General features: G+C 41.9%; 2 protein-coding genes and 1 long non-coding RNA gene across 3 annotated transcripts in view; all 3 read left to right on the top strand.

The window, feature by feature from the left end:
- The window catches only part of LOC148147979 (uncharacterized), a 21,524-nt gene extending 10,731 nt beyond the window's left edge, over positions 1-10,793 (top strand). Inside the window, exon 2 of the long non-coding RNA XR_015759426.1 lies at positions 9,969-10,793. This is a non-coding gene — a long non-coding RNA (uncharacterized LOC148147979). The remainder of the gene's footprint in view (positions 1-9,968) is intronic.
- A 6,215-nt stretch (positions 10,794-17,008) lies between these two features.
- On the top strand, positions 17,009-21,212 carry bhlhe40 (basic helix-loop-helix family, member e40). The gene is made up of 5 exons (XM_043708557.2): positions 17,009-17,274; positions 17,393-17,459; positions 17,612-17,719; positions 18,522-18,645; positions 19,262-21,212. Exons 1-5 carry the CDS (start codon positions 17,198-17,200, stop codon positions 20,101-20,103), a joined length of 1,218 nt encoding a protein of 405 aa, XP_043564492.1. The 5' UTR covers positions 17,009-17,197; the 3' UTR covers positions 20,104-21,212.
- A 71,000-nt stretch (positions 21,213-92,212) lies between these two features.
- Positions 92,213-143,569, top strand: arl8ba (ARF like GTPase 8Ba). The gene is made up of 7 exons (XM_043708558.2): positions 92,213-92,511; positions 122,961-123,041; positions 131,260-131,333; positions 135,682-135,775; positions 139,561-139,628; positions 140,974-141,044; positions 142,746-143,569. Exons 1-7 carry the CDS (start codon positions 92,389-92,391, stop codon positions 142,793-142,795), a joined length of 561 nt encoding a protein of 186 aa, XP_043564493.1. The 5' UTR covers positions 92,213-92,388; the 3' UTR covers positions 142,796-143,569.
- The last annotated feature ends 610 nt before the right edge of the window (positions 143,570-144,179 follow it).

The raw sequence follows: 144,179 nt of genomic DNA, 5'->3' as shown, positions 1-144,179 counted from the left end.
CCTAAAACAGGAAGGTGATTGTCTTTTATCAAAGAACATTCTTGAGACAGTATTGGTGGCAACGCCATTTCGCTGCCGTGCTCTGAACTTCCCTTTTATTGTGAGATATGGTGAGTGGCAGTCTGGCAATTCTACAGTGTTCAGGCCATTCACAACTACTTTCATTAATCTACAACCTATACCACTCGACATGGTCTTTCTTTGGAGACAGAATCAGTGTGTTCCAGAGCTCCACATCAGATAAATGTGCCTGGGTGAGTTGAGGACATACAACAAAGCAATTCAAAAGGATAATGGCCATTGAGTCATGCTCTGCATTCAGCCGTGAAATTGAGAGAAATAGCATTGGTTATCTCTTGATACACTCATTACTTGTGGCAAAGCTTTACAATTATCAACTTAATTTCATATCCATTCCCAGAACAGCAAACATCTCTAATTTGTCACTGGTGGCTGTCTCCTTGTATTGACTGATACTTAGTTCAGATTAGTATTTGTTACCGTTGTGGGCAGTGACAGCTAGTTGCACTGTAGTAAGCATTTTGCACTTAGGACATTTAGCAAATTGTCAATTTGTTTCTGATGTGACCATACAAATTAGGAGCAGGAATAAGCCATTCAACCCCTCACACCTGCTCTGCCTTTCAATCTGCTTATGTTTTGAGTTCTACAATGGCTCAGTGATTAGCACTGTTTCCTCACAGCACCAGGTACCCAGGTTTGATTCCAGTCTTGGGCGACTGCCTGTGTGGAGTTTGCACATTCTCCCCATGTCTTTGTGGGTTTGCTCCGATTCCCTCCCACGGTCCAAAGATGTGCAGATTAGGTGAATTGGCCATGCTAAATTGCCTATAGTCTAGGCAATTAGTTGTTCAGGGATGTGTAGATTAGGTGGTTTAGTAGAGTAATAGGGTAGGGGAATGGGTCTGTTTGGGATACTCTTCAGAGGGTCAGTGTGGACTTGTTGGGCCTAATGGCCTGTTTCCACACTGTAGGGATTTTATGATTCCACACTACATCCCTGTAACTTTTGATAACCTTGCCTACTGTGAATCTAGCGAGCTCCTTCTTTTAAAAAATATTCAATGACCTCACCTCTACTGCCTTCTAAGGCCGAGTTCCAGAGTCTGGACCATCTGAGGGGAAAGTAAGATTCTCCTCATTCCTGAAAAAGCACTCTCTCATTTTATGCAGAGTCTCCTTGTTCTGGATTTGCACACGAGAGGAAACGTTCTTCCCACATCCGCCTTGTCAAGCCCATTCAGGATCTTGTGTATTTCAGTCAGGTAATCCCTCACCCTCTCAAACTCCAGTAGAACCTAGGCTCAGTCTGTCCACCTTCCCTTATAAGAGAGCCCGCTTATTCCAGGTGTCAATCTAGTAACGCTCCTCTAAGCCACCTTCAATATATTTATATCCGAACATAATATAGTACAAAACATTTCACAGTATTTGACATGTTGTCTTATCAATGCTCTGTACAACTAAAGCATTGCATTTTTACTTTATGTTCAATTCCTCTTGTAATAAAGGATTGCATTCCATTGGCTGCCTTAATGACTCAGGGAGTAAGAGAATTATACAGCACAGAAACACTCTTCCGTCCAACTTGTGTGTACTGACCAGATCTCCTAAACTGATCTAGTTTGCCAGCATTTGGCCCATATCCGTCTTATCCCTCTTATGCATGTAGCCATCCAGATCCCTTTTTTAATTGCTGTAATTGTACCAGCCTCCTCCACTTCCTCTGGCAGCTCATACCATACACCCACCACCTTCTACGTGAAAAGTTGCCCCTCGGGTCCCTTTTAAATCTTTCCACTCTTAGTTTTAAACCCCTGTCCTCTAGTTTTGGACTCCACTATTCTGGGACAAAGACCTTGGTTATTCAGACTATCCACACCCCTCATGACTTTGTAAACCTCTATAAGATCACCCCTTAGCCTCTGTCACTCCAGGGGAAAAAACCTCAGCCTATTCTAGAAAGAACTCAAAAGTCTTTTTGTTTAGCAACACTCCCCAGGATGTAATAGACCCAACCTATTCAACCTCTGTTTCGTTCAAACCCTCCAGTCCCAGTAACGTCCTTGTAAGTATCTTTCTGAACCCTCCAGTTTAACAACTTTCCTATAGCAGGGAAACTAGAATTAAATGCAATATTCTAAAAGTGGCCTAACTGATGTCCTGTACTGGGACAACAATGTGATGTCCCAGCTTCTGCATTCAGTGCACTGACCAATGAAGGCAAGAGTACCAACCGCTTCCACCACCCGGCCTACCTCTGACTCCACTTTCAAGGGACTATGCACCTGCACCCTAATGTCTCTTTGTTTAGCAACACTCCTCAGGGGCCTAGCATTAACTGTGTAGGTCCTGCCTATTTGCCTCACCAAAATGGAATGCCTCATTTATTTAAATTAAAATTGGATTGAAATCCTATTTCTCAGTTGCATCCATATGACTTCATTGGATGTTATCCCAGAAATATCCTCCCTCAGTATAATCATCAGGTTATCCTTAACTAAAGCCTGTACTGCTTCCCCCACCCTCCTCCCCTTCCTATTGCATTATACTTCAGGACATTTAAGCTGCCAGACCTCCCTGAACCACATTTTTGTAATAGCTATAATATCCCACTCTCCTGTTTATCTGCCATTGCCCTTGCATCGAAATAACTGCAGTTTAACTTGTCAGTCATGCTTCATTCTCTGCCTTGCTGTTGCCTGCCTGAGTATTTGACTTATTCCCCTTACCTAGTGTACTAGTCTCATGCTTATCCCTTTTCTCACGATCTCTTTGGGTCCAGCCAACTCATTGAGAGCCTCCCAAGTTGCCCTAGCAAGTCTCCCTGCCAGGAAATTCATCCGCTTCCAATTCAGGAGCAACCTGACCTTATACAGATCACTTCTACCTCAAACTAAATCCCAATGGTCCAACAGTGTCAATTCTTCCCCCTCACACCAGGTCCTTGGCCACGCATTCATCTAGTCTCTCTTCCTATTCCTCCTCTCACTAGCACACGCACCAAGAGTAATCCTGGTATTACTACCCTCAAGGACCTACTTTTTAATCTCCTGCCTAATTTCCTATATTTTCTCTGCAGAACCTTGTTCCTTTCTCGACTTAAGTTGTTGGTACCAACATGTACAACAAATTTCTGCTGATCACTTTCCCCTTTCAAAATATTCTGCCCCCTCTCCAAGACATCCTTGATCCTGGCATCAGGGAGGCAACATACCATTCTGATGTCTTGCTGACAGCCACAGAAATATCTGTTTGTGCTTCTGACGAGAGAGTCCACTGTCATCATCAATCGCTTGAAACCTGACATACCCCAATTGAGAGAAGAGCCAGTCAGGGTACCAGAAACCTGGCTGTCAGGTTTCTGGTACCTATATTCCCCTGAGAGGCCATCACCCCCTATGTTTTTCAAAACAGGATACCTTTTTGAGACGGGGATAGCCACAGGAGACTCCTGCACTTCCTGCCTCCCTCTCCTACCTTTCCTGGAGGTAACCCATCTACCTGACTGCACCTGCGGCTTTTCTCCTTTCCTGAAACTGCCATCCATTACATCCCCTGGTTCCAGTAAATTCCTCATTGCCTCTAACCGCTGATCCATGCGGTCCAGTAGGATTTGTAGCTAAACATGCTTCCTGCAGATGTAGTCTCCAAGAACATTAAAATGCTCTTTGATCTCCCACATCCAACACTTCAACCACATCACACTGCTAAAACCATATCTGCCTCTTTAACAGTTTACGGTCCCAGAAAATACCTAAAAACAAACGCAACACACTTGCAGCTTACAAATGTTTCCTAATGCATGCACCAGATGCTTTTGCATCTAGAATTCTGCAGTCATTCTCCATTCAAGTAATACTTTTTAAAAAAAATTCTTCCTGCCAAAGTGAGGAAAATACACATTATCCCACATTATGATCCAACTGCTAGTTTTGCTCACTCGTTAAAGCTATTTTTGCCCATTGGCATTCTGCTTGCATCCTCCTCACAACAAAATTTCCTGTTGATCTTGGCATTAACTGAAACTTGAGTTATTGTGCCAATAGTCATGGAAGTTACTCTTCTACCAGAGCTACAAGCTCCTTGTTGAATGAAACTCCAGTCAACGCTGTTCCGGCCCAGGGATCAGTGCACAAGCTGCGTTGTTCAAGTTGGTTTCCTTGGCCACAAAAATTTGCTTCATGACGGGACTCCTTCAATATTGAACCAGAAAGTGACTGTTGAGCATTGTGGGACATCCTGAGATTGTGAAAGGCATTACCTAAATGCAAGTCTTTCTGTTTTTTTCTTTAAAATGAGGACTTTGTCCAGCCCATGTATATGGGATTTTCCAAAAGTAGTGCCATGATTAATGTTTTACCTGATACGAAAAGACAAAATTCTATTTTTCACAGAATGTAAAGAAAATTACTGACAGTTCTACAGACTACTGCTCAAGGAATCCAACTTGGCAAGGGTTTGCATCAGACCCAAATGCTAAATATTCCTTTTCAGAATTTCAAGGTCATATCCTGAAATTTCGAAACAAGTTAGCATGTTTTTTTTTTCAGGCAGCCCATACTAGCTAGATGCATTTAGCTCGATGTTATAGGGAATAGATTTCCACTTTGGCAGGTTCATGATCACACTGACTTCAAAATAACGCTACGTTGAAAACCTTTCAACAAGCCATTGGGTTGTACACTTCCACATCCAGATTTCAGAGAAGGCAAAAGATGTTAAATGCTGGAATACAGATTGACGTAATCATGTTCTTTCAAAGTTTTCATAACTTCTTTGTTCTGTGGAAATTTCCAACATTAAAGGCCTTCCTCAGTCAGAGTCATGAGCTCATTGACAATTCCTCAAACGGAGACAACTTCAAAGGTAAGTTTGTCTTCTCAATCGTCAATCAGAAACATTGTTTGAGATCCTGCAGAGATTTAATACTTGTGTCCACACTATGTATCGTGAGGTTGCTTCATCCAGTCATTTCAAGAAGGATTTATAACATGGTTCATCCAAGATTAAAGATTCACATAGTCTGATTCTGAGAAGCTTTAAGAAACTCACACAAGATCTTCAAACAATCGTGCTTCTTTGTCCCAAGCATTCAATTCTTAAGTTCAAGTTTCTAAACTTCAGAGAAGATTCCTTGAGCTAAATGTCTTTATTCTAACAGTCCCACTTTATTTGGAAGATTGATAGAGGTATAGGCAGTAGTGATTTGCCACCTCTTTACTGGGTGAAGACGTTTTGATTCCTGGACCTGTTCTGTCCCTGTGGGATGGATAGATTGTGAGCACTAGAGTAAGGCTGAGAGAGATTTACAAGGAAAAAGAATGAGTCCATGTATTTCTCATGAGTTTCCAAACCATTTTATTCCTATGTGAAAAATACCAAACACAGCTAAACCAGAATGAGAGAGAGCTTGGCCATTATGCCATTTTTATCCGTGCAACCTGCTGAATTGATTATGCTTTACTGGCTTTGAAGAGCTAATATAGCTGGAAACTAGTCTTCATGTAAATTCATTGAGTCGAGCCCTATCGTGTTAACCTTCATATTTGACGACTACCTTCCTTCCTTGTCCTATCAATTACACCTGAGCTGCCAATAGTGTGACAAGATCTTTTGTTTTTCTAAGAACTATTTAAAAAGGCAAACGTGTCCAGAGCAGCATACCCCTACAGGTCAGTTGTATTTACTAGAACAGTGTGACTCTTCTGACCACTGAATCAAACAACACACATTTTCACTACAAACTACAGGTTTTGAAACTCCAGTTGACTTTTAGAAAATCTTTCTCCCACTTCATTGGATATGATGCATCACGTGGTCATCACATAATTCTTCCTTAACCCTCATTTACCTTCTGTGCTCACTGTTTCAATCACGTTTCTGGCCAGTTCAGATGGGAAAATCAGTTCAAGGCATAACCTATCAGCATCGAGCTTCGTGAAGGGTACTTGGTCACAGCAACAACATGGTAACTTGTCTTTTATAGCAAAGTACAAGAACAGTAAAACATGTCAAAGCACTTCACAAGAGTGTTATTCAATTTGAAATTAACCTTGTGAGGGATTATGGCAAGGTTTTAAGGTGTTTTAAAGGATAAGCAAATAGGAAAAGATTTGGTTGTGTTTTACAATTTTGTACCAGACCGTTTCTCCCTAACAGATGGGACTGAATTTGTTTCGCCCTGAGGTGGTGGTAGTCGAGGAAAGGGCTGATAAAAGGGCAGGGCCTCCCATCTGGATGGCTTCCCATTGCTGTACTGCCAATTGAGAAGTTCCCCCCAGTGGTGGGCTGGGGTATGGATTAGCTACACCCTGAAAAGGGGCAGGTTGCCTCTTAAGGACTCCAATCAGAGGACCACTGGCATTCTGCTGATGGTAGGAGCTGCCATCCTTTCAGTTTCTTGGAGCAGCCTTGGGATGGGCAGTGGTAGTGGAAGGTAGTGGAGACCCAGAGAGAGGCCATGGGTCAATGAAGATCTTTTGAAGGAGCCTGCTGTTTTGAGCCATCAGGTCGATGTCTTTCTGAAGCCTCTATCGCCACTTCCTCCTGGTGGCTGTACGGATGATCCAGGACTGGTAGCTCTCTGGGTAGGCCAGGAGCAAGGCTGAGCTTGAAGACAGCAAATTGAGATACCACATTTGAACCAGTTCTGTTGTTGGCAGTTTTGGGCTCTGAACCCCAATATTCGCCCTGATGTTGGGCCCTGAAATTAGCAGTAAAATTCTGCCTTGACTCTCATCTAATCCTCTTCTATCCATCTCCACGCTTCACTTCCCAAAGGTTCATGTGCTGGAGATGTTTTGAATGGTGGCTGGGACAATCAATGTGCCATGTTTTGAAGTTCTCGTCAGAAATTATACGCATTTTTTTTGGATCAGGAGATTATAATGCTAAACATTTTTTATTATCAACAACCATACATTCTTTAAAAGGAAACATTGTTTTGTTGATATTTATAGTAAGGCACTGTATGCCCGATCGAGTAAAGGACATACATCATTATAGTCGGTTTGTTTCTTTTGTTAACAAGCCATGAGTAATTGCATTGTACAAACTAATCTTAAATCATTGGGTCGAGAAAACTTGCTCTATTTCTCTCTCAATACACCCAACACCCTATTGTTAATCAGGCTGTTCACTGGATGCCCAAATTGATCTTGGCTGATAAACTGAATCTGACCCTTCAAATGGCACAGGTAAGTATCAGGAACACTGATAGAGCCCAACACGTGGTGCTTCCTGAGAATCAGAAGAGGAAGATTGTATTCACAATTAAATGAACTAACCTGTATTTAGACACTATGCATGATCCCAAGATGTCTCAGAGTGCTAATATAGCCTATGAAATACTTTTGAGGTGTGGTCACTGTTATAACATAGGAAGCCCAGTGGACAATTTTGTGTACAAAGTTCCCACAGAGAGACAATGAGATTAAGATCAACACATCTATTTTAATTTTATCACTTGACGGATAAACATCAGCTGTAATAATGCAGTTGTCACAAAAAGCCTCTGTCCTCAAAGTCCAGTCCAGTTTCACCAAATGTCTAAACTAATTTAGTTATCCGAGATTGTAAAAAGTTTGTGGCTGAGTTTTATAGATCTTTCAATCTAAATGATGATCTCTTTCAATCTCCAGTTGTTTGGGACAGGTTCTGGTTGGAGGGGAATTTCTATGAAATGACATAGCAAGCATCACTCTCCCATTATGTGGCTACTATTTAAATGTTTCCATCTTGGAACATGAGTGGACCATTCTGCCTCTCGTGTCTCTTCTACTATTCAATTAGGTCATGGCAGGTCTGCACCTCCGCTTCTATTTACCAACTTATACTCTATACCACTTGGAGACCAATGCACAGCAGAGAGGGGAGTGGGAACTGTTTCTGCTTTCTACAATGTAGATAGGTTGCTTCCTGATTTTGCTTTCAAAAGACCGAACTGTAATTTTATACTCCCTTGTTTTTGATTCCCCATCAAAGGAAATAGCTTTTCCATATCTACTCAATCAAACATTTTGGATGCTGGCAATTTGCCAGGAAATGTGTATTGAGTACAAGTAGAACAGGAACTAGCTTTGGCATTTTTTTACACTTACATGGAACTTGGGCTTCACTAGCAATGTTATTGACTATTACCTTGAGGGCCTGATGATTTCAGAGGTTTGGTAAGTATCAACCACATGCTGAAGTTTTGAGTTACAAGTAGACAGTATGTTAGGTTTATGTCCTAAAGGACATTAGTGATTTTATGGTTAACATTGCTGAAGGTAACTTTCCATTCCAGATGCGTTACATGTATTACGTATTTGGATTTAAAATCCTCCAGTTGTTAGTGGTGGGATTTGAACCCCTATCCCCAGATAATTAGCCTGGGCCTCTGGATTATTAGGCCAGTGACAGTGCCACTATGTTCCTTTCCACATCTCTTTTTTTTGCATTCCCTAACACTCCAAAGTCTGGCTGAGAGCTCAATGGTAAAGAGTCCTAGCTGGCAGTTAACAACCAGAAACCGGGAAACTGATTTGTGCAAATGATTAGGGTGGTGGATAACATCCAGAGAACCTTCTGTGACAGGGTGCCAAGTAGTTGATTAAACATGTAGCTTTAGGAAGCATTCCTGATTTGGATGAAGCAATTTGAGATTACAAGAGTTTCAAGACTACTCCACTTCAATAATATACACACACAATCAGAAACTCCCATGTTCATCTTTGTGAAAGTTTAGCAACTAAGAAAATTTGCATTTAGTTATCACCAATAAAAAGTTTATTGATTTTAGCTTCCGGGTACAAAGCCTACATTCCTTTTATCGGTTTCTAACCAGAATCGAACTTGCAAATTTTAGTAATATGCTCGATTCTCCTCTTAAATCATTCTAACTTAATCCTACCATTGCCATTCCTACCCGACATATACATACATATGTAATGCTAGGGAGGCTATCTGTGACATTAAAATAAAGATTCTGGGGGGTCGGGGGGGCGGAAGCTTAACAGCATATATATTGATATTTGCATTAGTGGGGGGGAATCTCAAACTACAGGACACAGTTACAAAATAACAAGAAACTAATTTAAACTGAGATGCAAAGGAGTTTTTTTTCTCCTAAAGTATACTAAGTGTCTGGAATTTTCTAACCTAGAGAATTGAGATGGCTAGATCACAAAGTATTTAAAGAGGAGGTACACAGGTCTTTGAAATATCAGGGAATTGAGGGCTACCAGGATCTGGCACAGAAAAGGCGTTGAGGCCTGGAACAAATCAACCATGATCTTGCTGAATGGTAGGGTAGACTTGAGGGGTCAAATGGCCTATTCCTGCTGCACTTTCTTATGCAAAGAAGACACACAGTCTCTGGCCCCAGCTCCACAAAGGGGTCAATGGCTTCCCTCTTTGACTTCCTGCTTATTTGGACACGGTCCATGAGTTATTTTAAAGAATGAGGAAGAGCATTCTAATGAGCAGGCACCCTCTGAGGGCTAATGTGGACAGCTGCATTTGCTGTACTACAAAAGTTAAAGTTATACAGACCTGTAATAGTACGTCTCTCAATCTTGCAAAAATGTAAACGGCTTGTTGCTAATGCATTATAATTAAGCAGCTGTTAGCAATGCTGTTTTCTCTGCAGATTATAATAATTTGTCTTGCTCGAATGTACAATTATAACTTGCAATAATAACATTTGCCTGTTTATTCACACTAACGTGTAATGTGGATCACACGAGAAGTAAGAGAAGCCTCTCCCTAAAAGTAATGCATTTGAGCTAGCCAGAGACAAATGATGTCAGGAGGTTGGATGAGCATTCCATTATCAGATGATTTGCCAATGTAAACCATCTGATTCAAATCCTCCGAGCTACTTTAATGTGCTGCATTTCTGAGAACATAAATTTCTCAAGAAGCAACGCTTTAATGGAATGTCTGGTGTGCTTTGTTTTTAGATGACAGAACAAAGGAAGCAAAAGCAACGAATCGGTCTTCTTGGACATCCTCCGCACATGAACATTAACCCACAGCAACCGGCCTAATGAGTAGACGGCATGTTCTATCAAAATAGATGGGCTCAGGATCTTTCACCCAACTACTGAACCAGTATAAGTCATCAAATGTTTACTTGTGTGCACCATAGGAATAAATGACACTTCTTTATAGTCTTGGTTTCTTGCTACTTATACCTAGATCCCTAAGGAACTTTGTTCTGTCTCACTCATTGACATGTTCTGCTTCCATTTCTGCCAAAGAAGGAATCCCAAGTGTTCTTCAAAGGTCTCCATTTGGAAGCAACAGAGTTGTATAATAAAAAAAAAAGCACATTTGAAGAGCCGGCTGTCAAGATAATGGGTAGGGCAGAGGTTTTTGTATGTACAGAAAAATAGTTGTGTAACCAGTATTTAATGTCCTATTTTTGTAAGTTTACTGTGCAATATGACTAATGAATATGCAAATACTCTATATAACTTTGCATTTGTAGATGAGCACTGAAATGTACTACCTGTGAAGAGCCACATTGTCTTTTGCTAAATGAATAGCCACCTGTTTATTTTCTTTGAAGCTGAGAGAGAATGAATGGTAAATTTTGTATATTTGCTGCCTTAGATTAGTTTTGTATAAGTACCTCAGTTTACAGATGGCAGACAAGTCTGTGACCAAGAGAGTAGTGTTAATGACAGAAAATATACACAAAGCACTAATATTATACAAGTCAAGCGTGGTATTGACAGTTGTAAGATGCATAAGAAAAGCTATTTAATAAATATGTAAAGCTGCTTTGGTGTGAGTTATTTGAGTTTTTTGTGCCTATTTCAATATTTATTTCCTATTGATATTTAGAATTTGATCCTGGTGGAATGTTTTGATGGCAATCTGTTAAAAATGAAAATGGTTCCAAATTAGTTTAAGCAGTCAGTTCATGCATACACTTTTATAATTGGAACAAGTTACCCAGCCCAAATGGCATGCTTCATATTTTGCTGAAGAAAATAATATTTACTAAATTTATTTTAATTTCAAGACATGGCATCACATCTATAGGTTAGAGTTACCATCGACTGACCATTGCTGGAATGTGTGGACTTCAGTTGAAAGCAAAATTTGGCCCGCCATCCCACTTCTCCCAATGCATAAGGCAATAGGTCAACGTTGTCACTGGAATGAAGTACTGGAGCTTCTCTGGGAATCTTTACCCTATCTACAGGAGAATTGTAGTGCAGAAGGAAGCCATTTGGCCCCATCATGTCTGCACTGGTTGACTGAGCACTTAAGTATGAGAGAGGGTGAGGATAGAACTGGACTGAAGACAAGACTTTTGTTTTGTTGGGTACTTACTTCCCGCCTTTTTAAATATTTAAATCCCCTGAACTGATCCTTCTATAACTGAAACCTGTTTAGTGTCCGTAAAGGTGCCAGAGGCTGCTTTGAGTAAAAGTTTCAATAGTTAATATTTCGACATCTCAAAAAGCAGGCAAGAACAGAGAAATGACTCTATTGACTTTTTGCAATAAAGATTGTAAAGTCATTATAGAGGAATTGAAATAATCTTAAATTATATGTTTTGGCTCTTTCCCAACCCCTTCCCCTGAATGACTAGCTACATTCTCTGAGGAATATTTCATTAAGGGTAATATCAGGGATTCCCAATAGTTTGAGAAAGGAGTACTGGCCAGTATTGAAAGACTGCTAGTACTCTGAATAGCCATGGGTCTGTTTTGCACTAAAAAGCAGAATACTGCAGATGTCAATATAGGCATTTATGAAGCACCTTGCCCCTGAAACAGGATCTCCCAAAGTGGTTACAGGCAAATAGGGTAGGGTCCTCCAACCAGCAATGTGGTAGTGGATGGACAATCTGTGTGATGTGGTTGAGGAATAAATGTCAGCCAGCACCTGGGGAACTCTCCCATTTATATGTATCTGAGAGGGCAGATTGGTTTCATGTTACATCAAAAAACAATTACATGACACCGCAGCACTTTCTTTCTGTTGTAACACAGCACGAGTGTCCATTTCGTATACAAATGCCTGGAGCATTCTTCTGATATTCTTCTGATATCTCACCGAGATGAATAAGATCTGAAACAGAAAATGTTGGTGTCTCTCCTGTTGGCATAGGTTGAGAAACACAAGTCACTAGGCCTCTTGCTTTTCGGCCCTCAAGTGAAATGGTGCACTCACGTACAATCTTTCACTAGAATAACTAACCAGTTTCCTGAGGCACAGAGGTGTACTCAATGCCATTTAGAAGTGCAACTGGGCAAGGAGCCTGAGCGTTCAGTATAGGAATGGGGGAGGGGCATGCTATAAATTAAAGGGAGAATTTGCTATTGGAATATCATCAAACAAAGTGATTTTTTTCAAAAATTTGTTTGATGTTTGCGTATCAATGACAAGGATGGAATTTATTGTCTGTCCTTCAAAACGTGGTTTTAAACTTAAGCTGCAGTAACAATATGATTGGGGAGGGAGTTTCAGGTTTTGAGCCCTGTCAATGAAGGAAGAGAATTATACTTGCAAGTCATCCAGGGGAACGTGGAGCTGCTGTCTTGCCAGGTCTTTTGTTGTTCTAGGTGGAAGCTTCCGTTTCGGAGGGGCTGACCAAAAATAAAAGTGCTGCTTTAGGTAATTACTTCAGTCCAGCTTTGTCCGCAGTGCTGCTCCAATGGAGTCTATGGTGGAGGGAGTGAGTGGTTATAGTCATCTGCCAATCAAGTGGGCTACCTTGGCTTTGAGCTTCTTTGAGTGGTGTTGGAGCTGACTAGAGCTATGGGGAATAACTCACCCCAGACTTCCCAACCTCCAAAATGTGGGTTTGTAGCTCAGTGTTTATGTATATTTCAAGCATATCCCATAGGTTGTAAAGTAACTTGAGTCAGCATGCAGTGGTGAGTGGGGACATCTAATTGAAAGTTTCTCTACTCAGAACAAAAGGTAGATTTACAGGGTGGGAACCATGTGGTGTGTTGTTTACCAAAGGATGTAATTTTTTTGAAAGAAAGGAAATATGTATAGGAGTTAATAAGTAACAGCAATAATTGATATTAGTGTGCACCTGCCATGGAGATCAGAAATACGACTCATGTGGTGACAATGTGCTTTATCCTGAGAGCCCCGACACCTCCACACTGGTCTCGGATGTTCTACGTCTGCATATGTCCAGTTCCCAGCTACCCTGCCAGAAACGGGGACACCTCATTTCCATGTTTCAAGCTCTGTTCAGTAGAAAGGAGCTTTAAATTTCTTGCAATGTTTGGGGACCTGTCGGGTGCATTGCAATGAAAGCCCAAGCAGGACTCAGAGGCTGAACAAGCTGGGGCTGTTTTCCCTTGAGCTTCGCAGGCTGAGAGGTGACCTTATAGAGGTTTACAAAATTATGAGGGGCGTGGATAGGGTAAATAAGCAAAGTCTTTTCCCTGGGGTCAGGGAGTCCAGAACTAGAGGGCATAGGTTTAGGTTGAGAGGGGAAAGATATAAAAGAGATCTAAGGGTTAACTTTTTCACACAGAGGGTGGTACGTGTAAGAAATGAGCTGTCAGAGGAAGTGGTGGAGGCTGGTACAATTGCAACATTTAAGAGGCATTTGGATGGGTATATGAATAGGAAGGGTTTGAAGGGATATGGACTGGGTGCTGGCAGGTGGGACTAGATTGGGTTGGGATATCTGGTCGGCATAGACGGGTTGGACGGAAGGGTCTGTTTCCATGCTGTACATCTCTATGACTCTATGACTTGTTGCATTGCATTGGGAAATGGGGTGAATCCGCACACTCTCCCCCCCAATCCGGGTGTTGCTTACAAAGCTCAGCATGGAAGGGCGGAGATGTTTTTGATCAACCTGCTCAGAAACGCTGTGATAAGGGTAGGTGTGGGACTTGAACCCAGATTCTCTGGCCCAGAGGTAGGAACACTACCACTGCCCTGCAAGAGCCATGCTAAGCTAGCTGGAGCGAACCCGTCCAAGTGTGGACGTTGAAGATTCCCTGGGGAACAAAGAGGAAAGTGAAGCCCCTGATAACCTTTGAGTTTGGGCAGATCATTGAGGTGGGGTGGGGCGGAATCTGATTCGGAAAAATGGCAGAAGCTGTTGAGGGGAAGAGCTGACAACCATCAAGCCAGAGAAATCAAGTGAGCGGCTTGGCCCATCGAGCCTGGGAATGAATAGTTGTTTTTCATTCAGTGTGGCCACTGACACGTTTACAGTTGTTGGAAATCCCCGAGACAGTCTTGTCCATTGAGTTCGACGCACAGAGAGAGAGAGAAAAATACCCGTCACTACAGATCAAGTTTAACCTTGTGCAAAGATAAGTGGTTTGGTAAAATACGTTTTTGGGGGCGAGTGAACCTTTTAACAGGCACAAGGTGTAACAGGGGACGAGACAATGTGGATTAAGCAACAGTGTGTAACATTACCTTCCCCGTGTCCAGGCGAATACACAAAAGATAACACCCACACACGGTTGCAGTGTGTTTTTTTTGGCGTTAAAGTGTTTCTTCTCTTCGCAGACTCCTTTTCTAAATAAAATATGATTTTTACTTTTGCAAGAAATGGGGAGGGAAATAAGCAGATGTCAGATTAATTTGGATGCAACGAAGAGGAAAATCAAGAGGATTTTGGGATGGGCTGAATGGCCTCTGCCTGACATGTACACTGCTGTGCTCTTCCAGCACCACTAATCCAGAATCTGGTTTCCAGCATCTGCAGTCATTGTTTTTACCTTACCATGTACACTTAGGGTCCAACTATCCCTCGGCTATTCCTACTCACCCCCCCCGCCCCCCAAAAACGTTTCCTCTCGAGTCTTCCAAGAAGTGAAGCTTGATGGTCCTGAACATGGTTACAAGCAACACGAGTGCAAAACATGTTTATTTTTATTAAAGTATGTGCTTAGAACAGTGATTATACATTTATATATATGTATAGTTTAAAAAGCGTTGAGGCTATTCGACTGGGTGAGGCAGCACGTCATATGAAGAAACTTTCAGGAACCCATCCAATTTGAGTTGGCGAGTCGAGCTGGTGATTGCTGCTTCGTATCCAACTCGGAGGAGGTCACATTCGTTACGCAAAGCGCTACCGCCCGAAATTGCGGAGGCCGGAAAAGTCTGCTGCCGTGGGCTCCTGCTCGGGATACGGTGCACGGGAGGGGTGTGTGGGGCACTTCGCCTGTCTGGTTCCTGGGTCAGCCCTGTCTCACCTTCACAATCAGGGGACGTGCGTTTCCACGTGAATCCAACTGCAGATGACCCTATGGGAACCTTAGACTGAGTTGAGCCGAAAAGGGCTGAACGTCTACTGTAATGCTTCGAAAACGCTGACCCTTAACTTAAGAGAGAGGAAGAAGACATCGAGTCGCGTTCCTTCAACTGGATCCTCTGAGATGTTTAAAATAAAGTAGAATTCAAAATCTCAAAACCACCTTTCAATAATTTCATACAGAAGCGATCCTTCCTAAAAGGATATCCTGCGCCCACTATTAACTTGGAGAGTGGGTTCATTTCGGACGTGTTTTTAAAAATATATATATATATGTAAGTAAATCACGAATGTAACAAGGGTAATAGTAACATCGGGAAACGAAAGGGCACGACCCCAAGTCGTCTCTCCTCCCCCTTTTCATTCCTCGATATTGTTGTTTAGGGTAGGGATTGAGGCTGCTGTTGGTGGTGGTGTCCCTGTGACTGGTGTGTTCAGTCTTATCTGCTGTCACGTTCCTCTCCCCATGGTCACAGACTGTGTAAAAAAAAAACCCAGCCTCTGCCTGTGTGTGGTCCTCGCCAGCGTTTTGCCAAAGGGACCTCACGTTACCCCGCACGGTGCATTTAAGGCGGGGCCAAATGTCAGCAGACAAGGTGCAGGTAGCGAACAGCCTCACGAGAGAGAAAACACAGCCGTACACATTAATTTGCACTCAACCAACCATAACAATCAGCCAGAAGCAAGGCGGGGAGGGGGGTTAATTTCAATCAAAGAGGGGTATTAAGATTATTCTTTGTCCCCAGCTAGGAGGGAATGGGCTGTCAAATTCCAATAAAAATTGATGGTTGACCTGTTTATTAATCCCCCCTCCCCATGGATAAGCGGTGAACAGCCACCGCGACCCAGACCGTATTGTTTCTGTTATAGTCACAGCTGACTCCGCACTAAGAAGGGCTTCACGTTGACGCTGCTCGCTCACGTTACCCGCGGCGCAGAGGTTGTCAAGTTGATCACAACCTGCAGCCAAGGTTGTTCGCCCAGGATATCTGCAAACAGTGGGCAGCGTCGGGCGCTGTGCAATGATCCTAGTACATGTATATTGCAAGGTCCGGTGGGACATATCCCCCCCGCCACAAGCTTTGAACTGAATTGAAGGCTGAGACAATATTTATCACTGCAGACGCGATATAGATAGAAAGGGGCAATCTGTATGTCGGATATCCAATCTCACTCATTGATGGTTGCAATTTTCAGCTTTAAAAAAATGCACAATGTAACCGTTTCACATTTTTTTTAACCCATCCTCCCTGCAACATTTCGTGAGCTATGTTATGGCGGAGGGAGCTGTCGGTGGAGGGGGGGAATTAATTACAGTCTTGCTTCATTTCACATCTTCCATGGGAACCGTGACCTGAAAAATAAAAATCCGTTGACTTTACGACAATACCCAGAAAGCTGCACGATTCACGGTTCTGACCAGAAACCCGCATGTGGAATCATCAGTGACCGATTGATAATCAATCACTTCCTGGCCTCGCATTCTGGGGGCTCTGCGAAATGTTGATACATGCATTTCAAAACATAAACATTCCAGTCCCACAGACTGACGAATAGCCCTAGTTGTTTATTTTCCTTTTTTTTTTCACAAGAACAATGTTAAATCTGATGTCGTTCCCACCCCGTCTTGTTTTGGAGAGACAGATTATAGGGATGCGAACGGCCTCCTGTACACGTGAGTCTCATGTGACTCGAGCTTTTTTTTACTGTAAGAGGAAAGACGTGCCTGGAGTCACACGGTTGAACACGTAGCCCTGAACACCCACACGTTCATTAAAGGCAGGCTACTGTGGTGCAGTAAACTCCGGCTGATCACAGTCAGCAGCACACACAGTGAAAGAGAGAGAGAGCTGGGCAGACAGAGAAAAAGGAAAGCCCCCCAGTCAGCCGGCAGTCACTATACAAAGCAGCGATATTACTGAAATGGACAGGATCACCGCTGGTCAGCCACCTCCTTGCCTGCCGAAAATTCCAACTTTTGAAAACAGCGAGATGCAAGGGTATGGTTCTGAAATTTAATTGTGTCTGTTCTGTTCTATCGTGAACTGAATGTGTTCTTTAATTTTGAGATGTGAAAATTTACCGCCTGAGTTTTAATCTTTTGTTTTCTCCCCTCAGAATGGAATTCTCTCACATGTTTGTTTATAAAGCCAAGAGGGGATTAAAGAGAGGTGACGACAGCAAGGTACCGTGCCCCTTTATCTTCTGTATATGGGCAGTGATAGACTTGGGTTTATATCTGGATGGAGTTTTTAATTGCGGCATTGCAAAACGACCCTTGTTAAGTTACGCGCACTCATGGTAATTCCTAACCCACTCTTGTTTTTAAAATCTCAGGAAACGTATAAATTACCACACCGGCTGATCGAAAAGAAAAGACGTGATAGGATTAATGAATGCATTGCACAGTTAAAGGACATGCTGCCTGAACATCTCAAACTAACGGTGAGAGAAGCTAATTAAATGTGCTTTGACATAACTGGTTCATAAGCAATAAAAACGCCGTCTGTCCCGTCTATTAAATGGGGTGGGTTATTTATGTAAATCTGCATTATTTCTATCTGTTTTGCTTTCGAGTAAAATCGAAGATCCAAACGCGTTTGACAAGGAAAGTTCAAAATTTGCTTTGAATAAAAAAACAGGGAAATTAGAATCTTAAATCGATTAAATTGGGGGCGGGGGATGGGTTGGTGCAGCGAATATGATTTTTTTTGCATGACATACACGCTTGGGATTTCCTAGTTAGTTTCTTCTGCAGTGCTGTTCCTTTGGAGCACCTGAAAATTGATTCCAGTAAAATGGTTGCAGGAAATATTTCTAAATAGGTGAGGTGACCAATGTGCTGTTCAGCCAGCTCCCACGGATACTATACATTTTAAGAATTAAAATCATCATAGGTTGGGATTTTTAATGATTAGATATTAATTGTTGAGTTGGCATTTTTATGGTTGGTTTCAATTCAGTTAGTTATTGGAGTTTTTATGGTTAATTATTATATAGTAGTTACATCATTGGGTTTTTTATGGGTTATCATGCGGTGAGTTGAGTTACCGGGCTTCTCAAGAGTTGCAAACACCTTTTTAATTTGTGTAATTCTGTAACTGAAAATGGAAGGTGCAAGTTGATCTTGTGTGGAATAAACAGGCATATTCCCAGTCTGTTTGTGAATGTGTTTTTGTGGGATGCCACGTCATTTACCCCTGTAAGTGAAACGCTCTTGTTAATAATGCACACATCTTCATTTCAGACTTTGGGACACTTAGAAAAGGCTGTGGTACTTGAGCTTACCTTGAAACACGTGAAGGCATTAACTGGCCTCATTGAACAGCAACAACAGAAAATATTAGCCCTTCAGAATGGTTTGCAAGTCGGTAAGTTCAGCCTCCGAATGCACCACAATCTATTCATTATTAGTTCCTCTTAAAAATTAAGTGAAAAGCAAGATGTTCGAGTTTATTTATGCCTTTATAGGTTTCATTTTAATGTTATGAAAAATTGACCAACGACATTAACATATTTGTGACATGTTAAATTTTCATCTCCTCTTGGTTCCAAATCTTTAATTTTAAACCTTGTTGTCATAGTGACAGGGTTGGTATAGTCCAAAATGGTGGTAGAAATGCTGCTGATTTTACTTTTTTCTCAACTGTCCAGACATTGAGTATTCCCAAACATGCTATTTTAAAGCTTTTGGGCTGTTTAAGAAATCTGCTTCTATTAATAAAGTTCGACGGGAACTTTCAACGTGCACTGTACCAGAATCCAAGCTGGCTGCCAGTTGTAAACTCTGGTGAGCAAGCTAAAAATGGAAGCCATTGCATTCTCCAAATTGAATTCTAGATAGACCTGGAATGCAAACACAGAGAGGATTGACACTGAAAAATTCTGCAAAAACCCTGAAATGCAATTGGAGTTTAGACTTTTTATTTCTAAGGGAAGGACTTTATGTAGGTCACCTGGTTTAATGCAGATTTCTTTGCTTCTCAGGTGAACAAACAGCTAAGGTGTCTGAGTCAAGTCATGAAATATTTCAGTCTGGCTTCCAGCTGTGTGCCAAAGAGGTGCTGCAATTCCTGGCAAAACATGAAAACCTGAGAGAGTTGAAGCCCGCGCACTTGATCAATCATCTTCAGAAGATGGGAGCAGACATCCACGCTGGGGGATGCATTAATGGGATAGGGCAGACCTCGACACGCTTCCCAGAAGGAGACTTCAGGTCCAAGCCCTTGAGTGAGGCTGAAGGACCTGGCAAAAACTGTGTGCCTGTAATCCAGAGGACTTGTCCAGCCAGTGGTGAGCAGAGTGGCAGCGATACTGACACCGACAGTGGCTATGGTGGAGAGCCTGACAAAAGTGACTCCAAGCGTGACCTGGAGAGCCCCAGGAGAGAGAATGAGCTGAAACACCCTTTGGCAGAAAGAATCATCTCCATTAAACAAGAATATGAGGAGCCCCCAGTCAAGAAAGCTCGAATGGAGCTGTCTGAGGAAGATGTCCAGATCGCTAATGGAGACCTGGCTGTGGGCAGCTTCCTAGGGCATCACGCACCTCCTCTGTGTGTGCCTTTCTACCTGCTGCCTCCATCTGCAGCTGCTGCATACATGCCCATGCTGGAGAAATGTTGGTACCCAACTTCAATGCCAGTCTTGTACCCTGGGATACCGACATCAGCTGCACTGACTGGGCTGATGAGCCCAGATAAACTCTCCCCTCTCTTAATCCCTCATAGGGGAACTTCACCGGTCTGTGGATCCCCCACAATGGACACATCTGCTCTGATCCAAGCCCTGAAACAAGTCCCACCCTTGAGTGTGGAAACCAAAGACTGATTGATTGATTGATTGATTTATTTTCCTAAGAGGATCTTTAATCTTGAGTGTTTACATGAAAACAAAATCTCAATTTAAAACCAGTTTGGAAATGGCATACTCCCAGGATTGCTAGTGTTTACAGTTAGAATTGATGCCATTTTCCAACGGTTGTACCCTAAGCCCGTGTAAACAGTTTGAAATGGCTGTCGAGACCATAATCATTCACGGTTGTAGGAAAGGACAGCAGATTGTTTCAGATGTGAAGCCTTTGCATAAAATGGCTTAAAGTGCAATGGATTTTTTTTTAAAAGAGCATTTTATCTTAACCGTTCTTATTTTCCAGCTAAAAAATCTCCAAAGTTTTCATATAGTTTCAGAAGTGTAAATGCACTGTCTGTGAAATGAATGTAAATGGTGAAATTATAGATGCTGCTTAAGCTTTCTGCTGTAATAATAGCCAAGGAACTGACTTGTGCCCTTCCTATAGCACTGATATGCTGCTAAAAGACCCCACCCAGTCTAAAAGCACCAAATATTAAATGTAACTGCTTCTGTATATACCTGTGTTTTGCAGGATTGATAAGTCAGTAGTAACTTTCCTTACAGGCTCTTAAAGAGGATGTTGAGTGGTAATGGTGACCATGTGTATGAGCGAGTGATGTATGAAATGTTACTTTAAATATGTCAGCATGCCACTTTGAGGGAAATGAGAATTTACAGTAAATGTTTGTGTTCAGTGAGAATGGTGGACAGGTCAAGGTTTAGAGAATGCCAAAGTCACTACTGGATAGCCTCTTTAACGCACAATGCTTCAAAAACTTGTGATTTAAAAATGATGAACTTTCTTTTTGCCATTTGTAAAAGATGTTGCCTTTCGGATTCTGACATCTGGTATAGGTCTGCTGATTAACCCTTCTATTTGTGTAAATACTGGAATGCAGAAAATATGAGAAGGTTGAATGTAATGTTTTGAAAAAAAAATGAAGATTAGTTTTGTATAGGGAGAGGTAAACAGACTATTTTTGGAAACTTACAGCAGATGGAATATTGTATTGTACATATTTTGTTTATACATAAATGTTACTATTCGTTTAAAAAATGATTAATAAAATATTTTTCCTGTGGAATTGTGTATGTACAATTAAGATGTTGTGAGAGCTTATGTTTGCTCAATTAATCAAAGAGCTAGTAAAAAAAATTGCAGCAAACATGTTTGTCCATTTAGCAATGTTTCTAATATATTCTGAACCGGTACATCGTTAAGCAAACAGGCAAATAACTAGTATACTTAAGAAACAGCTGAAAAATGTTTAATACGTCTGAAGTCACATTCTGTTTAATTATGTAATCATGTACTGTGAAAAGCCAGCTGACATAATTTGAGTAAACCGTTTTTCCATTTTTAAATATAACAATGGATTTAAACGTTTAGCAGTATATATTTAAGGGAGTTAGGACATTATTCAATTCTATACTATAAACTGCTTTGTAATCTCTAGCCTCTGGAGAATTTTGGTTAGGAGCTGGACTAGGCCGTTTTGAGTCTGCTGTTCAAAAATAGTGTTCCACGGTAACGTTTGTTTCCTCTTCAAAGTTCCTTTTTTAAAAAAAAGTCTAATTGGAATGGAGCACTTAGCATAAAGAAAACAGATACCCTAAAGCTAATTTACAATACAATTCACTCCAGCTAGTCCCATTTTAAATAACACTGCCTTCACAAATGATATCACGTCACACAAGTATATAAATAAAGTTATAGCATTGCAGAATCCCATTTTTACTTCTAGCTATATCTAGTTGAATGGATGGTCCTAGTTTCACATTGCATTCAGTACCCAGACGTTGGAAACAAAAAGGAAAGACACTTTAGAGTGGTAACAGCCAGAAACCTCAACCTTTTCAGATCATGTGCAGCAAGATATAAATCATATAGGTTTGTGACTCACATTGTGTGAAACTGGAGCTAGAAATTCAACCCCTCTTACAGAATTTTAACTACTTATTAAAACAATCCAACAGGCCACCACAGTATAACCTCTGCCATAATAACTTATATTTATAAATATTTTTAGCCAACCTGTTCAGACTTGCTATGATGCACTGCTGGGGCAGGTGGGTTTGGAGTAGGGACTAAAGGTAGGGAGGCTATCATTGTACCAAAAGAGCTCTACCAACTTATTTATTTTACGTACTACTTTTAATGTAGTAAAATTGATCCAAACACACCATCAACCAGGAAGCACTGATTCAAACTGGAACATGTTATGAGCTGCAGAATATTTAAACCTAACGTTGGGAGTTCTGACTTGATCCAGGGTCGCAATTTAAAGGTATAATTTTACTGCAGACTATCTGGAATCTTCTTACACTATAGAACCCACCAGCAGTTTTGGCATTATTTTAGTTGAAGCTTGTAATTCTGGTGCGATTGGCAACCTGAGTTAAAAGTTGGCAGTTACTTATTGTTTTCTCAGTCAGTGGATCACTCCAGGCCTGGACAGCTGTCTGGCTGCAAAAGTGATAGACTAGGTGGCCTCAGAATAGCCACAAGTCCTTTAAAGGTGAAGGGCGGGAGGGATTTTTTTTTCCCCAAAAAGCAGCCTGTCCCACAAAGTACACTGTCAGACAGGCAATAAAGCATCCTCAATTGACAGCGGTTCAGATCAGGGCCTGGATTATCGCAGGCTGGCAGCAGAGTGAGATGGAAGGTGGAGAGAAAGGCCAAATGAATATTCAAAATCCTTGGGCAAGTCGTGATTAACAGGTCGGGTAGATCTGTTTCTTAATATGTGTAATATATATATATATATATATACACACACACACATATATAATATGGGTCCTTTGCTTATTGACATTAAGCTCGTTTCAGACTGTGGACGCCCCCTGCTATTTCAGCATGTTCCGCTGGCAGCACTGACAGTGCAAATACTGGAGGGCTGGATGGTGTGACTGACTGCATTTGCACCGGGAAGTTGCGTTTGCAGTCGCTTGACTTGTGAACATTGGCTGTCATCGTGGTCCGTGTGCAGGTTCGGAGGAGTTAAGGAATTCAAGAGGAAACTACAAGAATTAGGCATCCCGACTTGAGCTTTATGCGTGTGCGCGGAAAGCCTGCTTATTAAAGGGAGCTCGATCATGCTTTATCTGTGTTTGCATCGCAGCAGGACCCGCCCACTACCCCGGATCAGTTTGGGAAGCGCTGATCTTGTCCCCGGCTGCAGTGGAGGAGCCTCACCCAATCGTGACCTGCTCTCCCAGCCCCTCCAATGTCACGTTTCCGGCTCAAGTTCTTCGTGAGTGGCATGACTAAATAAAGAGGTGGCCCGGCTTCTTGGAAAAGACGTGCCTTGGCAGCGGTTCGACATCGCCCAGTGCCACACTGCAAACCCGCGATTTAGCAACTGGAGAGCTTCCTCCTGCACACACACACAACACGTCACTGATTATTATATAACTGCTCTCGGGGCCATTCGAGATGAACAGATTCCAGTCTGAACTGGAGACTAATCTGCGTTTTATTTTGTCATTGTTCTTGAAGCGTACAGCAAAGAACAGGCTTCTGAATAAATAGTAAACACAGACTCCCGCTGAATATGTGCACATCACATTGTAGGAATAGGCACAGGATAATCTGTATGTTTGAACACACCAGTGTGTGTGTGTGAACAGGGTAGTCTCTAAATCTGAGAAAAAAATCAGAATAGTGTGTGAGAGACAGAGATGTAGAGACCAGGATAGTCTGTGTGTATGTGTGAAAGAGATAGTGTGTGTGTGAGAGAGAGAGTGACACGATAATAGGCTGTGTGTGTGAGAGAGACCAGTCGTCTATGTGTCAGCGTGTGTGTGCGTGTGAGAGGAAGAAATCATTGTGTGTGTGTGTGTAAGACAGAAACCAGGATACTGTGTGTGCTTGTGTGAGAGAGGGAGAGAGAACAGCTTAGTTTGTGTGTGAGAGAGACCAGCATTGTCTGTGTCACTGTGTGTGTATGTGCGAATGAGAGAGAAGGAGCGACCAGGATATTCTGTGTGTGTGTGTGTGTGTGAAGGAGAGACCAGGATATTCTGTGTGTGAAGGAGAGACCAGGATATTCTGTGTGTGTGAAGGAGAGACCAGGATATTCTGACGACCAGCATATTCTGATTGAGTGTATGAGAGAGACCAAGATAGATCGTATGTCTTTTTGTGATTAGGATAGCCCCTGAACAGGATGTGTGTATGTCTGAACAGGATAGACTATGTATCTGAACACGGTTGGTTCTGTGTGTCTGAAGAGGGAAGTTTGTGTGAACAGGGATAATCTTGTGGGAGCATATCAGATTTGTGTGTGCACAGGGTAATAGATGTGCATGAATAATCTGTGTATATGAAAAGAATTGTTTCTGTGTGGACATGCTATTCAGAGTGTGAGAGAGAAAGTGAACACAGTAAGAACAGGATAATCTCTGAGAATATGAGTAAGGCAGAATGTGTATGAACAGGATAATCTGGGTGATTGGGCTAATCTGTCTTTATGCAAACAAGATTGTCTCTGTATAAGAACAAGATGATCTGCAGGGACTGCGTGTATGAACAGGATTGCCTCTGAACAGGATAATGCGTGTGTGTGTACGCTTGCGCAAGGGCGAGAGCAAACAGGATAATCTGCTGGTGTGTACAGGATTATCTGTGTGTACAAACATATTCAGTGATTCCACACGTGGTAAAATATTCTGTGTATTTGTGGATAGTGTTATCTTTGTGTTTGGGCACCATATCTATGTATACACAAATAACGTACATTTACAAACATGGTAGTCTCTGAATTTTTGGATACTGGCAACAAGTGTATTTGTGGTGAAGTACTCTGCCAGCATGAATGCCTTATCTGAAAGTGTTTCTGCAGTCTATATAGTCTCTATATATGGACACAATGATATTGCATATATCTGATTGCAATGAGTATGTTTGTGACAATATACATGCATAAGGATACAATGTTGTGTGTTGATAATACAGCATGTAGTCAGTCATCATAGAATCCCTACAGTGTGGAAACAGGCCATTTGGCCCAATACACCCACATCGACCCTCCAAAGAGTACCCCACCCCAACTACTCTACATTTCCATTGATTAATGCACCTAACCAACACATCCTTGAACACAATGGGCAATTTAGCTTGGCCAATTCACCTAACCCACACATCTTTGTTCTGTGGGAGGAAACTGGAGTATCCAGAGGAAACCCACACAGACATGGGGAGAATGTGCAACCCCCTTACAGACAGTTGCCCAAGGCTGGATCGAAGCCAGATCCCTGGCATTCTGAGGCAGCAGTGCTGACAACTGAGCCACCATGCCGCCCCAGTGTGCGTGAGTTTCCTCCAGGTGCTCCGGTTTCGTCCCACAATCCAAAAATGTGCAGGTCAGGTGAACTGGCCATGCTAAATTGCCCATAGTGGTAGGTGCATTAGTCGTGGGTAAATACAGGGTAGGAAAATGGGTCTGGCTGGGTTACTGTTCACAGGGTCGGTGTGGACTTGTTGGGAATCTAATCTTTCGGAGTGCTGCTCCTTGTGTGTGAACATGATAATTAGTGGATGTTTGAAAATAATGCTGAGTGTATGTCTGGAAGCAATAGTGGATGTAGGGAATTGTGTATTTATGAATGTGGAACTCTTTGTATCAGTGAATACAGAACTTTGTGTACCAGTGAATATGGAACTGTGTATCAGTGAACATTATAAATGGAATAGTCTGTCTCCAAATTGAAATATTTGTCTGTGTGTAGGTGGATATTATTATTTTATTCTGGACAAGCTGGTCTGTTCATATGGACATAATAGTCTTTCTATAAGTGGACAAAATAGTATGTATTCATGTTTGCAATTATCTGTATGCAGACACATAACAGTCCATTCATGTAGGAACAAAATATCATGTGCATGGGTGGATATCATAGGCTATGTATGCATGGGTCCCATTATAGTGTGTAGATATGACACTCTGGGTCAGGGTTTATATAAACACAGTTTCCTGAGTTAATGCAAACATAGTTTTCTGTATATAGATAGGCACTATTGTATGTGTATATGTGGATGCAATAATGTGTGAACACAATAATCTACATGTAGATATGTAGCCTGTGTATATGTGGTTGCAGTAAGCTGTATCTGTGTTGACAAGGCAGTCTGTGTATGTGTAGATACAATAGCCTGGTTAAACTTAGACAAAATATTCTGGTTTTTGTGGACATATAACCTATTACTTGTAGACACAGTGATTTTGATACATGTGTAGACACAGTATTGTGTAGGTCCGGACACATAAATGTGTGTATGTGTCAGAATAGAGCTGTCTATCATCATGCGTGGTTGCCAGGGTTGCTGTCCTGAATGCTGTCAGGTTACTGTTTAGACATAGATTAAATCTGAGTTTACTATAACCAGTATGTGCACTCTGTCTCTTATGCACTGAATCAATAGTCCAGAAACCAAACACTCACATACATGGCATGACCAAGTGCAAAGTTTCACTATCAATAGTGTTGTGACTGGTAAAGATCTGATAATTTTAGGAACATATTTAAACTGATGTTACCCGGACAAAAGAAACTAAAAGAATGGCTGCTACAAATCAGCTGACACTGCAGCTGGAAGTTCAAAGTGTATTACAGATAACATGCCTCAGATATGTAAAATTCTCATCCAGGAGATGGCAAAATTTCTTGAGACAGCAATGACTTGAAACTACTGATCATTTGCTATCGAGAGCAACAGGGCAACTAAAAGCACCATATGGGATGGCATGGTGGCTCAGTGGTTAGCTCTGCTGCCTCACAGTACGAGGGACCTGGGTTCAATCCCAGCCTTGGGCAATTGTTTGTCTGGACTTTGCACGTTCTCCCTGTGTCTCCATGGGTTTTCTCCGGTTTCCCCCCAAACTCCAAAAATATGCAGATTAGGTGGATTGGCCATGGGGAATGCAAATTACAGGGATGAGGTGGGCCTGGAAGGGATGCTCTTTGGATGGTTGGTGTGGACTTGATGGGCTGAATGGCCTGCTTCCACACTGTAGGGATTCTATGATTCTATATTTGTGGAGACAAAACCAAGAATCTTCCCTCTCTCCTCCAAAATCTGTTGACCAGCTACGTCCACCTGTGCAAGAAAACATGAACTATTCAACTGCAGAGGAGAAAGTGAGGTCTGCAGATGCTGGAGATCAGAGCTGAAAATGTGTTGCTGGAAAAGTGCAGCAGGTCCGGCAGCATCCAGGGAACAGGAGAATCGACGTTTCGGGCATAAGCCCTTCTTCAGGAATGAAGGGCTTATGCCCGAAACGTCGATTCTCCTGTTCCCTGGATTCTGCCTGACCTGCTGCGCTTTTCCAGCAACACATTTTCAGCTATTCAACTGCAGAAGCAATTGTAACTGCTGGGTCTGTCTTCAAGTTAACCTCTGCTTCAACAACAAGGAACTCAAACAATGGGACCCAACAACATACCACAGAGACTTATTGGGTAATTGAGGATGGGAAATGAATGCTGGCCCAGCAATGATGCCCACATCCTGTGAATGAAAAAGATTTCTGATAACTTAGAGTTATAGAGTCATACAGCACAGCCCAACTTGTCTATGCTGACTAGGTTTCCTAAACTGAATGGTCCCATTTGTGTGCTTTTGGCCTGTACTCCTCTAAACCTTTCCTATCCATGTACCTGTCCAAATGTCTTTTACATGTTGTAACTGCACCTGCTCTACCATTTCCTCTTTTGTCTCATCCTGTTTTAATCTTAGTGTCTGTAATTTTTTTGATTAATAACTTCATGTCTTTATTCTTCCGGAACTTTTAGTAATCACTTGTAAGCTGTTTAAACAAAAAGCTCGATGGCTTTAACTTGAATTATTCCAAAATAAAATGGGAAAAACAATCAACATTAATTCGATTTGCTCACCATGTTGTGAACATGTCTGATGGCCATGACATTGTCCAGGACCCGGAAAATCAAGCATTAAGATGCCAGTTGTCAAAATGTTGCTAAAATATTACTGCATCTGTATCAGAAGTGTTTATTAATAATGAGTGACTTGTTGGCTCCTAGTGAAAAAATAATTTAAAAGAAGTCACCTTTTCTTTTGATAGTCACAGACCAATGATTAAAATCCTGCTAACTACTGTAGACATTTCCTCTATTGAGGAACTAAATTCTGATAATGTGCATTTTATATTATATTTTGATGATTTCTAAGTGACAACATATCAAAGATTATCCAAGACAATATAAGTATCATACCAGTCAAAATCATGACTAATCCTTGCCTCGAAAACTGTCCTTCAATTTGTGCTCTACCATTTTCAGATTTGAATCTCTTCTTTGATATCTGTCTTCGAAATCATATCTTTTGTGTCTAATGGACCTTTTTATGATCTTCTTGCCCTCAGCAAGTAGTGAATCACAATAAATTTGTGAGGACAGCCTGGAACTGAGAACCGCTATTAGAGATTGACCCTTGCACCTTCTTCTCCTCAATAAATTAGCCAAATTAATTTTAAATAGAGGCAAGCTTTTTTTATTCCTACCTTCTGCTATCCTGGAATGATCCAGAGAAATAAAGGAAACACTGTGCTAAATGTTTTATATTGCTGATTGGAGTTCACATCCTGACCAAAGCTGCGTATATGGTCTGCTGTTTCTTCATTATATAAAAATATTTCAGTTTTCTTCAGTGCATCTTACCAATAGAAACTCCCAGTACTTGCGGCATTAATAAAAGACATCTGGCTCACTGATTCCCCCGTAGGGAAGAAAACTACTGTCCTTAACCTGGGCAGACTGAATGTGCCCCCAGTCCCACAGCAATGTAGTGACTCTGAACAGCCCTTGACCAATTAGGGACAGTCAATAAATACTGCCCTAACCAATATTACACATATCCTATGAATGAATAAAAAAGATTTCGACAGAAAGAGAACAAAATGGTAACTACCTACTGTACACTGCAAACCAGTGACTGAAGGAGATACAAAAGCACCTGAAGGTAACTCTTCTATTAATATTACTATGCTATAAAAATGTCTATACTTCAAAATTATATAAATGAAAGCTTTTTTTAACTTCTCTTTGTGAGGATGTAGTTATCCTCTACAAGCTCATCCCTAACCCCAGTCCCATTGATCTGTGTCAATACAACATTCTTTATATTAACTCAATTTGACACTCCTTCAAATTATGTGTCCTTAGGTCATATTGTTCTTCAGCAACCTTGCAGATCCAAACTCAACTGCTCACCCACACAAGCCTTTACTTGTGTATTTTCATTCTCACGCTGTCTAGGTCAGTTTTCAAAGAGACAAAGTTCTGCGGTTTACATAAATGGATGATGAGGAGGTGGAATTGTTATAGACAGGATGTATCTTTTTTGGTTTTTGCCATGTATGTAGGCTCTTTGTTATAAATTCTTCATCAAAAAGTCTGGAATGATTCACCTATAAATCTCCCTTCCCTTTTTTACTCACTTCTTCTTTCTTTCAGTGAGGGTAAATATTAGTAATTCACTATGTAAGCATCATGTGTAAGCTGTCACAATATCTGATTGAGTAGGCACCTGAGTTAAGCCCTGAAAATCTCAAGTTAAATTCTCAGTTTGATCAGCCCACCATGCAGTCAAAATAGCTGCTGGGGGCAGTACGGCTGATCCTGCACTGAGGAAAGGTGTTTTATTTTACTTTGTTCTTGACATGTGAACGTTACTGGCAAGATTTGGAGGTGCTGGTATTGGACTGGGGTGTACAAAGTTAAAAATCACACAACACCAGGTTATAGTCCAACAGGCTTATTTGGAAGCACTAGCTTTCGGAGTGCTGCTCCTTCATCAGGTGGTCACTGGCAAGATCAGCTTATAGTTCCAATCCCTAGTTGCCCTTGAGATGGTGGTGGTGGTGGAGAGCTGCTTTTTTGAATCACTATAATCCTTGAATGTGTAGGGTCATCCACAGTGCTATTGGCAAAGGAGTTCCAGGATATTGACCCAGTGACAAAGAAGGAATGGCGATTTCGCTCCAATTCAGGACGATGTGTCACCATGTATCAACTGTCCTTGTCTGCCTAGGTAGAAGTCAAAGATTGGGATATATGAGAATATAATTGGACTCAATTGTGTTGCTGCTTTTGGGTAAAAGCGCCAACATTCACCACTAAGTAGTACATATTTGGGCAAACTATCAGAGAGTGATCAGCAAATGAGGAACTGTAACATAACATGAATAAAAAAGAAACAATTTTCATTCATAACTTGACCTCTCATGACCATCAGACTGCAAAGCAGCTGAAGTGTGGTCATTGCTGTAATACAGAAAATGTGGCAACCAATGTGCACACAGCAAAATCCCACAAATGTCAATATGACTGTGTTTTTGATGTTGATTAAGAAATAAATATTGGCCAGAATAGTGGTGCGGTCTTGTTTGAATTAATGCCTGGGGACCTTTTATGACAATTGCAGAGAACAGAAAGAATCTTGGGTGAAAGATCTGGCTGAATCTGACAACGCAGCTTTCTCTCTGCACTGGATGATATAGATTTTGTTGCTCAAGTTCTGGAATGGGACTCTTGGGGAGAAGGAAATACAAAGAATCTGCTTGGGACTCCGCTTGAGTGTAATGCAATTCAGCCCTCCTGCAGAATATTTTCCAATGTTTTTAGTTTATATTTAACTTTTCCAGCTCTTAGGTAATTTTGTCTTCCTGATCTTTAAAGCATCTGCGAACTCATTTTTGACAATTGATTCTGTAATATTGTTGAACTTTTAAAAAAAATTGTTCACAGTTTGGGGATGTCCCGCCCAGTATTTGCTGCATTCCTAATTGTCCACAGGGCTGTTAGGAGTTAACCACATTGCTGTGGGACTGGACTCACATGTAAGCCAGACCAAGTAAGGATGGCATTTTCCTTCCCTAAAGAACACCGGTGATCCAGATGGGGTTTTCTGACAATTGACATTGGATTCATGGTCATCATTAGACTCTAAAACTCCAGATTTTTTTTAAAGATTGAATTCAAATCCCACCATCTGCCATGGCAGAATTCGAACCAGTGTCCCCAAGATATTACCTAGGGCTCTGGATTAACAGTCCTGCAATAATACCACTCCACCATCACTTCACCATGTGCTGCTAGCTACAATTAACACATAAGAGGTAAGATATAAGAAATCATTCTGAAAGTGTATTTAATGGCCTTCTTTTCCTGATCACATTTAGTGGCTCCACAATGTGTTCTGTGACAAGCAGTTGAGGATACGTATATTTTCAATTGTCCCCTGCACTGTTTTTAATGTTTGGAAACAGTAAATTAACAATAATATTTAAACAATTTGACAAAAAGCTGTAGGATGCAACTTTTACTGCATGAAATATGGAGAAAATCACATGAAATTTATATCATAATTCTACATTCATAATGTGCAGGCAGATAAGTTTATTATTTCGAGTTCAGTTGGATAAAACTTTAGACACTATCATTAACTTTCTTCCAAGTATTCATTCTTCAGAGTGCTTGCTATCGTGGGCATATTCTAATGAATTGGCCTGTTCCCTTGTTGGAATTTATGACAGTAAAGAAATTCCCCTCAGCTTGGAAGTCAGTGGTAACAGACAAATCAGTTCCTGGAATATGTATGTTTAGAACATGTTAGTGAATAGCTTCCTGCCCTTTTCTTCCACTCCAGACACTCATGAGTCAGCTGAGTTCCTTTGTGCCTTTTAGAGTGTCTCGCCATTCCCAGAGCCTACACGGGGCAGAGTGAATCATTCCAAGACTCAGATGTCAGAATGCAGAGATGAACCTGTGCCAAGATTCCCACCCAAAAGCAAAGTGCTGCAGATGGTGGAAGTCTGAAACAAAAAAGTGACGGAAATCCTCAGCAGATCTGGCAACTTTTATGCAGAGAGAGATTCTGTGCTTACCTTTCAGGTAGATGACCTGTCATCGGCTATAGTTATGAATTGAAATTTTTTTAAATTAGTGTGCGGTCTGGAAGTTTCTAAATCCTGAATCTTTGCCAAACCCGAAGGGAACAGTGCTGACTTTGGGGCAAGTTGACTGGCTAATCATCTCAAAGTTAGGAGGAAAAGCAGCAATGTACATTGACCTGTGGACAGCAACAGTGTGCAACAAAATCACTTCTCCACCTAGTTTGCGATTATTCCCTTTCCATACTTAAATGATAACAGCAATCAAAAGAGAAAGGATGGGCACTGTTACATGCTGTACAAGGTAATGGTTCTGAAAGAGTTAATGTTGAAACTGCATTAAGCTCCGCCCAGTCTGATAATGTCAGATAGTCTTTGGGTAGCATATGTGCAGTCTTGTATGAGGTCTCAATGGAGACTGATTCAGAAATGTGTCATCTCTGTATTTTTGATAACTTGGTAATTACGCCTAAGTAGTCAATGTAACTTATACTTATTCCTGACATCCAATTCATTAGTTATGACTCAATAGCGGTTTATCCTTTACCATTGCTTATTAGATAGGTCGTAGACTGAACGTATAAGGAGGGTTAGTGGCAATACTGGACCCCAACCACAAGTCACCAGTGGTTGGCATCACAGAATGAGACATTTCCGATCATTAAAATGAGTAACAATCAAACATTATGGCCCATGGTCCACAGACACCCAGATACTATCCCATCAGGCGTCAGAGGCTATGGTACTATCAGGCACCAACTCTCACAAGCAGTGCAAGTTTGGAGAGTTGAGAGCCCATATAGCTACAATTGGTTCATGAGGACCTTCTGAACGTCTTAGCAGCTTGGCAGAGGTCAGACCTGCCATTAATATTGTGATGAAAGCATTAAATCACGGGATACGAAATGTGAACCTGTGACCTTAAAAATACGACAGCCATAGAGAGTTCAAAAAGACCAGAGGTCAACATGCTGTTCATTCTTTGTGAATATTTCTGTCTAATATTCCAGTAACTTAACAATAATTTTGTTGTTATTACTTTGTCTGTTTAGCTTCATTGCCAAAGAAAATAGCATTAGAACGCAAATGGGTCATTATGATTTTGTCTGATTCACTTGCTAACACAAACATATCAGAGTTTGTGACCTGAGAGGGTAAGTGGCATTTTATGATGGTCATGCTGATAATTCTAATGGTGCAATGTCAAGCGTAGACTCCACATGTGACTGATCAGCTGTCAAGTCTGATCTCCGGCAATCATCTGTCTGATCTACAGCCTCACTGCAGATTCTGTCTCTCCTTTGTGTTTCAATCTGCAGAGCTATTGCACAGAGTGGACACAGTAGGTTATTATTACAGGGTTCTATAGGTAGACTGCCAAAACCAGCTGACAGAAGTTGAAATGAGCTGGTATGCAAGCCACTTTGTCAGCAGACTTCCGTAGCACTGCACTGCACATTAACTGATCTGTCAGAAGACACAAGTACTTTCTTGAAATCAGTCAGTGTCATAAATGAGTACTCCTTGACTTTCTACTGTGAGCACTATTCTAGTTCATGGTGCCACTTCAAGATCTAGAGTTTCCGTGCTGTCTTGAACTGTACCATCAGAAGTGTCATCATTTGGATGAGCTGTTAAACTGAGCTCCTAGCTGCCCTCTCAGGTGGATGTGTTCCATTGTACACCTGAAGAAAGAGCAGGGGAGCTGTCTGAGTGACCTAGTTAATGTTAACCTTGTCAATCGAATATCGATGTCAAGCCACGCTACTGAGGTTTATTCAATCCAGGGTGTCCTGCATCGTTTGTGGGTCACACTGTTGCCTCTAAGACAGAATTCTGAATTCAAAGCTCGTCCCTGAGATTTGAGCACCAAAATCATGCTCCAAAGTAACTTGTGAGGGAGTGCCATACTGTCAGAGGTGCTAGCTTTTACATAAGAACCAGGAGCAGGAGTCGGCAAGTCAGCCCCTTGAGCTTGCTTCACCATTTGATATGATCACGGTTGATCTCATCTCGGCTTCAACTCCACTTTCCTGCCCACTCTCCATAGCCCTTCAGCCCGTTACTATTTAAACATCTGTTTATCTCCTCCTTAAATTTATTCAATGACCCAACATCCACCGCACTCTGCGGCCATGAATTCCAGATTCATGACCTTTTGACAGAAATGGTTTCTCCTTATCTCTGTCTTAAATCTGTTGCCCCTTATTTTAAAACTATGACTTATTGTTCTGGATTGCCCTACATGAGGAAATATCTTTCTCTGTACACTTAGTCAATCCCCTTTAGTATCTGCTACGCCTTAATTAGATCTCCTCTCATTCTTCTAAATGCAGAGAATATAGACCTAAACTAAGCTCAATCCCTCTTCATAAGACAAACTCCTCATCTCTGGAATCACCCTAGTGAACCTCCTCTGAACTACCTCCAATACAATTACATTCCTCCTCAGGTAAGGGGACCAATACTGTCTGTAATGCTCCAGATTTGATTTTATTCACTCATAGGAAATGGGCGTTGCTGTTTGGGCCAGCATTTATTGCCCATCCCTAGCTGATCTTGAGAAGGTAGTGGTGAGTTGCCATCTTGAACAGCTGCAGCCCACATGCTGTGGGTTGACCCATAATACTATAGGGGAGGGAATTCCAGAATTTTGGCTCAGCGACAATGAAGGAACAGCGATTTACTTCCAAGTCAAGATGCTGAGTGACCTGGAGGGGAACTTGCAGGTGGTGGTGTTCCCATATATCTGCTGCTTTTGTCCTTCCAATTGGAAGTGGTCATGGGTTTAAAATGTATTGTCTAATGATCTTTAGTGAATTTCTGCAGCGCGTGTTGTAGATAGCACACACTGCTGCTACTGAGCATCAATGGTAAAGGGAATGGATGCTTGTGGATGTGGTGCCAATAAAGCAGGCTGCTTTGTCTTGGATGGTTCCAAGCTTCTTGAGTGTTATTGGAGCTACACTCATCGAGGCAAGTGGGGAATATTCCATTATCCTCCTGACTTGTGTCTTGTAGATGGTGGACAGGCTTTCAGGAGTCAGGAGGTGAGTTACTCGCCACAGTGTTCCTAGCAATATGACCAGCTCTTGTAGCCACTGTGTTTATGTGCTGAATCCAGTTGATGTTATGGCCAATGATAACCCCCAGGATGTTGATAGTGGAGGATTCAGTGATGGTAACACCATTGAATGTCAAGGGGCAGTGGTTAGATTTTTTCTTGGGCATTGCCTGACATTAGTGTAGCATGAATGTTACTTGCTACTTGTCAGCCAAGTCTTGAAATTGTCCAGATTATTTTGCATTTGAACGTGGACTGCTTCAGTATCTGAGAAATCACAAATGGTGCTGAACAGTCTTTGGCAAACATCCCCACTTCTGACTTTATGACAGAAGAAAGGTCATTGATGAAGCAGCTGAAAATGGCTGGGCCTAGGGCACTCCCCTGAGGAACTCCTGCAGAGATGTCCTGGTGACTGGAGCTGAGGTGACTGACCTCCAACAACCAAAACCATCTTCTAATGTGTCAGTTATGACTCCAACCAGTGGAGAATTTGCCCATGATACCTGTTGATTCCAGATTTGCTAGGGTACTTGATGCCACACTTGGTCAAACATAGCCTTGATGTCAACGGTAGTCACACTTTTCTCACCTCTGGAATTCAGCTCCTTTGTCCCTGTTTGAACTGAGGCCATTATGAGGTCAGGAGCTGAGTGGCCCTGAAACTGGGCATCACTGAGCAGGTTATTGCTGAGCAGGTGCTGTTGATGACACCTTCATCATTTTACTGATGATAGAATCAACTGATGGAGCAGTAATTGGCCGGGTTGGACTTGTCGTGCTTTTTATGCACAGAACACACCTGGGCAATTTTACACCTTGTTGTGGAGATGCCAGTATGGTATCCATACTGGAACAGCTTGGCTAGAGGAACTGTAAGTTCTGAAGCACATGTCTTCAGTACTATAACCAAAACGTTGTCAGGAACCCCCCCCCCCACCATACTCATTGCAGTATCCAGTGCTTCCAACCATTTTCTGATATCAAGTGGAGTGAATTGATTTGGCTAAAAGCTGGTATTTGTAACATTGGGGACCACTAGAGGATGCAGAGACGGATCATCGATTAATCATTTCTGCTTCAGCCTTATCTTTTGCACTGATGTGGTCTTACTAATGCCACGTGCAGTTGTAGCAACATTTCCTTTCTTCTATATTCTGTTCCCTTAGCAATAAATGTCAATGGGTGAGAACTAAACGAAGGCACTGTTTGGTCTCTTATGTGGACATTAACAATCCCCTGGGCAACATTTACAAGTCTTCTCCTCTGTGTCCAGGCCAATATTTATCCCTCAATCCATCTCATTAGAGCACATTCTCTGGCCATGATTGCATTACTATATCTAGAATCTTTTTGTGTGTGTATTGGCTGCTGCATTTCCTACATTAATGCAAATTCAATAGACAGGAGGACATTCTGTGAACATGCACTGTGAATGCTGACTTTATAACTAAGGAATGCATTAGGGTGGGGTAGTGGCATTAATAAAAATGGCATTATGTCAAAGCTTCCCAACACTCTCTTTTTTGTTAGCAGGTCATTGGCCAATTCCCAAAAAATAGATATCATCTTATACTATCTGTTTATTAGTGGGGCATTTGGTGGTCAGTACTTCATCCAATAAACCACTCCCAACAGCAAACTGTTGATCAGGAGTGACATGGCATCAATGTTAATTTCACCATTTAAAGGCATACTCACCATCTCTGGTTTTGCCCTAAAAAGAGCATTTGTAGGAATCACCAAGAGAAAAAGAAGACCACTGCTTTCATTCATTCATAATATTTATTTCCCCATCCCCGTCCACAATATTGGCGCTTGCTAAGGTATCTCAGAAGGAGTCAGATTGCTGCGGGCGAGCTGGAAGTCACTTATAGACCAGACCAGGTAAGGATGGTGGATTTCCTTCCCTGTAGGTCCTGAGTGAAACAGATGGCCTTTTACTATAGCCAGCACTTAACATTCACCATTACCAATGCTGGGTGTTTTTTTCACCATTTCCAGCTTTCTTTAGTAAATTGAGTTTAAGTACCACAGCTGCCACGTTATATGACTCATGTCAGAGAATCATTAACTGAGGCTGATGGATCACTAGTTCAGTAACATGAACACAATACTACTTTGTGTAGCGACTTGTGAGAGGTTCCTCTTAGACTGGGGAAGAAATGGAACAGTGTAGTAGCAGCTGCTATTCAGTTAAGGACCAGGGTATCAGAGGTATTCCTGAAGAAGGGCTTATGCCCAAAACGTCGATTCTCCTGCTCCTTGGATGCTGCCTGACCTGCTGCGCTTTTCCAGCAACACATTTTTCAGGGTATCAGAGGGTACTGGGTATACCACCTGCACTAAGTATCCCCTCTACTTAGAGCTCCACTGCTCCTTCCATTTAAACCATCCTGCTTTGTGTCATTGTGTGCCAGTCAGAAGATTCCACACTTTCAGTGAAAGTGGGCACGTGGCACACACGCACTTCCTCCTCCAAAGAAGTGGCATCCAATAGATACTTGAAAAATAAACCTGCAAAGATGTCTCTTATTGACACAGGGAACACTCAGTAATCATCATTGAAGGAGAAAGTGATGACTGCAGGTGCTGGAGATCAGAGTTGAGAGTATGGTATTGCTACATAGCAGCTCAGTTCACCCGCACTTCCACACATCATTTACTGTATCCATTGCTCCTGATGCAGTCTCCTCCATATTGGGGAGACAGGATGCCTACTTGCAGAACGCTCCAGAGAACATCTCTGGCACACACACATGAAGCAACCCCACTGCCCCATGGCCGAACACTTCAACACCCCCTCCAACTCTGCCAAAGACATGCAGGTGCTGGGCCTCCTTCATCGCCAAACCCTGTTAGAGGAGTTGTGGAGGAGGAATGGGGCGAGACGGGGGAGAGGTAATTTTGTCTGAGTCAAGACACAGTAATGGCTGATGGAAGCGTGTGCACCCCAAACTTGTTACAAAGCCCTCCAGCATTTGTGTATCCACTTGCTACCCAAGGGTCATTAAACATATGCAATCAGCTCAGGGCTCAGAGTACTGCAGAAAGTTATCTTGTAATTGTGAATAACTTGGCACAATCTCCATGATTCCATTGCAATACTCAGTGTCATTGGGAAAGATCAGACTGTGGGCTGTTTATCTATATTGATAAGAGAACCATTTTTATCTGTTTTGAGCAAGGTTTCGGCTTTACGACAAACAGTGACTGCCAAATCAGAGTGGGTTGAGTTGACTAAGACTGATCCAGCCATAAAGTGCAGCCACATGAAGAATACTGCCAAACACAAAGATTGGAACAAGGTCCAAATGGCAGTTGATAGGACAGTGTCAGCAATGTGGTAAATAATATCTTTGGCCAGAATTTTCCCAGTTCTGAGGAGGTGGTCTTAGAAGGGAGGTAAGAAATGTGGAATTTTAGAGTTGAAAGCGGTCGGCCTTTTCCCAATGAACTCCCACATCCTTGCACTTTCGCAGGAAACAGGGACATAATGGCAACAGCAGCTCATGGGTAGATACTTAAAACCAATTAGTGAGATGCTGAGCTGGTGTTTCATGAGGGTTTTGTGATCTTACTGGCACTGCACGGTATTTACATCCTGTCTAGGAAGAGATAATGACAACGGAGTAGGTAGAGGCTACATTATATGTGATTGAGATTTACTTGGGACAGTCTGAAAAGTTTTGTCAATGTGGGTAGAGTCTCCATAGAGTGATGAGGCATTCAGCATGGAAATAGACCCTTAAATCCAACCAGTCCACGTAGACTATGTTCCAAAATTAAACCTACCTGTGCTTGGCTCTTACCTCTCCAAACCTTTCCTATTCATATATTTATCCAAATGTCTTTTAGACGTTGTAACTGTCCCTGCATCCATCACTTCCTTCGGCAGTTCATTCCACACACAAACTACTCTCTGTGTAATAATATTGCCCCTCATGTCCTTTTTAAATCTTTCGCATCTTACCATAAAAATATGGCCCCTAATTTTGAAGTCCAGCTTCGGTAAAAGACCTTTGCTATTTACCTTATAGGGTCATAGATTCATAGAAATACAAAGCACAGAAACAGACCCTTGCCAACCAGTTATCTAAAAAAATCTAGTCCCATTTGCCAGCATTTGGAGGTGTAGTGGATAGCAAAGAATGTTACCTCAGAATACAATGAGATCTTGATCAAATGGGCTAATGGACCAAGGAGTGGCAGATGGAATTTAGTTCAGATAAATGTGAAGTGTTGCATTTTGGAAAGGCATATCAGGGGAGAACTTATACACTTAATGGTCAGGTCCTGGGGAGTGTTGCTGAACAAAGAGACCTTGGAGTGCAGGTTCATAGTTTCTTGAAGGTGGAGTCGCAGGTAGATAGGAGAGTGAAGAAGTTTGGTATGCTTTATTGGTCAATGCATTGAGTGTAAGAGTTGGGAGGTCATGTTGTGGCTGTACAGGACATTGGTCAGGCCACTATTGGAACTCTGTGTACAATTCTGTTCTCTATGCCCCTCATAATGTTATCAATCTCTCTAATGTCACCCCTCATCTCCTACACTCCAATGAAAAAGGTCCCAGTCTATCCAGCATATTTTTATAACTCAAACCTTCCATTCCCAGAAACATCCTGATAAATCTTTTCTGAACCTCTCCAGTTTAAGAATATCCTTCCTATAACAGGGCACACAGTACTCTAGAACAAGCCTAACCAATGACCTATGCAGCCTCAATATGATTTCCCAACTCAAAGGTCTGAGCAATGAAGGCAAATACGCTAAAACACCTTCTTAATCACTTTATATGTGACACAAACTTCAAAGAATTATGTAGCTGAACCCTTGTGTCTCTCTGTTCTACAACACTATCCAGGGCCCTCTTATTAATTGTATAAGTTCTGCCCTTGTTTGTGTTACAAAATGCAATACCTCACATTTATCCAAATTAAACTCCATGTGCTACTGTCAGTCCACTGACCCAATTGTTCAAGATCCCGTTGTACTCTGAGGTAACCTTCTTCACTGTCTACTACACCATGAATTTTGGTGTCATCTGCAAACTTCCTAACAATGCTTCCTATATTCTCATTCAAATCATTTATATACAGAACAACCTGGATTATCCGAATATCAATTATCTGAAATATGGATTATCTGAACAAGATCTCATCCATTATACGAATAATCCGTTATTCAAACTCTTAGTTATCCAAACAAAATACTCGGCATCCGTCTCGATCGAATAATCGAGGTTGTTCTGTAAATGACAAACAGAAGTGGACGTGATACCGAAACCTGCAGAAATCCACTGGTCACAGGCCTCCAGTCCCAAAAAACAACTCTCTATCACCACCCTCTGTTTCCTACTATAAAGCCAATTTTGTATCCAATTGGCAAGCTCAGTCTGAATCCAATATTATTTAACTTTACTAATTAGTCCACCATGTGGAACCTTATAAAATGCTTTACAAAATTCCAAGTAAACAACATCTACCAATCTGCCTTCATCACATATTTTAGTTACTTCCTCAGAAAACTCAGTCAAGTTTGTGAGACATGTTCCCTTTGCACAAAATCATATTGACTATCCCTAATCATCCCTTGCCTCTCCAAATGCATATAAATCAGAATCATCAGGTCTATAGCTCCCAGACTTCTCCTTACAGCCTGACTTAAAAAAAGGCACACCATTAGCCCCCCTCCTCCTCCAGTCTTATGGCACCTCACCCATGGTTACAGATGGTACAAATATTTCTGCTAGGGTCCCCACAATTTCCTCCCATCTTCCTACAACATCCTGGGATACACTTGATTGGGTCCCGGAGATTTATCCATCTTTATGGTTTCGAAGACCTCTTCTGTCATATGAATTGTTTTCAAAATATCAATATTTATTCCCTGAGTTCTCTAGCCTCCATTTTGTTCTGGCCAGTAAAAACTGATGCAAAATATTCATTTAATATCACTCCTGTCTCCTGAGATTCGACACAAAGATCTTTAAAGGGCCCCACTCTCTCCCTCTCTGCTTGCTCTCTTTCTCTTAATGTACTTGTCAAATCTCTTTGGATTATCCTTAACCTTATCTGTCAAGGCTATCACATATGATGTTCTGAATCACTTCGATCTCTCAGCCTGAAAACAGCAGCACCTTTTGGAAGGTGTTGAAAGACTAGCACATCACCCTGGGGCATTGTTTCAATGCACACCAGTACCCAACAATATCCCCATTGGTGTTAGAAACAACAACGCCTCTTCTTCCTCAGGAGGCTAAGGAAATTCAGCATATCCATAATGACTCTTACCAATTTTTATAGATGCACCATAGAAAGCATTCTATCCAGGTGCATCACGACTTGGTACGGTAACTGCTCTGCCCTGAACCATAAGCAGCTACAGGGAGTTGTAAACACAGACGCAAGCCATCCTTCCATCTGTTGACTCCATCTCTACTTACTGCTGCCTCAGGAAGGTAGCCAACATAATTAAAGACTCCTTCCATCTCTTTCAATCTCTTCCATTGGGCAGGAGATACAAAACCTTAAACACGTGTGCCAGCATATTCAAGAACAGCTTCTTTCCTGCTGTTATTAGACTCTTGAATGGACCTCTCAAATTTTAAATGTAATGTTGATCTCGTTCTTTGTGCATTTTCTCTACAGCCATAACAATGGATTCTTTGCTCTGGTCTATTACCCTTGTGCATGTTGGATAGTATGATCTGCCTGTACTGGATGCAATACTAAAGTTTTCACAGTACCTAGATACATATGTCAATAATAAATGATATCAAATCAAATCAAATCAAACACAAGCCCAGTGGATGGATTTGCACCTCAATCCTTTCTCCCTTCTGAAAACAAAACTCTTTCTGAAAGACTAAGACTACTGTGACTAATTTATTAATGAGGAAATTGAACGATGCAGTGAGCAACCAAATACAATAATTAAAAATGACCAAAGAACAATCCAAACATAAAAGGTTAACCTTATTAGCTGACACGAGTGCAATACTTAAGAAAATTTATGCTATCCAGGACAAAGCTGCCCACTTGATATCCTATCCCTGCACAGCAGCAGCAGTGTGTACCATTTACAAGTTGTCTGCAACAAATCACTAAGGCTCCTTTGACACTAATTGGTCCCATGTACCATCCTGACTTGACACTGTTCCTTCAGTGTTACAGGGTCATAGAGCCATAGAGATGTAGGGCACGGAAACAGACCCTTCAGTCCAACTCACCCATGCCGACCAGATATCCCAACCCAATCTAGTCCCACCTGCCAGCACTCAGCCCATATCCCTTCAAACCCTTTCTATTCATTTACCCATCCAGATGCCTTTTAAATGCTGTAACTGTACCATCCTCCACCACTTCCTCTGGCAGCCCATTTCCACACACGTACCACCCTCTGCGTGAAAATGTTGCCCCTTCGGTCTTTTTTGTACCTTTCCCCTCTCACCCTAAAGCTATGCCCTCCAGTTCTGGACTCCCCCACCCCAGGGAAACTACCTTGTCTGTTTATCCTATCCATGCCCCTCATAATTTTGTAAACCTCCTTAAGGTCACCCCTCAGCCTCCGACTTTCCAGGGAAAACAGCTCCAGCCTGTTCAGCCTCTCCCTATAGCTCAAATCCTCCAACCCTGGCAACATTCCTTGTAAATCTTTTCTGATCTGTTCAGGTTTCACAACATCTTTCCGATAGGAAGGAGACCAGAACTGCACGCAATATTCCAAAAGTGGCCTAACCAATGTCCTGTACACTGTTGCTGGAACAATATCCTGGCATTGCCTTCCTACCAGCATCCATCCCTTGTAGACAGCAGCGTTAAAGAAAGCAGTGCATCACACATTCTCAGGGGCAATTCAGGTTGTCCAACAAATGCTGGCCTTGCCGTGACAACCCAGAGAAGAAGTTTTAAAAATTTGAGGCAGCAACCTAAAAGCAAAATTCTGCAGTTGCTGGAAATATGAAGCAAAAACAGGAAATGCTGAAGAAACTCAGCAAGGCTGTCAGCGCCTGTGGAGAAAGAAATGGATTTTTTAATTGCAAAACTGTATTTACATTATTCATAAAACAGTTTTATGTACATACATAGGTACTAAAGCAGTTCTGTACAATCTTTGCAAATGAAGAAAAACCAACCTTGGAATCTGACATCACTGCAGTTGCAAAAACCCATTACACAGGACACTATCTGCATGTAGTTAAGGCAACACCCAGGGTCTGATAACTGAATGCACCCCATTATACATTGGGCAGAAAGACCTTAGATAATGGTCTTTCCTCACAGCACCTTGGCAGCTGCTGCCACAAACTTTAGTGTGCCCCTCAGCATGTAGCCCTGGATCTTAGAATGCACCAGTCTGCCACACTTAGTTGAGATCAACTCTTTGCGTGTAGAACCAACAAGTTTCAGACAGACACAAAGAGCACCTTTCACTGAATTGATGGTCCTCCAGACAGAGTTGATGTTATGTCCGTGTGCATCCGAGGGAACATCCCAGAGAGCACCGAGTCCTGCTTTACGGAGCTGCCGGGAACGAACCTCGACACAAACCACTCCATCGTTCTCCAGACCTTTTTTGCAGAGGCACATTCCGGAAGGAGATGTGTGACAGTCTCTTCCCTGCCCCGCAGCCACTTTGAGGGCAGCATGCGGTGGTGCAGAGAGTCCAGGCATACATGAGTTCAATGTGACTTCTTTGAAACTTTGACAATATCATGGAGGTTGTGTAACAAACAACTCATGTGATACCTCTGTTTAGTGACATGATTTGATTTCCAATGTTATCATCTTGGAGTCCAATCCTATGTGCAGAGCGGCAGAATTCGAGACTGGTATTGAATGTGTACTAGGTGCATGTGTTGCATACTCCAGTTGGGTGGAATCTGTGGAGATTCATATAGAACATTTGACTGAAGAAAAATTGGATGGAGTTGAGTGCCAAAATCAGAGGTTACTGGGAAACTGATCTCTTATGTCTGCTCTAATCAAAGTTCTAAATAGCACTGAAACTCGACCGGCTGAAAGAAAAATTCATAGTCTAGTATCAAGACAATGACATCATGGTGCTCAAGGGAAGTGTCAGGAGAACTTGGCAGGGAGAGGTCAGCTACTCTGTAAAACACACTTCCTGTCAGATAATCCTTGGAAACACTAACAACTGTTGCTTGATTTCATCCTCCTGACTAACAATGTGGAGAAAGACTACATAAAAATAGGCCAAAATCTAGAGAAAAGTTACAAAATTCAGTTGAACATTAGTCAGGAGCTGACTTCCCTAAAGTGCGTCAATCCCTCTTCTGTGAATGGGATAGGATTAAGAGACCTGCTGTCAGGATTTATTCATCATCTGAGTACCTGACGATCTGCCCACTCTCTCTTACTTCTCCTTCCCCCTCCTCTGCAGCTTAGATGTGGCTGGGCAGATTCCCTGCTGGGGAATTCTGCTTGTCACACAGTGACGGATGCTAATGCAGGGTTATTTTTAAAGAGAGTACTTAAGTCGATCTGATAAAGGGCAGTTCGAAAGGTAATGAAGCACGTTTGCGTTCTCAAATTAATTGGAACCAAATAAGAAATTGGAAAATTAGGCTGAACCGTTACCCCAGCTGTGTCTCTTTGGAAGGTTTGTTTTAATCATTTAGTATTTTGAAGTAATTTTCAAAGCCTATCAATAAAACTCAGCTTCCTGATGGTGCAACACACCAGTTGAAATATGTTGAGGATGTAATTATTGGCTGTCGCTAGGAGTTCACAGAGCATTTATCCAAAAGAAACTTCACACTGTATGTATTACAAAACATCAATAAACCATCGCAAATTATTTGAATCTGAATCAATTAATATTTTAAAGAGCAATTAAATTAACATTTTGTTGGTACAAGGCTAAAGGAACGAAACAAGACAGTGGAGCATATTTTTGACTATGCAGGTAAGGATTTTTGAAGATACAACTGACTAAATGGTCTCCTTTGCCCTACAAAGTTGTTTGGTGCAATGGACCATTATAATCAATAGACCAATATGCACCAGTAAACATGAGGCTAGAGTGACGAGGACTGTGTGGGGTGAGCTATGAACAGCATTACATGGCAACCAACCCCACCCAGACCTCATGCTGATGACTCTTCAGGCTCTGAGTAATCCCGAGTGCTGAACCCTTTACTTTGCCTCGGTTGAAATGCTGGATCCAATGAAAGTTGCCAACGAGCAATTGTCAAACTCGTAGCCAATTCTTAACTCGCCAGCTCTAGCATTATTGCTAGAGCTATTATCCAGATTTAATAGGATTGAATATGTCAACAATGTACTAGCATTGGGCTATGAGATTTTGTTTTGGCAAGAACAAATCGGAAAGTCCCTAACGTTCCAGCATCATGCGTGGTAGTGGGAGATGGGAGGGGTGGGCTAATTTTCAATAGAATTCTCCACCCAATCAGTATATCATATGATGCTCACCATTCATCAGGGCTCACTTTGCACTTCAATCCATCTCAGAGCAATGATAACAAACAGCATTGATAAGAAACATCTCAGATTGAAAAGATCCCTTTTCGGGCCAAATCTACTGCGTTAAATACCCACTATTCCCATTCCCCCTACTCCACTCCCAAACTCTCCACCTTAGCAAAGCATGAAAATGCTGCCCACAGATATAGGGGTAGGTGGTTGTATAGCGGTAAAGTCACAGTTATCCCGAGACCCAAAGAAATACTCTGGGAACAAGGGATCAAATCCAACCATGACTACTGCTGGAGTTTAAATTCATTTAATAAACGTGGGACTAAAAACTATTTTTTTCCCCCCAATAATAATATGAAACAAACATTGATTGCTGTAAAAAAACTACCTGGTTCACTAATGCACTGTCAGCCTTTCTTGCTGTACCTTGAATTTGACTCCAGACCCATAGCAATGTGATTGACTCTTAGCTGCCTTCTGGAATGGCCTAAGAAACTATTCAGTTCAAGGACTGTGTAACAAAAGCTGGACTTGCCTGTTACACCTATGTATCATGACAGAATATAGAGAAAAAAAAGTGGGACTTACCCCACCTACAGGTCAGATGTTCCTGGGCCTGCTAAAATTGTGCTGGAAATGCATCCTGTTTTTTGTTTAGTGCTAATAACCATGCAACAGGGACCAAGTCAGCATCAGCTGGGAAGTCCCAACTCACCACAGTTCCAGCAGCACTGTGATCAAATGAGGAATTTCCTAGCCGATACTGGGAATGCAGTGATGTCAATTGCCCTGATGTAATGCCAAAGATGACAACAAATTTTCACAGACGTCAAGCAATTTGGCACTTAACCAGATGGCCGAGAAAGAAAATGTTACATTGCTTTATTCCCAGGTTAAAGTTTCCTTAGCCTGGTCTCTGCATCCGTGGAATCCAAACACATCATACTCCAAATGCTTAAGATTTTCGATTAATCAGGATGGGGAAGATTGACTTTGGCTGCTTTCTCTGAAGCACAAAAAATAGATTTACATTGATATAAAAGCTTTCACAACTTCAGATTGTCCCACAGAAGTGGTTTTGAATGTTGTCTCTGTTGTCATAGAGTCATAGAGATTTACAGCATGGAAACGGACCCTTCAGTCCAAGTCATCCATGCTGACCAGATATCCCAACCTAATCTAGTCCCATTTGCCAGCACTTGGCCCATATTCCACGAAACCCTTCCTATTCATATATCCATCCAGATGCTTTTTAAATGCGGTAATTGTACCAGCCTCCACTTCCTCTGGCAGCTCATTCTATACTTGCACCACCCTCTGTGTGAAACAGTTGCCACTAAGATCCCTTTTATATCTTTCCCCTCTCACCCTAAACCTATGCCCTCTAATTCTGGACTCCCCCACCATGTCTAATTATTCTATCCATGTCCCTCATGATTTTGTAAACCTTTATAAAGTCACCCCTTATCCTTTGACGTTTCAGGGAAAACAGCCCCAGCCTGTTCAGCCTCTCCCTATAGCTCAAACCCTCCAACCCTGGCAACATCCTTGTAAATCGTTTCTGAACCCTTTCAAGTTTCACAGCATCCTTCCAATAGAAAGGATAATAATGTCATGTAATAAAATACAGCTACCAATTTGTGCATGATTAACGTCCACAAAACAATGTGGTAGTGACCAGTATTCCATAAATATTAGCTGTGACAGTAAGGCGAGCATAAGAAATACGGTGTACCTCAGGTGGTGGCAGCTTTATCTCTGCTCCAGGAACATTGTCGCTGCAGAAGTACCCAACCACATGTGCTGGGGACAAGTTTGAATCAGTGCCATTCCATAGCCTAGATAAATGGAAAGAGGTAGTGGTAGGCAGGGCATCTAGCCATACATGTATCAACTAATCTAAAAAAAACATGAGGGTGCGAATATGAGATGGTCCAGATAGCTGTTGCTCAAATTATCAGTATTATTATTGATTATATTATCCTTGAGTATTTGACTTTAATGGGCTACCTTAATTGACACAACTGAAATGCTTGAGAGCAGTTTTTAATTGGCTAACCTTGATTTCTAATTTCAGGCCTTAGATGAAATTTAGCTTCGGGCCAAGTGAGTGTTCTTTCAAAGAAGGCATTTTCTCCTTTGTTTTCTCCCCAGTGGCTGATGGGTTCAGCCTTACAGCCTGTCCATGCCCAGCTTTTTCTCAAAGTGGCTATGAGGGATGATGTTTCCCTTTGCTTTTCTTTCTCGTGTCAGGGTGAAGTCCTGATCTCAGTTATGACTCAGTTATCCCAGGCATCATAAGTGAGATCAGGACTTACCACACCAGAAACTGAGAGTGTGAATGGAGCTGTCTGATGAAACATAGTTTTGTTTTCATCCCTTGTTTGATCAGAACACATATTAGCCTTCGAAAAGGGAAGTTGCTGGAAAGCCTCAGCAGGTCTGGCAGCATCTGTGAAGAGAAATCAGAGTTAATGTTTCTGGTCCGGTGACCCTTCCTCAGAACTCAGTTCCAAGGAAGGATCACTGGACCTGAAACATTAACACTGAGATGCTGCCAGACCTGCTGAACGTTTTCAGCAACTTCTGTTTTTTTTCTGATTTACAGCATCAGGTTTTTACATATTAGCCTTCAGTCAGAATCAACATTTTTATGGCATGAGGGAGATTTATTACTTTCGTTCTGTCTCCCTCCTGACCTGTTCTCTGCAGGGGACCAAACTCTGTTATCGTGTGGTTTGATGCCACACGATGTATTTGGTTGCAAGGCAGACTGGTCGAGGAAATGGAAAGGTCCAAGCTTATCATTAAATTAGATTTCAAAGTATCACTTTTGTTATACATTAATGCCAAATACTGCTAGATGTGGTAATCATAGACAAACAAAGCTTTGATCTTATAGTTACGTTAGGTAAGCGCTAACCTAGCTCCTTTGTATGTTTCTGTCTATATACTTACAAGATTCCTTCTCTCATTTTAGAGTGTTCTAACACTTCCTACACCATGATTTGGAGGTGCTGGTGTTGGACTGGGTGTACAAAGTTAAAAATCACACAATATCAGGTTATAGTCCAACAGGTTTATTTGGAAGCACTAGCTTTCGGAGCGACTCTCCTTCAGGTAGTTGACAGCCACCTGATGAAGGAGCTGCGCTCTGAAAGCTAGTGCTTCCAAATAAACTTGTTGGACTATAATTTGGTATTGTATGATTTTTAACTTCCCACATCATGGAATTTATGTTCAGTGACGTTCAGTTCCATGACATCATCATACGATTGGTCCAAGTTCCCAAAGTGCTTGCACAACAATAACCATTGCTAATTCCAAAATATTAGTCTCCATTGAAGGGATGGTAGTTATTCTCAGAGGCGAGTGAATGATCACATAGCCTGCATATAGAACAAGACAGCACGGGAAGGTGACTCAAATCACTTCTTGGAGTCATATCCTATCTATGTACCAGATTGTGTCGAAACTCTTCCATTAGTTTTCATTAGACAAACAGAAAGTTTAGAAACAAACAGATTACCAAACAGGCAAAAACAAACAGATTACCAAACAGGCAACAACGAACAGATTAACAAACAGGCAACAACGAACAGATTAACAAACAGGCAAAAACAAACAGATTACCAAACAGGCAACAACGAACAGATTAACAAACAGGCAACAACGAACAGATTAACAAACAGGCAAAAACAAACAGATTACCAAACAGGCAACAACGAACAGATTAACAAACAGGCAAAAACGAACAGATTAACAAACAGGCAAGAACAAACTCTGCCCATCTCAGTGAAGAGGTCAAAAACTGCAAAGTACCTTGGGACATCCTCAGGTCGTGAATACATATGTAAGTCTTTATTTCATTTAAGTTTTGCCTAGAGTTTGATTAGAACAGTGCAGCGAGCACATTACATTTAGATTTTACAGCACAGAAACAGGTCACTTCTCCCAATTGCTGTATTCCTCTGCGTGTACACTATATGAGTTTTCTTCTGCTGTACACTTCCTTCTATCTCCAGTCTCTATTAGTTACTCCCTTTTGTATGCACCAAGCCTCCTGTTTCACTGTAATATTTGCCTTAATCACTCTATATGACTTTGCGCAGATTGATTTCTGCTAACTTCTTTCTTTGATCTTAAATTTTCTCTATTTTAGACTCATCCTCAAATGGATACATTTTACCAAATAGAAACTGAAACTGAGAGTCATAGAGTCATCGAGATGTACAACATGAAAATAAACCTTTCCGTCCAACTGACAAGATATCCCAACCAATCTAGTCCCACCTGCCAGCATCTGGCCCATATCCCTCCAAACCCTTCCTTTTCATATACCCATCCAGATGCCTTTTAAATACAGCAATTGTACCAGCCTCCACCACTTCCTCTGGCAGCTCATTCCATACATGTACCACTCTCTGCTTGAAAAGGTTGCCCCTTAGGTTGCTTTTACATATTTCCTCTTTCACCCTAAACCTATGCTCTCGAGTTCAGGACTCCCCCAGCCCAGGGAAAAGACTTTCTCTATTTACCCCATCCATGCCCCCCATGATTTTATAAACCTCTATAAGATTAGATTACTTACAGTGTGGAAACAGGCCCTTCAGCCCAACAAGTCCACACCTACCCTCCGAAGCGCAACCCACCCAGACCCATTCCCCTACATTTACCTCTCCACCTAACACTACGGGCAATTTAGCACGGCCAATTCACCTAACCTGCACATTTTTTTGGATTGTGGGAGGAAACCGGAGCACCCGGAGGAAACCCACGCAGACACGGGGAGAATGTGCAAACTCCACACAGAGAGTCGCCTGAGGCAGGAATTGAACCCGGGTCTCTGGCGCTGTGAGGCAGCAGTGCTAACCGCTGTGCCACCGTGCCGCCCACAATAAGGTTATCCATCAGCCTCCGACACTCCAGGGAAAACAGCCCCAGCCTATTTAATCCCTCTCTAGAGGTCAAATCATTCAACCCTGGCAACATCCTTGTCAATCCTTTCTGAACCCTTTCAAGTTTCACAACATTCTTTGGATAGGAAGGAGACCAGAATTGCATACAATATTCCAACAGTGGCCTAACCAATGTCCTGTACAGCCTCAACATGACCTTCCAACCTCTGTACTCAATACTCTGACCAATATAGGAAGGCATACCAAACGCCTTCTTCACTATCCTCTCTGTTACTCTACTTTCAAGGAGCTATGAACCTGCACTCCAAGGTCTCTTTGTTCAGCAACACGTTTTAGGACCTTACCATGAAGTGTATAAGTCCTGCTAAGATTTGCTTTCTCAAAATGCAGCGCCTCGCATTTATCTAAATTAAACTCCATCTGCCACTTCTCACCCTATTGAACCCATCTGGTCAAGATCCTGTTGTAATCTGAGGTAACCTTCTTTGCTGTCCACTACACCTCCAATTTTGGTGTCATCTGCAAACTTACTAACTCTATCTGTTATGTTCCAATCCAAATCATTTATAGAAATGACAAAAAGTAGTGGACCCAGTGCTGATCCTTGTGGGACACCACTGGTCACAGGCCAGTCAGAAAAGCAACCCTCCACCACCACCCTCTGTCTTCTACTTTTGAGCAAGTTCTGTATCCGAATGGCTAGTTCTCCCTGTATTCCATGAGATCTAACCTTGCTAACCAGACTCCTATGGGGAACCTTGTTGAACGCCTTACTGAAGTCCATATAGATCACGTCTACCACTCTGCCCTCATCAATCCTCTTTGTTACTTCTTCAAAAAAATCAATCAAGTTTGTGAGACATGATTTCCCATGCACAAAGCCACATTGACTATCTCTTATCAGTCCATGCCTTTCCAAACACATGTACATCCTGTCCCTCAGGATTCTCTCCAACAACTTGCCCACCACCAACGTCAGGCTCACTGGTCTATAGTTCCCTGGCTTGTCCTTACCACCTTTCTTAAACAGTGGCACCACGTTAGCCAACCTCCAGTCTTGCGGCACCTCACCTGTGACTATCGATGATACAAATATCTCAGTAAGAGGCCCAGCAATCACTTCCCTAGCTTCCCACAGAGTACTTAAGTTATACCTGATCAGGTCCTGGGGATTTATCCACTTTTGTGTTTCAAGACATCCCACACTTAGTCCTCTGTAATAAGGACATTTTTCAAGATGTCGCCGTCTATATCCTTACATTTTATATCTTCCATTTCCTTTTCCCCAGTAAACACTGATGCAAAATATTTGTTTAGTATCTTTCCCATCTCCTGCAGATTTACACAACAGCCATCTTGCTGATCTTTTGCGGAGGGATGGGGGGAACACTATTCTCTCCCTAATTATCCTTTTGTCCTTAATGTATTTGTAAAAAACCCTTTAGATTCTCCTTGACTCTATTTGCCAAAGCTATCTCATGTCCCCATTTTTCCCTCCTGATTTCCCTCTCAAGTATACTCCTACTGTCTTTACACTTTTCTAAGGATTCACTCGATCTATCCTGTCTATGCCTGACATATGCTTCCTTCTTTTTCTTAACCAAACTCTCTATTTCTTTAGTCATCCAGCATTCCCTACACTTACCAGCCTTTCCTTTCACCCTGACAGGAATATACTGTCTCTGGACTAGGGTTCAGAAAAGATTTATAAGGATGTTGCCAAGGTTGGAGGATTTGAGCTATAGGAAAAGGCTGAATAGGCTGGGGCTGTTCTCCCTGGAGTATCAGAGGCTGAGGGGTGACCTTATAGAAGTTTATAAAATCATGAGGGGCATGGATAGGGTGAATGGCCGACGTCTTTTCCCCAGGGCACGGAAGTCCAAAACTAGAGGACGTAGGTTTAAGGTCAGAGGGGAAAGACTTAAAAGGGATCTAAGGGGCAACATTTTCACGCAGAAGGTGGTGCACGTATCGAATGAACTGACACAAGAAGTGGTGGAGGCTGGCATAATTGCAACATTTTAAAGGCATCTGGATGGCTACACAAATAGGAAGAGTTTAGAGGGATATGGACCAAATGCTGGCAAATGGGAGTAGATTAGTTTAGGATATCTGGTCAGCATGGACAAGTTGGACTGAAGGGACTGTTTCCATTCTGTACAGTTCTATGACTCTATTCAGACCTCAACCCTATTCTGCTATTTAATTTAGCCATGACTGGTCTGCAACATAATTCCATTTACTTGCCATTGATCTGTCCTCTGATTAGTCTACTTTTCAATCAAGCAAACCCATTATCAAGCTCCCTCTAGACTTAAGCCATCATCTTTTCTAAAGTGAAGAACTCCAGGCTGCTCACTATTGTTATCATAGATACATCTGTTTAATGCTGGCAATATGCTTGTAACCTACACTTGCTTCAGTGCTTCAATGTTTCCTTGTAGCAAAGCTAGAAGAATGACGCCACATAATACTTGAAATGTTTCTGTATAAGTTTAACTCTCCCTGTTTTGGGTGCCACTTCTGTGGAAATGAACCAACGAGTTGTCTGTATTTTTCATGATCTTAGTATATTAGCACTTCATGCCTCTGTGCTCCCAGATCTCTTTGTTCCACCATCACATTTCATTCTCATCCCCACAAAAGAAGTGACCTCCTTCTTCCTGCTACCGGAATTAAACAACTTCTCCAATGCATGGAATTTAATTTGTTTTCTATCTGGCCCACTCTTCAAGCCTGTTCACGTCTTTCTCTATTTCAGGTTTGCACGCTATCAACTTACAAACTCCCCACAATTTGGAAACCAACTCATTCATGCATATGGTGAACAATATGTGGACCCAGCATGAATCCTTTCTCACTTCTCACTTACTTGTAGTCCGAGCAACTTCCTTTAACTCTCAACGGTTTTTTTGTCATCTTTCAATCCATTGTGCTGTCTGACTCCAACTCTCACATCTTCTCACCCTTAAATAACACCTTATCATAGATCTTCTGAAAGTCCAAATACACCACATCTGTTATATTGCTCTTTTCCACTCTCGCCATTAGTTTAGATTATTAGATTCCTGACAGTGTGGAAACAGGCCCTTCGGCCCAACCAGTCCACACTGACCCTCTGAAGAGTAACCCAACCCAGACCCATTTCTCTCTGACTAATGCATCTAACATTATGGGCAATTTAGCATGGCCAATTCACCTAACCTGCACATCTTTGTGACTGTGGGAGGAAACCGGAGCACCCAGAGGAAACCCACGCAGACATGGGGAGAATGTGCAAACTCCACAGTCAGTCAGGATGTCTAGCTGCTGTTGTATAGATCAGTGATGAAACCACGTCAGAAATATTGTGTACACTGTGAACCTCTTTAGTGAAATAAGAATACATTTGCCAGAGGGAGTGGCACAAAGATTGACCAGACTAATTCCTGGGATATTGGGATTATCCAATGAGGAGAAAGGGAGGAGACTGGGCTTACAATTTTCTACAGTTCAGAGGAATATGAGGTGATCACATTGATCTTAAAGTGCTAGAAATGGTATCTGGACAAGGGATGTTGACCCTGGGAAACATTGAAGAGCTCAAGAGGGTCTACGCAGGTTGGAGAACCATGAAGCCCCTCTTTGAGTCCCCAGCGGACTGGTGGGAAACAGTAAAAGGGAACATCAAGAGGTTCTTCATCCTCAAAGGTGTTCAGGAGGCGAGAGAGAGGCGGGGAAAACTGTCCCAGCTCCAGGAAAGTATGCAGAACCTGCTCCTGCTGCAGACGATGGGGGTGGATGTCACGGAGGACCTCAAGGAGGTGAAGGGCCAGCAAGCCTTGCTCTTTGCTTCGGAGGCCTCCAAGATAATCTTCCGGTCCAGGGTCCGCTCGGTGGAGCAGGACGAGACGTGCTCACGTTTCTTCTTCCAGAAGGTGCACAAAGAGAGCTCCGTGCTCAGCAGCCTGAAGGAAGAAGATGGCTCGCTAACGTCATCTCAGGCTGACATCATGAGGATCAGTAAATCCTTCTACGCCAGTCTGTATGACGCGAAGCTGACCAATAGCGCGGCCTCCCAGTCGTTCCTGTCCTCTATCACGGCGGTCTTAGACGACAGAACACGGGAGAGGCTGGACCAGCCGCTATCTCTGGACGAGCTGACCAAGGCCCTCGAGTCCTTCGAAAAGAATAAAACTCCCGGAAGCGACGGCTTACCGGTCGAGCTCTATTCCGCTCTGTGGGACTTGATTGGCCAGGACCTGCTGGAGGTGTATGTCAGTATGCTTCGGGCAGGTACCATGAGTGAATCTATGAGGAAAGGCATTATCACCCTCATCTACAAGCGGAAGGGGGAGAGGGAGGAACTCAAAAATTGGAGACCAATCTCACTGTTGAATGCAGATTACAAAATTCTGTCAAAGGTAATCGCCAACCGGGTCAGGTCTGCTCTGGGATTGGTGATTCACCCTGACCAAACCTGTGCTATGCCGGGCAGGAAGATCGCTGAGAGTCTCGCACTCCTCAGGGATACGATCGCCTACGTGCAGGACAGACGGTTGGACACCTGCCTGATCAGCCTGGACCAGGAGAAAGCCTTTGACAGGATATCACACACGTATATGAGAGATGTTCTCTCCAAAATGGGCTTTGGGGAGGGAATCTGCAATTGGATCAGACTGCTCTACACCAACATTGTCAGTGCAGTCTCAATCAACGGGTGGGAATCAGATTGCTTCCCAGTCAGATCTGGAGTCAGGCAGGGCTGCCCCCTCTCTCCTGCTTTGTTTGTGTGCTGCATAGAGCCATTTGCCGAGTCCATCAGGAAGGATGCGAGCCTGAGAGGGGTGACTATTCCTGGCAGCAGGGCCCTGCAGGTTAAGGCCTCCTTGTACATGGATGACGTCGCGTTTTCTGCTCGGATCCGCTGTCCGTGCGCAGACTCATGTGCATTTGTGACCAGTTTGAACGGGCCTCGGGGGCCAAGGTAAACCGAGGCAAGAGCGAGGCCATGCTCTTCGGGAACTGGGCCGACCAATCCTCGATCCCCTTCACCGTCAGGACCGACCACCTGAAGGTGCTGGGTATTTGGTTCGGAGGGGCTGGGGCGTGCGCCAAGTCTTGGGAGGAGCATATCAGCAAAGTGAGGCAGAAACTGGGCAGATGGAAGCTACGGTCGCTCTCCATCGCGGGAAAAAACCTGGTCATCAGGTGTGAGGCACTGTCATTGCTTTTATACGTGGCACAGGTCTGGCCTATTCCCAGAACCTGTGCCGCTGCAGTCACCCGGGCCATCTTCCAGTTTATATGGAGGTCAAAGATGGACCGGGTCCGAAGGGACTCACTGTATAAAGATCTGGGCAACGGGGGAAAAAATACACTCAAAGCCACCCTCACCCTGATGGCCACCTTTGTGTGTGGCTGCATCAAGCTGTGCATGGATCCCCGGTGAGCAAACACCAAGTGTCACTACGTACTGAGGTTCTACCTGTCCCCGGTGTTGCGAAGGATGGGCCTGGCCTCGCTGCCACGGAACGCTCCGAGTAGTTGGACCGTTCCGTATCACCTGTCCTTCATGGAGAAATTTATGAGGAGAAACACCTTTGACCACAAGTCCATTAGGAAGTGGTCAGCACGTAGTGTCCTTGAGACCCTTTGGGAAAAGGAGAGGGCGGATCCTATCGAGTGGTTCCCTGAGCAGACTGTCAAAGCCATTTGGCAGAATGCCTCATCGCCAGAACTTTCCAACAAGCACCAAGACATGGCTTGGCTGGTGGTGAGAAGGGCTCTGCCTGTGAGATCCTTTATGCACGCCCGGACTCTCAGCCGCACCGCACACTGCCCTCGAAGCGGCTGCGGGGGGGACGAGACTGTCACACACCTCCTTCTGGAATGTGCCTATGCAGAGGAAGTCTGGAGAGGAATGCAGTGGTGTTTGTCGAGGTTCGTCCCGAGCAGCGCCGTGACGCGGGAGTCCGTGCTCTACGGTCTGTTCCCCGGGACGCAAACTGAGACGAACATCAACTGTGCCTGGAGGATCATCAACTCAGTGAAGGACGCTCTCTGGGCGGTCCAAAACCTGCTGATCTTCCAGCTGAAGGAGTTGACCCCGACTGAGTGCTGCAGACTGGCACATTCCATGGTCCAGGACTACGTGTTGAGGGACGCGCTGAAGCTTGGGGCAGCTGCCGCCAAGGTGCGGTGGGGAAAGACCACTGTGTAAAGTCTGCCTGCCTAACGAAGAACAGGGGGCCCATGCAGTCATTTGGGCTCTGCTGATGCCTCAGCTAATTATATGGGCATATGATCAAAAAAATGTACAGACCCGAATAAAAATGATAAGTTTTGATCTCTGTATGTAAATGTTTACATACGTATGGCATGACCAATTGTACAGACCATCAAATTATTTATGAATAAAGTATATTTTTGAAATTAAAAAAAATCTTTGTAAATTCCCTACTCTAGAGGACATTGGAGGCCCTGTAATTGAGTATAGTCAATCCTGAGATTGGTAGACGTCTAGATATTAAAGATATAAATGATTTGGATGTGCCCATAAGAGGTACAGTTAGTAAGTTTGCAGATTACACCAAAATTGGAGGTGTAGTGGACAGCGAAGAGGGTTACCTCAGATTACAACAGGATCTGGACCAGATGGGTCAATGAGCTGAGAAATGGCAGATGGAGTTTTCAGATAAACGTGAGCTGCTGCATTTTGGGAAAGCAAATCTTAGCAGGACTTATACACTTAATGGTAAGGTCCTAGGGAGTGTTGCTGAACAAAAAGACCTTGGAGTGCAGGTTCATAGCTCCTTGAAAGTGGAGCTGCAGGTAGATAGGATAGTGAAGAAGGCATTTGATATGCTTTCCTTTGTTGGTCAGAGTATTGAGTACAGGAGATGGAAAGTCATGTTGCGGCTGTACAGGACATTGGTTAGGCCACTTTTGGAATATTGCATGCAATTCTGGTCTCCTTCCTATCGGAAAGATGTTGTGAAACTTGAAAGGGTTCAGAAAAGATTTACAAGGATGTTGCCAGGGTTGGAGGATTTGAGCTACAGGGAGAGGCTGAACAGGCTGGGGCTGTTTTCCCTGGAGTGTCGGAGGCTGAGGGGTGACCTTATAGAGTTTACAAAATTATGAGGGGCATGGATAGAATAAATAGACAAAGTCTTTTCCCTGGGGTCCGTGAGTCCAGAACTAGAGGGCATAGGTTTAGGGTGAGAGGGGAAAGATATAAAAGAGACCTAAGGGGCAACATTTTCACGTAGAGGGTGGTACGTGAATGGAATGAGCTGCCAGAGGATGTGGTGGAGGCTGGTACAATTGCAACATTTAACAGGCATTTGGATGGGTAAATGAATAGGAAGAGTTTGGAGGGATATGGGCCGGGTGCTGGCAGGTGGGACTAGATTGGGTTGGGATATCTGGTCGGCATGGACAGGTTGGACCGATGGGTCTGTTTCCATGCTGTACATCTCTATGACTCTATGCTGCATTTTGGGAAAGCAAATCTTAGCAGGACTTATACACTTAATGGTAGGTTCCTAGGGAGTGTTGCTGAACAAAGAGACCTTAGAGTGCAGGTTCATAGCGCCTTGAAAGTGGAGTCGCAGGTAGATAGGATAGTGAAGAAGGCGTTTGGTATGCTTTCCTTTATTGGTCAGAGTATTGAGTACAGGAGTTGGGAGGTCATGTAGTGGATGTACAGGACATTGGTTAGGCCACATTTGGAATATTCCGTGCAATTCTGGTCTCCTTCCTATCAGAAACATGTCGTGAAACTTGAAAGGGTTCAGAAAAGATTTACAAGGATGTTGCCAGGGTTGGAGGATTTGAGCTTTGGTGAGAGGTTGAATAGGCTAGGGATGTTTCCCTAGACCGTCGAAGGCTGAGGGGTGACCTTATAGAGGTTTATAAAATCATGAGGGGCATGGATAGAATAAATAGAGAAAGTCTTTTCTTTGGAGTGGGGGAGTTCATAACTAGAGGGCACAGGTTTAGGGTGAGAGGGGAAAGATATAAAAGAGACCTAAGGGACAACTTTTTCATTTAGAGGGTGGTACGCATATGGAATGAGCTGCCAGAGGAAGTGGTGGAAGCTGGTACAATTGCTGTATTTAAAAGGCATCTGGATGAGTATGTGAATAGGAAGGGTTTGGAGGAATATGGGTCGGGTACTGGCAGGAGGGACTCGATTGGGTTGGGATATCTGGTCGGCATGGACAAGTTGGACAGAAAGGCCTGTTTTTGTGCTGTACATCTTTATGACTCTGTGACTCTATATCAAGGGATATAAGCATAGCTCTGGAAAGTGGAGTTGAGGTGGAAGATCAGTAATTATCTAGCTGAATTAATAGAGCTGGCTGAAGGGCTGAATAAACGCTTCCTGCTCCACTTTCCTAAAATTCCAGCACTATACGTCCCCTGTTGAATTTACATGCCTGTGTTCTAAAGCTTCAGCTCCTTCCTCACTGGTTAAAGATATGTCTACCAGCGTTCCTCACACTGATCTCACATTATTGAGGGGTCATTTCAGCTGTTTGGGATATATGAGTATAAATGTCTCTTTGATGCATATGCGCACAAGGAGTTGTCTGAGCCTGCAGATAGCAGATCTGTCCTAATTAGCCTTTGAGTGAAGTGGGGTAGTCTGGATTTCGAAGCTCCTTGGATGCTGCCTGAACTGATGTGCTCTTCCAGCACCACTAATCCAGAATCTGGTTTCCAGCATCTGCAGTCATTGTTTTTACCTCTTTGTTCAAGTCAATTCCTTGACAAGGTTCATCCTGCTTATCAGTCTCTCTCAGTTATGGGGCTGGTACATCTGACCTTATTGAGTACACTGACTTCCCACTGTAAAGTCAAACCCTTCCTTCGAAATCCAATTGGAGTTAGTGGAGACCAAGAGTAACTGCCTCTTCCTGAAAGAATCCCCCAGGAATCTGAGGGCCATAAAAACTGTGAGGGGAATATGAAGTTGATACAGTCACACCATTTTCAGGTTGGACAGAGATAACCAGCAAAACAATCACTGAATTCTTGTTAATTTTTACCAATAGACAGGAAATGCACCATTGGTGAGGAGTTGCTTGAAGTTGTCAAATGGCACACAAAGAGTGGTTTGGCCTGGAGACATCACTGTGGTGAAGGGCAACTGGTCAAGCCTCTGTATATCAACTATGGCTGCATAGGAAAGCAACTGACAGTGAGCATGGCTGAGGAACAAGAGAACTGGAGAAAATACAGACCTTCTAAAAATCTAAGAGAGGAGGAAGTTTTTTTGTGAAAATTTCCAGTGTTTTAAGATCCAAGTGGCAACAGCTCATCAAGGTTGAATGGGAATTTTCATGTGGTGCCACAGAATTTCTGAAAATTCCTCAAATGTCTTTCTACCTTTTCGACCCTCCTAAAACCTAACATTTATCCAACTTCTACTAGGGTCTTATAGGGAAAAAAATCACTGTGTGAAATATCAACTCTATTTTTCTCCCTTCACAAATGCTACCTGACCTGTGGAGTAATTGTGCGTTTATATTTCAGATTACATTTTATTTTTCTCCGAATCTGGCATTGGGTCTTGGCCTAATTTTATTAGGCCTAACATAGCACCTTGCTATGTTAAAGATGTTCTAGGTTGTGGCCATGAGGGATACACACAACTGCCACAGATCCATAATTCAGTTGCTTCTGTTCAATGTCTCTGAGTTTTGACAGCATCGGAGAACATTGGCGCCATCTTTTGGTGCTTCACGATATATCGATTTAAAAATAAAATGTTGTCCGTCCAATCGGTAATAGGCAAGTTGAGGACACATAAAGATCAGGAGCAATAGGTAGGCCATTCAGCCCTTTGAGCTTGTACTGCCTTTCAGTTTGATCATGGCTAACTGTCGATTCCATTGCCATATTCCTGCTTTCTCCCTGTCCCCCCTGACACCTTTAATATTAAAAAAAAACACTATGTCTGTCTTGAATGTATTCAATGACTTGGCCTCCACAGCCTTCTGTGGTTGAGAATTCCGCAGTTCACTACCCTTTGAGTGAAGAAAGGATTTCCCTATTTCATGATAAATGGTTTACCCCATTTTCTGAGACTATCTCCCCTGGTTCTGGTGTCCCCAATCAGGGAAAGCATCTTCACCACATCTCGTCAGTCTAGCCCTGTTAGAATTTTATGTGTTTCAGTTAGACCTACTATCATCCTTCTAAATTCCAATGAATACAAGCCCAGTCAAAGCAACCTTTCATCTTAGGGCAGTCCTGCCAACCCCAGTGTCAGCCGAGTGAACCTCCTTTGCACTCCCTCTTTAACACTCCCTCTTTGGGGAGACCAAAACAACATTCAGTATTCCAGACATGATCTCATCAAGGCCTTATATAATTGCAATAAGACATCCCTACTTCTGAACTCAAATTCTGTTGCAATGAAGGCCAATATATTATCTGCCTTCCCAATTGATTGCTGTACCTATCTATCTACTTTCGTTGTCTAGTGTACAAGGATACCCAAACCTCTTTGTACAACAATGCCATATAATCACCATTTAAATGATATTCTTTCTTCATGTTTTTCACATCAAAGTGTATTTCTTCACATTTATCCATGTTGTACTATATCTGCTATTGGTGTAAGTTTGCTTGCTGAGCTGGGAGGTTCATTTTCAGACGTTTTGTCACCAGACATCTGAAAACGAACCTTCCAGCTTAGCGAGCAAACTTATATCCAGAACCTTAACCTGAGCTACGAATCTTCTCAAAACTCGCTATGTCTGCTATGTTTATTCACACACTCAACTTGTCTAAATCATCTTGAAACCTTCTTGTATTCTCCTCACAGCTCACTCACGGGCTGAAATGGACAGAAGTAATTTTAGTTAATAGGTTTTTTTTGGAACACAGGATTCAAGTTCAATGAAACAGCAGCAGAGAAATTAATTTCCATGGGAAACAAAACTGTGCATTGAATCATGCAGACATTGATGATGTAGCTACATAGCCCAGTTGTAGTAGCTCACTCATCGTGCTGATTTGGATCAGCATTCTTGCACACTTAGTACTTGTGGCTGGGATTGTATGGTCATTCAAGCGTCAGTTGAAGAAGTTTCAATCAGAATCATTGTGAAAGTACAGGAGGATTCAAATGAAGGATAATATCAAACAGTGTGAAACCACCAGTTCTCAGTCTGATGCAGTTAGGTGCAGGAAAGCCCCCAATGTAACATGTCCTAGTGGTACTGCACATTCATTCTGACTGTACAGTACATCCCACTCTGTATTACCCAAATAGAATCATAATGCAGAACTTTGTCTGACGTATTTATTTTGGCTGAGAGTTAGGGCTTTTTTCACATACGACTGAATAATCATTGGCTGCACTGGCGCAGCCCTCCCTGTCCCTTCCAGCTGCGTAGCCCTCCGAGAATTCAGCACTTCTGTAATTCTGGCCTCTTGTACACCCCTGATGTCCTCCACTGGCTGGAATACCCTTCATAAACCACTCTGCTTCTCCACCTCCTTGAAGATGCTGCTTAAAACCTGCCAATTTCAGCTATCCTCCTGGCCAGCTCTTCTAATATGTCTTTACATTTGGAGCCAAAGTTTGTCCAATAATGCTCCTAGGAAGGCTGTTGGGACATTTTCTTTCTTCGTAATTGATGCAATATGAACTACAAGTTGCTGTTATCGCTGCATTTCCAGGTGGACCATTTGAATGTTTGACGCAAAAACACAGTAACTGATTTAGTGGGAAACCCAACAGCTGAAGACCATTTGGCACCTCAAGTTAGGATGGCATGGTGGCTCAGTTGCTCAGTGGTTAGCGCTGCTGTCTCACAACACCAGGGATCTGGGTTCAATTCCAGCCTTGGATGACTGTCTGTGTGGAGTTTGCACATTCTCCTCATGTCTGCGTGGGTTCCTCTCACAGTCCAAAGATGAGTAGGTCAGGTGAATTGGCCATGCTAAATCATCTATAGTGTTCGGGGATGTGTGGGTTAGGTGCATTAGTCAGTGCTAAATATAGGGTAGGGGGAATGGGTCCAGGTGGGTTACTCTTTGGAGGGGTCGGTGTGGACTTGTTCGTCCAAAGGGCCTGTTTCCACACTGTCGGGATCCTATGATTCTGTAGAGATTCTATGATAAGTCTGTACCCTGCCATTCAGTAGGATCATCAGTCACCTACACAATACCTTTCCCCACATCCCCTCACATCTTTGGTTAACAGGAATCTATCGATCTCAGATTTAAAAATGGTGACCCAGCATCAACTGTCATTTATTAAAGGAAGTTCCAAACTCCTCCCTAGTCTGTTTCTAATTTCAATCCTGAGAGGTCTCACTTTTGATTATGTTCTCCCAGCCATGGGCTCCCCAACTATGAGAAGTTGTTGCCATCTACCTCATGAATTCCTCTCCATTTCTTGAAAACATTGAGCAAATCATCCTTAATTGTTCGAATTTTAGAGGATGCCAGACTAGATTGTATATTTTATTCCTCACAATGGAAGTCCTGAATCACTTTAGTAATTCTACACTGCAGTTCTCTACAGATTGATGTTAAGAACTACTCACAGAACTCCAGTAATGGTTTCATCAGGACTTTGATGACCTGTTGCATGACAGCTAACCTCTCACATTCTAATCCTCTAGAGGTAAAAGCTAGGATTTTTATAGCTTTTTTGATCATTTCTTGAGTGTTCATGACATTTTAAGGATTTATGTACATAGTCCCCCTAAGTCCCTTTTGACAACCACTATTTCTAACTTTTGAACACTTGAAAAATACTCTCAGCCATCCATTTTAGGTCTAAAGTGAATGAACTCACAATTGTCTCTTGAAATCCATTCACTTAATCCATCCATATCTCTTTGTAATGTTATGCTTACATCGACACTGCTGAAAATGCTGCCTTCTTGTGTTATTCTTGTATTCTTGAATCCCAACAATACTTGTCTTGAATTTATCCTTTTCCAGGATGAAGGCATCAATGGGTAGGCCAACATGTAGCTGGGTCCAGAAGAAGATAATGGTCACCCAGTGCCAGTGAAGAAATGGCAATATGGTTCCAAGTTTAGGATGTTATGTGACTTGGAGAGGAACATGCAAATAGTGGCTCACCATATGACTATCGCCCTTAGTGGTAATGTCTGAGGGTAGAAGACACTGACAATAGTCCTTTTTCCAGGCCTTAGCTGACACGTTCAAAGGAACATTCGAACTGCCCAACTGTGGTGGAATGAATGCATACAACAAGAGGCAATCTAAGCATCAATCCTTGACATTCAATGGCCTCAGCATCACTGAATCCTCTGCCATCAAGATCCTGAACATTACCATTGAACAGAAATTGAACTGGAATAACCAAATAAATACCATGGCCACAGGTGCAGGTCACAGGAGAAGGAATCCCGCAGCAAGTTACTCCCTATATCCCGTTCACTATCTCTAAGGCACAAATCGTGAGTGTGATGGAATACTCCCCACGTGTCTGGATGGGTGCAGTTTCAACAACACTCAGGAGCTTGATACCATCCAGGACAAAGCAACCCGCTTGACTGACACCATGTCCACAAACACTCCCTCCCTCCACCAATGATGTTCATTAGTAGCAGTGTGCACCATCTACAAGATGGACTGCAGAAATTCACCAAGACTGCTGAGACAGCACCTTCTAAACTCCTGATAACTACCATCTAGAAGGATAAGGGCAGCTGATATATGAGAACACAACCTCTTGCAAGATCCCCTCTGAACCATTCACTATCCTGTTCTTTTGGGGTCATTGGGTGAAAATTCTGAAACTCCCTTCTATAGCAGCATTATGGGCAGCTACACCAAATAGATTGAAGTGATTCAAGAAGGCACTCATCACTATCTTCTCAAGGGTAACTATGGATGGACAATGCCCACATCCCATGAGTGAATAAAAAAAATGTTCAGCACTATTTGTGACCTAAAAGATACTGAATCAGTCCATTTCCAAATGCAGCAAGACTTGGAAAATATTCAGGCTTAGGTAGCAAGTAACATTCACGCCAGACAAATGCCAGTCAATGACAATCTCCAACAAAAGGAAATCTAACCATTTTCCCATGACATTCAATAGTGTTACCATATCTGAAAACCCCACAATCAACATTTTGGGGTATGCTATTGACCAGAAACTGAACTGACCCAATGCCAGTAATGGCTTAGTGGAACTCAATACCATGCTAAAACATGTCATAGGTGAGGAGGCTCTGAGAGTAAATAAAATACCAAAGAAATTAAGTTTAGGGAACTATGTATCCAAGTTTCCAGTCTTGGATGATCCAAAAGGTATAAAGTTAGTCATTTTTAGAAGTTCTTCATATGGCAATCTTCCAGATCATTACTCCTGTGTGGCAAATATTATCATGTTCTTGGTGCGAGAGAGTAAACAATGTGTCCATTGATCTTAGAAGCCAAGATAATAGAGAGGGTTGTTGAAGGTACCTTGGCTGATACAACACTGGCATGAGTGAAAACAATAGAAGTGGGGCTGTGTTTTCCGATATTATGAAGGTAATCTTACAAAAGGGGCAATTTGAGAAAATAATTGCCCATAGAATGTTGTGTAGATAATAGTTCTCTGAACCATACTGAATTCTTGCAGAACTCCATTGTAAACAGCCTTCAAGTCACAAAGACACTGGTTGACCATTTCCCTTTGCTGCCTACCACCTGAATAGGAAAGGTTTGGAGGGATATGGGCCAGGTGCTGGCAGGTGGGACTAGATTGGGTTGGGATTGTACATCGCTATGATTGTATGATTCTATGGTCTAGCCAAATAAACACAGTGGTTACAAGAGCAGGTCAGAGGCTAGTGATCCTGCAGGAAGTACTTCACTTCCTGACTCCCCAAAGCCTACAAGGCACAAGTCAGAAGTGTAATGGAATACACCCGCTTGCCTGGATGAGTACAACAACACAACTTCATGACGATTGTAGGCCTCCGTGGATTTGCAGGTGGTGCAGAGTGCCACTGACTGTAACCACAACACTCTCTGGTAAATGCTGCCATTTACCAGAACTGAAAAGAGTTAATACCCATTGACTATAGGCGGCAAATCATGCAGATCAATAGTTGCTACCTAGCAGTAGTCATGATGCGTTCAGTTTGTGCGCCAAGAGCCACAGTTAAGGGCATAGGACCAAGTGAAATAAGAAAAGTCGGCCACTCAGCCCATCGAGTCTCCTCTATCATTCAATGAGGTCATGGCTGATCTGATCAACCTTAACTCCACTCTTTTGCCTTTTCCACTGAATCCTTGATTCCCTTACTGAATTAAAAATTTGTCTACCTCAGCCTTGAGTATATTTAACGACCCAGCCTCAACAGCCCTCGGTGGTCAAGAATTTCACAGATTTCGAGAGGGAAGAAATTCCTTCTCATTTCTGTCTTAAATGTGCAATCCCTTTTTTCTCAGATGATGCCCTCTGGTTCTAGACTGTCCTACTAAGGGCAACAACCTTTCAGCATCCACCCTAACAAGTGGTCTACGAATCTTCCTTGTTTCAATAAGAGAGCCTGGCAATACTCATCAGTTGCAAGCTCTGCTCCAAATCACACACCATCCTGACTTGGAATCATATCGCTATTCCTTCACTGGAAAGCCTGGAACTTCCCCTTTTACTAACAGCACTGTAGGGATACTTTCACCATATGGGTTACAGTGGTTCAAGAAAGTAGCTCACCATTGCCTTCAAGGGTGCTAAGGACAGGCAACAACCACTAGTCTTGCCAGTGACATCCTCACCCCAAGTAAGGATTTAAAATGAACTGTACAGTTGAAGTAGCAGAGAAGTAGGAACATGAGTAAGAAGACGAGAAGGAAGTGGAGAAAGGGGAAGTAAGGAAGGAAGCAGCCTCCACAGTCCCTTTCTGCCTGGGAATGAGACACCAGAAACCATTACCACAACCCCGGCATTCAGCTTCCCTAGTATCACTGACTACCTCCGCATTTATTTGTCAACTATGCAGAAATAAGGATGACCAGAATGCAAATATTCTGAATGGAATTTTTAAATGAGGTCATACCATGTTGCACACAAATTAGTCACTTGTGTGCATTCCTTTGTGCCTCCCATCTCAGTTCCATTGTCTGTCCTAATGCTCTGTGATTTGGCTATGTCCCAGTTGATAAGATCCCACATGGACAGCAAAGGTAAGAGCCCATGGGATCTAAGGAAATTTGGCTAATTGGATCCAGAACTGGTTGAGTGGCAGAAAGAAGAGGGTGATGGCTGAGGGGAGAGAAGCCTATATCCAGTGGCACTCTGCAGGGATTAGTGTTGGGACCCTTGCTATTTATATATAAATAATTTAGATTTGAATGTAAGAGGGTTGATCAGTAAGTTCTTGATTATATGAAAATTGGTGGTAAATAGTAAGCAACATTGCTTTAGATTACAGGAGGATATAGATGGACTGGTCAGATGGGCTGATCAGTGGCAAATGGAATTCAATCTGAATAAATATGAGGTGGTGAACTTTTGTAGGACAAATAAGTCAAGGGAATACGTGATGAAACTGGGATGCACCAAGATTCAGAGGGACCTTGATGTGCATGTACACCACTCCCATAAGCTAGCAGGACTGGTAGATAAAAAAGGCAAATGGGATATTGCCTTTATTAGCAATAGCAAGTATAAAGGTTAAGAGCTAGAAAATGTTCGTTTAGGCCACACCTTGAGTATTGTGTGCAGTTCTGGAATCCACATTTTTGGAAGGATGTGATAGTACTGGAGAGGGTGTGGAGGAGATTTAAAACAATGTTGCCTGGGCTGGAGAGATTTAGTTATGAAGAAAGACTAGATAGACTTGGGTTGTTTTTCTCGGAGCAGAGGCCTGATTGGGATGCATAAGATAGTGCCCTAACCTCTGAGATCCTCTCCAGAAACCTCTCTGCATTTCTATCTCTCTTTGCTCTAAGACTAAGTACCAAACAGATTTTTTTTAAATCATAAAGGATATAGATAAGGGGAATAGCAAAGGACTTTTTCCTTCAGTTGGGTGAGAGAGGAAAGATTTAAAAGGAACCTGAAGGGCAACTTGTGTGGAATAAACTGCCAGAGGAAGCGATAAATGTGGGTACAATTATAACATTTAAAAGAAATTGGATAGTGACATGAATAGGAAATGTTTAGAGGGATATGGGCCAATCACAAGCAAGTGGGATTTGTTTAGTTTAGGAAACGTGGTCAGCATGGACGAGTTGGACCGAAAGGTCTGTTGCCATGCTGTATGACTCTATGACTCCATTCTGAGGGGCAGAGATAAGGTAGACCCAAGAAGGAACCTTTGCCCTTGGTAGATGGGTCAATGACCAGGGCACATTATATTAAGGCTAATGGCACAAGGTTTAGACAGATGTGAGAAAAATTGTTTTCACGCAGAGAATGGTAGGAATCTGGAACTGTAAGGCTGGTAGAGGCAGAAACTCTCCTAACATTTAAGAAGCATTAAGATGAGGACTTGCTTGCCAAGGCAATGAGCCAAGTGTTGGAACATGAGTTGAAAATAGCTAGGTGGTTGTTTTTGACCAGCACAGAGTCAATGGGCAGAAAGGCCTTTTTCTGTGCTGTACGCCCCTATGACGCTATGGCTGCAGCACTGCTGATGGGAGATTGCTAATATTCACTGAGGAGATAGTAGTGGCCTTCCAGGTGCCCTTGAGCTTTAAGGTTCACCCCATTGTGGGTTTGTCTCCACAGTCCAGGGCAAGACAACTGTCAGCTAAGTGTTGAGAGATGGGCTGCACTTCCTTGATTTCAATCTCTGTAAGTTGGGAAATAGGTTTGTTTTGCTGCGAGTTTTAAGATTTTTTGAGTTTTTTGCTGAAAATGTGTTGCTGGAAAAGCGCAGCAGGTCAGCCAGCATCCAAGGATTGGGAGAATCGACATTTCGGGCACAAGCCCCTCTTCAGCAACGAAACGTCGTTCTCCTGCTCCTTGGATGCTGCCTGACCTGCTGCGCTTTTCCAGCAACACATTTTCAGCTCTGATCTCCAGCATCTGCAGTCCTCACTTTCTCCTTTTTGAGTTTTTTGTCTATATTTAGATAGCTTGGTATTTATTTATTTTTCTTTGCGTAATAAACCTCTGTTCTGTCATCAAAGACAATCTTATGTGAAATGTCTCAGTGATTGGGAATCACGTTAAGTAACTAAACACACAAAAAGTATGATCGATCAAACCCAGTCTCACTCTGGGATCTAATTTGTCCAGTATCACCATCAACTGGGATTAGAACATCTGCACACACCAGACAACAGAATTATTGTACCACAGACTTCAACTGTGTCAGTCATTACTGTTTTGCAATGACAGTAAGTTACGAGTTGGAGTTCAAGGAAAGATCAACTCCATCAGTATCTCCTGTTCAAGTGTCCTCCTCACTGCACTCGGAAGTTTCCTGACCTTCACTTGGTGCCTTATTATGAGGCAGTACCTGAGTTTGGGAGCTCAAAACATTTCAATCAAGTATGAAAATAGGCACACTTATAGCTCAATCTAGTTTCTGGGCACCATGCCAATCTGTATTGTGAGGGTTCTAATGCCAGCAATTGAGAAATCTTCCTTGGGTAAAAGGAAGAGTGTAAAGGGCATCTGGATCATTAAATTAAGTGTTGATTGGTTCCTTGTTTATTTCAGTACTTAGGATTACTTTCAGTTCCAATTCCTTGTCATCTGACCATTGCTCACTGTCATAATTTGAGTAACTGTTCTTGTCCCAGTTCCCTGAAGAAGGGCTTATGCCCGAAACGTCGATTCTCCTGTTCCTTGGATGCTGCCTGACCTGCTGCGCTTTTCCAGCAACACATTTTCAGCTTGTCCCAGTTCTATCAATAACTGACTTCACTGTCCAATATGAATTCCTTCATCAACAGGTTAACTTTCAGATGTCACAAAACTTTGCACCTTCAAATAATACAATAGTGTCTTGATAAATCTGTACAGTTCATTCTTAATGAGACCATCATTTCCAACATTGTCTTCACCTAGCTTGAGTCTTTCTCACAAAGTAAAATATTCTTTCAGCATTCCCTCTGTCTAGTCTCTTCAGAATCTGATATATTTCTGATTCAGATTACCTTTCATTCTTCTAAACTCCAATGACTGGCATAACCCGGTGCTAGCTTTCCCCATAAGATAACCCCCTCAATCACAGGAATTAGTTGAGTGAACATTCTTCAATCTGTTTCTAATGCATTTATGTTATGTTCTTTTTTAAATAAGAAGATCAAAACTGTACACAGCATTCTAGATGTGGTCTCATTAATGCCCTGTACTATTTCCCTCGTAACAAAGGCCAACATTACATTTACCTTCATAATGATTTGCTCTGTTAGTGCTCAGTCTCCTTCTGGATTCTCACGAATCACTGTCTTATCTCATCTCACCTTCAATCAGAGCTAATAGGCCCATAGTACTTCTGTCTTGTCTTGCCTTTCAATACCCACACAAGGTTGGGTGGTTTATCATGGTTGATGGCAGTTATTAGTCAGGGAGATGGACATTTTGCTGTACATCACTGTGATATTTCAGTGTGACATTTGTTGCAAACAAAAAGTCATGTCTCAAAGTCTAAATCGAGTAATCCTCAGTCAAGTTCAGCGAGACACCATTCTGTCAGAAGTCTCTATGCAGTCATTTAAGTGCAGCCTTCGATAGGTGGTCCAGGGACTTGGCCATATCAATCTACTGCTCAGTGTGAGCATGAATAGGAATCCATACATCTACTGATCAGATGTGGTAACACCTCTTGTACCAGCAGGAGACACAAGAGATACTGTATCATTATCCAGCGGTGAGGAACCAAAGGCCTTGCAAGTAGTGAGCTGCAGTCACCAGGTAACCTCACTAACTTTCAAGTTGGAAATTAGCACCATCTAGTTTCTCATCAGTACCTGGAAAAATAGCAAGCTGCACTGAAATTAGAATAGGCAATAATAAGATGTTAATGCATACAACGGGCCCCTCGCTGCTCACTGGAGATTACCATCTAGCCATCAATAGCTTAAAAGGAAAACCAACATTTTTTTCTCTTGATGCTGAGAATCTCATTCTTATCTTCTTGTCTTAGTTTCCTGACATATCCCATTTCCTTCTGAGTTTGGAAAAATTCATCCCAAAGTGATTTTATCATTTTTTTCAACATCTCTCTGAATGAAATATAAAAATATTGAAAATGGAAGAAAAAAAACTGTCTGACTGACATTCATTGTCCAATTGGGTAGTTTTTACTTTAAGCTAAGCATAGGAAGATTGTTTGTCACAAATGTTCTGAGGAGCGGCTGAATAGGCTGGGACTTTTTTTCACTGGAACGTAGGAGGTTAGGGATAGGGGTGGGGGTGAACTTAAGAGGTTTACGAAATCATAAGGGCCGTAGATAAGGTGAACAGCAAAGGTGTTTTCCCGAAGATTGGGGAATTCAAAACCACAGGGAATATTTTTAACATGAGAGGGAAAGATTTAAAAGGGACCTAAGGGAAAACTATTTCCACACGTTCAGGGTGATCCGTATGTGGAGTGAATTGCCAGAGGAAGTGGTAGATGCAGGTAGTTACAACATTTAAAAGACATTTGGACAGGTACACAAATGGGAAAAGGTTTAGTGGAATAGGAAACAAAATTAGGCAAATGGAACTTGTTTAACTTGGGAAATGTGTTAAGTATGGACAAGTGGGATGGAAGGGTGTTTCCATTGTTTATGACTCTATGAAGTATGGGTGTAGTGGCCAATTAATGGCTGAGCAGTAGGGGTATGTCATGTGATAAGACATATGGGAATACATTTACTCACTGTTGGCTTTTCTGGGTGAGTTAAGAATCAACCATGAAGCACTGGAATCACACATAAACCAGTTTAAGTGCTAACAATATTCTCTTAATACCAACATGAAGGAACCTGATTTTTAGTAGTCCCAACTCTTTCAAAAACAAAAATCAAATTCTCAAATTGCCATGGTGGGATTGGAACTCGCAGTCTCTGGTTTATTCCTGCAGGTTTTTAAATTGTTAGTGCAGTAACATGACCTCTATACCATACTATCCCATGCAGAGGGCAGGCAAGAGACCGGCAAACTGCTTAATCAAGGGAATTTCCAAAGTTAGCCGGAATGACTCCACTTCTTAATCTGCTTATTTGAATCCAACCATCTACTCTCTATGATCTTATGGAAAACTATTGGCAGAAGACCAAATTGTCTTTGTAGTTGGTAAATGACATTGAATATTTCCTGTTGCTGAACTTAGACAAGCTTCATGGATTGAGAAGACGATGCAACAACTGTTTCACTTACATTTAATAAATATAGGCATACACTTCTTGAGATCTGTATTTGTCTATCATCGGCTGAATCATCCCATTTCCCTGGTTCAGAAACTGAACCGGACTAGACGTATAAATACTGTGACGAGAAGAGCAGGTTCAAAACTAGGAAATCTGTGGTGAGTAAGTCCTCTCCTGTATCCCCAAAGTCTGTATACGATGTATAAGACACAAAAGAAAAGTGTGATGGAATACTGTCCACTTGCCTAGATGAGTGCAGCTCCAAAAAGCTTGACGTTATCCTAGATAAAGCAGTCTGTTTAACTGGCACCACAACCAGCTCCTTCAACGTTCACTTCTTTCAATCAACATGCAGTGTCAGCAGCATGTACTACTTACAAAATGCAATGCAGCATCATGGCCAGGTTCATTTGAACATTTCAAATCCTGACCTCTGCAATCTACAAGTGAGAAAAAGATGTAGATACACAGGAAGACTATCAACTGCAATTTCATCTTCAAGACAAGCACCATTCTGACTTGAAAATGTATCGTTGTTCATTCTGTCACTGGATCAAAATTTTGGAACACCCTTCCTAACAATACCAGGAATGTCCTATGGGTGGCAGTATCTCAGAATTGAAGCTCACCACCAGGATCAATTAGGGGTGAGCAATAGTTTGCCAGTGACACCTATATTCCACAAATGACTTTTGGGAATAAAAAGACTTTTTTAAAGTTCTGACATGGCAAATCGTTTGTCCCTGTTGAGTTGGAGCAAGCATGGTAGTCAATTTATATGCATCCAGTTCCTGCAAAGAGCAATGAGATAATGTCCAAATTATCAGCTGCAATGATCTGGGATACACTGCCTGAAAGAGCGACGGGAGCAGTTTCAGTGGTGACGATGGACAAATGCTTGAAGTGGATATAATCGCAGGTCTGTGAGGAAAGAACAGGCAAGTGAAATTAATTGGATAGCTCATTAAATGAAAGGGCACAGATGCAATAGGCCAATACTGTAGTCCCCTTTTGGTCTGTAATGTTCTATTGTGTGTGTGTATATATATATATATATATATATATGTATATATATGTGTGTAGTTATGTATACCATTCTGTGAGTGTGCCTGTGAAGTTGCTCTTCCTAGTAGTATAGTCCTCTGATATATACTAAACTGCGAGTAAGCTTTTCAACTTATATCTAGCCTCAATTAAGATTGCTGGCTCCACACCATGAAGTTAAACAGTGGTATGGCTCTTTTACGCCTATTCAAAAACTCCTCCTTTCTGAAAGATATTAATCACATGATTGTAATGTGACCATATTTAGAATTCTTTTAACTAAATCACCATATTGGAAGGAAGCAGGGAGAGCAGTGAATTCCTTTCTTGTCTTGATTCACAGTTGAAGATTCACACTGACGTTCCAGCTTCCACTCTTAATAAAATGATGATTGTGGTAGGAATGTTGTTACCCCTGAAAAGGGATGAAAGGAGACAAATGGATCAAAATCTGTTGTTTAACCATGTGTTTTTACAATGATGTCCCAGGGATGGCTGCACAAGACTGTCAGATTTCAAATACTCAGAAATTGGGCATGAGCAGTTATTCAGAGTGGTTATGTTCTGATTTTGAACTCCACTTTCCATATTGTTTATTTACTAGCAAATTTCTTGTATTGTTGTGTGATTAAAAAAAAACTTTTTGCAGTGGTGCCCTTGACTTGACTAGTTGATATTGCCTTTCAGAAGTTGGAATGAGGGGATCAATCAATATACTCTCAATCATCCAAACTTATTTCACGCCGAATACCTGTTGCAAAAGATCTTTAGATGAAAGGATAGTTACAGAATCATAGAGCTGTACAGTACCGAAACAGACCCCTTGATCCAACTCATCCATGCTCACCTAACCAATCTTGTCCCATTTGCTAGCATTTAGCCCATATCCCACTAAACCCTTCCTATTCATATACCCATCTAGATACCTTTTAAATGTTGCAATTGTACCTGGCTCTACCACCTTCTCTAGCAGCTCATTCCATACATGCACTGCCCTCTGTGTGAAAAAAGTTAGCCCTTAGATCCATTTTATATCTTTCCCCTCTCACCTTAAACCTATGCCCTCTAGTTTTGGACTCTCCTACCCTGGGAGAAAGACCTTGACTATTCATCCTATCTATGCCCCTCATGATTTTACAAATCTCTATTGGTGCAGGAATGCGGTGGCAGCCAATGGTCAGACCATGTTGAGGACCCTTGAGTTGGTCTGCAGGGGAGAGATGTGTTGTTTGTCTTTTTAACTTTGCTTCTTGTTTTTCATACCTATGGTCATACTGTGTATAGCTGTAATGTAACTATGGTCATACAGTATATAGCTGTAATGTAACTTTTTTTCCTCATTTCTCTATTCTGTAACTGAGGATTGTACCTAGGGTACTCTGTACCCAAGATTGCACTGTAAGGGTGATTACAAACTTTTCTCTGTATTTATTTGAGTACATGTGACAATAAAGCTAATTCAATTCAATATGGTCACCCCTAAGCCTCCAATGCTCCAGGCAAAATAGCTCCAGCCTATTCAGCCTCTTCCTCGACCTCAAACCCTCCAATCTTGGCAACATCCTCATAAATCTTTTCTGCACCCTTTCAAGTTTAACAGCTTCTTTCCTATAGCTGGGAGAGTATAATTGAATGTAATATTCCAAAAATGGCTGTGCTAATTCACTAAATTACTCAGCGCCAAGACAATAGGGAGGTAATGCCTGGTGGTATTATTGCTTGGATGATTAATCCAGAAACCCAAGTAATCTTTTGGGGACCCAAGTTCAAATCTCACCATGGCAAATGGTGAAGTTTGCATTTTAAAAAAATTAAGAGTGTAGTGATGACCATGAATCAATGTCGATTTTCAAGGAAAAACCCATTTGGTTCACTAATGTCCTTCAGGAAAGGAAATTGCCATCCTGACCTGGTCTGGCCTACATGTGACTCCAGAGCCACAGCAATGTGGTTGACTGTTACTGGCAATTAAGGATCAGCAATAAGTGCTAGGTCTAGCCAGCAACGCCACCATACCATAATGAATGACAAAAACAGCTGTTGTCTGCAAAGATTTGAGAAGGAAAACTGAAGCAAAAGTATGTCCTTAATGCATTGTCTGCTGATGCCTCATCTTGAGCCATTTGCTTTTCAGCTTTTGTCACTGGTACATACAATAAACCTAAAGGTAAAGGCAGAATTCCCCAGTCAAGCTTAATTGATCCAACAATTAATGCTTCTGAAGGTATGTGATGGTCGGTGCCTATCCTGCTTTCACCAACTACCTTTCTGGATTAGGTGCAGGCTGTCGAAGTTTCTCTTATTTCTTTCATGCTATGCAGGTGTCACTGGCAAGGCCAGCTTTAATTGCCGAATCCTAACTGCCTTTGAATCAAATGACTTGCTTGGTCATTTCAAAGGACAGTTAACAGTAAATCACATCATTGTGGGTCTGAAGTCACATTTCGGCCAGAATGAGTAAGGATGGCAGATTTGTTTCCCTTAAGGACATTAGGGAACCAGGTGGGTTTTTACAATTGTTGATCAACATCCTCTTGGGCATCAGCACTGAGATTCTTTCCTACTTTCCTGACTTAGCTTAACCATTTCCTATGGAACCTGTAAGAAGTTAAAATGAACCTTTACATCTGAAGTGGTCTTTTCAATTGTCCAAAGTCACTTCTACTACTACACTGCCAGCCTTAGCAACCCAGAATTAAGATCTCTTGCCAACAAGATAAAATCATCAGCAGCTTTGTCTTAAAAAAAGAAATCAGCGATCAGAATAGAAAACATCTATCAGTGAGTTGAGCATAGTAATTTAATCTGATGGTTGTTTGCTTAATATAAGTTTTGTTCAACTGAGTTGCCTTCCAGTTCACAGTTTTTGGATTAGTGGTGCTGGAAGAGCACAGCAGTCCAGGCAGCATCCGAGGAGCAGCAAAATCGACGTTTCGGGCAAAAACCCTTCATTAGGAATAAAGGCAGAGAGCCTGAAGCGTGGAGAGATAAGCTAGAGGAGGGTGGGGGTGGGGAGAGAGTAGCATGGAGTACAATAGGTGAGTGGGGGAGGGGATGAAGGTGATAGGTCAGGGAGGAGGGTGGAGTGTATAGGTGGAAAAGAAGATAGGCAGGTAGGACAAGTCATGGGGACAGTGCTGAGCTTGAAGTTTGGAACTGGGGTGAGGTGGGGGAAGGGGAAATGAGGAAACTGTTGAAATCCACATTGATGCCCTGGGGTTGACGTGTTCCGAGGCGGAAGATGAGGCGTTCTTCCTCCAGGCGTCTGGTGGTGAGGGAGCGGCGGTGAAGGAGGCCCGGGACCTCCATGTCCTCGGCAGAGTGGGAGGAGGAGTTGAAATGTTGGGCCACAGGGTGGTGTGGTTGATTGGTGCGGGTGTCCCGGAGATGTTCCCTAAAGTGCTCTGCTAGGAGGCGTCCAGTCTCCCCAATGTAGAGGAGACCGCATCGGGAGCAACGGATGCAATAAATTATATTAGTGGATGTGCAGGTAAAACTTTGATGGATGTGGAAGTCTCCTTTAGGGCCTTGGATGGAGGTGAGGGAGGAGGTGTGGGCGCAGGTTTTGCAGTTCCTGCGGTGGCAGGGGAAGGTGCCAGGATGGGAGGGTGGGTTGTCGGGGGGGGCGTGGACCTGACCAGGTAGTCACGGAGGGAACGGTCCTTGCGGAAGGCGGAAAGTGGTGGGGAGGGAAATATATCCCTGGTGGTGGGGTCTTTTTGGAGGTGGAGGAAATGTCGGCAGATGATTTGGTTTATGCGAAGGTTGGTAGGGTGGAAGGTGAGCACTAGGGGCGTTCTGTCCTTGTTATGGTTGGAGGGGTGGGGTCTGAGGGCGGAGGTGCGGGATGTGGACGAGATGTGTTGGAAGGCATCTTTAACCACGTGGGAAGGGAAATTGTGGTCTCTAAAGAAGGAGGCCATCTGGTGTGTTCTGTGGTGGAACTGGTCCTCCTGGGAGCAGATACGGCGGAGGCGGAGGAATTGGGAATACGGGATGGCATTTTTGCAAGAGATAGGTTGGGAAGAGGTGTAATCCAGGTAGCTGTGGGAGTCAGTGGGTTTGTAAAAAATGTCAGTGTCAAGTCGGTCAAGAGGTGGGGAGTGGTGCCGGTGTAATTACAGAAGATCGACTGTTCTTTGTAGCCAACAAAGAGACAGGCATAGCTGGGGCCCATACTTGTGCCCATGGCTACTCCTTTGGTCTGGAGGAAGTGGGAGGATTCGAAGGAGAAATTGTAAAGGGTGAGGACCAGTTCGGCCAAACGAATGAGAGTGTCGGTGGAAGGGTACTGTTGGGGACTTCGGGAGAGGAAAAAAGCGGAGGGCTTGGAGGCCCTGGTCATGGCGGATGGAGGTGTAGAGGGATTGGATATCCATGGTGAAGATAAGGCGTTGGGGGCCGAGGAAACGGAAGTCTTGGAGGAGGTGGAGAGCGTGGGTAGTGTCTCGAACGTTTTTCCAGTTCACAGTGTATGGCTAGACATATATTATCTTCCTGTTAATACAACTCATGCCAGTTAGTGTTTGATTTGTATTCTCCCAACAGACATTCCTGCTTTAATCTTCTACAGAAGAAAGGACAAATTAAGGTTAATGACGCTGAAGGTGGGATTCTATATCAGCTGTTATTGGCAAAGGAAACAATTTAATAATGGCATAGTATGACAGGCCAAGGCTACTAGAGGTTGAAACATATTGAACAGATTTGAATATTGAATGGTAAAATGATTTTTTTTAACTATAAAGAATTTTTGTTGAAATTCTTGATTCTTGAAATGGGACATCACTGCTCCAGGGGTTCTTTTAAATTTGTTCAGTTTGAAAGTGACGTAGTCCAAATGCAAATAATCTTAAACTTAAAAGCTAATCACAAAGGTATGGGAGGAGAACAATTGTGGCTAATTAAATAAATGGACTAAAAGCATGAAAGACCCATCAGTGGGACTCACTCAGGACAGTATTTGAAGCTATAATATTGCAAAAAAGAGTAACAAGTCTGAAGTTTGGAATGCTTTCAAAAACCAAAAGTTGATTTAAAAAAAACACTAAAATATAAAAGTAAACTAGTCAGAAACAAAATATTTTAAAAGTTTTTCTAAGGATATAAAAAAGAAGTGAATAACTGAAGTAAATGTTTGCCCCTTAGAAATTATCATGGGGGGTGAGGAAATGACAGAAACTTTTCACAATTTTGTGTCTTCACAGTGGAAGACATAAGCTTCATTCCAGAAAGAGACAGCAACCTAGGGGTCAAAAAGAGTGGGGAAATTAAGGAAATTAATGTCAGAGAAAAAGTTATGGAGAAAATTAAGGGATTAAGATCCGGCAAATTCTCAGGACCATTTGAGCTTCCAAGAAATAACTGCAGACTTAATGGATGTGCTAGCTATAATTTTTCAAAATTATTAGAGTGAGGAACAGTTTAGAAGCTGGCAGATTTTACACTGCTTTTCAACAAAGGAGAGAACTTGGAAGTAGGCACATATAGTCAGTTAACTTAACATCAGTTGTTCGGAAAATGCTGGTATCTGACATGAAGGAATTCTTATCAATGCACTTAGAAACATGATTATCAGAAGTCATCAAGGTTTTACAGATGGGAAGTTGTGTTTGACAAACTGACTGGAGTTTTTTCACTATATAACTAGTAAAGTAGATAAAGGAGAGCCAGTAGATGTAGTATGTTACAACACAGGGTAAATCCTCCTGCTTCATTTAACCCAGCAACACAGAAAAGATTTATCCCGTGCGGTAATCTGTGAAAATTCAATAGGCCAAGAACCAGTTCAAGTAAGGATTAACAACATTATTTCATAAAGTATAATAGAGTATAATTAACTAATAACTATTTACAATTCCTTCCTCTAACCTATCTTTTACCTTCCCTTCTCTCATACTGGTCTGATAAAACTCCTGATTAAGATTTACAAAACAGCACTTCTTATCTCAAAACCAGGCAGCTTTTGGTACTTCTCAGTATTCCTATATTCTTTTCTTCTTCTTGGGGATTCTGCTTCACAGGTTACTGATCGATAAAGGTACCTTTAAGAGAGCAATTTTTCAGGCAGCCTTTACATGCTGGTAGCTTGGCAGTTCTCCTCTGAACTGTTCAATTTTCCCTGGTCTTATACTCCCTAAAGCATCAGATTGTGTCATTGGCTTTTAAGATTGTCAATATACTCAATTCAAACTTGATTAGAATTTGGTATTATTGGGGTATAATTTAAACTGATTGGCTGAGTTTGAATTTGTTTTTGTCAGATAGTAACTCAGCCAGTGCTATCTGTTCTGAACCAAATGTTACATTGTAAAGTCTCCAGCACTCGGTGTGTTTATCAAGTCCTTTACTCTCTTAAAGGTACAGTCCACTTCTACACCTTCATAACAAGTACACGTGAATCTCCAAAAAGCATACAATAAGATGCAGCACAAAAATAGTAGACAAGTTAAGGGCTTTTGGAATTGGAAGTAATATATTAACATGGATAGAAATGAACAGGATTAATTAACAGAAAGTAAGCAAAGAGTAAAGATACATATCCTTTCCTGAAGAACGATCACTTGACTCGAAATGTTAACTGTTTTGCTCTCCATAGATGCCGCCATTCCTGCTGAGTTCCTTCAGCAATTTATTTTTTTTCATCTATTAAAGATAAATAGGACATCTTCAAGTTGCTAGGCCATAAAAAGAACAGTGCTGAAGACATGGCTGTTTATAATCTAAATTAATGACTTAGATGAATAGATAAAGAGTAAGGTATCAAAGGTTGCTGATGCTACAAAGCTAGCTGTTAAAGTATGCTTCGGACAGCATTCAAAGAGGCCACAGAGATATAGTTAAAAAGACATAGATAGATGGTTAAATGAGTGTTCAACATGATGTTAGATAGATTTTAATATGGGGAAGTGTGAACTGTGACCCTTCGATCATAAGAATAGAAAAGCAGATCTTTTTTAAAGGTGAGAAACTCTTAAATGTTTCTCAAACCACTTGGGTGCACTTTTATGGTGAATGCAAGAAGCTCGCATTTGGCTTCAGCAATCAATTAAAAGGCTAATGGCATGTTCACAGAGTTGCTACAATGCATTTAATTATCTCATGGCCTCTTATACTCTTAGGTTGAACTTACCTCCACCATACTTCCAGGCAGTGTGTTCCAGACTTTAACTTCTTGCTGGGTTATGGGGAAAAGGCAAGAGACTGGAGTTAAGCTGAGATCAGGAGACATTTTATTTCCCACTCAAAGTGTTCTGAAGCTTTGGGATTCTTTACCCTCATAGGGTTGTGGTTGCTGGATCGTTGAATACATTTTAGGCTGAGATAAACAGACTTTTGATCTCTCAGAGAATCAAGGGATATGCACAGTGGGCAGGCAAGTGAAGTTGATACCCATGATTAACTATGAGTGGGAGCAGATTCACCTATTTCCATGTCCTACTTCCTGTGCTCCTGAGTTCTATTGTTATAAGATCTAAGACTCTTCAATTACTATGCTTCTCTTTCTCACTATAAGCTTCCAAAATCTTTGATCTGCGATGTATGATTTATTTTTACAGTTACAAATAGTGTTGGAGTTTTTTTTTTCTCATGAAATCTAATAGCCCCATAAGGTTCCTATTTCTATTGCACTGATTTAAGGGTCATGTAGCCAATTCAAAACATACTGATTCAGTTAAGTATGGGGCCTAGTTGGGATACGAGTAAGGAGTTGAGATGATTGGTGGATTGAGGTGGATTGGTGGGTGGAGGGGAGTGACAGGGAGAGAGGGGGATGGGTTGGCCAGTAGGTGACAGGGTTAGGAATGTGGTGGGAGAGCAGTGTAGCAGGTGAATGAAGATGGACAGGAGCCAAGTGGGTGTGGGAGGCAGAGTCTAACGTCAGGGGTCTGTCAGGTCCAGAAGAGTTGGTGGGGAATCAGGCAAGGTCAGGGGTCTCGGGTCAGTGCAGGGAAGGGGTATTGGATCAGTGGGTTGTGTTAGGTCAGGGGTTTGGGCCCTGGTGTGTCACGGATCCAGGGATGGGGTTAATCAGGGAAGTCCTGATGAAGGGCTCCTGCCTGAAACGTCAATTTTCCTGCTCCTCGGATGCTGCCTGACCTGCTGTGCTTTTCCAGCACCACTCTAATCTTGGCAATGGTAACCGTCAATCCTCCAAAACCTCTGACACTGATGGAAAGTTGGGACTTCCAGAAGCCAGCTAGTTGCCTATTGGATGTTGCGACTTCCCAGGCAACCTCCACAGTGTTAGCTGCATCAGGATATCTGCATGATCCTGATATCTAGATCCAGTCTATACTGTTACATTAAGTATCTTCTTATCAGAAAATCTGGTCTATTATATCATTGTAAGCTGTATTTCCTAACATGCAATAACAACAGCTGGTTTAAGACAAATCCCTCTTCTCAATAGACTAGTGGGTGGTTTCCCTCTATCACATCAGGTCAATGTGGGCTCTGTAGATATCTACCCAAAAACACAATCGTGACAACAAATCTACCCCACAGTGAGCAATAGTGCAGACAGCCAGATACAACAGGGTGGTCTGCAATGAGAATTGCTCATACAAAACAAACAAGGGGAGAAAATCTGCTTTTGTGATTTTAGGACACAGGAGAGCTGCTTTACTGTTTGAAATTGTGGCTTGGGATCCTTTACCCCAACCTGCAGAGAGAGGGCAGGCCAGGCCTTGCTTACTGTTTCATCAAAAACACTAGTGGGGAAATTGCACCAAACGGGACTCAAATTTAATTTAGAGCTCAAGGAGGAAATTGAACTCATAGCATTCTGGTTCACAGATAAGAGTGCTATCATTGAGTTTCAACTGCCGCTTAACATCCTGACTGAGCAGTGGAAATTCACGTTAGGACTTTATCAACATGGTGGTAGTGCAGCAGTTCTTCCGAGGTAAAACTTACGTTGGGCTTGGACTGGGACTTGAAATTGCAACTTCTGAATTCAGAAGCTAAATTACTGTCAGTTAAACCAACTGACACAGATGTGTGTGGAGTAATCACAATACCCTTTAAAATGCAAACAAGCTAGGGCTGAGTTCAATTCTAGATCACGGAGATAATGTGTTTAACAGAATGTGCCACTCAGCACCATAAACAGAACCTTGAAATGCGAGTCTCACCAATTGAGTTTTATAAAAATGAATGCATCACAATCAACATGAATGCATGGATGGATACTTGGGAAAGAAATGATCTAACTAAGCATAGGCGGCATGATTGGTGAATGGAAAATTATGTTCAACAAATTGGGGATTTTTGAGGATATTATTAACAAAGTTGATGAAGGGAGCTGATTAATGTGGTATATTTGGATTTCTCAGAAGGCTCTTGATAACATCACCCACAGGAGTTGGTTTGTAGAATTAAAATACATGTTATGGGAGATATTGCATTGACAAGGTACAGCAACGTCCTGTAGTTGAGATGATTGACTCCCATCTCTTGCCTCTTTAGATTCAGATAAGATGCTCTCCCTCACTTGAGATGTCTTGAACCCAGGGAGGGATGTGATTTAAAAATAAAGTGGATGCCATGATTAAAAAGCATTGAAGTGTTCAACAAGATCCTGGATGGATGAGCAGGCTGAATGGCTTATTCATGTTCTGATGTTCCTTTCTTTTGGTTTCCTTAGAAGACGCATTGTTTGGGCGGCACGGTGGCACAGTGGTTAGCACTGCTGCCTCACAGCGCCAGAGACCCGGGTTCAATTCCCGACTCAGGCGACTGACTGTGTGGAGTTTGCACGTTCTCCCTATGTCTGCGTGGGTTTCCTCCGGGTGCTCCGGTTTCCTCCCACAGTCCAAAGATGTGCAGGTCAGGTGAATTGGCCATGCTAAATTGCCCGTAGTGTTAGGTAAAGGGGTAAATGTAGGGGAATGGGTGGGTTGCGCTTTGGTGGGTCGGTGTGGACTTGTTGGGCCGAAGGGCCTGTTTCCACACTGTAAGTAATCTAACCTGCACTGGCTCACAGTCAAGCAATGTCTTGATGTTAAAATTCTCATCCTTGTTTTCGAATTCTTCCATTGCCTCTCCTCCTCCTCCCCTCTCTTTGTAATCAACTTCATCTCCACAACGTTTCAAGATGTCTATACTCCTCTTACTTTGGCCTGTAATGGATTTCCATTGGGGCCATGCCTCTATGACTCTGTGACCTTATCCCTTCAGTTGCCTAGGTCCAAGCTCTGGAATTCTCTCCCTGCACCTCTCTTGCCTCTTTATTTCACTTTTCTCTTTTGAGACATCCCTTAAAACTGAGGTTTTTCACCAAACCTACATCTTTAACCAAGCTTTTGGTCACCTGATCTAACATTAACTGTGTGGCTTGTTATCTTACTTTACTTTATAACGCTCCTGTGAAACCATTCATTACATTAAGGTGCTATATAAACATACTACTTCTGTTATTGCCATTTTTACTCTGTAAAAGACAAGTTTTTCAATTCAAGGAGCATACAATGGTGATGGCCAAACCGTCCATGGTATTAGTAACAGTAAATTGGGTGACACTCTTGTTTTAAAGTGACGGGGGTTTCATACCTTTTAATATCATTGCTATTGACCTGCCATTGAATGTACAGGCTGTGAATCAACCAAAATTAGACAGAGATTCACTTAAATGGTTTTAAAGACAGATGACCAACATCTTGGTCAATGGAGTGTCTTAAAGGAATAAAATGTGGTAAATAGGTAGAGAGGTTGGGGTAGGATATGTGGAAATATAAGAGCTTAGGGTCTGAGCAGCTGATGCCACTGTTCTAACTATGGAACAATTAAAATGACAGATACCCAAAAGGCCAGCGTTGAGACTGTACATGGTTTTCTGAGGATTGTACCTGAAGCTGGTGAAGCTACATTTAAAATTTGTGCACAGACTTGGATATCAATGGCTAGGCCATTATTTATTGTCCATTCTAATTGCACTGGAGAAGATGGTGGTGAATAGCCTACTTGAACTGAGTGGTGGTAGGTAGAATCACAGTCTGGTTAGAAAGGGTGTCTAGGGGCTTTGGGACACTGGAACAACTTTGTGCTCATGTCACAGAGTTGTTCCTCATTGGGTATAAATAACACAATGTGGGTGGAGTTAGAAAGGAAGAGAAAAGCATGTGGAATAGACCGACTAGCATTACACAAGTGTTTATGGAACAGTACGTCTGTAATGTAACATTAAAATTGGATTCTGCTATACCTCTGAATATCATGTATTGTCATATTAGTTTTCAATAAACAGTGTTATAAGAAATCCCAATCCTCAAGACAGTTATTGGTCTTGCCTTCTCTTTGATCAGTATGAGTTGAACCCAAACTCATGGAGCTTGGCCTAAAGCCACAGATTAAAAGAGTCACGATGGGTGGTGGTGTTCCAATATATCTGCTGTTCTTGTCCTTTCTGAGAGATGGAGGTCATGAATGTGGAATGCACAATTTTTGTGAGTTCTTGCCATGCATCTTGGAGATGGTGCAAACTGTTACAACTGAGCAATGATGGTAAAGGAAGGGAATACTGAAGGAGGTGTTTGGCATGCCAGTCAAGCAGGCATCTTTGTCCTGATTTGAGGAACCCCTGCAGCAATACCCTGTAGTTGAGATGATTGACCTCCAACAACCATAACCAACTTGCTAGGTATGATGTTTAACCAGTGGAGAGTTTCCCCCAATTTCCATTGACTCCAGTTTTGCTATGATTCAGGTAAATGCTGCCTTGATGTTGAGGACAGTTACTCACATCTCACCTCTGGAATTCAGCTCTTTTCTTCCCCATGTTTGAACCAAAGCCCTAATGAGGTCAAGAGCTGAAGTGACCTTGGAGGAACCCAAGTGAGTGTCAATGAACATGTTATTTATAAGTAAGTCCTGCTTGATAGAACTATTGATCACTCTGCCATAACTTCACTGATGATTGAGAGGAGACTGATAGTGCAGTAATCAATCAGAGCGTGGTGCTGGAAAAGTACAGCAGGTCAGGCAGCATCCGAGGAGCAGGAAAATTGACGTTTCGGGCAAAGCCTTTTGCCCAAAACATTTATTCTCCTGCTCCTTGGATGCTGCCTGACCTGCTGTGCTTTTCCAGCACCACACTCTTGACTCTGATCTCCAGCATCTGCAGTCCTCACTTTCTCCCAGTAATCAGTCAGGTTGGATTGAACCATGTTTTTGTGGATAGAACATACCTGGGTAATTTTCCATATTGTCAGGTAGATGCCAGTGTTGTACCTGTACTTGAACAGCTTGGCTAGGTGCTGAAGTAGTTCTGAAGCACTAGTCTTCATTACTATTGTTGGCACCTGTAGCCTTTGTGGTATTCAGTGCCTTCATCCGTTTCTTGATATCATGTGAAGTAAATCGAAGTGGCTGAAGACTGGCTTTTGAAATGCTTCTCTGGAGGAGGCTGAGATGAATCATCCCATCGACACTGCTGGCTGCGGGTGGTTGTGAATGCTTCAGCCTTTCTTTTGCACTAAGAGAGCTTTGCTCCCCCAGTACTGAGGATGAGATTATTTGCTCAGCCACTATTCACCCAACTGGATGTGCAGGCTTAAGAAGTTTAGGTACCATCTGTTGTTTGTGGAATGACTTAGCCCTGTCTATCACTTGCTGTTTGTTATGTACAGACCAAACCCCCTTCAAATATATCAAGAAAATAGCCTAGGCCCTAAGTTTTCTCTTAATTAAAGGCAAGTGTAGACCATAAGACCATAAGACATAGGAGTGGAAGTAAGGCCATTCGGCCCATCGAGTCCACTCCGCCATTCAATCATGGCTGATGGGCATTTCAACTCCACTTACCTGCATTCTCCCCGTAGCACTTAATTCCTTGTGACATCAAGAATTTATCAATTTCTGCCTTGAAGACATTTAGCGTCCCAGCCTCCACCGCACTCTATGGCAATGAATTCCACAGGCCCACCACTCTCTGGCTGAAGAAATGTCTCCGCATTTCTGTTCTGAATTTACCCCCTCTAATTCTAAGGCTGTGTCGACGGGTCCTAGTCTCCTCGCCTAACGGAAACAATTTCCTAGCATCCACCCTCTCCAAGCCATGTATTGTCTTGTAAGTTTCTATTAAATCTCCCCTTAATCTTCTAAACTCCAATGAATACAATCCCAGTATCCTCAGCTGTTCCTCATATGTTAGACCTACCATTCCAGGGATCATCCGTGTGAATCTCCGCTGGACACGCTCCAGTGCCAGTATGTCCTTCCTGAGGTGTGGGGACCAAAACTAGACACAGTACTCCAAATGTGGCCTAACCAGAGCTTTATAAAGTCTCAGTAGCATAACAGTGCTTTTATATTCCAACCCTCTTGAGATAATTGACAACATTGCATTCGCTTTCTTAATCACGGACTCAACCTGCATGTTTACCTTTAGAGAATCCTCAACTAGCACTCCCAGATCCCTCTGTACTTTGGCTTTACGAATTTTCTCACCGTTTAGAAAGTAATCCATGCTTCTATTCTTTTTTGCAAAGTGCAAGACCTCACATTTGCTTACATTGAATTCCATCAGCCATTTCCTGGACCACTCCTCCAAACTGTCTAGATCCTTCTGCAGCCTCCCCACTTCCTCAGTACTACCTGCCTGTCCATCTAACTTCGTATGATCGGCAAACTTCGCTAGAAAGCCCCCAGTCCCTTCATCCAGATCATTAATATATAATGTGAACAGCTGCGGCCCCAACACTGATCCCTGCGGGACACCGCTTGTCACCGGCTGCCATTCCGAAATAGAACCTTTTATTCCAACTCTCTGCCTTCTGTCAGACAGCCAATCCTCAATCCATACCAGTAGCTCACCTCGAACACCATGGGCCCTCACCTTGCTCAGCAGCCTCCCGTGTGGCACCTTATCAAAGGCCTTTTGTAAGTCTAGGTAGACCACATCCACTGGGTTTCCCTGGTCTAACCTACTTGTCACCTCTTCAAAGAATTCCAACAGGTTTGTCAGGCACGACCTCCCCTTACTAAATCCATGTTGACTTGTTCTAATGCTGCTCTTCCAAGAATTTAGAAACCTCATCCTTAATGATGGATTCTAGAATTTTACCAACAACTGAGGTTAGGCTAATTGGCCTATAATTTTCCATCTTTTGCCTTGATCTTTTCTTGAACAAGGGGGTTACAACAGTGATCTTTCAATCATCTGGGACTTTCCCCGACTCCAGTGACTTTTGAAAGATCTCAACCAACGCCTCCGCTATTTCCTCAGCCACCTCCCTCAGAACTCTAGGATGTAACCCATCAGGGCCAGGAGATTTATCAATTTTAAGACCTTCTAGCTTTTCTAGCATATTCTCTTTTGTAATGGCAACCATACTCAACTCAGTCCCCTGACTCCCTTTAATTGTTGGGATATTACTCATGTCTTCCACTGTGAAGACTGATGCAAAGTACTTATTAAGTTCTCCAGCTATTTTCTTATCTCCCATCACTAGGCTTCCAGCATCAGTTTGAAGTGGCCCAATGTCTACTCTTGCCTGTCGTTTGTTTCTTATGTATTGAAGGAAACTTTTACTATCAATTCTAATATTACTGGCTAGCCTACCTAGTGTAAGGTGCTATGTTCCACATGTAATTCGATTGGTTACAGAACTTGGCTTTAAGCAAAGCATACTTTATTCTTACCTGATTGTTTAAATACAAACAAAGGAAAGAAGAATTAGAATAACTTAACTGTATTGGAAAACTTAGCAGAATAATAGATTATTAAAGCACTAAATAGCAACTGTTCCAATATAGTAACATTCCAAAGGCAAATTCAGTAAAATAGATTGTCTCACATTCAATTCTAGCAACAGAGAGAACTTCAGCTTTTACCTGTAACAGAAAGATGTAGCAGCGCCCACAGCTGACTTCAAAACCCTAGCACCTACAGAAAGCCAAACTCAAACCTTGGTTCTGTGAAAGCCTGACTGTTCCCACTTATGCTGCTTCTATTGTTCCAACATTTAAAAAAAAACCCAAGGTCTCACAAGCTGTTTATTGTATTGGCTTGGAACAGACCACTTCGCACCTCTGTCTCAGAAAAAAAGACACCAGGACAAAATACACCTCTTAAAGCTATAGTATTGTCACATTGTGTTGTGCAACACAGAAATAGTTGCTTATGTAGCTTCAATAGTTGACACTTCATCTTTATCCATAGCTGGTATGTGAAATATGGTGAGGATAGAGAGAGTGGGGTATTTGCTGGTTATAAATTGCAGTTGAATATAGTTCTGTTGGTGGTGTTGATGATCCCACAGCATCTCCTGAATTCCCAGTTTAGAGTTTCTGGATCTGTTCAAAATCTATCTCATTCGTGTCACACAGCACGATGGACTACTGCCTCAATGGGACTTTATCGCCATAAAGACTGTGCAGTAGTCACTGGACAGATGTCCGTGAGAGAGGTAACTTGGTGAGGATGTGGTAAGTCTTCCCTTCTTGCTGGATCCCTTGCGGTCTGTAGTTATATCTTTTGGACTAGGCCTGCTCAGTCAGTATTGTGCTACTGAGCCACTCTTAGTGATGGACATTCGTGAGGAAATGGTCATTTCCAAGGACACAGAATCAAGTGCGTTTTTTGGAAAAGAACACTATTTGGATGATGTAACAACAATGAGGTAAAAACAATGACTGCAGATGCTGGAAATCAGATTCTGGATTAGTGGTGCTGGAAGAGCAAAGCAGTTCAGGCAGCATCCAAGGAGCTTCAAAATCGACGTTTCGGGCAAAAGCCCTTCATCAGGATGATGTCAGATTTAAAAAAGATAAGCACTACTTTTTAAGAAGATCCAACACAAAAGCAAAATTATTCAGAACAAAAAAACTTCATTAAACCTCAATGGATCAGGCAACATCTGTGAAGAGAAATACAGTTAATGTTTCAGGTTAGTAACCTTCAGTGGAATTCTGATAAATGATTGTCAACCTTAAACATTCACTCTGTTTCTCTGTGGAGATACTGCCTGGACTGATGAGTATTACAAGTATTAAAAGAGAGGATCATTTACAATGAACAGCTAACACGAGGGCCTTGAGGGGAAAATGAGTAGTGAGTAGAATCATTAGAATCCCCATAGCGCAGATAGAGGCCATTTGGCCCATTGTGTTTTTGATGACCCTCTGAAGTGCATCCCACTCAAACCCAGTTCCCCCACTCTATCCTTGTAACCCTGCATTTAGCATGGCCAATCCACTTAACCTGTACATCTTTAGACTGTGGAAGGAAACCAGAGTGCTCGGTGGAAACCCACGCAGACATGGGGGAGAATGTGCAAAACCCACACAGACAGTCGCCTGAGGGTAGATTCAAACCTGCGCTGTTGGTGCTGTGAGGCTGCAGTGCTAACGATGGAGCCACCGTGCTGCCCCTAGTTTAGTGGGATTAGGGTGGCAGGAGTAGATGGTGGGTTTCACTGAGAAGATTAGATCAGCATGAGCAGACATAGGAGAGAAACTGGAGAAAGTAGTGACTTCAGGGTTAGAGCAGAGAGAGCTTCAGATTGATTGATTCAATGGGATTTAATAAAAGTGAGCAATGATGCACAGGCAGCCGATGAGATGGATTTGATCTTAGTGTCACATTCTTCTTCTTTTACTATCTTTGACAGTGAACAATGCTGGGTACTCACACGACATTTACATGGATTTGCAAAAGTGATAGTTTGGCCAAATTTCCCAGAGTTTGAAGAACTGTTTGTAGTCTTTCAGGTTTTTCGATTGTCACAGACCTTTGATTTCCTCTGCTTTCATGCAAAATAGACAAATGAAGCAAGCAGAAAAATACTGTATGTTACAAAATGGATGATTGTTCATAAATGAAGCTGACTTTTAAGGTCAGGAAAGGACTTTTTGTCTAAAACAAGTTGGTGCAACGTAGCTGAGAAATCATCTGATGACAGTTTTGAGAATGGAATGGTCATTTTCAGTCTTGCTTATTTTGACATTGTAATGTGTGGGCACATGCTAATTTCATTCAGAATGACATCTGAAAATTTGGCTCGACCCTTTTAGCAAACATAACTTAGGATCTGCCTGTAAACTAACTTGTTTGGTATTGTGGTTTGACTCAGTGTATTTGTGACTCAATCCAGACAACTGTACAACTGTACAACTGGCACAGCTTCCAGCCAATAGGGTAACACTGAGACAAAAATAAATTCCTGTGCACCTTTTGTTGCCATCATTGTAATCAGCTCTTAGAGCAAAGTACTTGTCTTGCGAAAAGAAATTCACTGCATTTCTGTCTCAGTCATTCATTAATTCACTAAAACTCCTTAGAAAGCACCAAGCCCATTGCCACCACCAATTAGCGGAATAAGGACAGTAGACACATGGGAACACCACCAATGCTCCTCAAAACCATACACCATCTTGTCATGGAACTATATCCTCATTCTTTACAGTCACAGGATCAAAATAGAGTTATAGAGTCATAAAGTTGTGCAACACAGAAACAGACCCTTCAATCCAACTTGTCCATGCTGACCAGATATCCTCAATTAAACTGGTCCCATTTGCCAGCATTTGGTCCATATCCCTTGGACCTTCTCAATTCATGGATCCATCCAAATGCTTTGTGAGTGCTGTAATTGTACAGCCTCCATCACTTCCTGTGGCAGCTCATTCCATATAGGCATCACCCTTGCGTGAAAATGTTGCCCCTTAAATCTTTCCCGTCTCACCTTAAACCTATGCCCTCTAGTTTTGAACTTCCCTACCTTGGGAAAAAGACTTTGGCTATTCATCCCATCCATGCCCTTCGTGATTCACCCCTCAGCCTCGGACACTCCAGGGAAAATAGCCCCAGCCTATTCAATCTCTCCCTATAGCTCAAATTCTCCAACCCTGGCAACATCCTTGCAAATCTTTTCTGAACCCTAATCCAGAGACAGTATATTCCTGTCAGGGTGTAAAGAAAGGCTGGGAGTGCTGGATGACTAAAGAAATTGAGAGTTTGGCATTTGTGCAGTTTTACGGCCTTTCGTTTCAGAGTGCGGCTTATCTCTGTTTTGGGCTCAAGATGTCAGTCGTTTCACCTCCACCTGGAGTTTGAGGGGCTGCAGACCTTCCTCTTTTAATTGCAGAGGCTGCACCTCAATCTCTGGCTGCACTTCAGTCCCATGTTCCTGATCCTTGCCACCTAAGTGAGTGGTAAATTTTGAGGGCTTCTTCTTGGGTCTGCTCCCAGGTCATTTAACATTTCTTGGCAGTGCGCAGTTGAGGGAATCATTCAGCTTGGCTGGTAACCATGGTTCTTGCCTGCACATCTGAGGCCTTCCTTGTTTCCAATCTGCATTGCAGTATTTGCACACTTGGAGGTCGCCACTGATGATGTTATGTAGCCAGGTAATGAAACGTCTGGATATCAAACCTATAGCACAGCGAGCAAACCTACACCCTAAATCTCAACCTGAGCTACAAACCTTCACAAACCTTGCAGTATTTGCACAGTTAATACTTTAAATGATGACAGAGGGAGAGCACAGCAAAGATTAATGAGAATGTGTCTAGGGGATACAGCCTTCAGAGATTAGGATGGAGTCACTGAGATTGTTCAGTTTAAAGATTATAGAACCTCAACAGGCCCTTTGGCCCAACAAGTCCACACTGATCTTCTGAAGTGTAACCGACCCAGACCCATTCCCCTGCCTTATATTTACCCCGAACTAACACTATGGACAACTTAGCATGGCCAATTCATGTAACCTGCACCTGGGAGGAAACCAGAGCAATTCATGCAGATATGAGGAGAATGTGCAAACTCCATACAGGCATTCACCCAACGCTGGAATTGAACCCAGGTCCCTGATACTGTGAAGCAGCAGCGCTAGCCACTGTGCCAAAGATGTATGTTGAGGAGAATGAATGGAGTAGGTTGGATGAAACCATTCCGATTGCCAGAAAGATCAGGACTAAGAAGACATCAATTTAAGGTCCATGACAAAAGAACCAAATATGACTTGAAGGGAAACCTTTTCACAGTAAATGGCTAGGATCTGGAATTTGTTGCCTGAGGGTTATTTTGGGCGGCTACAAAGCAAGACATTTAAAAATAAATTGGATATTTATCTAAGGAGAAAAAATTGTGGCCCCCTCTCCTGTAGTTATTCTGTGACTGAGAATTGGGGTGCCTAGGTGCCACAGGAACAAGATGATGATTTCATCTGAGGACTTCCTTAGTTTTGTTCATGTTCTGTGTTGCTTTGGGAACAGCTGCTATAGCTCACTCTGACCACGAGGGATTGCTGTAACCAGCCGCTCCTGGGGACTCCAACGCGGGTGGTGGTGGCGGCGGCGGCGGGTCCTCCAGTATCCCAGGATCCCAGGGAGATGCAGGGTCCTCCCGAACCTGTTCCTCCACGATCCCAGCGTTCCTCAGCGGACAGTCAGCTGACGGCTGGGAGTTTCCGGCGCTGTGGTCGGCCGCCCGCCCTCGTCTGTCTTTTCTGTGTCCAGTTCCCAGTCGCCCGCAAACCGACGGAGGCCCCTTTCTCATCCGGCTCGGAAAGCCCTTCCCCTCTCCTTGCCGCGCGCTCACACACACAGCCACCCCCAGGATGTTGGCGCTCTTCAACCGGCTGCTGGACTGGATCAAGTCCCTCTTCTGGAAGGAGGAGATGGAGTTGACGCTGGTCGGGCTGCAGTACTCGGGGAAGACCACCTTCGTCAACGTTATCGCGGTGAGACAGAGAGAGACACGCATCCTGTCCGAGTAACATCCCCTCCCCCAACTCACCCCTCTCCCCCAACTCACCCCTCTCCCCATCCCCCCCCCCCCCCCGTCCCTATTCCTGCCCCCACACCCTCACCCCCCCGTCCCTATTTCCACCTCCCACCCCCCTCTCCCCCCCAACCCCCTTCCTCCCCCCTCCCCCCCCCACCCTCCCCTCCCCCCCCCACCCTCCCCTCCCCCCCCCACCCTCCCCTCCCCCCCCCACCCTCCCCTCCCCCCCCACCCTCCTCTCCCCCCCACCCCCCTACCCTCCTCTCTCCCCCCCTCCCCCCACCCTCCTCTCTCCCCCCCTCCCCCCACCCTCCTCTCTCCCCCCCTCCCCCCACCCTCCTCTCTCCCCCCCTCCCCCCACCCTCCTCTCTCCCTCCCCCCACCCTCTCTCCCCCCCCCTCCCCCCACCCTCCTCTCTCCCCCCCCTCCCCCCACCCTCCTCTCTCCCCCCCCTCCCCCCACCCTCCTCTCTCCCCCCCCTCCCCCCACCCTCCTCTCTCCCCCCCCCTCCCCCCACCCTCCTCTCTCCCCCCCCCTCCCCCCACCCTCCTCTCCCCTCCACCCCTCACCCTCCTGTCCCTATTCCTGCCCCCCCTCACCCCCCCTCACCCGCCCCCCCCTCACCCCCCCCCTCACCACCCCCCCCCCATCCCCCCTCACCCCCCCCCCCTCACCACCCCCCCCCCCCATCCCCCTCACCCCCCCCCCCTCACCACCCCCCCCCCCCCCATCCCCCTCACCCCCCCCCCCCCCCCCCCCCCCCCTCCCTATTTCCACTCCACAACCCTCTGGCTCCCATTTCCCCACCCGCAACCCCCTTGCCCCTGTTTCCACATGCCCCTATTCCCCCACACCTCTGCCGCCCCCATTCCCCGTCCCCCCCCATTCACCTGTCACAGCCTTGTGAATCTACAAAATAGGTTGCAACAGTAGCTTACTCCTACCTTCCCTGGGCCTGTCAAATAGACACACAGTGCTGGCTGATGCCCACAACCTCTAAATGAATAAGAACTGACTGCCTTCTTTCTTGCTTTGATAAATTTATTATTCAGAATTCTATCTGTGTTCTTAAGTCTTGTTCATCTATAATCCTTGTGTTCTCAGAGCTATACTAGTTCCTGACTGTTTTAAAATCTCATCTTTCCTTTCAAATCAGGCCTTGTCCTTTCCTGTCCATCGCTAACATATTTCGCCCACCACCATCTAAGATTTCTGTGCTATGCTCATGCCGTTCTTGCTTTCTCAATTTAATTGTTGCATAATTAGTGCAGTTGCTTAGCGCTATAATCTGAAGTACACACTCAAATCTTTACCTTTTTCTTCAAGCTTTTGTAACTTCCCTAATATTACCGTGCTTGACATGTTATCAAACTTTGCTTTAAATACTCCAGCAAAGCATTTTGAGATGCTGAAAACCTGTATGAATTTATTTATAATTTATTATAAGGGCAGAGCTTTGGGAATGGGAGCTTTTTTTAAATTCCCCGTTCATTTTCCATTGTCCACACCCATGGGTCGTTATCTCATAACCTGAGAAGTGGATCATAAAGCCCGTTGAGTCTGCTGTGCCATTCGGCGAGATTGTGGCAGAGGCTCTACATTAACTTCCATTTTCCTGCTCCATCCTCCTTAGTTTCTTTATTACCCAGAAATCTAACCAATTCAGTCTTGAATAAGGTCAAAGACACAGTTTGCGGAGTAGAGAATTCCAGTAGTTTGCTAATCTTCTGAGTGAAACATTTTCTCCCCTCATCTCCATTGTCAATTATTGAAACTTTATCCTCAAATTATGACCCTGATTCAAACCGAGAGCCAGGGAAAAAAGCCTCAAATCTGTCAAGTCTCAGAACTTGAACATTGCTTGTTCTTAGAACTGGTCAAATAGGCAGTGTGTTTATTTAATGGTATGATGGGCTGCAGAACTGAGGGCCCCAACCTCTTCCACTCCATCTCGATGCAGATTAAGGGGAACTTAATTTTGTACTTAAGTTTTTGCTAGGAAACATCCCCTTAACTCGAGGTAATTTTGATGAACGTAGTAGGTGATTGAATTTCCTTATTGAATTTGATCTTTGTTTGCGCTGCACCATCTTCCTGCAGTACTTTTGCTGTCAGGTTGCAGAAGGGCCACATGTTAAGCTATGCAATGATGGGAAAGAGATGTTAACACTGCTCCAAGTTCAGCCTATTTACAAACGATAAGTATTTTTCAATAATTTAGTGAAGTACACATTTGTCTAGGGTTCATAAATGCTTGTTATCAAATAGTGTAAAGTAGTTTGCAATTTGAGCACGCCCAGGGCAAGAAGTTTTTGTTCGTTCCCCGCTCCACACACACACATTCTCTCACATGTTTCCACACACCAACCCCTTTGATGTGAAGAGTAAAAGCAATCCATGGTATGGTTAATCTTTATAGCATGTTCTGACTAACATTACAGTTTGGCAGTTCTTGATCAAGGTAATTATATTGCTGAATAAAACTGCACAATGCTAAACCGATAGTGATTATAGTTGGGTGTGGTCTTCCATTCTACCTGAATCAGTAATCTGTAGTGTAAGTTGAGCGCAGAATTACTGTAATGCAGAACATCTTACCTGAATTTGTGCTCTAGGTTACAAGTGTTATTTTTGGCATTTTCAAGCTAAGTGTGTTTTTTGCTTTGCTGAGAGATTTTAGCACAGTTCAGCTCTTAAATTAGTGAGTGGTTTTTCAGTGATCTCACATGTTGGCTCGATTGAGCTCCTTTCCTGGGTATTGTAACTTTTTTTTTTACCACAATATTAAGTTGGTATTGTGCAAACAATCTGTCCATTGCAATTGAGACTTGACTGTTTCTTACTTGAACTGTAAGAAGGGCACCAGAATCAAAATCTGCGTTGTTGATGCTTTGTTTATTTAGTGTGACCTAACCACCTATTAGTTCAGTCCATGTTTTGGAGTATGAATCAAAATTTGTTGGCACCAGGTATCAATATCTGGTAGTAAATAACCAGAAGACGGTCTGTATCTGCCACCATTCTGCATACAGCGTTGACCATATTGGGTTTATCCAAGTAAAAAATTTAGAATTTAGAGATGCTGTGGTTTGTTTTGTATGTGCCAGTGAATGGCAATAATTAATAGACACTTTACATTTCTGTAATGTAATATTAATATTGCATTCTTGATGAAGGGCTTTTGCCCGGCATGTCAATTTTTCTGCTCCTCGGATGCTGCCTGACCTGTTTTTTTCCAGCACCACTCTAATCTAGACTCTGGTCTCCAGCATCTGTAGTCCTCACTTTCACCTAGTCTCCATCTTCCACCCTTCAGAAACGTGATCTCGTTTAGAACACTTGCAATCTAAAAGTTCTGTTTGCCCAGGGTCTGTTGGCTTCTACTCTGGGGAAATCTCAATTTTAGAATTATCTTTCCACTCATCCCCCATAGCCTCGCATCCCTCCTTGTGTCTGTTCTCTTAGGACTGACAACCCTGAGATCTGTCTGCTGCTCTGACACATCTCTCGTGCATCTTCAGTTCAAATCAGCCATTGGTGTGGAGCCTTGGCTAGACTGCATTTGGAGTATTGTGTACATTTTTGGTCTCCTCAAATCAGGACGGATGTACTTGCCATGGAGGGAATGCAGCAAAAGTTCACCTGATGGGGATTGTCTTATGAGGGGAAATAGACGATAACAAATTTTTATTCTCTACAACTAAGCAAGACTAAGGTGATCTAATTGAAATTTACAAATTACAAGCTGTGATAGGGTGGGTGTAGATGGATGTGTCCCTTGACTGGTGTTGGTAAGAATGTTGAAGACAGAAATCATACATTTCTGGAAACTAGTGACACCAAGGGTTATGAAGTTGGCAGATAAGGTAGATCAAGCCTGATCTAATTGACTGGCAGAGCAGGTTTGAAGGGCTGAACAGCCAACTCCCCTTCTTATGTTTCCTTGACTAATGGTGTAACATTGACCATTCTAGCACATAATGTCTTCTCACTGTTTCAAAAATGTGCCAGAATATGTTTTTTGCAAATACAGCAAGTTCACTTACAGAGTCAATGGTGGAACCTGGCCATTTGAAATCTGATTTTGGAGGACAATGATAAATACAAATGAAGCTGCAGTTTATGTGCAGTGGGAAGTAAACCTCTGGGGTAAATACTGCTAACCTATAAAGCAGTGCTTCTGAAACTTGCTGCTACTGTGTCCTTATTTCCAGGCTTAAATGTTGTAATGTTTCAGTGCGATTTCAGGGTTCTGTAAGATTTCGGACAGAAGGTTGGTGGAAGGGTAGGGTTGTTCGCAATACCCATTGCTGTCTGAGCTTGTGATTCCAAACTTCACAATCCCGCTTACGGAGCTGACTCCTACTTTGGGAAGCTCTAAAAAAATCAGATTTATTGTGGTCTTTGATTTTCATCAATTCGAGCAAGGAATTGGAAAATGCAACTGAGATTCCTGTTGTGATTGCTGTCCAGAGACCCTTGTTAAGTATTGCCCAATTTTCAAACCTTTTATGTTTCTTGGTTCATTAAAGAATCAGAATTTCAATAAGGTAATTAACGGCATCTGTCTGCAGATTTTATCCCAGTGTGACTTGCCAATTTGAGCAGGTGGGGAGTTGTACCTTTCAGAAATTATCACCTACTTCATTTTTTAATTTGCAGTTATGTTATGCTTGTAATATAATAAAAGGTCTCAAGGTGCACACTGTACAAAAAGGCTTGTAATTCTGAATTTTAATTGACGCATGTTCTGGGAAAATCAGGAGTCTGCTTTGAGATACCATTGAAACATTGAATCTTGGTGTCACTTTTGGAGAATAGATGAATCGGTGAATATTATTTCTGCTTTCTCATTGGTGATTGGAAGGTCAGCTCTTGCAGCTTGTTTCCTTGTGGCTGGCAGTTATAGAACATATTCACTTGAGGATTTACTGTCACTGTGCTGCATCTGGAATCATGAGTTGAGAAATGTCTTGCTTAACACAGTTGATGAGTATTATGAAACGTTACTTCAGCATTATTGTCTGATTTAAATTATCAAGTGGGTGAAGGAAAGAAGGTAATTGAATTTTGAAGATTTTAGGTATCTGACGCAAGCCAGGACTCGATTGCGATGATCACCATTTCCGTGTTCCCTAGTGACCTTTTTATTTGACTCATTGGTCTAGACGCTGGTCATGTTCTGAGATATTGTCAAGGCAACTGGGAGAAGGTGATTTATGTTTACGTGCTCACATTAAAGATGGGAGTGCAGTTTTTCCTTGCTGTATTATGCAGCATTGTTTCTTTTCCTCCAATGTGGATTTATTGCAAATCACATGAGTAAAATTTAAAGGTATTGGATTTTAGAACTGTGGAATCAAACAGATTACTGTTAGCGAACATCGGAACAAGTATCTCAATTCTGAGCAGAATTAACAAATCGCAAAATAAATTCTGCGCTGATGCAGAATAGTCCATTCTTGAAAAGCTGCTAAATGTATGCAATATTTCTGAGGAATCCTGGGAACCTATGTATATCTCAACTGTGTGTGTACAGAAAGCTGTTATAATCAGTGCGTGTGGAGTCAGTCGTACAGAATGGAAACAGGCCCTTTGGCCCAATGTGTCCATGCTGACCTGTTTTCTGAAACTGAACTAGGCCTGCATTTTATCCCAGTATACTTTTCCAATCCATGTCTGTTGAAATGTCTTTTAAATATTGTAATTGTACCCGCCTCTACCACTTCCTTTGGCGGCTCATTCCATATACACACCACCCACTTGAGAAAAAGTTGTGCTGTAGGTTGTGCCTTTTAAATCTTAAACCCATGTCCTCTAGTTTTGGACTCCTACCCTGGGGACAAGATCTTTGCTATTCACTTAATCAATGCCCCTCGTAATTTTTTAAGGTTATCTCTCCACCTCCTATGGTTCAAGGAAAAAAAGTCCCAGCCTTTCCTTATAACTGAAACCTTCCAGTCTCTGTAGCATTCTTGTAAATCTCTTTTTCACCCTTTTCCAGTTTAATAACACCCTTCCCATAGAAGAGCAACCAGAACTGTATGCAATACTTCAAATGTGGTCTTAATAATGTCTTGTACAGCTGTAACATGACATCACAACTGCTGCACTCAGTGCTCTGATGAAGGCGATCGTGTCAAATGCCACCTTCACCAGCCTGTATACCTGTGGCATTTGTTAAATTCTTGAGTATTCAATATTCAGACAAGCAATTTGAACTTGCCCAAGAGGTACCTTCCCCATTCCTTGTAATGTATCTGTTCATTAGCCCTTCATATCACATTAACATCTTCATCTTCAAAGACGTATATACTCTTGCTTCCGAATAACGCTCTATATTCTCTTCCAGACTTGATGCCCCTTTCGGGATCTTCATTCTAACTCTGGTCTGAGCTCCAGCCTTTGTTTCCCTCTTTTACTTTATAGCAAAACTTTGAATTCCAAAGCACAAGTTTTTGATCATCCATGTACATACTGTCCTGACCTTGTTGAATTTCTTAATACTTTTTTGACCTCAGTGAACCAGTTTATAACTTACAAATGTGCTACGTGAGCACTGGTTGTTTGCAAGTTCCTGGTGTTTCAACAGAGAGCTGTGAAGCCAAGAGGCTTAATAATGTTGGTCATCAGGTCAAGAAGTTGAGCCACAAGAGTCATGTTGCAAATAGTGAAGCTGGGATCTGAGGTTCTGCAACATTGCCAATATGATTTACTAGAAACTGTAGTTTCTGTCATATACTTTGAAACTGGAACTTGCTAATGACTAAATAGATGTCGAAGCAACTATAAAAGGAACAGAATCTTTTGGACAAAGCCTTTAAAATAATGCTTGAAGCTTTCAAGGTACAAATAAGCTTATGGAAAGCTTGATTTTATGCCGTGCTTGAAATTTGGGGCATGATCTAAGAGATGGATTTTACTGACTTATGTATATAGAATTATGTCAACTTGTGGGTAATTTGTAAGAAAGCTATTTGTCTGTCATGCATTCCTAGCTTTGAGTCAAAAGCAGAAATTTCTGGAGATACTTAGCAGGTCAAGGTGTTATGAGCTCTGAGTGTTATGTTTAATCCCATACCTCCGTTTTTGTCGGTATTGCAAATAGAATCATAGAGATGTACAGACCCTTAGGTCCAACTCATTCATGGTGACCAGATATCCTAACCTAAACTAGTCTCATTTGCCAGCACTTGGCCCATATCCCTCTAAACATTTCCTATTCATATACCTGTCCAGATGCCTTTTAAATGTTATAATTGTACCAGCTTCCACCACTTCCTTCTTCCATATATGCACCTTTAGAAAGAGTTGCCCCTTGGGTACCTTTTAAATTTTCCCTCTATGCCCTCTAGTTCTGGACTCCCCAACCCCAGGGACAAGGCCTTGCCTATTTACTCTGTCCATGCCCCATATGATTTTATACATTCTATAAAAATGCCGTGGGCGGCACGGTGGCACAGTGGTTAGCACTGCTGCCTCGCAGCGCCAGAGACCCGGGTTCAATTCCTGCCTCAGGCGACTGACTGTGTGGAGTTTGCACGTTCTCCCCATGTCTGCGTGGGTTTCCTTCGGGTACTCCGGTTTCCTCCCACAGTCCAAAGATGTGCAGGTCAGGTGAATTGGCCATGCTAAATTGCCCGTAGTGTTAGGTAAGGGGTAAATGTAGGGGTATGGGTGGGTTACGCTTCAGCGGGTCGGTGTGGACTTGTTGGGCCGAAGGGCCTGTTTCCACACTGTAAAGTAATCTAAAAAAAAATCACCCCTCAGCCTCCGATACTCCAGGGAAAACAGTCCCAGCCTATTCAGCCTCTCCTTATAGCTCAAATCCTCCAATCCTAGCAACATTGCTTGTAAATCTTTTCTGAATCCTTTTCATAACATCTTACCAATAGCAGGGAGATCAGAATTGCACAGTATTTCAAAAGTGGTCTAACTGATGTCTTGCACAGCTACAACATGGCTTCCCAATTCCTATACACTGTGTTCTGTCCAATAAAGGACATCATACCGACTGTAGTCTTCACTATCCCATTGACCTGCAGCTCCACTTTCAAGGAAGTATGAACCTGCACTCCAAGGTCATTTTGTTCAGCAACACTCCCCAGGGCCTTACCATTAAGTGTATAAGTCCTGCTCTGATTTGCGCTTCCAAAATGCTGAATCTCAAATCTATCTAAATTAAACTTCATCTACCAGTCAGCCCATTGCCCCATCTGATCAAGATCCCGTTGAACTTTGAGGTAACCTTCTTTGCTGTCCACTACACTGCCAATTTTGATGTCATCTGCAAACTTACTAACTATACTTCCTGTGTTCACATCCAAATCATTAGTCTAAATCTCTTCATCATTGAATACTGTCTTAACCAGTTTCAGAATTAAGTATTGAATCTGCTATTGTCGTTTTTTCAGAAGGTTCCAGATCTTGATAACTGAGTGAAAAAAAGTCTAGTCTCTCTGCAAGATCTTTTACTTGTGATTTTAAATCTGCAGTCTCTGATTGTTGACTGGCTTGGAGATGCTGAATACCCCAGATGGAGTAATTTTCCTTTATTTCCATTCTCAAAGCCACTCATCTTGGAAAATCCCAGGGTGACCGATGCTCCCTGTTCCAATGAGAACAGTCCTAACTTATCCAATTGCTTCCCATAACTGAAGCCCCTCATCCTGTTAAGTCTCCTTTCTACCCTAAGGCCTTTGCATTTTCCTAAAGTGTAATGTCTAGAATTGTCCACAGTACTGCAGCTGAGGCCTGACCTCAGGTGGTTTTAGGATGATCTCTGCTTATATGTTCCATTTCTCTGTTTATAAAACATGCTGCTTTAATATTTACCCTTTCACCTTGCTGTCTCCTTTACAGATTTGTGTATGTAAAGACTAACCTGTCTCTGTTCATTTGCATATTTCAAATTGTTTGCATTTGCCATTTATAATAAATCCTTGTTCATTAATCATTTACATGTCCATCACTTTGGATTTTATTTTCTTGCACATCACCACGGTAGCAGGCTAGAAATTTAAAGCCCCCTTCCCCTGGTCATTGCAACACCGAGCATTTAAAAAGTTTGCAGAATTCCCTGTTTTGCCTGTCTTTTTAAATTGACAGAAGGCATGGGCCAGGTACTGATTGTCCTTGCCTAAATGCTTTCACTGATTTGCAGGAGACATTGATTCACATTTGTAGTAAATGCTGAAGGAAAAATAAACTTTTTAAGGCTTAAAGTGATTTTTCAACAGAGAAAGGAGACAGGTCCTGTGCTTGCAGAGATCCGAAAGCTTTGCACGATCCAGTTCACACCTCCAACCTGGGAAGCATTTGTATTGTTTTGGCAGGTCGAAGACCTTTGTCATTGGTCTTTCGACAAGTTGCCAGTTGTCAATCAGCTATTTGTTGCCGACTGGATCTCTGCTTTGACATAGCCATTGGCTGCAGTTTGTCTGCAAACCTCCCACTACTGTGGAACTAGCAACTGCGTAAACAGCACTTGCACTGAGTGTCTGGTAGCTTTCTCTCCAAAAGTTCAGCAGTCTGTCAGCAATCCTTGGTTTTTAAGATTTTTCTTTGCCCATTCTCCCATAAGCAAAAGCACAGGGTGAAAAAAAAGACATGGTCTTTACACTTCACTTTGACCTCTGTGCCCATTTGATCAACCATTATCATCTTTAACTGTCATCTCATTTTATGTTTTGTATTGTCTGCAAATGTTATAATGCTGTTAATACTCTTGAGTCATTAAAAAAAAATGGAGAAGAATAGACTTGAATGCTTGGTCAGCACCACTGTAAACCACCTTGCAGTCTGTAGAAAAATCCTTGCTCCCCTCTGTGTTGCTGAGCCTCGCTAAAATCAACATAGAACAATGGGTGCTGGAGATCTAATACCAATGAAAACAGAAATTCCTGGAAAAACTGAGCAGGTCTGGCAGCATCTGTGAAGGGACTGTAGAATTTCTCCAATTTTTGTCTCAGATCTCTCAATTCTTAGTTTTATTTTGGTGTTCTAGGTATGGTCACCTTGAAAAGGTTCTGCTCCTGTCCACAGGATCTCCATTTTAAAGTAGTGTCTTGTTCATCATCAAAGAATGTGAGCTGCAACATTTCTAGAATCGTCTTCCTTCCCCTTCCCTCTGACTGTTTCCCTTCTCTTAATCCCATCTCTTTCGGTACTTGGTATTCCTTCCGACCTTCCAGTCTCTGCTAAATGTTCTGTTATCATCAAAGGATTTAGTTTTGTGATTTTGTGACCCCACCTTAATGAGTTTCAGGCACAACATGATTTTGAACTCTCTTTCCTTTGCCTTGGTGCCCTTTTCTTTGGTCCTCTCTCCCACAGATACCGCCTTCTCCTCCAATACTCTCTGTCCACCTGGACTCATCCCTCAGGCCTTTTACCTGCTCTTGACTTGTTCATTGAGAACTGTTGACGTGACATCCAGTGCTGTTTTTTTCACAGATCATATTTGATCTGAGTTTCTCCAATTTATTTTTGTTTGATTCACATTCGTGCAGCTAATTTTAATTCCATGAGTTAGTAACTAGTCAAGCCCCTCATAACTTTCTCAACTGCCTTCTGAAAGCCAAATGTACAATATCTACATAAATAAATTAACATTCTCTGCTTAGCTATTTAGTAAAATCAATTGAGTTACTCTGGGATTTGAGTTAGTAAATCCATGTTGATGCTGCTTGATAAACTTTCACTGGAGTCATTGTTAATTTTTGTCCTGATATGGTTTCCATTACCATCAAATAATTTAGCATTTCTGGTCTCACGGCTTACTTTTTACCAATCCCACCTGATCTTGGCCCTAATTTACGTGCAATTAGTTGTTACAATTTTTACATTACAGCCAACATTCTGACCAACTTCATGGAGTTTAACCAATTGCTTTGTTGGAATAAAAGTGGAATCAAGTCAAACTTGTGATAATGAAGAGTGAAATATGGATTCTTTAAAGCCTCTGTACTGATCCAACATAAATGCCCCTGAAATTCAATGATTCGGCTTTTTATTCCAAGATTTAAGTTGTGGCTTGCACCAACTCTGTTCCAGACATAGTGATTAATCGTTTGGGCCAAGTATATTAATAATCAGGGCAGTATGCCTGTTGATTTGTTGACTTCAAAAAGTTACACTTAGTAAGAAAAGTGTTTAACCTTGACTTGATCCTGATATTTCAGAGGTTTTATGTACAGTATATGCTTTGTGTACTTTTAAGACTTGGCATGAAATCGGTAGAACTGTTTCCACTGAAAAGATTAGTTAACAGATTTTAGGTAATTATGAAAGAAGCAGGTGCAATTTGTGTGAGAAGGATTTTGCAGCAAGTTGTAGTTTGGGACCTGGACAGGATTCCATCATTCAAAATGGTAACAAGATTGCTTGCTGAACTGAGAATATGGATAGAATAGGGATGTGGGATTTGAGAAGTGGTTTCAGACACAAGGGACCAAATGGTCTCCTACTATGCACCATTCTGACCTCTTTATAAGTAAGTATTTTCTTCCCTCAAAAATCAGATGATGTAGAATAAAAGGCAGGTAATAACTTGGGTGAGGTGCTGTGTAAGTTTGTTCTGCCTCTTAGCACCATTTTTGCTTATTTAAAAAAGTTTATATCAGTTTTATGGAAGTATTAGTTTGTGAACTTCCTCTAATGTTTTCAGTGTACACATTAAAAAACCTCATCAGCATTTGAAGGCTTTAAAATACTTTGAATTTATCCAAGAATAGAGATACAATAAAGGGGCAGTACCGTGTTTCTAATGTAGATTTTATTATGCAGTTTGACCTTCAGTTCATTTGTATAAGTCAATGTAAGCCAGTAAGGTAATTCTTTTCGGCACTGGATGTTTGTGAACCATGTTTGAAGGAAACCTTGGGGCACAGTGGCTCGCTGGTTAGAATAGCTGCCTCACAGCACTAGGGACCCAGGTTCAATTCCTGCCTCAGACGACTGTCTGTGTGGAGTTTGCACGTTCTCCCCGCGTCTGTGTGGGTTGCCTCCGGATGCTCTGTTTTCTTCCCACGATGCAAAGATGTGTCAGTCAGGTGAATTGGCCATGCTACATTGCCCATAGTGTTAGGTTCATTAGTCAGGGGTAAATATATTGTTGGGGAATGGATCTGGGTGGGTTGCTCTTCGGAAGGTTGGTGTGGACTTGTGCCAAAGGGCCTGTTTCCATACTGTCGGGAATCTAATCTAATCAATTGTAAATTGCAGAGACCTTTGCTGCTCTTGCAGGGAATAAGTACTCAAGCATTTAGTTTTCTTTGAAATACTTGCTGTTTTGTGTGCATCACTGCCTGAACGTAAGTGAAACTCCTATTTTATGATGTGGAAAGGTGTTGGTGGCAGCATAATGTTAATGGGCTCGTAATCCATAACTCCAAAGCTGTGATGTCCACTGTCAAGCAGAACAAGGGTGGCAAATGCATGGGAGGAACGCCACTTTAACTCCTTCAAATCGTACACCATCCTGACTTGGAAACATATTGCTGTATGCTAGCCTGATTGATGATATCCCATGTATAAACAAAAGAGACTTGTAGTCCACATATAATATATTATTTTTTCCCTAGACTTGAAGAAATTGCATTCAGATTTGTGGCATCAGCAAAATTTACTTTTAAAATGAATTTAACAGACCAAAGGAAACAACTTCAGAGGTTGTCTTAATCGGAATTTGAGAATTGGTTCAATTAAAACATTGTCATTCATTCATGTGCCAATTACTGCCATGTGTAATATTTGAAAAAGTCTTGGAAAGTTCAAAAACTGGGAAGAAAGTGTGAATGCTGTTGTGATTGATTTTTTGTACTTATGTTGCATGTTTCAAAATTACTCAGCAAAAATCTTGAGTTCATTAGGACATTTTACAATTTTCCTGGGTGTAATTATTATAACTCTACCTTAAATATAATTTACCATGTGTTAAGTTTGAAAGATTAATCCTTAGAGTAATATGACTACAGACGTGTTGGAATTAATGTTACAAATGTCTGGATGATCTTGTCAAACTGGAGAATTTAGAATGCAACTCTGTTCAAGGAAGGAATTCAACAAATTAAGGAAATACAGGTGAATGACCTTAACATCAGTCATTAGGGAAATATTGGAATCTGTTATGATGAGATATTTAGCAGGGCATTTAGAAAACTTTGATGCAGTCAGACACAGCCAGCATATGTCTTGAAAGGGGAATTGTTTGACTAAGTTTTATTTAAGTTCTTTAAGGAAATTAGAAAGCCATGTGGAAAAAGGAAACTTTAGATTTCCAAAAGTCCTTTGACATTTACCATCAAAGCTTGCTGTCCAAAACAAACTCATGGTGTAAGGAGTAAAAGATTATCATGGAGAATTGTTCAGCTAGCAAGGCATGACTAGGTCGTGCTCAAATTGAAAAGCTGAATGTAGAATGCCTCAGGATCAGTGCTGGGGTCTCAATTGTTTATAATTTATACCAATGACTTGAAAGGACTGAGTGCATGGTAGCTAAATTTGATGATGAGAAAATAATAGGTGAAGAAGTTTGTTCTGAAGTGGAAGGATGGGAACTTCGAAGGGATATAGATTGAGTGGTCAAATAAATTAGATGGATTATAATGTGAAAAACACAAACATGCCGACTTGTGCAGAGGAATGGAATAGTATATTTAGTTGACGAGTTTCAGAACAGATGAATCAGATTGTTTTTTTTATATAGATATTTTTATTAGAAATTTAGCATTTTTACAAGTTTACAAAAATAAACAAAACTCTCAAGTACAAACATTGATATACAATTAAATCTTAAATATACAATAGCCAAAATTTAACAAGAAAAAATACTGAGAAAGAAAAAAAACAAAACTCGACTAACTACTAATCTAACCTACAACTAACCAGAGTGTATATTTAAGTCTCTTACATTATTCAAATGAGAGAGAGAAAAAAAAACAACGGATAACATTAGAAATTGAGTAGTGAGATACATGCTCGGAATGTGTTAACATCAAATGTAACAAAACCTGTATTCGTGCGGGATTCCCCTCCTAAGGGGCCCCAGACCAACCAGGTTCGTAATCTCAATTAAATAAAAGCCCTTGTTAGTATAGCCGAAATATCTGTATTTATGTAATTCAAGAAGGGCTGCCATATTTTATAAAATAATTCGGTCTTTCGGTGCACCATATTTGTAAGGAAGTCAAGGGGAATACATTCCATAATTAATCTGTGCCAATTTGAAAGTCCAGAGGGCCCTCAGCCACCCAGTTTACCAAAATATTTTTCCTTGCACAGAAAGAGAGAATAGAAAATAGTCTCTTCCCATACATGTCCAGGGAGGGAAAGTTCGAAAAGCCCAAAAGGAGAGATACAAGGTCCACTTTAATTTCCGTTCCTAGAATTTCTGTCAGGGTACTTGCTACTTTAGTCCAATATCTACGGATCTTATGACAGGTCCATAGGCAATGTACAAGAGTGCCCACCTCTATTTTCCATTTGGGACACATTGGAGATGCCCCTGCCTTAAATTTTGCCAATCAATCTGGTGCTATATGGGCCCTATGAAGTATCTTCAGCTGGATAGCCTGAGTTCTGTTACAGATGGTAATTCTTCTAGGATTTTCCCAAATGTCATTCCATGTTTCTATAGAGATTTCTAGTCCCAAATCCTGATCCCATGTTTTAAGCAGATTGTCCATATCTCCCGATACTTCTTCATGTAGTAAATGATAAATAGTACTGATGGAAGATACCCCCATTGGTCTTAGCACTCTACATTCTCTATCTGATTTATAAAGACTATCTAATAACGTAGTCTTCTTCTGTATATAGTCTCGAATTTGGAAGTATCGAAAGAGATCTCCATTAGGTAATCCGAATTTCTGACGCAGCTGTTCAAAAGACATCAAGACCCCATCTTTAAATAGGTCCCCAAGACATGAGATACCCCTGGATCTCCAGAGTTTAAAAGTGGCATCTGTTAATCCCGGTTGGAATCCCCATGCTCCCACTATCGGCGCATAGGGGGATGTTTTATGTGAGTTGCCCTCATTTTGCCGCATTATATTCCAAGCTTTAATTGTGTTTAGTATTATAGGGTTTTTACAGTGATCTGTAATGATTTTCCTCTTGTCTGAAAATAAAAGGTTAATAAGTGGGTATTTTACTTGAGAGGCCTCGATGTCCAACCAGATTGATTGTGGATCAGACAAGACCCAATCAGCTATGTAACTTAATAGGGAACTTAACTGATATTTCCTAAAATCTGGGAAGTCCAATCCTCCCCTTGCCTGTGGAAGCTGTAGCTTCTTCAGCTTAATGAGGGGCCGTCTATGATTCCAGATAAAGGAACCCATCCAGCCATATAATTTACGTAGTGCCAGCCTCAGAAGCATTCTCATAGGGTATAGGAGACGGGGCAGGACATTCATTTTAATTAATGCTGTTCTACCCAGCCAGGAAATTGGAAGGTCTCCCCATCGCTGGAGGTCCTGCCTTATCCTTTCCAGTAAATGCACAAAATTAGCCTTGTACAACTGACCAAATACTGGGGTGATAAAAATGCCTAAATATAAGAAACCCTCCATGGACCAACGAAAGGGAAAAAGGGATCCGTCCACTAAGTGGGGTATTATAGCAAGGCCACCCATTGGCATAGCCTCCGATTTTGAAAAATTAATTTTATAGCCTGAGAATGCGCTAAATGTATTAATAACTTGGATTAAGCGAGGTACGGACATCAGAGGATTAATGAGGAATAGAAGAACATCATCTGCATAAAGGGTAATTTTATGTTTACCTGTACCAATCCTCGGGGCCGTTATATTAGGATTCGCCCGTATAGCTTCTGCTAGTGGTTCAATTATTAGCGTAAATAACAATGGCGAGAGCGGACATCCCTGATGGCAGCCCCTACCCACACTGAAGCTATCCGAACCTAATCCGTTGGTAACCACAATTACTTTGGGATCACTATACAATGTTGAGACCCATTTGGTAAACACCTTTCCAACGCCAAACCTTTCCAATGTGTAAAACAAATATGACCATTAAACCCTATCAAATGCCCTTTCCGCGTCTAATGAAACTACTACTCCTGGTATCTTTCCCTGATGGCAGGCTTGAATCATATTCAAAACCCTTCTAATATTATTGGATGATCTACCGTCCTTAATAAACCCCGTCTGATCCTCCTTTATGATATGTGGCAGTACCCTTTCTAGTCCAATGCTAATGTTTTAGAAAGAATTTTAAAATCTACATTTAGCAAGGATATTGGTCTATATGATGTACAATCTTCTGGATCCTTTCCTTTTTTAAGGATAAGACAGATATTTGCCTCTTTCAGCGAAGGCAGGAGACAACCCTGACTATATGCATAGTTATACATGTCCATAAGTGGACCAGCCAATATTTGTGTAAAATCTTTATAGAATTCAGCTTGAAAACCATCTGGGCCCGGTGCCTTACTGCTCTGAAGTTGCCTGATTACGTCAAGTATTTCTTGGACTGTTAGGGGAGCATTTAAGACCGATATCTGTTCCGGAGTTAGACCCGGAAAGATCAAATTTTAAAAAAATGATTGCATCCTCCTAGTCCTGTCTTCACAATCCTGCGATTTATATAAATCAGAATAAAATTTTCTAAAGATTGCATTAATCTTTTTAAATACCAGTACTTTCCTTGATAACGTAATAGTTTGAGGAGCCTTTTTTTTTCTTTGCAAGAAATGCTAAGTATCTACCCGGTTTGTTGCCAAATTCATATAACCTTTGTTTTGCAAATAATATTTCCCTCTTAGCCGTTTGGGTAAGCGTGGTGTTTAGAGCTGTCCTAAGGGCCGTAATCCTTTGCAATTTAATAATAGAAGGTCTATCAGCATATGCTGTTTCAGCTGCTTTTAAGCGTGCTTCGAGCAGATGCTGTTGTTCTCCCTTTAATTTTTTTCTGGGTCGCTGAGTAGGAGATGATCAAACCTCGCGCGTAAGCTTTGATGGTCTCCCACATCATTGATGGGTTGCTAGCCCTACCTAAATTAATTTCTAAAAAAGTTTTAAATTCTTGAGAGAAGTACTTTACAAATTTACTATCTTTCATTAGGAAGGGGTCCATACGCCAATGCCAAGGGGATGTCCTGTTGTTCCTTGCCTTGGTTTCCATATATACAGCAGCGTGGTCGGAAATTGCTATACTACCTATTTTACGGGATGATATGGAATTTAAAAAAATCGAGGGGGCAAAAAACATATCAATTCTGGTATGACATTTATGTGGATTGGAGTAGAAAGAAAAATCTCTGCCCTGTGGATGAAGACATCTCCATACATCATCTAATCCTAATTCTTTATTCAGATCCACCAATTGTCTAGATCTGGGAGATACTCCTGCAGTACTCTTGGAAATCCTATCTATTTCCGGATCCATAATACAATTAAAGTCTCCCCCTATAATTGTATGACGGGCACCAAAAGCCATCAATTTTGAAAAGGCTTCCGTTATAAATTTAAAGGGGTGTGTCGGGGGGGGGGGGGCAGTACAAATTTAAAATCCCATATTCCTCTCCATTTAGAAGGGCTTTAATCAAAATATATTGTCCAGATTCGTCTTTTATCTGATTTAGGATTTTGAAAGAGAAATTCTTCCGAACAAGAATAACAACTCCCCTACTTTTTGAGCTAAAAGAAGAAAAAAAGGCCTGATCAAATCCACCCTGTCGTAATTTCAAGTGTTCTTTATCCAACAGATGTGTCTTCTGTAGGAGAGCTATATCAACTCTTTCCTCCTTAAGATTTGATAATATTTTCTTCCTTTTGACTGGCGAATTACTCCCCTTGACATTCCAGGTGCACCACTTAACCGCCTGATCAACCATAATCGTCTGGGCAAATCCAAGACCCCTCAGGAGGGGAAACCCTATCCAGAACATCCCGAGCATAGAGCATATAAAATTCACAAAAATAAAGGCTCTCTAATACACTCACAACAGTATAATAAAGAGCTATTTCTAAATAATAAAAAAAAGTATTTAAATGGAGATTTTCCCCCTTGTTCTCAGGGGGTGTCACTTCCTTTCCAAAGGTCCATCGTATCCTCTCCTAACCAATGTCCCACCCTTGACCCAGGCGCTCCTCAATAGAATGAGGAGAATTCAGATATAATACAAAGCTAGAGTTAACAGTGAGCACCCTACCCCCCCCCCCCCCCCCCACCCACACCAACACCTGGATATATTTGGTAGTGTTAATACCATGTATAAACATATATAACTCTAAAATTACAACCTCAACAAATAATAATAAAATATAATAATACAAAATAACAAGGGAAAACAACCCCGCTCCTAGAGACAGAGGTAAAATAGAATAAGGTAACCACCTCCCCCCACCAACATTAACTAAAACCCCGGCTTTTATATAATAAAAAAAACAACCCCAAGGGGGGGGGGAGAAAATCGTTAAATAGAGAACAAATAAATAAATCCCTCTCCCTACCCCCCAAGATAATATTAAACAGTAAGGTAAGAAAAAAGAAAAAGGGGAGGATATAAACCGGAGTGGAGGAAAGGCACACCAATATCCATTATCTCTTAGGATTTATCTAAGAGAGTCCAAAAATTCTTTAGCCTTTTCTGGCGATCCGAAGTTATACATGGATCCTTCATGGTTAAAGCGTAGCGTCGCTGGGTAGTGTAAGGAGTACTGAATATTTAAGTCCCTTAAACGCTTCTTTGCCTCATTGAATGCCTTCATCTTTCTGACCAGAGCCAGGGAAAAGTCCTGGAATAACATGATCTTGGTTCCTTTATAGATCATAGCTTGGGAATCTTTTCCAAGATTTTTAGGAGTATCTGCCTCTCCCTATAGCTCTGCAGCCGAAACAGGACCGGGCAGGGACGCTGGTTGAAGCCGGGCCCGCGTATTGTGACCCGGTAGGCCCATTCTACTCTTACCAGGCCTGATCCAGATTTAAAAGCTGTGGCAGCGACTGCTCGAGGAACGCTGTAAGCTGGCCTTCCTCTTCCCGTTCGGGAAGGCCCAGCATACGAATATTTTTTTGACAACCTCGATTATCGAGGTCATCAGTGTGATTCTCTGAACGAGTCCGGACCTGATCCACGGCCGATTGCGCTGTAGTTTCGGAGGTCGCGGCCTTTAGCTCCGCCCTCCGACCCGGCGCTCGATTTCTTTAATGTCTCGGTTGTGCCTTTGCAGCGCGGCCGAGAGTGAGTCCCATCGACTTCGGGATTCTTCGATGAAAGCGTCGATCTTTGCAAAGAGTTTAGAGATGATTTCCACGAGGCTCGCCACTGTAGGTAAGTCCCCGGGGCGGCTGCGGATGTCTCTGCTGCAGCTGGAGAGGGTGGGGGAGGGGTTCCTGTTTGCTGAGAGCTGCAGGCTCCCTTCCCTTTGGTCATTTTTACTAAAGATTAGATTGTTTAAATTTAATACTAAGCAACTAATTAAATTAAACTATTTTGAATGATTTGGTGAGTGTGGTGGGGGTGGGTGACCCACTTTACCCAAGTCTTGGGAGGAGCACTGTAGACTCAGACTTGCTGGGTCGCCGCCATCTTGGATCCCCCCCAAATTGATTGTTAAACCGTGACAATCATGCAAGTACGGAATTGGGTAGGAAAAGTAAGTTGAGTCTTGTCATGTTATGACCCCCATCTGCTGTTCCTACCTCCTAAGGCGGACTTCGGTACAGGCAACAACACAGAGTGGTTGAGTAGAGGCTGATAGCCAAGTTCAGTACCTATGGGGATGGCCTCAACTGGGCCCTTCGGTTGATGTCACACATGTGACCCCAACTACATTATACACTCTCATACACAAGCGTGCACACTTATACATACTTACACTCACGCAGACCTCCTCTCATACACATGCTCTCTCTCATACACACACACGTATACAACCCCAACACTCTCACTCATGCAGACGCCCCCTCGCAGGCTTATACCCCTCACATACTCACTCTCACTTTACCAAGCTTGCTCATGCAAACAATACATTCTAGTTTGTTCAAAAAATGCACAACCTGCAGGACCGTCAATCCATGCAATAATTTGTAAATTCCACTTTGGATAGAATCAGCCCAACTCAAGGTTGGGATATACACAGACTGTAACCTCACACCTTTAATGCATTGTCTGAGCTGAGATGTCACCTTTTTTTAATAAAACCTTAAGTTATCTTGAGAATGTGGCTTAGAAGAAGTTCTGGAATTTGCATATTAATGACCCAAAACCAGCAACCCATTCTATAAGATTTAACAGCAATCAAGTGTTGTTGCAAGGCACTGTAATCTTTTGCAATAAATTGTGCCCTATGGTTCACAACCACCTGATGAAGGAGCAGTGCTCCGAAAGCTAGTGCTTCCAGCTAAACCTATTGGACTGTAACCTGGTGTTGTGATTTTTGACTTTGTCTACTGGACAAATCAGATCCCAGAATGAAATCTGGCTTGAAAGATCTTATTTTATTGTTTCATGATCTTTCATCAAAACTTAAGCACATCGGGCTGAAGATTGTTTATTGAAAAGAAATGAAGACAATATGAAACAAATCATGCTACCTAAATATAATTTTAAACACTGACAAGGACACTTGCGGAAGTCTCCCAACAATAAGGCCTCTATTTCAAGCTTTATCTTTCAGTATCACAGTCTCCATCAAGTGTTTGTACTTTAGTATGAGGAGGGCAAAGTAGTGAGGATGGTCAGCTTTGTATCCCCCTTTCTTGCAATCATCCCTTTCTCTCTGAGCTTGGTGTGTATATGGTAGCGAAATTTAAACCTGGAGTCACTTCTGTCTGTTTAGTTTGTGGTGACTGGTCAGAGGTGCTTATCTGAAGATTGCTTTTATATAGAAATCCTTTATCCTGCCTTAATGAAATCAGAATATAGAGTTAATTAAATTTAGAGAGGACAAAGGATTTCTTTTGTTCTTCTGTAGTCATTTGATTTGCTCTTTCCAATTGGACCATATATTTAATCATGGAATGAAATTGTGCAGAATGCCATTTATTGCATCATGCTTGTGGTGGCTCTTTGACAAACCTGTCTAATTTGACCTGTCCCTGACCTTTCATTAGTGTGGCAAGTTTTTGCTGCTTGTGTGTTCTGAAGAAGTCCTACCAGACTAAGTGTTAACTCCTACTTACATCTCCAACTTGCTGAATTTCTCCAGTACTTTCCTTATATTTCAGAATTCATAGTATTTTGCTTTTAGTTAAGTAGAATTGATTTCTTTGTGAGCCCGCAACGTATCTAGACTAACCTGAGTAGCCTCAGTGTAAAGTCACAAGATCTGTTACTTGCACAAACCAAAGTCAGCTGATTGTCTCATGCGTATGATTTTGTCATTTTGCTGCCAACATCTCTCCAACTCAGAACCTATCTCTTAACTGTGCATGATTAACATAGTTATTAAAGGTTTGATTTTAAAATTATTTTAAAGTCTCGATTTATAGAATGTTGTCTTCAAATATCCATTTTCACTGGAACTGCTTGCACTAATTTCTTCTAAGTGTGCATCTTTTTTTGTCTTGCAGTTTCTGGTCTAATCTGACATTTTTGCCTATTGCTTCAGTCTGTTGTGGTGCTACACAACAGTAACCGGAAGTTGTTGCAATGCGCCCGTGCTGTGTGAACTGAAGACACTTTGCTTAACCATTTCCTCTAAAGCAGCAGTATCGGGCAGTGACTAAGATAAAATGTTGCAGAGGCCACTGATGGTCATCAAGCAGTTAAGGTGACCCAAAGGCTGGTTAAACACATGGATTTGGAGGAGGGCTGAAATTAAGATTTTAAGCAAACTAGTTTTGATGCTTGTGGCGTATGCAATTACAATAGTTTACCATAATTTGCCACATTGGAATATATTTTCTAATCCGGGTCAGAAATACTTTTTTTCAATTTTGATCAGACAAAATAAGACATGTTTATGTTTTTGAGGAGTTCATACAAACTTCAGTGTCAGGACCTTTCTCAGTTGCAGCAGTCTAACCTAGCCCAGGATTCTGCATCCTTTCACCACACTTCCTGCTGGCTTCAGTCAGAGGATGGAGTGGAGGTGTTGGGGTCAGGTTGGATTTGGTAGGGGAGGGTTGAGATGGATCAGGGTATTTCCAGGGATGTCGGCCAGCAGGGAGGTTTGGTTTAGAGTTGAGTTGGGTTGAATCTGAGTTTTGGGGAGGGGTTATGATTTGTTGGAGGTGAGTGTAATGGGAGGTCTGTCCATAAAGGTTGGGGGTGTAGGTCAATGAGTCAGGGGACATTGGTTTAATAGTTACCCAGAAGTTGAGACATGTCTTAATCCTTCCTCTGAAGTCTGCAACTCTAACCCAGAATTGGTGACTTTCTTGGAGGGTTCCAGGCACTATGCAATTGCCTATCAGAAGTTTTCACTTCCAGGGCAATGCCTGCAAGTCAGCTGCATCAATAGTTCCACATGGTTTCATTCCACAACTGTCTGCACTGCCATGCTTATCTTTCCATTGGAAGGTCAAGCTAGTTGTTTTGATTTAAACTAGATAACTTCTGCTCTGTTTTTGGGGAAAATCTGAAAAATTATTTAAAGAATAATTAATGAGATAAACTTGAAGTTGCATTGTGATGTCACGTTTCAGGACCTTGCAAATTGGAGAGGTTGGTGATTTAGTGAAGGTGATAGAGCAGATAGCTTTTGAAAATTTGTGATAATTGCAACGTTGAGGTTGGGGCGGATGAATTCTGAAGAAAATGAACCCCTGTGCTAATCATATGGCAGGGAGGATGGTTATTTGGTGAAGGACTGGAGTTGGTAGGGATTAAAGGGCATGATGAGAGTATGTTTTTAGATTGGGTTGTGCAAAAGCTAGGTTAGCCATATTGGACAGATGGTGCTCAATGACTTTTGGGACAAATCGTAAAGTCCCTCATGTTTGGTATGGCAGACGCGAAGGGGAAGTGGGGATGGGAGCTAAGAGTGGTGACTTGTTGTGTCATCTGGAATCATCCGAATAATCTGAAACCATGGAAAGAGGATTACTTTCTTGCTCAAGTTAGAAATTGTGACTGAAGACATTGATTCCGCATCAGTGCACTTAACTCCACAGCTTGCATTTGGGAAGTATTTGGATTTGTGAAGGAGCAAACTGACATACTTTGAGATGGGAATATTTATTTCAAACCACTGCAGCCCCCACCCACACTATTTAACTTAGTAATTTTGTAGTGGCAAATATTACTACTCAAATGCAAATTTATTTAGTTTTGAAATGTTTTCCTGTTCTTCAGAACCATTTCTATAGGACAATAGTCATTCATACCAGGAGATTTCACTGTCATTCCCACAAATTGCTACATCTTGCCAGTACTCTGTGTAAGAATGAATGTGCACCAAAACTCAGCATTCCTGAGCAATTCTTATTCATTTTGACTATTGCTTGCGCCTCAAAACTATTGTGAACAGTACTCAACCCTCCACGTCCAAAGGAGCTGAAGAGTCTTAACCGTTCTCAACCTACAACCTAGAGATGCAGATGATTCGGATGAAGATCCACAGCTCTCTACCTACAGCTAAGCAATTTTGTGTATGATTCAAGAAAGCATTTTTAACATTTTCATGTCTGTTTTGGTGTTTTAAATTTGTTTCATATTCTGGGAAAATAACCCATGCATTTATATGGGTTTCTGTGGGATTGTTTTGAATAATGCAACTTAATTTAACCTAGGAGCTTAACCACCTGCACGAGCATAAACTTTGCAAGAAAGTAGCTTTGCTTTATGAAAGATTAGAAATAGTTTCCATGACATTAGATGAAAGTGCTACTAATAGGCAAGAAGTTAGGAGAGATGAGAAGTGGAACAACAGACATGCATGCAACACTTCTTGTGTTGCAAGCTAAGATCAGGAGCTAATGCCTGGAGAATTGAACATGCTGGGTCATTCTCAAATATAGCTAGTTGAAGCATGAAGGGCATTTCATTTTCACTCCATCCAGTTCAGGCCATTGCATTTTAGATACGTGTTATGAAATAGGTTTTTTGGTTTATTGCTTTAGCATAAAATCTTACTCTTCATGTGATTAATTTTAATTTAGAAGCAAGGGAAGAGGAAATACAGCTGCAGTGTGTGCAGCTTTTGTGGGAATTCGCAGTTGTGGTCAATTAAAGGTCGCTAACATTAATCCTAAATTTCAGAATGCGTTGAACCAATTTGTGTAATAAGATGACAGAACTGTTGCAGATTGATTGCATGGAGATGTCTCTCCCCTTAGATATATCTAATGAATTGCTTTATCTTGGCACATCAACCACTTTCTATTTTTAAACTGTGTACCAGTAAACTGTAGCATGTGAACAGAAATTGATATCCATTCAAGTCACTAATTACTTGAATATAAAAATGTCTGTGCTGTTAAAATGCCCAGTTTTAAAATGTCAATAATTTAGACAAAACACTACATTGCTCAGTCTAATGCAGATGCAGTGAGAGTTGTGATTTTAAAAAGTTATGGGTTAAATCTTGAGCATCTCATTTACGTGCTGAAATGCAAGTTTTCCAGAATTCTCTGTCCAGTTCATTTAAGGACAGTTCCACTGTCTTTAAAAAGACTTGGGATCGCTGCTCCTCCTTGAGAAGGCAAATCTGGAAATAAACACGAGACACTATTAATATTTACGTAACTAGTACAAAACATTTAACTAATAAGTTAGGTGGGATGGGAGAAAACCATGTCAAACTTTAACAACTCAGAAAATATTCCTTCTCATCTGTCTTGATTGGGAAATACATTGATTTTTAAAATGTGCCTACTAGTTCTAGATTTCCCATAAAGGGTAAATATCCTCCAAGCATCTACCCTGGCCACTTCACTTTATCCAAATAAATTACGATTTTTTTCTCCTACTTCTAAATTCCAATGCATGGAAGCCTGATCCTTCCTAAGATATAGTTTATATTGGTTATTAAATGTCAGAATGAGTGCAGTACTCTAATGGGGAGATCTTGCTGTCTGTTCTGAGCTGCACATGGGCTGCTTGGTTTTTTATTGTGGTCTTCAAAGTTTTGTTGCCCAACTAGACATCAAAAGTGTGGTTTAGAAGTCAAGTCAGTGTTTTGATTGTCACTGATACCATGATATGGAAACATCTATTGCTGAGTGAGCTGTTGCCATAATCAAAGCTGAACTTGAAACCTCAACTTTCGTTCAGCTGCTCTTTCCCTCAAATGTTCATTTTAGATTCTGTAAAGGCAACCAATACTTGTTATTAAAGAGCTTTGAAATATTGAGTTACTAGGAATTGTTTAGTTATCAGCTATCAGGGATCGCAGATGTGTCATGATACATGTTTTATTTCAGTGGAGAAGGTTGAACTTTGGGAATTTCTGATCTAATCAACAATTGCTTAAGTTTTTGTATCAGTTACCTGTCAACTTTTTAAGAATAGTGTTCATGGGGGAATTCAAGATGGCAGCGACCCAGTAGGTCTGCTTTGCTGAGCTCTGCACGAGAACCCAAAGTGGAGCTTTACTACTTAATGTGCTGGAAATAACCACTTCTTGACCCCTAGAACTATCCAGTATTAGTCTGAAATTGTTAAGAAAATGACCAAAAGGAAGTGAGCATGAGAATCACATCACACAAAATAAAATCAGCAAAAACAAACTACCTATGTGTTTATAATGTTTTCTCCACAGTGATAATTCTCAGGCTAGTCAGGCAGGAACCTCCAAACCTCCCCTTCCTATCCCCTCCGTAGCAACGGACACACCCATGGCTGCAGAGTTGGTGTCTGCGACTGCCCCAGGAGACTCACCTATGGAGCAGAGCCTGATCTGAGGTCATGAAACTCAGGTTGATTTTGTTGATGGAGGAGACCCGGGCCAGGCATGATTCGATCTCAATCATGCTACATAAGCATGACCAGGAGATCGAGCACCTCGGGCAGCGTGTTGGGGATGCGGAGCAACAGGCCGTGGCTTCAGAGACTGTGGTAGAATCCTCAACGGGTTGGGTCCAGACCCTGAAACGGCAAATGTGGCCTTGGAGGAGCAGATCAACAACCTCCAAGTTCTTAAACCTTTAATACATGGAGAGGAATATGGGATTCTGAATATATATTGCCCCATGGCGCACCCCCTTTAAGTCTTAAAGGATGTGCTTTCTAGATTGATGGCCCTTGGGGCATGTCATACAATTATAGGGGGACATTTTAAACGTATTAATGACCCCAAGGTGGACAGGATGCCTAGGGGTCTTGCGGGTCTTTCTCTGCAATCCAGGCAGTTGGTGGACCTGAACAGGATGTTGGGGTAGTTGGACGTGTGGAGATGTCTTCACCCCGAAGGTAGGGATTTTACCCTTTTTCTAACCCACATAAGTGCTATACTGGAATTGACATGTTTTTGTTGCATTGACGTTTATGAACTCCGTGCTGTCTTGCAAAATAGGAAACATAGCTGTTTCTGACCATGCGGCAGTGGACATGGAGGTGCAGGCCAGTGGTAGCGGAACTGGCTCCCGGCACTGGTGCATGGACCCTTCCTCCTGAAAGATAGCAAGTTTATAGACTATTTAAAATCTTTTGCGATATTAATTCTGGTACGGCCAGTAATACCTCAGTGCTGTGGGAGACTGCCAAAGCCTGTGCACGGGGTTTGATTATTTCTTACTCTGCGACCCAGAAGGGAGAACAGCAATGTTTACTTGAGGCTTGCCTGAAGGCAGCTGAGTTAGCATATTTTGACAGATTGTCTCTAACTAAATTGTAATAGATTACAGCCCTTAGGGCTACTTTGAATGCTGCACTCACCCAAACAGCAAGGAGGGAAATCTCTTTTATGAAACAGATTTTTTGAGTATGATGATAAATTGGGTAGATGTCTAGCGTACTTGGCCAGAAAGAAGAATGCCCTCAACCTATTACATCCATCAGAGAGAGTGCTGGTATTCTTACTTATAGTACAGCATGGAAACAGACCCTTCGGTCCAACCCGTCCATGCTGACCAGATATCCCAACCCAATCTAGTCCCACCTGCCAGTATCCGACCTATATCCCTCCAAACCCTTCCTATTCATATACCCATCCAAATGCCTTTTAAATGTTGCAATTGTACCAGCCTCCCCTACTTCCTCTGGCAGCTCATTCCATACACGTACCACCCTGTGCATGAAAAAGTTGCCCCTTAGGTCCCTTTTATATCTTTCCCCTCTCACCCTAAACCTACGCCCTCTAGTTCTGGACTCCCCCACCCCAGCAAAAAGACTTTGTCTATTTATCCTATCCATGCCCCTCATAATTTTGTAAATCTCGGCCTCCGATGCTCCAGGGAAAACAGCCCCAGCCTGTTCAGCCTCTCCCTATAGCTCAAATCCTCCAACCCTGGCAATATCCTTGTAAATCTTTTCTGAACCCTTTCGAGTTTCACACCATCTTTCCGATACGCCTTCTGGTCTAAGTGCACTCAATATTCCAGCAGTTGTCTGACCAATGTTCTGTACAGCCACAACATGACATTTCAACTCCTGTACTCAATACTCTGACCAATAAAAGAAAGCATACCCAACGTCGCCTTTACTATCCTATCTAGCTGTGACTCGACTTTCGTGGAGCTATGAACCTGTGCTCCAAGGTCTCTTTGTTCAGCAACACTCGTTAGGACCTTACCATTAAGTATATAAGTCCTGCTAAGATTTGCTTTCCCAAAATGCAGCAGCTCGCATTTATCTAAAATAAACTCCATCTGCCACTACTTGGCCCATTGGCCCATCTGATCAAGATCCTGTTGTAATCTGAGGTAACCTTCGCTGTCCACTACACCTGCAATTTTGGTGTCATCTGCAAACTTACTAAGTGTACCTCTTATGCTCGCATCCAAATAATTTATAATGACAAAAAGTGTAGGATCCCGCACCAATCCTTATGGCACTCCACTGGTCACAGGCCTCCAGTCTGAAAAACAACCCTCCACCACTACCCTCTGTCTTTTACCTTTGAGCCAGTTTTGTATCCACATGGCTAGTTTTTACCTGTATTCCATGAGATCTAACCTTGCTAACCAGTCTCCCATGCGGATTTTCCAGACTTTAAGAAATACCAATTGAGTTCTTCACTATCCAGTGTGGCTGAATGGGCCTGTCAAGACCTGTGATCCATCTGGTTGGGTATTGAGGCCTCCCAGACAAAATGCTCCCTCATGAATTTGTTGTTTATGTACAAGATGAGAACTGTTATGGACCTCTGCAGAAATTGTCCTAAACACAGTTAAAGCATGGAGAATGATGAGGCAGGGCGAGGGCAATTTACAAAAAAACTTCCCCTTTCACTCCCATAGTGGAAATGTTGGGATTCTAGTCTGGGTTGATGGACTCTGGCTTTAAGTTCTGGGAGTCCAGAGAAATCTCCTGTTTGGGAGATCTATTTGACAGGGAGGTCACAATGTCCTTTGAGCAGCTGAGTCAGAAATTTGAGCTACCTGGGAGAGATCTCTTTTGTTACTTGAAGGTTAGAGACGTCATACAAAAAAAAGACTACATTGGTTAGTCCCTACAAGTCGGATATGGAGAGGAGAGTGCACTGGTCTACGGGCGCCCTCTCGGTTAGCACTGTCTATCACTTGTTCGGAAGTAATGTTCCAAAGGACATTGAGCAGCTATGTAGAACCTGGATTCAAGAATTGGCAGTGCAAATCTCATCAGAGATGTGGGAGGATATCTGGGAAAACAGTAGGAAGTTCTCGATTTGCAATAGGACCCAGGGTATTCAACTGAAGGTGCTCCACAGGGCTCACTTGGCACTGGAATGGCTTGTGAAATTCAAGTCAGGAGTGTCCCCTCTGTGCCCCAAATGTAAAATGGAGGTTGGCACTCTTACTCATTGTTTGTGGTCGTACCACAAGCTTCACAGGTATTGGGATGCCATAGCGGGTGTTTTGGAAGTGGTTTTGGGAACTGAGGTTAAGTTAAATCTAGTATCCCTTTTTTTTGGGTCTTACACATCCAAAGAGGGAGGATTTGGATGGGAAGAAATTGTTTAATATTCTTTCATTCTGTGCGAGGAAGGGCATTCGAATGAGCTGGGTGTCAGAGAATCCCCCGGGACACTCGAGCTGGTGTAGATTAGTCATGGACACGCCATCCCCCTGGACTTCCTTATGAGTATGGTGCACCAGAAAATGAAATTGTTTTACAGAACATGGCGGCCCTTTTTGAATTATATGGCAGGCTATACTGATCAGGGCCTTTGTGTAGCCGTGAGGGTGGTGCTTGGCAGACCATGAGCCCCTGAGGGATAGAATCCTGAACAAGTGCAGGTTTGCTTACTATTGCTCCCAGTGGTGGGGTGCTTCGGTGAGATTGCGCTGAGTGTAGTAATTTAATTGAATATAATTTGTTGCCTTGCTATAATTTGGTTTAATTTTATTTTGTTTGTTTATTTTTCTTTTTCCTTGGTTATTTATTGAATTGTGGTTTTTGTAGAGGTTTTTTTTGCCTTTTTTCATGTTTTGGTAGTTTGTGGAGTAGAGTTGCAGTTTGTTTCCATTGTTGTTGTCATATTATAAAGTTGTTACACTATTTTGTACTGGTTTTGTAATTTTGTAAAAAAAAAAGCTGAAAACCTTCTTTCAATAAAAATATTTATTTAAAAAAAAAGTAGTGTTCGTGCAAATTTAAAATCAAGGACATCTCTTTGTAAATCTCTGTGCCTCGCCTCATTTTTAAAAAAAAAGTCATTTCAATGCCCAGTATTTTGTAGTGAGGAGAAACGTGTATTAAGACTAGGTGAATTGCAGTATTCTTGTAACTTAATTGAAACATTGAAAGTTTTATCTCTTAAAGTGAGTCGTGTATACTCCGGCCTGAATGGTGTATTAATTGATAGCATCAGGCGATACTTTTCTCCGTGTTGATTTGTACCCTTCTGGGTTTCCCACTCTTGTAAGCGAGCTGCTGCAGTAATGATTAGGCTGCATTCTGCCAGCAGTCCTGATCAATCCATGTGCTCAAAGGAAATCTGATTCAAATGGCCTGTTGGGATGTTTTGGTTTTCAAACTGATTGGACATTAAGGATGAAATCTAAACTGACACCCTTCCATGCTGCGCTTTATTTAATATAATTTACTAAAGCGAGTCTCTAACTGCACAATTTGGGTTTGAAGAGTTGGGTGCAGTATTTATTGTACAGGGCCATTCTCTGGATGCTCTGACGAAAATCTCAATTAATTGTTTATAAGCAGAATGTCGAGCTGTTCATTTCACAGCAGTGTGCAAATTGGCTGTTCTGTTTGTAACAGTCAGTCAAATTTCAAAAACTTTGGGACACCGTATAGGATAACACCGTTCTTTCTATTACATTAGTTGTCTTGAGGTGGGAAAAGATGTGAAATGTCTGTTATTAATTTTCATTCTTTCCTTTAAATTCTAGTGTGGTCAGTTCAGTGAAGATATGATTCCAACTGTTGGCTTCAATATGAGAAAGGTCACCAAAGGCAATGTAACAATAAAGGTATGTAATGAAATGGGTTATCCAGTAAAGTACGGTTATGCTGTTCTGTCTGATTTATCAACACTTTACACCTCGCCCAGTTGTTTGCTGGAAAAGCGCAGCAGGTCAGGCAGCATCCAAGGAACAGGAGAATTGGCGTCTCGGGCACAAGCCCTTCTTCAGGAATGAGGAAAGTGTGCCAAGCAGGTGAAGATAAAAGGTAGGGAGGAGGGACTTGGGGGTGGGGCGTTGGAAATGCGATAGGTGGAAGGAGATCAAGGTGAGGGTGATAGGCCAGAGTGGGGTGGGGGCAGAGAGGTCAGGAAGAAGATCGCAGGTTAGGAAGGCGGTGCTGAGTTCGAGGGATTTGACTGAGACAAGGTGGGGGGAGGGGAAATGAGGAAACTGGAGAAATCTGAGTTCATCCCTTGTGGTTGGAGGGTTCCTAGGCGGAAGATGAGGCGATCTTCCTCCAACCGTCGTGTTGCTATGGTCTGGCGATGGAGGAGTCCAAGGACCTGCATGTCCTTGGAGTGGGAGAGGGAGTTGAAGTGTTGAGCCACGGGGTGGTTGGTCCGGGTGTCCCAGAGGTGTTCTCTGAAAGGTTCTGCATTTAGGCGGCCTGTCTCCCCAATATAGAGGAGGCCACATTGGGTGCAGCGATGTAATAAATGATGTGTGTGGAGGTGCAGGTGAATTTGTGGTGGATATGGAAGTATCCCTTGGGGCCTTGGAGGGAAGTAAGGGGGGAGGTGTGGGCACAAGTTTTGCATTTCTTGCGGTTTCATGGGAAGGTGCTGGGAGTGGAGGTTGGGTTGGTGGGGGGTGTGGACCTGACAAGGGAGTCACGGAGGGAGTGGTCTTTTCGGAACTCTGATAGGGGAGGGGAGGGAAATATATCCCTGGTGGTGGGGTCCGTTTGGAAGTGGTGGAAATGACGGCGGATGATACGCTGTATATGGAGGTTGGTGGGGTGGTTGGCTAAACGCCAGCTCGTGGACACCACCTACTGCCCCCTTGACCATGACCCAACCTCCTACCACCAAACCATCATCTCCCAGACCATCCATAACCTCATCGCCTCAGGGGATATCCCATCCACCGCCTCCAACCTCATAGTCCCACAACCCCGCACCACCCGTTTCTACCTCCTGCCCAAAATCCACAAACCTGACTGCCCCGGCCGACCCATTGTCTCAGCCTGCTCCTGCCCCACTAAACTCATCTCTGCATACCTCGACACGGTCCTGTCTCCCTTAGTCCAAGAACTCCCCACCTATGTTCGGGACACCACACACGCCCTCCACCACCTCCATGATTTTCGCTTCCCTGGTCCCCAACGCCTTCACCATGTACATCCAGTCCCTGTACACCTCCATCCCCCATCACGAAGAACTCAAAGCCCTCCGCTTCTTCCCTTCCCGCTGTACCAACCAGTACCCTTCAACTGACACCCTCCTTCGACTGACTGAACTGGTCCTTACCCTGAACAACTTCTCTTTCCAATCCTCCCATTTCCTCTAAACCAAAGGAGTAGCCATGGGCACCCACATGGGCCCCAGCTATGCCTGCCTCTTCGTAGGATATGTGGAACAGTCCATCTTCCGCAGCTACACTGGCACCACACCCCACCTTTTCCTCCGCTACATCGATGACTGTATCGGCGCTGCCTCGTGCTCCCACGAGGAGGTTGAACAGTTCATCCACTTAACCAACACCTTCCACCCCGACCTCAAATTCACCTGGACCGTTTCAGACTCCTCCCTCCCCTTCCTAGATTTCTCCATTTCTATCTCGGGTGACCGAATCAACACGGACATTTACTATAAACCGACCGACTCCCACAGCTACCTAGACTACACCTCCTCCCACCCTGCCCCCTGTAAAAACGCCATCCCATATTCCCAATTCCTTCGTCTCTGCCGCATCTGCTCCCAGGAGGGCCAGTTCCAATACCGTACAACCCAGATGGCCTCCTTCTTCAAAGACCGCAATTCCCCCTCAGACGTGGCAGACGGTGCCCTCCACCGCATCTCCTCCTCTTCCCGCTACTCCGCCCTTGAGCCCCGCCCCTCCAATCGCCACCAGGACAGAACCCCACTGGTCCTCACCTACCACTCCACCAACCTCCATATACAGCGTATCATCCACCGTCATTTCCGCCACCTCCAAACGGACCCCACCACCAGGGATATATTTCCCTCCCCTCCCCTATCAGCGTTTCGAAAAGACCACTCCCTCCGTGACTCCCTCGTCAGGTCCACACCCCCCACCAACCCAACTTCCACTCCTGGCACCTTCCCCTGCAACCGCAAGAAATGCAAAACCTGCGCCCACACTCTCTTCCCCCCCCCCCCCCCCCCTTTACTTCCCTCCAAGGCCCCAAGGGATACCTCCATATCCGACAAATTCACCTGCACCTCCACACACATCATTTATTGCATCTGCTGCACCCGATATGGCCTCCTCTATATTGGGGAGACAGGCCGCCTACTTGCGGAACGTTTCAGAGAACACCTCTGGGACACCTGGACCAACCAACCCAATCATCCCGTGGCTCAACACTTCAACTCCCTCTCCCACTCCACCAAGGACATGCAGGTCCTTGGACTCCTCCATCGCCAGACCATAGCAACATGACGGTTGGAGGAAGAGCGCATTATCTTCCGCCTAGGAACCCTCCAAACATAAGGGATGAACTCAGATTTCTCCAGTTTCCTCATTTCCCCTCCCCCCACCTTGCCTCAGTCAAATCCCTCGAACTCAGCACCGCCTTCCTAACCTGCAGTCTTCTTCCTGACCTCGCCGCCCCCACCCCACTCTGGCCCATCACCCTCACCTTGATCTCCTTCCACCTATCGCATTTCCAATGCCCCTCCCCCAAGTCCCTCCTCCCTACCTTTTATCTTAGCCTGCTGGACATACTTTACTCATTCCTGAAGAAGGGCTTGTGCCCGAAAGTTCGATTCTCCTGTTCCTTGGATGCTGCCTGACCTGCTGTGCATTTTCAGCTCTGATCTCCAGCATCTGCAGTCCTCACTTTCTCCTCCTACGTTATTCAAATGCCGTGCACAGTTGCAACATACTGTTAAGTAAATTCACCAATGAATAGTGGTGCAAATTGATTTTTACGGCTGCAAAGTATAATTATTGATATTGGGGTTTCTGTGCATTTTGGAATCCAGCAGGTGGTATGGTTAATCCAAAGGCATTTTGATAGTTTCTTGTATGCACAGAGTCAACACTGGGATATAATACATCACGATATAATACTTAGTCACCAACAAAAACCAGAGCGAGATCAGAATCGCAATGCGGAAGGTTGCATCCTCTGTTGAACCGAGATTTCGGGTCAGTAGGTGTTGGTGGATGTCCTCAAAACATTCAAGGTAAGTTGAATATTGGCCTTGCAAGAGGATTGAAAGAGGAGTGAAAGTTAGTTATAAAGCTCGGATTAGATCTTAAGTACAACATTCAGTTCTGTGCACTGCACTTCAGGATGGATTGGTTAGTTTTTAAAGGAGTGCAGTACAGATTCATCAGAATTATACTGAGGCTAAAAGCATTAGATAAGCATTGCCTCAGCTTGAATTCCCTTGAGTGTCGGTAAAAGGATGATCTTTTCGAGGTGCTTAAGATTAAAAGGTTTGATGGGATAGAGAATAACAATTTCCTTTGGGGGGATTCAGAACAAGGGCGCATAACCTATCCTCTGCCGGGGTAGAAATAACCTGTATTTAAAATATTCCCTTTCACAATCTTAGGATGTCCAAAAGTAACTTAATAGCCAATTAAGTACATTTTGAAAATGTTGAATGTCTGCATGATCACTTAAAAATGTCAGATCACTAAATATTGCAAAGAGGGATAGCAAAGGTTACTGAACTGAGGAGGATTGAGTACTCTATGCAAATCAGCTGTGGCCGAGTTGAATGGTGGAACAAGCCAATTCTCACCCAACCGTTTCCAATTTTTAGACTTGAATTCCTGTTCATTTTCCTTAAACTCTGTGAATATGTGACTTTGCAGCAGTCAGAAATTCATTGGGCAGGCCTTGGTCCATGAGAAATTCTCGTAATTCACTACTTAAAATTGTCAGAACCTTCTAAATTATATTCCTGATATCATGTTACTTACAAGTAAAATTCCTGTGTATGGTCTGCTTTGACTTAATTATTTCTCTTCAGCATTAATTTAGATCCAAAGATAAATTGTGGAATGCAATCAGTGTGTTTTAATACACATTTGGTTTTATGAAAAGTTACTAGCTTTATCTAGGAGTACATGGATAATTTAATGATGGGACCATGTGCATGTCATAACTTGAGGCTGACGTGTGTGGTTTGTTAGAAGGCTTTTAGGTTGTTGAGGCTGCACAATGTCCAAGAACATTGGTCCTTGCAGATGAAATTTATAAAACAATTGCCAGTTGCTGAACTGAAACTTTAACTTGAATTATAGATTACCTCAGCAAAGAGCTAGTTTCCACATTCAACAGAAACTGAGATGCCATCACCATTCTCCCCTCTCGCCTTTTAGCATTCTGAAGGGACTCTTCCTCCTGGATATTCTGAAATGCTCTTCAGTCGCCCAACCCTTCCTCGCATTTGCTCAGCTTCTCATCCCAAGCCCATGAGGTACAGCATCTAATCCTTTTAACTCCTCCCTTCCTGCCATCCTAGCGCTCCCATGAGTTGCAAATGAAGTACCGTCTGTCTTGAACTTGAAATTCAGTGTACCACATTTACTGCTGTACTTTGGAGAAATTGAACACAGATTAGATGATTTCTTTGCTAATACCTCAATTTTATCTTGAGCATCTAACTGCTGCTCATTTTAATTCCTCACTCTTAACTTTTTTGCTCTTGGCTTCTGGTACTGTTTTAATTAAGTTCGAGAAACAGTATATCTACCATACTCTAATTTGGTTCTTTATAACCTCCAAACTTGACACTGAATCTCAGATCACAACTTCTGTTTTAATTGTTTTTAGAAAGCAGTTGTTGCTAATGGTTCTGTCTTGTTTGTTCCTGGCAAAAAAACTACTTTCTTGTCTGATTACCAGTCCTCCTCTGTGTTACATAATATCTCCTTCCATCCAATCAAATTTGTTCCTTCTTTCCCTGACTGTACTTGTCTAAAATCTTTCACGTTTGTAATATTTTTCAAGTCTGAGGAAATATTGCTGACCCGAAACATTTTTTTTAACCTGTGGATAATAGTTTTTTCAAAACCCATCAGTTAGCCCTCATATGTAAACGCCCTTGAAAAGGTCAAGATTAGAGTGGTGCTGGAAAAGCACAGCAGGTCAGGCAGCATCTGAGGAGCAGGAAAACCGATATTTCAGGCAGGAACCCTTGCCCGAAACGTCAATTTTCCTGCTCGTTTGCAGCCTGACCTGCTGTGCGTTTCCAGCACCACACTAATCTTGTCTCTAATCTCCAGCATCTACAGTCCTCCCGTTCGGCCGTGAAAAGGTGGTGAGCTGTTTTCTTGAACTGCCGTCATACACTGATATTCCCGTAATGCTGTTGTGTTAGAGCTGCTGATTTGTGATCACACATCCGTGAAAGAAAGATGTGATATTTCCAAGTTGGGGTGGTGAGTAATTTGGGAACTGAAGTGCTGGTATTTTTACATACATGCTGTTATTATCTTTTATAGATGGAAAATTTGGGAGGTCTAGTTTTGAGGCCTTGCTGAATTGCTATAGTGCAACTTGTAAATGGTGCACACAATAGCTATATTACATCATTTACAAGGTGGTGGACAGTGGCCACATCCACTAAATTAACCAAGACAGCTGCTTTGTATGGATAGCTTCAGCTTAGAGTTATGCTGACCATAATGAATGGTGGTGCAGGCTCGAAGACTCGTGCACCTATTGTCTGTTGTCTCTCCCCTTACCTGAGATATGGTGACTCTGTTTAAACCCACCAGTGATTGTGTATATCTAATGAGAGAGCAGATTTTGGTCCTCTGGAATTATGGCAACTTTACCTTTTAATGACATGGGAGGATGCCATTAAGTCCCTAACTACCAGCAGCCCATTTCCCCACTCAATTCCTGTAGACCTGCAAGTTTATTTCCCTTATGCATTCATCCAGTTTTCATTATCTTTGGTCTCACTACCTTCACAGTGAGTTCCAGCTGGTTATCGCATGCTGTATGAAAATTGTTCTTTTTCACATTCCTCTTTGTTTCTTGCCCAGAATTTTAAGCTGTGTTCTCTTGTCCAACTAATGGGAATGACTTTACTTTGTCCAACTTATGTAAACCTGTTATAAACCATCCCCAATCTCTCTCATTCTGAGGAAAGCAATCTCAGCTTCTCCAGTTCAAATTTGAAGCTAATTTCCTTCATTCCTACAAACATTTCTTCAACATCTGCTTCGAGGACCCTCAATCCACCTAAAATAGGGAGCAGGTACAGTACTCTATATTTAAATGAAAGGTTCAGCATAACCTTCCTGCTTTTGTACTATATTTATAAAACCCAAGATTCAATTAGTCTAGCTAATGATGCCAGAAATTTCTTGCCACTTTCATGAATCTATGAACCTGGACCTCAAGGCCTCAATGTCCCATCACATGCTTTAGAACAATGATTAATTTTGCCTCTCCATCCCTTCCGCCAAACTGCATCACCCTTCACATTTCTGTATTAAATTCCATGTGCCATTTGTCTGCTTGTTCTTTTAGATTCAGTGTCCTCTTGCAGTTGATTGATCATATCCCACTGCTTGACACACGAACACAGTTGGTATCACTGGCAAAGTTTGAAATTTTGCTCTCCATTCCAATATGCAAGCCATTTTATCAAAAGCACTGGTCCAAACATTGAATTTTGGGGAACACCACTTACCATCGCCCATCTATTGCTGAAAAAAACTATTTAGCACAACTCCATTTTCTGTCCTCAAACCATTTTTTAAAAACCAAACTGACATTAACTCCATGAGCCTCAGTTTTATTAACTTGCCTTTCATGTGATTCTTTGTCAAACATTTTCTTAAGATCTGTTCCCTTTTGTTGACCTTAACTTCATCAAAAGGTTCACTTAAATTAATCAAGGGTGATAAACCTTTATAAATCCATACTGGCTCTCTTGAATTAACTCAAACCTCTATAAATTGATTATTTTTAGCTGGCTTATTCACCTTGACTCATCTTGAGTGTTGATATTTCATTTATTGCGTTCCTGATTGATGTTTTGGCACTAAAAAGTGTGGGATGTCAGTAGATGAATTGCTTGCAAAATATTTAGTCTTAACTTGATGAAACGCGACAATTTATGATCAGTGGTGAGTCTCGGAATATTGATGGTGGATTGGATGAGCCTAAATATGTCCAGGGTATTGATGCAAGTTTTGATGCATAACAGTATGTTCTGTTTCATTGTCATTTCTGACCTGACTTTAAGAGAACTTCCAGCATCTATTTTATGAGTAATCGAGCATCTGTCAAATATACCACTTGAGCAGAAAAAAACCCTATAAATCCTAGCGAAAACATTGCATGCACAAAGTATTTAAGAAAAGTTAAACATGCCCATAAACCTTCCTCTAATGGTTTCTTCCACCTGCTCACTCCTACCAAATTTCATTAAGACTTTGTGGAGCTGCTGAATGCTTTGGATTCAGATTGCATGCTCTCCCTGGCCGCCAGCTTGTTAATACCAAAAGTGCTTAGCTAGCAAGGGGTTTAAATTCCTGTACAATTGTTAGTTGCTCTGGTAGTAACTTGCAGAATCAATCGAGTTCCTATGTTTATGTCTCCTGCCCCGGAATCTACCTGTTGGAACTTCTGCCACCTCCATGACTGCCACCAAGCTGCAGGGAGAAGGCAAGAAAGGATAGCAAGAAGCAGAGGGGTAAACAAATGAGCTGAAGAGGTGGGGAGAAGGGAAGCTATGAAGAATATATTGATGGTGGGGAGGGCTATGATAGTAATAAATATAGGCCTTCACAGATAAAAAAGTTAGCATTACTGTTGCCCAGAAAATTGAAAAGAGAAAGAGGGACTCTTTCGAAGAGTGAAAATAGTGAGACTGATTTCATTTTTTTTAGTTAAAATTACATTGGGAGCAGAAATTTTAGTCTTTGGATGTTTTTGCATATAGAGTTGGCCTACAGCTCCTTTTGAAAGTTATAAGCTTTCTAATGTATATAAGATTAAACATGGTAATCCTGTGTTGTCAAATTTTGCTCTCTGTCATTGCTGTTTTATTTTTTAAAGATCTGGGATATTGGTGGACAGCCAAGGTTTCGAAGTATGTGGGAACGTTATTGCAGAGGAGTCAATGCTGTTGTGTAAGTATGACTTGCAGTTTATTACCGTTACTGTAAAGAGCAGTAGTGTGAATTTTGATATATTCACTGACACTCTGTCAGAAAACTATAAAATATTGAGCATACCAGCTTCTTAGTCAGCAAAGCTGTTTCTGAAGTCCCTTAGTCTCTCTCTGCACATAAAACGCTGTGTTGCATAGAATGCTGGATATCCATAGTCGTCTTTAAACATCTGACTCTAGTTAACATTGAGATCTTGCTCTCAAATCATGACGTTGTTTCGGCAGGGGTTCTGACCTTCTTTCAGTGTACCTGAGTTCTTGATATTCACTATGCACTTGAACTACTTTCATCACTGTTTGCAGAAAGTCAGTGAACTGAAACATTTAATCCTGTTTCTTGTTCCACATTTGATGAGATGCTGATTGCTGATGTTTTACATTAATTAAGGTAGCTAATTAGTTTTACATCTAATTCAACTGCTCGAAACTTGATTTTAAGACTAATGCATAGGAACAGAAATTAGGCCATTCAGCCTATTGAGTCTGCTTCGCCATTCAATCGTGGCTGATAAGCACATAAGGCTGAAAAACCTGCTTTTTCCCTATAACCTTTGATCCCTTGGCAATCAAGAACTTATTTATCTCTTGTTTTAAATAAACTCAATGATCTAGCCTCCACAGCCCTGTGGCGGTGAATTCTACAGATTTGCTACTCTCTGGCTGAAGAAGTTTCTCCTTATCTACGTTCATTTTAAAGGGTCTTCCCCTTACTCTAAGACTGTGCCCTCAGTCCTATCAATGGAAACATCCTCCCAACATCCACCCTGTCCAGGCTTTCAGTATTTTAATTTTCAATCAGATCCCCCCGCATCCTTCTACACTCCATTGAGTCGAGTCCCAAAGACCTCAAATGTTCCTCATGTTAAGCCTTTCATTTCTGGGATTGTTCTTGTGAATCTCCTCTGGACCCACTCCAGGCCAGTACATCCTTCCTGAGGTATGGAGCTCAAAATTGCTCATAACACTCTAAATGTGGTCTGAGCAGACCATTATAAAGCCTCAAGTGCATCCCTGCTTTTTTATTCTAGTCCTCTTGAAAGGAATTACAGCATTGTAATTGTTTTCCTAGCTACCTACTCAACCTGCAAGTTTACCTTAACAGGCACCTGGACTAGGACCCCTCAGTTGCTTTGCACTTCAGATTTACAAATTTTCCCCTCATTCAGAAAATAATCCACACCTCTTCTTCCTATCAAAGTGCATGACTTTACATCTGCCAATTCTTTGCCAACTCTCCTAACCTGTCTAATTCTTTCCGCAGTCTCCTCACTCCTTCAATACCACCTGCCCCTCCACTTACCTTTGTATCATCTTGAACTTAGCCAGAAAACCCTCCGTTCCTCTATCCAGATCATAATGTATAAAGTAAAAAGTTGTGATCCCAACACTGACCTTTTTGGAGCACCACGAGTCACTGGCTTGCTTCCTGAGAAGGGCCTGTGTATCCCCACTCTCTGCATCTATGAGACAGCCAGGCTTCCTTCTATGCTAGTACTTTGCCTCTAACACCATGGGCCCTTATCTTACTCAGCAGCCTCCTGCGTGGCACCTTATCAAAAGCTTTTTGGAACTCTGGATCGATAACCTTGGTCTAACCTGCTTGCTACCACCTCAAAGAATCCTCGCAGATTCGTCAGGCATGACCTCCCCTGAATGAAACCATGCTGACTTTTCCCCATTTTACCATGCACTGATGGGATATAACTTGTCTTCCACAAAGTATTAATTTAGTTCCTCAGCTATTTCCTGCATGGACCTAAAGGAAAGGGTTTGTAATGTGTCCATTCAGTTAGGATCTAAGTGCAGAATTCAGAGTGCAAGTTACCCATAATTTTAAGCTGGCAGTAACTTGCTTGCATTGTTCACTGTGAGAAATAATAAAATTATGAACCAACTTTATAGCTTTAAAGACTAATACTTGACCTTCAGTGAGTAGGGCCTGAAGAATTATGGTCTCCAGTTTACATGACTTTTGGTAACATGCAGTCTTCTTGGTCTGGCTACATCAAAACTTGATTTTTGTCTTAAATTGGGAAAATATAGTGGAGCATTTTCTCAACCAGTCAACACTGAAGGCATTGCCCCCCCATGTCCTATCTGTAGCTTCATCATATCACAATTGTGTATTCTCAACAGGGATTAGGTCATTTGTAGAAAACAGTGAACAAACCTGTGACCTTTACCATACATTTCTTACGTTCTGTGTAAACTTGCACAAAAATAATTGATTTTGGTAGCTACCTCCGCAGCAATGCATTAGGTTAACAGAATTCTTTAGAGTACCATTTTAAATTTGAAGAATAAAAGTAACATGAGAGGAGGTTTTATCCCTCCAGTTTATTTGCTGTTGTCTCCATTCTTCAGAATGTAGTGAGGTGTTATGATACAATTTGAGTGCAAATGGCCTACTGTGATTTAGGGCAAATGATTGATCCAGTAGCGAACTTGGGTGGATGACCAGCTGAGGTTGACTTACAGCACAGATCATGGATTTAATGAGAGGCTTTTCTGACGGTTAACTGCCAGCCGTTCAGGTGCCGTGGGTTCCATAACCTTCATTATTTATATCCCTTTGATCTGCTTTTAAAATGAGCTTTGTATTGTCAGCAATGACTTCCATTGCTCTTATGCTGAGTTAATATTTCCCAAGGTGCCTCACAATGGCATGATAAATGTAGAATGGGAGAACATGTGCCAGTTTGTCTTTGTTTAGGTTTTGGGTGAGAACTGAAATTTTAAGTACTTCCCCATAGTGCAAAGGTTGGTTCTGCATTTTTGTGCCAATGCTACTGATGCAAATGATAAATTTAATTATTTCCAAAGAATTGGAGATCCTTTGAGGAAATGCTCTCAAGCAGCGATGGGAGATGTACGCAGTTTATTTGCTGAACAATCCACTACATTAATATAGTCAGAATAGAATGCATTTTCACTTGCTGTCCTAAACAGGGTCTGGGTGCAATGACATCATTAAATCACATGCACTTAGTAGAAAGTACATTACACTTTGACAACATGGGTAAATGAACTCTGATGGAAGGTTAAGAGATGTACTAGGTTTTGAGCAAGTACAAAATTGGGGAGGAAAAAGCAAAAGGGAAGGCCTGTGAAAAGGGTTGAGATAAGAGGTTAAATAATGAGGGAGAATGATGCCTGTCAAAAATACATTGTCAGGTACCATCCTAACACCGCTGTTAAAGCCACTGAAAAGGTGTCACTTTTTTGAGTGAGCTTTACATAACAAAAGATGAACAGCAACTCTGACATGTCCTGTGATCACAATGCAGTCTCCTTGCATTGGGTGAATGTAATGCAAATTATATCCACTTTGCTAAACACCTTCAGTACATTTGAAGGCATGACCCTGAACTCAGTCACCTAGACCAGCTGTCACCTGACATCTGCCCTTCACCTGCAATATTCCACTGAACCCTCAGGTTAGCTTGGAATGGCACCTTAACTTTACCTTGGAGTCTTCCAGGTTCAACAGTTCAGCAATTTTAGGATTGTTTTTGCCCAAGTTATTTCAGACAACTACTGATGATTCTGCTTTTTTACTTACACCTCCTGTGGGCCTTTCTTTAGTGGTTTACTTGGCCTGTTGTGGTTTGGTTTTGCTTGCGCCATGACGTATTTGTCATTCAATTTCTCCTGACTTCCATTCTACCCCAAGCCTTCCTTATTTTTATTTCTCCTTTCTGTGCCTCTGTTCTTTCTTCAAACCTATTGCATCTCTAATTTTCCAGTTCTGATGAAAGATCATTATTGCATGAAATTATAAAATCATATGCTATGCGAATGAGCATTGAGTTTACATTTGACTATTATTCATTTCAATTAACTGTTCATAAAATTAATTAGATATATCTGGATTTCCAATCTGTGAGAATAGTGGCTGTTGCAGTGGATAAAGCTATTCTCAACAGACTTGTAGCCACTAAACCACATAGTTTGGAAGCTTCACTTCTGCTTAAGGTAGTTTCCAAAAGAGTTTTTGTATCTACTTTGACAGTGTTGGCATCACAAAGGAGCATCTACATTCTGCAAATGTTTATTAATGTGATTAATAATGTGATAATTACTAGAGAATCCAGTTTTTGTGATATTGGCGAAGGAAAAGATATTGGCACTTAGCAAAATTGGCAAAAATTTATATCATTTCCAAAGAAAACCAAAGATATCACTACTGCCATGGACCTCCTAGCTTTAGAAATAGGAAAATGGTTTGTGCAATCAATACATGCACAACTAACAAAATTTGTCATTACTTTTTGTTTTGTAGCATAATTACTTTCTTTACTTTAAAGGTATATGGTGGATGCTGCAGACCGTGATAAAATTGAGGCTTCAAGAAATGAACTTCACAATCTGTTAGACAAACCACAACTCCAAGGAATCCCTGTGAGTACTTATTTCTGTATTTACAAATGATTTTCAATTTATTTTCATTCTGTATTTTGCACTTTTTATTCTTAAGCTTTGATTATTCCACTACTTATTCAAGTATAAATTTGTAGCTTTGCAAGAAAGCACTCACAATTTTAAAATCTGCTCAAACATTAAATTGTAATTAGAACTGTCAAAGTTGTGCTTAATGCAATCTAAATACAAGGTAGTTATTCAACATTAATGCAGATCATATTTGTTTTAAAGATGTGGTCGTTGATATTTCAGATTTACTTTCCTCAGTAAAGTATACCTCAGAATTTCCCCTTCTGGTTGGAGACACTGGAGTCAGCTCCTTTAAATTTAAAATGTTGAGTCTCTCCTGTTTTACAAGGTATTTGTCCACTCTGTGTATTGGTGTTCGAGTGGCAACAATGGACAGAAATCTTAAGAGAACTTCTCATCTCCTAGACTGGTTTCACAGGATCGTTTATAATGTCAGCCGAAATTTTCACTTAATGTCTTTTTCAGTTGGTGACTTTTAGATAATGTCATGCTGCACTTGAGTGTCAACGTGGATTATGACCGAGCACAAGTGAAACAAAAGGGAATTTTCAAAATAGTAGGATTAAACTTTCCAGATGAAACAAAATACAAAATTGTTGGAAAAACTCAGCTGGTTGGGCAGCATCTAAGGAAAGAAAGCAGAGTTAATGTTTTGGCTTCAGTGACCCTGAAGAACTCTGGACCCAAAATGTTAACTCTGCTTTTTCTCTACAGATGCTGTCAGACCTGCTGAAGTTTCCCAGTAATTTTGTTTTTGTTTCTGACTTCTAGCATCCACCATTCTTTCGGTTTTTTTTGCCAGGTGAAGTCTTGGTTTAATGTTTCTTCTGAAAGACTTGTAGTACTCCCCCTGTACTGCACTGAAGTGGCAACCTGGATAAGTTAGCCCTGAAGATAAAATACTGCAGATGCTGGAAATCTGAAACCAGGCTGGAGAAACTCAGGTCTGGCAGCATCTGTGGAGAGAGGAAGTATTCAGGTTTGAGTCTGATATGACTACTTCAAAGCATCACTGAAGAGGAGTCATTGAACTCGAAATGTTAACTTCTGAAGCAGAGATGTTGCCAGACCTGCTGTGTTTAGCCAGCATTTTATGTTCATCTACTTCCATTCCTTGCAGTGGCAGTGAACACTTATTGCAAGTGTTGAGTTCAATGTATTGCTGGTGGTAATTCTAAAGCTTGTATATGGGCTTGCAAGTTGCTAATAGCCAGTAACTTTGGAATGATAGCCTGCCAATTATCTCTGTGGAGAAAACATTACAAACACATGGGTGGTTTGTTTTTGCTGATTTTTTTTGTGTTATTATGCAGCACGTTATGCTCCTGCATTACTACATGTGTATTATCTCTAGTGGTCTGTAAAGTTTTTTCTGTGGTAACTTAAGCTGTGGTTTTATCAGGTACATGGAAAATTTGAATGAACTGCTCAAGTCTTGCATTTAACTTTAAATTATTGTTGTACTCATATAGGACAGCAGAGGGTGCAATGTCTCAGGGTTTTAATAAGAGTACAGCACTGGTTTCTGTTCTGTTCAAACAATATCATTGCAGTGGCTGATTATTTGTTTTGGGCACTGCTGAGAATTTTCGGTTTACTCATTTCAGGAACTCCATGATGTGTGTAAATTGTTTTGATTGTGACCAAATGCTTTCAATTCTGTTAAGCTGCCTGTTGTAACTATTTAGTTTAAATTTATTTCAGTAGTAGTTGTAATGTGCATTATGAAGTTTGACAGTTAATACCTGGGCAGTGTGAGCATTGGACTTCAGTGTCTCAGATGCCATTGTCCACTTGAAACACATGAGAGAGACTAATGAAGCCTCTGAAGAGTCACTGCTAGGTTCCAATGAAGTACAGTTGCATATATGAAGTGCAAGACATTTTACAATGTCTTAAAATGAGGTGATGGAAGTAAGTTAGTGGTCCTCAGCATTATGGCTGAAAGCAGGCACCTTGAATAATTAAACTGGGAAGAAAGTATAGAAACTGGAGGATGTCTATGTCTGCCCAAAGTCAGAACAATGAGCTTCAAAGTCCACAGTCATGAGGTCAGTAAAGAAAAAGTAGGATTGCTTAACCAGCACCTCATGGAAGGATCCCATGAAATCTAAAGCTTGAGAAATAGTTGGAGAAACAAGAATTAAAGCAAATTTTGAAGGGCTGTTATGTGCCTTTTGGGTAAACCCAGAAGAAGTGAATAAGCGTGCAAGATTTCAAGCTAAGGAAACTTTGGTTGAGTAAGCAGCAACACAGTTTATAGCAGAAGGAATTTATAAACTAAAGTGATGAGTGATCCTGTTTGCTTTGTTTAATTATTTCTGATGTTCAAATTTTTCAGTTTAAAAATGTGAAATCTTGTGTAGTTGAGTGTTTGGATTTTGCTTAAACATCAGTCCCTAATAAGATTGCAACAACTATAAACCTGCATGCTGCATTCCAGTCACATTATTTTGCAATTTTAATCGCTGTAGTACCTCCAAGGGTTTAGAGGATATCTGAAATGTCAGCATTCTGCCCCATAATTAACAGATTTATCTACATCCTTCACAAGCATATGCTAGATTAATTTGAACCCAAGGCTGCTTGTTGCAAGCTGAAATTCTTGATAACTTAGCAAGACCACGAGTGAAAGTCATGTCCTTCAGTGGATGTGCCACTTTTAAATTGCCTATTCTGCTGATTTGGGGATTAAGCAACATCAATTTTAAATTCCACTTTCAAGGTCAGGAAGGAGAATATTAAATTACAAATTTTTTGACTTGTGCGTTTTTTGGAGACCAGGGTGACAAGGTCTGGTTACCCTGCGCTGCCATTTTCAATACTGTAAAGTGCTCTAGAATCTAATTGCCAACTCCCAGAACAGTACTGACAAATGTGCTCCATAGCTGTGAGCATTACTCTGGTAGTGGTTGTAACTTTGTTGTGAGTTCTATGGCCCTGCCCATATCTTAGTCATCCTCCAATAGGAGCTCACGTCATATTGGCAGACTTGATCATTTTTGTGGACTGGGAATTAGTTGTCTGTAATCAATTAAATTGTTGGTGTCAAACTAGTTTCTAACACACAAGCTATGCCTCGCTACAAATCATGTGAGAAATAGAAACGTTACATGGACTTGGGCTTTTGAGAGGATGACATAAGGCAGTGTACAGAAGGCACTGACAGCAGTGAGTTATGATGTAAGGTCATTGGGCAGGCACTTCAGTGTGATTCCATGCTTTATGCGCCATTTGCTTTAAAATCAAGTGAAATCCTGTAAAATATACTGATGAAACCCAGATTCAGGAAGGGTGTGTTACAATGCTGAGTAGATGCAGCTACTGCTATCTGGGGAAAGCCCATAGCACAGCTGTTCATTGAAATGGAAGCAATTTTGAATATTCAACACACTGCACAACAGCTTTGAATTAATGCTCAATGTTTTAATTTTGTTCTTTTTATAGATGTACAATCCTTTTTTAGAAAAGGAACAATGTTGCTCGTGTAGTTAAGATTTGCTATGCTGTGAGGGTTGGAGAAAATTAACTGGCCAAATGTCACTTGAAGTACTTTGTGTCCTTGTGCAGGCAACTTCAGTGTTCCTTTGCTGTGTATGAAAGGCCTCAATAATGCTGAGCAAATTCATTAACCAAGAGTTTTGTGCTCCATTTAATGAAAGTGACCCTTTCAGAGAAAAACAGGTGTCCTTTGACACATTAGTTTTAACAGTTTTTTTAAAAAATCCTTACAGGTGCTAGTTCTTGGGAATAAGAGAGATCTTCCAAATGCCTTGGATGAAAAACAGCTCATTGAAAAAATGTAAGTAATTTTTCTAGAACTGTGCACGTCTTCCTCTTTAGGAAGTTCTTGCCTGTATTGTAGCATGAATTGTATTGAACAATTGAAGCAGACATATTTTGTCTTAATATTTAAATATAGTGGGCACTGGTTTTGTATTGTTAACGTTTGCTTTATTTGAATGTACTGTTCCTTTTAGTATATCTGATTGAAATGCTTTGTGTTGCAACTCCTTATTTCAATAGCGCCAATCTTGATTATTTATTGATTTTATTGTCATTTGTACCTAAGTACAGTGAAAAGTTTTGTTTGAGTCGTACAGGCAGATCATGGTAAGACATGGATGTACAGAACAGAAGATTTAGACAGAGGTATACGGGTGACATTCTGTTCATGATTTCATCACAACTTGTGTTTTTACTATACCTTTTAAAGAGTGCAAAAAGGAAGTTTTCAAAATGGAATTGTATAATGCATGATTGGGCATATTTCCAATAGCCATATCCTCTAACTTTTTTTGGGGCAATTTGTTTTAGTGCACAGCCTTTTTACGTTTTTTGCATGGCCCTGCTTAAGGTAACTTAAAAGGACCAAGTTGAGTGGAATTGGTGCTGGAGCTTTTGGCTGGTTGTGCAACATAGAGGAAGCATTGCTTCCAAATGTTGCTTGTTTATAAATTATGCATGTTTCAAAGGCAATCTGTTTCAGGCCCTGTCTGAAGCCTCCTCATTGATCCTGGAGAAAGCCTGGACAAGTTTGCTATATTATCCTATCTCATTTATACTACTAAAAATTGAGGAAATGATGTGCAACACAGATAGAATTGACAATTGATTTATCTACTGGTTAAAATCAACGAGGTAAACTCCTTTTGGCAAGCACTTGTTTTGTTATTCTCATGCCACTGCTGTTCAGATTTTAAGTTGGTCATGCAAAGGCTCTTATGTGCAATTGGTTGATTGAAGAAATAGCAACACTGATTTAAATTTGTTCATGAGAAAGTCAATGTACATTGGAATCTCTTGTTCAGCCAGTCATGTATAGCAGTCAGACCTAATTGGCAAATTTAACCAAGAATACATATAGCAGATTTAGCTGTTGAAATATTACATTTCACTTCAAAATAGCTATCTTCGAAAGCATTTCAAGTGTGTTTTAAGATATTACATGACACATTGCTTTGGTTATTTGGGAGCTATAATAAAAGTGAATTTTTAAAGTGTAGACGTAGCAATCCAAAATATTTGTAGTCAATTGTGTCTGTGTTTCAATCATGAATTATATATAGTTTATATGATCAGAATATCTGTCGTTTTTCTTGGGGATGAATTTGGTTTTATGTATTTAATTGTTTTTTCTGTTATAGGAATTTGGCTGCTATCCAGGATAGAGAAATCTGCTGCTATTCAATTTCATGCAAAGAGAAAGATAACATAGGTATGCAAAATTTGCAAGATTCCCTTTGGCAATGTCATTGATATCAGAAATGAAGTTAGGCAAAGCATAGAACTTATCTCTTCCTGAAATGGGCACCTGTAAGTGGAACCCAGTGGGTACAGTGACTGACTTTGTATGACAAGTCAGTGTAGTGTTGTGAAGGGTTAGTCACGTCTGATTAAAACTGTGAATCAGTTGATAGTACAAAATTTGAATATTGTTGAAAAGAGATGTGACCGATGCTTTGTTTTGCACTTATCGGGATAAACGCAGGAATACCAAATTCATACAGAAGAAAAGGGTGCTGAGTATTTGGCATGTGTACTATGACTGAGGTATTACCACAAATTAGTGGGGAACTAAAGGATTCCCCAAACTCAAGAAATTCACTGATGTACAAGATTTGAACATAAGAAATGTTACTTGCATTGATGCATCTGAAAGTAACTTTTGGCAAATGTAATTGAGCCAATTGAGTTTGTTTGGTTATGGTGAATTAGTTATTGTACTATGAATGCACTCCGGGTTATACAGCAAGTTCTGCCCAGCCTTGGAATTGTAACTAACAGGTTCTTGCTTTTCCATTTTCCAAGTGAGCGGTATCTTGATTTCAGTGGTGATGCCAGGAATGTGGTTGTCCATTCCAGTAATAGGCTGATGAAACAAAAGGAACATGCTATTTGATTCTTACAAGGCAGAGTGCAACCCTACCTGCTTAGGTAGCATATCTATCTCTTCAGCAAAAAGTTATTTTGGGACATCCTTCACAAAAGTTAAGATTGTTTGGCTGAAAACGTTATATCCGCAACAAAGCCATTAAAGACAGAAATCTGGAATGAAGACAAACTGTGAAGAAACAAGGTCATGTTCTGAAAAGGATGTATCCAGTTTTTGTTTGTATATAAGATTAGTTATTGTCATGATTGAATTATATTTATTGTGTTGAACATGGGTCTGGGGAGCAGGAGTAAGCCATAGGCCCTTCAAACCTGCTCCGCCATTCAGTAAAATTATGGCTAATCTAGTTGTTGTTTCAGCTCCATAATTTTGCTTGCATTCCATACACACATCCATCAGAAATCTTCTGACTTGAATGAGCTTAAAGAAATGGCCTCCATCTGGGAAAGAGAATTCCAAGCTAACACCTTTGCAGAGAAATCAATTCTCCTTCTCTCAGTTTAGTGCAGAGAAAGATCTCTCTCAAATTTAAACTATGTATATAAGGTATTTCATTGCATCCTTTCTCCAACTATGGGGAAAAAAACAGTTTGCAGTCAAATGTTTTTGAAGGTAACATGGGTCTCCTGCAGATATGGAAAACGCTATATTTACAAATGAGCATCCAACAAGACCTCTAAGCAAATGCAGTGTTGTAAAATTGACTAATCCAATTTGAACTTGTTTTCGAAGTTTGTCAAGTTAAGTTTAAATTGCATGTATTTTGGGTGTATGATTACAGTTGCGTGAATATTTCATTATACCATTTCTGTAATTGTTATATAAGTAGCCATGTCAGTACTAAATTTGGAGCAGTTTAGTTTGAGTATGGTGCTTAATATTTAAAATTAAATACACAATTTTTTTTATGTTCTCTTCCTGGTGCACAGGTGAGAATCAGATTACTTTGACATTGTGTTGTTGGTTATCAAAAATCTGGGCATTTTTACATTGGCATTAACTTTGTATTTTTATTTTATTTAGATATTACTCTGCAATGGCTTATTCAGCACTCAAAGTCCAGAAGAAGCTGAAATTTAATGGTGAAAATCCATGTGTGATTGGCCACAGTCCACTCTGCACTCAGTTTACTTCATTCTTCATGGGATAACCTGCAGAAATACACTATTCTGAATATATTGAAATACTTTGAGTCCCTCATGACACATCTGCTGAAAAGTATGTTCTCGTTGTGAGACAAACTTGCTTTACCAATGCCATTATATAAAATCATGATTGAGACAAATGTTGAAGTCAGTGATAGAAAAGCACAAGGAAGAGCCCATGAAAATAATCATGCTTATTTCTTAGCCTCAAATGTGTTTAAATCTGCAGTATCAAGTAATCTTTTATAGCTTTTATCAATCTCTCACCATTAATGTCCTTACAAGTGGGGTTATAGAGCATGTTACATTGCACCCCATATTTGTGTTGGTGCTGTAGATATTTCAATGTCACTAGAATTTTTTAAATGTTCACGGTTGGTACAGTATTTAATTTAGTCATGAGCTTTTGCATACAAATTGAATATGTATGTTGTAGTTGGGGGACCATCACTGAAGTTTATTTAACATGCTTTAACTGAAATTTATGCGTTGGGTGTGCTGGTTGAATACACTGCTTCAACATTAGAGTCTTGACACTATTGGGCAACATGTGACCTTTCTGTAACCATGCATGCAAAACTTCCAGTTACAAGATTTGTAAATAATATATGTTGAATTGGTTTACTTTTTCTATTTAGTTGACTTGTGAATAATTGTGCTCTCCTCTCACTTCTGTTGAAATAAATGGAGTTAATGAGAGCATATTGTTGTCATGTTTGCTATCATTCAATGATTTTGTGTACAAAGTTCATTTTTCTATTTGTGGGCTTGCCTGCTGTCTAGTTTGGCCTTATTACCAGCCCCGCTTTGTTCTAAATCTAGAGAATTTTGGAAATTATAACTAATATGTCCATTACTTTTGCAGTCACTTGCTTTAAAAACCAAGAATGCAGACTGTCAGATCCAGAGGTACTTGTCAGACTTCAGGCCAATTAGTTTGGCTCGTATGTACTTGTTTTAAGTTCTTCCCTTTCACGACTTGATTTTCTATTATTCTTAGGGTGGTTTGTGTTATCTGCAGTGAAGATGGGCAAAACCTTCAGCTATGTCATTGTTTCATAATCGCCCAGTCTTATAAGCTACCGATCAGAATATTATTTAAATTGTTGTACAGTGGGATTTGGATGTTCTTGTAAGCAAGCGTTAATGTGCCGCTACATGCCAGTAGGAAGGCAAATAGAGTGCTTTTATTTTAAAGGGGATAGAATATAACAGTTAAGTCTTGCTGCAGTTAACAGAGCATTGTTCAGAACTGCACCTTGGACCTTATGTGCAGATGATCTGGAATTTCCAATGGCCAGATAAGCATTTT

This window comes from Chiloscyllium plagiosum, unplaced genomic scaffold, assembly GCF_037043375.1.
Source record: "Chiloscyllium plagiosum isolate Xiang-an unplaced genomic scaffold, Cpla_swu_hap1 HiC_scaffold_14, whole genome shotgun sequence".
Lineage (NCBI taxonomy): Eukaryota > Metazoa > Chordata > Chondrichthyes > Orectolobiformes > Hemiscylliidae > Chiloscyllium > Chiloscyllium plagiosum.
The sequence above is the reverse complement of the archived record's forward strand: the minus strand, read 5'-3'. Positions and strand labels throughout refer to the sequence as shown.

Excerpts from the sequence above, each read along its gene's own strand:
- bhlhe40 (XM_043708557.2), top strand. The coding sequence starts at position 17,198 with ATGGACAGGATCACCGCTGGTCAGCCACCTCCTTGCCTGCCGAAAATT. Across the intron at positions 17,275-17,392 it reads GAAAACAGCGAGATGCAAGG|AATGGAATTCTCTCACATGT; the intron begins GTATGGTTCTGA and ends TTCTCCCCTCAG. Across the intron at positions 17,460-17,611 it reads AGAGAGGTGACGACAGCAAG|GAAACGTATAAATTACCACA; the intron begins GTACCGTGCCCC and ends TTAAAATCTCAG.
- arl8ba (XM_043708558.2), top strand. The coding sequence starts at position 92,389 with ATGTTGGCGCTCTTCAACCGGCTGCTGGACTGGATCAAGTCCCTCTTC. Across the intron at positions 131,334-135,681 it reads AGAGGAGTCAATGCTGTTGT|GTATATGGTGGATGCTGCAG; the intron begins GTAAGTATGACT and ends TTTACTTTAAAG. Across the intron at positions 135,776-139,560 it reads CACAACTCCAAGGAATCCCT|GTGCTAGTTCTTGGGAATAA; the intron begins GTGAGTACTTAT and ends AAATCCTTACAG.